Below are 144,179 nucleotides of genomic sequence, written 5' to 3' on the forward strand. Positions count from 1 at the left end.
AGGAGAAATGTTTTTCTTGGCAGAGTGTTAGCTTAATATCCATTGGATCTGAGAATAAACCTTACTTAGGTTTATAATATTTCTCTTGTTGATAGTGTGGGGTTTAAGGCCTGATGCTCACAACAGCAAACATTTATTTGGCCCTTCTTAAGAATCATTAGGTTTACTTTGAAGTATTTTCAAAAGATATTTAAACGGTAAAGACCTCATAATTCTTCGTTATCTAAATTTTTGTTTTTATCTTCTTAGTGAACTATATTATTTACATTGGCAATGTCTAGTACTGCATTTCTTTTTGCTCAATTAATGAAAAGATTACCAAATTCTAGCAATTGACCATATCTCTCCAAACACACCACTTTGGTAGAAACCCTGTGCGATTATTCTTGATGCATAGTTATTCATAGTAAATTATTAATAAGATATTAATCTGTAACAACTTACAATATGTTATTCTATATCTTGTACTGAGTCTATAAAGGGTACTTTTAGGCCTTTTCTTAACAAGATAGACTTTTTAAAAATTGTTTTAACAGACTTAACGAAAATAATGTGTTGTTATATTAAGAAAATAAAATAAAACAGAAGTTCATAAAATAGAAAAGTCCAGAGTCTTTCACCCAGGCCATAGCAGTGACAATTTTTTGACTTTGTATAATAAAAAAATAAATAATGAAAAATTATTTTCAGATGATAGTCACTATTTTTAAGTTAATATAAAGATAGTAAAGCTTTTAAGTTCTAATATGAGAGTTTTCAAATTTATTGCTTCTCAGTGCAATAGGGATTGAGAACATGTTTTCTTTGTTATGGGGAAGAGAATGAGATGCTGGTATATTTCTCCAGAGGGGAAAGTGATGTAGAATGTCCACTTCATTTCCCATCTTACTTCCCTTCCTTCATTTCTCAGTTATTGCCATTTATTAAAACCAGATGGAAGCAAAGTGATTTAAACATGGGATAATTCAATTTTATGCTATGTTATGTTATGAGAAATGCAGATGTCCCAGCTTCAGGATATTTGTGACAATGTTGTTTTTTTAGGTGCAGGCCATTCACATGCTGAAATGATCTGTCTTGCTAAAGCCATGTGTTCTGGACTAATGACTCTCAAAAACACTCATGGACTTTAGGTGGAGATGTAAGTTTGTGACTTACAAGAGAAAGTGAAAATTTCTGGGATTTCTAAAGGGGAAGGTTGTTTAAGTAACGGTTATCTGAATGGCAGGCCTATCAGGAACTAAGCTGTTTGTAGAAGACTTCCCAGAAACACTGTAAGAGTGAGAAAACTGCTTAAATGAACCCTTAGAAGTAAATATTATAATATTTATTTGTAAAAAGTATTATAATAAATTTATTTATAAATAAATATTAATTTTGTTATAATATTTATTTATAAATAAATAAACTGCTTAGGTAAACCCTTAAATTAGTTCCCCCCATTCCACCCCATGTTGTTTTTAGAAAAATCAGCAAGCAGAATATAATTGGCTTCTTGAATGCAGTGCAATGGAATTTAGAGAAGGGAGAGGCTAATCTCTCATAGTCTCTCTACCTGGAGGCATTTGACGTTTGACACAATGACCAACTTTTGAGTTGTTGACTTAGGTGGTGGTGGAAGGCGTAAAAGAGCATCCCGTGAAGAGGCAATCATGTTCAACTGTCACTTATTTTTCAAACGGCGTGAGACCCTGTTTCTGTATCTTTCCAGAGCTTCAGACTCACATGGCCATTTTCCATTAGGTATGTCACAAGGAACTTGTATTTATTTGTTGTGACACTTTGGAACAGATAGTTATTCAAGGAAATTTATCACAGAGATCAGGGCTCTCTAACCTGAAAGGGGAAGGAATGTAACCTGAAAGAGGAGGTCATGGGCATCAATGTTTGGTTGGTAGTCTGAGACTCTCTGCCTTGTCTCTGCTTCTTCTTTCAGTTTGTAGATTGTACCTTCTTTGCTCTCCTGTGAATGTGACTACCAGTTTATGGCTTCGCCATTGCTCATAAGTGTATATATATTATAGGTCCAGCTACATGAAGAGACTGAGTTAGTTCTATTGGTCTTTAATCTTCCAACAAAGGGTCACAGAGTCAAAATAATTTATACCATCATCACAACCACTGAACTACGGCATTGAACAAAATAATTAGTGAAAAAATATGCAGACAGTAGGACAAAGGAGACAGAGGCGAGGCCAGTGACAAAGGAGAGGTTGGAGGAAACTGCATTTTGTCTAAAAGATCAGCATGTACTTTGGCAGTGATTTCATTCTTGCCCAATGAACATGGACGAGGAACCTGGAAATGTTGCTTCAATCACATGGTGGGTTCTAGGAAGATCAACCCTCAAGGAGCAGGACTGACCTGCCTGGAACCAACACACACCCTGGAGGCAGGGTTGGCAAAGGCAGGATAGGGTTCTGTTTCTGAAGGCTCTGAATTCTGGATCATTTTCTGAGCTGCACATGGAAAGGAGTAATGCAGACCAGTAGGCATCAGAGAGATTGCATAAAATAAAAACTTTGCTCTAGGAACGTTTACTGGGGTCCAAGGATGGAGAACAACTGCTAATAAAAGTGAACTAAGTAACATTTTTACTTATTTATTTATTTATTTATTTTTTTGAGACGGAGTTTCGCTCTTGTTACCCAGGCTGGAGTGCAATGGCGCGATCTTGACTCACTGCAACCTCCGCCTCCTGGGTTCAGGCAATTCTCCTGCCTCAGCCTCCCGAGTAGCTGGGATTACAGGCACGCGCCACCATGCCCAGCTAATTTTTTTGTATTTTTAGTAGAGACAAGGTTTCACCACGTTGACCAGGATGGTCTCGATCTGTTGACCTCGTGATCCACCCGCCTCGGCCTCCCAAAGTGCTGGGATTACAGGCTTGAGCCACCGCGCCCGGCCCATTTTTTTTTGAGACGGAGTTTCGCGCTTGTTACCCAGGCTGGAGTGCAATGGCGCGATCTTTGCTCATTGCAACCTCTGCCTCCTGGGTTCAGGCAATTCTCCTGCCTCAGCTTCCCAAGTAGCCGGGACCACAGGCATGCGCCACCATGCCCAGCCAACCTTCTGCATATTTTTTAGTAGAGACGTGGTTTCACCGTGTTGACCAGGATGGTCTCGATCTCCTGACCTCGTGATCAACCCGCCTCGGCCTCCCAAAGTGCTGGGATCACAGGGTTGAGGCCCGGCCCATTTTTAAGAACAGATGTGCCCCAGAGCTCCAGACATAACTCAGCCTGCAAGCTCATAAAAAGAGAGTCTGGGATCTGGGAACTGGGGTGAGGGTGGATGAGGAGCATCCTCTGAGTAGGTAGTAAAGGTTTCTGACTTTATGAGAGTATCATAAGTGAGCTGAGAAAAATGTGTGAGATCTGTATATTTATATAATATATGCATTTCAGTCAAAGCCAGGATATGGAGAATCTGTGAAAATTACTTCCTCAGTCAATTAACATGCAATGTGGCAAGAATATTAACTACAACGTGAATCTAATTTCTTGCTGATTTGCATATAACCGGGAGACAGTTTCTTCTACATAAATACAGTAGTACAACCAGAAAACAGATAATCAGCAGTAAACTGTGGAGAGAAAAGCCTTATTTTAAATGCAAATACCTGTTTATATTTTTCTTAAGAAAATAAAAGTGCAACCAAAGTCATGTGTTTTGAATAATTTCCCATGTTCCTTCCCTATCTCCACCTATAGTTTGGTTTCTGTTTCATTTCAGAAGGAGATGCTATTAAGCGTCTGGTAGAAAAGTCTGCTTGCATTTCCTATCTATTGAAGAGACTGTTCCCTCGGTTGTTTTGTTTCTGGCCTCCATACTGGCTGTTAACACAACACCACAATGCCTCCTTCCCTCTAAAACTTGAAGGCTCCCAGTTGGATCCCGTAACCTCCAGTAAGCCTTCTTCAAGTTTTCTAATACCCGGAGGTAGACTATTGTCTTCCTGAATGCTTTTTGCCGTTATAATCATCACTGCATACTTTAGTGTTAATGTTAATTTTTATTTAGGTGTATTAGGTAAGCTGTTCTTTCTCTTCAGGAAGGCTATTAGACTCCAAATCCTGTGCTCTTCTATGCTGAGCTTGATCATCTTTTGGAGAATATTGTCTTTTCTCTTGTCTCAGAAAAATGTGACATCTCTCCTTGGACCTTGCTTTGCTTTTCAAGAACCCAGTTCCCTATCCTCAGGTCCCTTCCTGAATAGCCTCATGGGTCCTCATGTTGCATTTCTTTTCTTTTCTGTTTTTTGTTGTTGTTGAGATAGAGTCTCGCTATGTTGCCCAGGCTGGAGTGCAGTGGCATGATCTTGGCCCATGTAACCTCTGCATCCCAGATTCAAGCAATTTTTAGTAGAGATGGGGTTTCACCGTGTTAGCTAAGATGGTCTTGATCTCCTGACCTCATGATCCACCTGCCCTAGCCTCCCAAAGTGCTGGAATCACAGGTGTGAGCCACCATGCCTGGCCCTCACATTGCATTTCTAATGCCAGCCTTATGGAATCCTGCCCAAGATTTCCATTATATTTCTCAACTGCCTGCCCCTTCGACTCTCTCTCCCAGTCACTCCACCTGCTTGGATGCACAGCATTTTATTTATTTATTTTATTATTTTTACTTCTTCTACTTTTATTTTACATTCAAGAGTACATGTGCAGGTTTATTGCCTGATTATATTGCTTGATAATGAGGTTTAGGGTGCAGATGATCCCATCATCCAGGTACTGAGCTTAGTACCCATTAGTTTTTCATATCTTGTCTCTCTTCCTCCTTCCCTCCCTCCCTCCTGTAGTTGTCTCCAGTTTCTATTGTTGCCATCTTTCTGTCCATGAATGCCCAATGTTTAGCTCCTACTTATAAGTGAGAAGAACATGCAGGCTTTGGTTTTCTGTTCCTGCATTAGTTCACTTAGGATAATTGCCTCCAGCTGCAACCATGTTGCTGCAAAGGAATTTTTTTTTTTTTTTTGTGGCTGGATAGTATTCCATGGTGTATATGTACATTTTCGTTATCCAATCTACCATTGATGGACACCTAGGTTGCTTCCATATCTTTGCTATTGTGAATAGTGCACAGCCTTTTAGCGTTCACACTAGATTATTCTCACAGCCAAGTTTTCTAGACCTCTGGTCTTCCCTGATCTAGCACTTCCTGCCACCTATATTTCATCTTTTAATGATTGTTTAATATCCTGCCCTATATTGTAGGTATTTGAGTCTATGCCTCATTTCTGCTGCAATATTCAATCTAACATTTATGGCCACTATGTAAGAAAAACACTTTCGTCCTAATTTTCTAAGTGATGAAACAGAAGCTTTAATAAAGAGTGGTGTATCCAAAGCCAACCCATAAGTGGTAAGGGAATAATTCAAATCTAGGTCTTCTTTCCCTTCTATTACAGAAAATGAGAACATATCTCACCACCAAAGTAATGCAATTGGAATGCAGAAAATCCTTGTAATTGATGAATACTTAAGAGTTGCTTTGACAACGTTTCAGCTTTTTAAAGTAATGTTATTAAGATGAAAATATAATTCTAGTTACCATTTTGATACTTCCAGGAAATTAATTTCAAAGTGGATAAACTGAACATACTGAAATAGGAAACTCAGTTCTTATTATTTATATTTTTTATTTTGTCTATTTGAAGAGACGTAAACTACCTGTATTTTCAATTTTTCCCTGGGAGAATACTAATTAAAGACAGTATTGTGGAAAAAGGGCTCTATGACATATAGAACCCACATTTTGGGGGGCTATTCAAAGCTAATTTTCTCTCTCTTTCTTTCTTGCCTGCTTCCTTCCTTCCCTCCCTCCCTCCCTCCCTTCTTTCCTTCCTTCCCTCCTTCCTTCATCTCTGTTTCTTTTCTTTTCTTTCTTTTAGATGGAGTTTCGCTCTTGTTGCCCAAGCTTGAGTACAACGGCACAATCTTGGCTCACTGCAATCTCTGCCTCCCAGGTTCAAGCAATTCTCCTGCTTCAGCCTCCCGAGTAGCTGGGATTACAGGCATGTGCCACCACGCTCAGCTAATTTTTTTGTAGTTTTGGTAGAGAAGGGGTTTCTTCCATGTTGGTCAGGCTGGTCTTGAGCTCCAGACCTCAGGTGATCCGCCTGCCTTGGCCTCCCAAAGTGCTAGGATTAAAGGCATGAGCCACTGCACCTAGCCTAGAGCTAATTTTCTAAGGAATTATTATCTTCTACTGAAAGTTCAAACGTACCTCCTCATTGTTATTTTTCATGCAGTTGTAACCTAAATGTACAAACCTAAGTTCCCTGTCATCTGCAGTTATCATGATAATCAATGTGAACTTAAATGAGAGCATATATAAATACTATATGTAAATAAAAGGTTATTCAAATATTGTATGTTGGTCTCTCCATAGCATTACTGTGGCTTTACATGTGTTTAGAAAATTTGTTACAGTTGTTAAATCTGTGATCAATATATCTGTGGGCAAAACACACAAATGCAAACTTATATTACAAGGTAATAAAAGAGGCATGCTAAATTTGGGTTTCTCAGGGGAGAATTTACAGATTTGATAAGGTATATAGAAGATTATCATAAAATATGAATGGAAAATGATTATAATAAAACAACCCACACATTATTTATATTTAAGTGTATAGCTAGTACTAAAACAAATATAAACATAAGAAGATATTGAATGTTTACAATCTCTTTTAGCTCTGAAAATGTTATTAATAAGCCAGGCATGGTGTCGCATGTCTGTAGTCCGAGCTACTCAGGAGACTGAGGTGGGAGGATCACTTTTGCCTAGGAGTTCGAGGCTGCAGTGAGCTATAATCACACTACTGTGCTCCAGCCTGGGTGCCAGAGTGAGACCCTGTCTCATAAAGTAAAAAATTCTTAACAGTAATGAATATTTGACACCAAGCTTTGTATAAAGAAGATGGAGAAGGAATAGCCAGAGAGAGGGATAGAGCAAAAGCCAAAGGAGTGAGTCTGTGTAGAGCCAAGAAAAAAAGTATTTTAGGAGAAAAAGACTTTGAAACAGAATGTTTTTGTAAAGGAAAGAACGAGTTATTTACCAAGGAGGCTAGGAGGTGATGCAGATCAGGAAAATTCTGTTTACCTTTTGATGGAAAAAACTGAACATGTGTAAAAGTCAATGGTAAGAATCCATTCAATGGAGGTGGCGAGGCGGGGATTGAGGACTAAAGAGAGAAAAGATATAATCTATTGTTCCTGAGATTCCTGAGAAGGTGGATGGGGATAGCATTCAAAGCATAATGGAGGGATTGGCTTTATACCATCCTGAAGTCAATTTTGTCACTGTCACAGGAAGGAAGAATGAGGCTAGTTGTGGAGATATTTGTATATGAGTAATGTAATGTATTGTTATGGAATTGGTAAAAATGTTACTGAAATATGACAGACCACAGAATCTAAATTTGATAAGGAGAGATGTGAAGGGAGTTAAAAAATTAAAAGGGCTGATAGATTGGAATAAAGTAGAAAGGTCAATGAAGTTGTGGATGGCTCAAATGGCCATCTCAAGCAAACTGGAAGAGAGGTTATAGCCAGAGAGTGGGGTGCTTAAACCAGTGCCTTTGGGACAGGAACTGTTCCAGATGATGACAAGGTTTAAGGTGTAACACAGGAAATATGAGGTAATGTGAGGCTTTGGAGAAAGTTATTGTAAACAAGGTGGTTAAGAAACTGAGAAGCTGAGTTGTTAGATTGACCATGTGGTTGTCGTGGTTCCCCAAAGAGATGACAATGGCTTGGAGAGAAAAAGTGGCGAAGTCCGATGGATGGAAGGGGGTGGATGAAAGATTTGAAGCCAAGAGGGACAGGCAGCAGGAGAAAGCTGTAGGTTCAAATGCCACAACCCCAATAGAACAGGGTATTTTACTAGAAAGAAGGACAGAGGCAGAGAAGGAAGACAGCAACTTCACTTCCTTACTCTGATGTCCTTGGGTATGAAAGAATAAGTAGTAATTACTACACAAGTTTACATAGAAATTTCTATCTTCAGGGGAAAGCAGGTATGGTAAGGAGTTTGGGGAAACACTTGAGCAGATTGTAGACAATTTGTTGACCTGGAATCAGTAATTCTAGAGGGCACAGCAGGAAAGTTTGGGGGAGGGAAGCTCTGGGGAAGAACATACAGATATTATGCACTGAGGGTATGTTGGAACAGTTGCTTCTCAAATTACAATCTGTATCCAAATGTGCCTGTTAAAACACAGACTGTTATTCAGTAAGTCTGGGCTGAGGACTGAGGTCCTGCATTTCTAACAAGCTCCTAGGTAATGCCAGGGCTGTTGGTCCCAGGCCACAACTTGCTCAAGGGATTAGAGGACACAATTGTTTTATTTGATGGAGGGGAATGGAAATATACTTTTTGTGTTGACTGATGAAAGTTAGTATAATATTAATTAATGTTTATCTAACTTACTATATGCCAGAGGCTTTTTAATGTACACTATATATATTAACTCATAATCCTTTGAGGTAGGTACTGTTATTAGTGAAACTGATACACTTGCTTAAGGATACCCAGATAGTACAGGCAGAGTCAGGCTTTCAACCTAGGCAACAGTGACCCAAGCTGACATGCTTTGCAATTCATGAAAGGCATAGAAGTTTAATTTCAAGAGTCTAAATGAGGAGAGCAAGCACTGGGTCTGTTAGCCAAAGATCTAATCTCTTCTGGTAGGTACCTGAGAAATTTTGAGTGTATGCGTATAGTATTTCATTGTCATAAAAATCCTATATGGGGTATAATCCCTTTGATGGACATTAGCAATAATTTTTTTCCCACTTTTCCATTAACTTCCATTTCCATAGATATGTGAATATGGTTCTGAATTTAAATGATTAGCCATAAATATTTATATACTAGCTAAATGAAGGCATTTGTTCATTGGTTTTCCACAGAATAGGCTTGTGTTTGGAAGTACGATGGTGGTAAAACACCTCAGTTCTCTTACACTCCACTGTGTTCCAGTTGGATAAACAATGACCCTTATCCATCATTTGGTTATCCCTAGCACCAGTTGGTGGGCGTATCCTTCTGTACTTATAAAATCTTTCATAATCTTCTTGAAGAGCTTGGGGACACTCAGAAGGGCTCTAGAAACTAAAATAGTATTAATAACAGCTGGAATATACTATCTCCATCCACATCTAGTTGGCAAGCTAATCACATTCTTTTGGCAAACTGATTACATTCTTTCCAGTTTAGCTTTCACTAGATTTTTTCCTAAGGGAATCTACAAAGAGAGTATGGAGTAGAAACAGGCTTTATCTTTCATGAAGAACAACTCTATTATTTTCTTCTTTTCAAGACATTCATTCATTTACAAAGGTGAACTTGCCTAAGGCAGGGGATTCAAGTGAGGATTGAAACTCAGTACAGTGAAACAGACCATCCCTTAAGTCATACAATATTTAGGTAGAAATTTTTTTATTGTTGGTCTTATACCTAAAGGTAAAGGACTTGGAGGGGTTTCAAAGCCTTATATTTTATTATTAAATAATCTGGTTTCAGATTTCTGCCTGAAAATGTATAGATTAAAAAGATAGTTGTCCAAGAATTGTTAAAAAACAAAGCTATTGGTATCAGTATAAAGTTTTAGATCAGTCACATTAGTAAAATCAAATTCTGTAAAGAGTAAGTGAAGTGCAAGATGAAGATTAGGTAGAAAATTCTTTGGAAAGTGCCCTTGCCCTGAGTCTGGTCACTTTCTGCCTGGAGTAGAATGTCAAACACCTCGTTGTCTGCTTGAATGGAAATGCTTAATGCAATAAAAGAGTTTTAAGGGATATGAAATATTGTATATCCATTTAGTCAGCAGTGTTTTGATGTGAAGAGTGTGCAATTGTGTTAATATCAAAACTCAAACTAATTTTTTGTTTATTTAAAAGATAGCTTGATGACTTCTGTCTTCTCTGGGCACCATTATCTTTTGCTTGGAAAAATCTAACAGCCTCTTAACTCAGTTTTTAAAGTTCTGTGTGATTTTGGTCTTGTAGTCATATTGTGATTTTGATCAAAATCAGCATATGAGTTTGGTCATATAACATGACTTTATTTCAAAAAGTGCACATTTGGCTAGAAGAATTGATCCTTCTAGAAATAATTACTATGAAAAAGCATGATTTTGAATATATTGGACCTTCAAATTGAAATGTCTTGTCAATCCATAATATCTGTGATATTAATCACAAATAAAATAATCAATAATTGTTGTGGTCAACTAACCAGCTAGAGTCTGCATCTTATCATTTCATGGGTTAAACTACAAATACTGTCTCAATATCTGGGATGCAGACCATGCTTTAAGCTATTGCCCTAAAGTATATGGCCCAATTTGGTAGATCACCTTTAATTTGTAGAGCTTTTGTTTTTTTTAAAAACCGAAGACATTCTTTGCTTATCTTAATTTACCTGACATTCACTAAGGAATAAAGCTGATAACACATATGATTTCATAGAAAAGTAATATGGGGGCTGGGTGTGGCAGTTCATGCCTGTAATCCCAGCACTTTGGGAGGTTGAGGTGAGTGGATTACAAGATCATGAGTCTGAGACCAGCCTGGCCAATATGGTGAAACACCGTCTCTACTAAAAATACAAACATTTTCTGGGTGTGGTGGCATGCGCCTGTAATCCCAGCTACTCAGGAGGCTGAGGCTGGAGAATTGCTTGAACCCAGGAGGTGGAGGTTGTGCCGAGATCAAGTCACTGCACTTGAGCCTGGGCGACAGAGTGAGGCTCCATCTCAAATAATAATAATAATAATAATAATAATAATAATAATAAATAGTAATATGGACTGAATATCCAGTCATAGAGAAGCACCACAGAAATTATATGGATATAATGCATCCATATAAAACTCTTAAAAGTTTTTTTTTTCCTCACTCCTCTTAAATGTAAGTTAAATCAGTAGGCTCATATGTCCACATCTTGGTTAAAATTCTTTGTTAAAGTTGCAGCCAGTCATAGGTGACTGCAATACCTCAATTCTTATTTCAGAGTTCCTGAAAGATTGTTCCCTACAAGAAAAAATCTGCTGACAGACTATAAGCACAAAAGGACAGTCTTTAGAACTTACACATAGTTAAAATAAATGAAAGACAGAAAGAAAAAAATAAATGCAGCTAAAATATTTATCTAATTGTTCAGTCATGCATATTAAATGGATTCTTGATCAACTCTCTTAAGTATTCTCTGAAACTTCATGCTTCAGTCAAAAAGAATACGTAATTCCTTGCTTCTTGCAAAGGTAAAATTATTATTGGAAACTTTCCTGAAGAGTTTTTTTTTTTTTTTGAGAACTGTTCACATTTCTTTCCTTTTGCATTTGTTTAAGGTAGGAACGGGTGGATGAGGAGAAATAGAGATCAAGGTTGGATGAGTCGCAGCTTAACCTTGTTATATATATATAAGGCAGAGGAGTTGAGTCTCCACTGCACTTCCTGCTATCAATGACCTGGAGGCATTTCTCTGTCTAGTCATCATCCCATAACAGCTCCTTTCTTGCCAGGTCATTAAGATTCCCTGAAAGTCTCTGTGACAAGCTTTGCCTCTCAGGAACTCAAGATTAATTCTTTAGGGAGAGTTTGGGAATTCCTTGTTATCAAATTGATCTGTGAGAATTTTTCTTACTGCTATCAGGAGTGCAGGGTTGCTGTAGAGTGAGTCAAGCTGACAAACATATGCATGGATACACATCTTCAACTCATCCTCTCTAGCCTTTCTCTTTCCCTTCTAGCTTATTTACCTACATGGTTAATTATCTCTCTAGAAGGTTAGTTTCTATTAAGAAAAATACAGTTCATTTCAATATTAGACAAGGGCTAGTGCTGTGGTTTGGAGTAATATATCAATTTGATTTGGATAAAGTTGGTGTTACCCTAAGGTGGTTTTTCTATTAGACCTCTAGAAATCTTCTTAATTGACTAGCATTATCTTTAAATTTTTTCCATACCTCACCTTGATTACTGGAGATAACCTTGAATGGGTAAATGTGATCTTACACAAAGCCACTTCACCTTCCTGAGCTTGGCTACTCTATCTGTATGATAAAAAACTTGGATTAGATGATGGTTAAGGTGATTCCAGCTGCCTGGGCTTCATACTATAAGATGTGCTGTAAACCCCATACTCACATTCATTATGGGATTTTTCAACATGACAACATATAGGCTGGTCTTGCATTTCAGCCCATGTATCAGCCACAGTATGCTAAAATAAATAAGTGTGACCTCTGAGATATATTTGTTGGTAAAGATCAGATAGTTTACTAACTGTGCCTCAGAATTCTCTAACTTCTACTTAACATTGATGTTTATGATGAAAGACAGAGAGAAGGATGGATACAAAGAGGATGATTCTTACAAGTTCTGTGACACTGTTAGGTTAAAATTGTAATTATTTTTGTGATAATCATCATTACACATTAAGTGCCTATTTGCTTATGGCATTGTCCTAGGTAAAACATATTGGTAGGGAGAGGCCAGGATCTAGATGACTTAGTTCAGATCTTGATGACTTCTATGCTAAACTGTAAGAAGGTTTGGTTCAGTGAAGGGAGTAGGGAGCATACCACATCAATCAAAATGCAAAAGGTGTTGGCCTTACACTAAAATTAACTCCAGATGGATTAAAGATTTAAACATAAGACCTAGCAACATAAACACCCTAGAAGAAAACCTAGTCAGTACCATTCAGGACATAGGCATAGGCAAGGACTTCATGACTAAAACACCAAAAGCAATGGCAACAAAAGCCAAAATAGTCAAATGGGATCTAATTAAACTTAAGAGCTTCTGCACAGCAAAAGAAACAATAATTAGAGTGAACCAGCAACCAACAGAATGGGAAAAAATTTTTGCAATCTACTCATCTGACAAAGGGCTAATATCCAGAATCTGCAAAGAACTAAAGCATATTTATAAGACAAAAACAAACAAACCCATTCAAAAGTGGGTGAAGGATATGAACAGACACTTTTCCAAAGAAGACATTTATGAGATGAAAAAAAGCTCATCATCACTGGTCATTAGAGAAATGCAAATCAAAACCACATTGAGACACCATCTCATGCCAGTTAGAATCATTAAAAAATCACTGATCATTAAAAAATCTGGAGACCACAGATGCTGGAGAGGATGTGGAGAAATAGGAACACTTTTACACTATTGTAGGAGTGTAAATTAGTTCAACCATTGTGGAAGACAGTGTGACAATTCCTTAAGGATCTAGAAATAGAAATTCAATTTGACCTAGCAATTCCATTACTGGGTATATATCCAAAGCATTATAATTCATTCTATTATAAAGACACATGCACATGTATGTTCATTTTGGCACTGTTTGCAATAGCAAAGACCTGGAACCAACCCAAATGCCCATCAATGATAGACTGGACAAAGAAAATATGGCACATATACACCATGGAATACTATGCAACCATAAAAAAGGATGAAGGGACATGGATGAATCTGGAAACCATCATTCTCAGCAAACTGACATAAGAACAGAAAACCAAACACCACATGTTCTCATTCATAGGCAGGTGTTGAACAATGAGAACACATGGGCACAGGGTGGGGAATATCACACACTGGGGTCTATTGAGGGGTAGGGGGCTAGGGGAGGGACAATAGCAGTGCAGGAAGGTTGGGGAGGAAAAACACTGGGAGAAATGCCTGATGTAGGTAACGGGCAGATGGAGACCTCAAACCACCATGGCATGTGTGTACATATGCAACAGTCCTGCAAGATCTACACATGTACCCCGGAACTTAAAAGTACAATATAAAAAAAGGTGGTGGAATTGGTCTAAGAAGAAAGAAGATTTAAAAAAGAATGGAACCAAAAGAGTATAGACTTACTCTGTGCATTGTGAAAAAAATACATGTTGAAAATGATATAGGAAATAGCACTTATTTATGAATAGCAATTACAGGCTGTCTCAGGTAATCATTATTAGTTTGGGACTGCTTCCACCAATGAGTCAAGAGGAAATATTAAAATAGAAGGCAATATTCCAATAGCATTTCCAGATCCTTTATCTTCTATTAAATAAATTGGAGGAAGCTAATGGGGCCCACTAGCCCTGTGAGAAGGGTGCAGATATCCTACACTAATAACAATGGACATCAACCTAGTGTGGGAAAGGCGGAGGGGAAATCAGTCACTTTTTGGAGATGAATTAACTCCTTTAGGCTTTAGGTACCATTCAGTACATACATTTCAAGCTAATTAGTACCTTTGGGTCTAAGTCTTAATGAAGGCCAAAAGGGGAATGGTTTGTTCTCCAGACATCAAGAACACAAGGCCCATTATTATTGTTTATAATAAAGTACTGTACTTACCAGCACCTTTCATACTAGCTCAAAGGGTTTTTTCTCCCCTTTCCAAACATTCCCTCTAACCCTAGCATTATCACTAGGATTAAGTGGCAAAAACATGACATCATTATCTCCATTTCTGAGAGAAAAGGACTAATCCAGGGAGGTAGCAATTTTCTCAGGTCATGGTGAAACAGAAAGGGAAAAGGGACAAGAAATCAGGACTCTTGGCTTTCCTTCTTAGGCTAAAAATATCTTAGCTGATGAAAGGATGACAGGAATTGACTGCAAAAATCAGCAATGCTTTTGCATCTCCCTTTCACTCCCTTCTTACCCCCTGGACTTTTATTTGATGGAAGAGCCATGGGGAGTTTCACCTTTCCCTAAGATGATTGAAGGTGTCACAGGTCCACTGGGTATTAACATTATTCTTTTTTAAAGTGTTGTAAATTCACCCTCCTATAACACTTTAAAACATTAAAAAATAATCTGACAATACATTCTGGAAGCAAATCCACTTGAGAAAGAGAGCCTTAACAGGGAATCTGTTCTCTAAGTATTGAATAAGACAAAGATCCGTTTCAGCAATGGGATATCATGGAGATCATTAGAACAAGAGAACACTCAAGAACCTGGATGCACATTGAGTAGGCAAGTGACCTCTAACCCATGTCATTTTGTGCCTTATTCTCTCTATAGATCTTTGGGTTTTCCTCTCCAGTTTTCAAACAAAGACTTCATTCCTTCAATAATAGGATTTGTCTGAGAGCTGATCTGTAGTTTAAAAATAGAAGACTATAACTTCCATGACAAATTGTTCACTAACGGACCCCCAGGGAAGGTGGGGTTCACTGAAACAATTTTAGGTTTCCTATACTTACAAAGACATTTGCAATTTCAGGGACTAGGAGCTGATTCATCATAGCTGGGGTAGTTAGGTATGATTGAAGAACCACTCTTTGGACAGAAATAAATCTATTCCTCTTTTTGTTTTTTCTGTGTATGTTACTACTACTGAGTAATATTGAGTCTTTGTTTAAATATATGATGTATCAATATAGATTAAGAACATAGGCTCTGAAGATCTTAAAATCTGTGTAACCTTAGACATTTAACCTCACTAAGTCTCAGTTTTCTCTTTTGTGAAGTGGGGTAATAATCGTACCACATAGCAGTAAGTAACAGAATGCATTGAAAGTGCTTCACACAGTGCCTGACCCATAGTAAGAGGTCAATGAATATTGGATATTATCATTAACCCCTTGTACACCCAACTTATAAGGGACATAATTAAGATTTAAAGGCATGTTGAATGGTGCTTGAAAGGAGCCACACATTTCAATGTTTCACCCAATTCCTTTGCCAACTTTGAAGGAAGAAGGTTTCCAGCAGATCCATAAAATCCTTCTTTCTCTGGTTTATCTCCAGGGATTTTAAAGTCTACAGTTTTCTGCTCAGATGTTTCTTCTTCTCAAAAAGGATTTAATCATATCTTGGACAGTTATTTGGCCCACTGTAGTCTCAAGTCCTCGAGTTACCCCATATAATCAGAGAATAATTTCAATGTGTTAATGATTTCTTTTGGAAATAAGTCACGGAACTTTGCCTATTCCACTGCAGTAATTCTATACTTTGCCTCAATATTAGAATCATCTAAAGATGATTCTCAAAAATTCTGATGCCCAGGCTGCACTTCAAACAATGCAACAAAATTTCTGGAGGTTGGACTAGGCTTCACTCTTAAAGCTTCCTGGGTGTTTCTGTATGTGGCAAAGGTTGAAACCCACTCTGGTGTTAGCCCTACACTTTAGCAAGCATCAGAAGAATGAGAAGTCTGGTGATTCCAGGAAGTCACTCTCAGAAATTCCATATACAGTAGGTCTATGTTAAGTTTTAGAGTTTTACATTATTATTGCTATACTTTAAGTTCTAGGGTACATGTGCAGAGTGTGCAGGTTTGTTACATAGATATACACATGCCATGGTGATTTGCTGCATCCATCACCCCGTCATCTACATTAGGTATTTTTAATAAGCACATTCTCAATCCCCACACCCACCCCACCCTGTGAATCTGGCTGAGTGGTCTTAGGACCATCCATTGGGAAACATTAGTGTCCACTAGCAATCTTCTTAGTCATCCCATTTTTTAAAATTTATAAGGTTCTAAACCAGAGTAAAAGCCTCACCCACAATGTATATTGCTCAGTCTTTTCCAGGTACCCATATAAGGAACTTCAGTTGGTTTCAGATGTGTGGTCAATTTTAAATTAGTATCTCACAGTTTTGGGGCTGGCTTCTTGTGAACCACTGTGAAGCTACCTTAATTCACCAGACAAGAGGCAAGAAGCTGCTGCTTGACTTCTGGAGAGGCACCTGGGACTGAGGCTGCTTGCAAAGCTGGATTTACCCCAGGGTTCAACCCATTCTTTGACTAATTGTATTAAACTTAAAAAAATTAAACTTTCATTGCAGCACTGTTTACAATAGCAAAGACCTGGAATCAACCCAAATGCCCATTGATAATAGACTGGATTGGAAAAATGTGGCACATATACACCATGGAATATTATGAAGCAATCAGAAATGATGAGTTCGTGTCGTTTGTAGGGACATGGATGAATCTGGAGAACATCATCCTCAGCAAACTGACACAAGAACAGAAAATGAAACACCGCATATTCTCACTCATAGGTGGGTGATGAAAAATGAGAACACATGGACACAGAAAGGGGAGTACTAAACACTGGGGTCTATTGGGGGTAAAAGGGGAGGGCCAGTGGGAGGGGGAGGTGGGGAGGGATAGCCTGGGGAGAAATGCCAAATGTGGGTGAAGGGGAGAAGAAAAGCAAAGCACACTGCCATGTGTGTACCTACGCAACTGTCTTGCATGCTCTGCTCATGTACCCCAAAACCTATAATCCAATAAAAAAAATAAATAAAAAATAAATAAAAAGAACAATAAAAAAAAAATTAAACTTTAAAAATAATCTTTCACCACAATTATCTTTTAGTTTTCAACCATTCATTGACATTTCTATAACTTTACCGTGATTTCATTAAATGAAAGCCTTTCTGACTGGATCTCATGTGATGCTGTTACATTTTATGTTAGATTTCCTGTTTGCTTTGTAATAAAATACAACTAAAATGTACACGTTTGATTTTTCTCAAGTCCCCTTTCAGCCTCTTGGGCTTGACATTTCTGGGAGATGCTCCACGCCTTTCCCTCTTGTGAAATCTGAGCCGTAAGCACACTCCATGTTTAACCCCTGCTGCCAGACTCCAGTATAAAATTCTTCTTGGGAAAGGCCAATGGGGTATGACTTTTAAAAATCTTCCTTTCATTAAGTTTCAAACCAAATATACTAAAACGTTTTGAAAATTGAAAAAAAGCACCCCAAACCTCCCCCCCTCCAAATTTGTAGAACCTTTAGAATTTTAGGGAAAAATGATTATGATATTCACTAAACAGCAACAAATATACAATGGTGCATGTCAGCTTTCTATGGAGTTAGGGTATTCACTCACGTGGCAACGTGGTGATATTATGAGCCCTTTGGATACAATCAACCTTATAATTTATGGCCTGTGGGACTAAGATTTTGTAATCTGAAAATGGTAAGGCAAATTTGAGAATAGCCATTCCAGCCCTTTATCCTTGACTCTGAGAATAGCTTACCTCTGGTTTCTTACACAGCTGCTCTCATCTCTACTGTTCACAGTATGAGTGCTGTGCCAGTACTCTCAAGTGCCTAGGGCAGAGGTGCCCTAGAAACCAGCCTCAAGCCCCAGAGGTAATATGTAATTCTGGAATAAAAATATTCCTGGTGACCTATGGGCCCAGGACCAAGTGAAATGTGCTCCACTGAATTAAGATGGGGCTTAGTAGGCCGGGTGTGGTGGCTCACACCTATAATCCCAGCACTTTGGGAGGCTGAGGCGGGTGGATCACGACGTCAAGAGATCAAGACCATCCTGGTCAACACAGTGAAACCCCGTCTCTGCTAAAAATACAAAAATTAGCTGGGCATGGTGGTGCGCGCCTGTAGTCCCAGCTACTTGGGAGGCTGAGGCAGGAGAATTGCTTGAACCCAGGAGGCAGAGGTTGCGGTGAGCCGAGATCGTGCCATTGCACTCCAGTCTGGGTAACAACAGCGAAACTCCGTCTCAAAAAAAAAAAAAAAAAAGGATTGGGCTTAGTCACTAAAAGGAAAACTCAACTTTGCCCCACATATATTGCATTACTAAATAGCTGTTCAGTGTGAGGACTTAGCTGGAGGGACACTTATGCATCCATTTGTTCAAAATCAGCATTTGTAATTTTCAATATGAAGTTGGGCTATGAAATGTAATTATCTTTCCTATGCATCCATTCATTCAACAAACATTTAACATCACTTATGCAATGCTAAGTTCCATTTGGGCATTAGGATACAGCAGTGAACAAAAATACCTATCCTCATGGACATTCCATTCTAGTGAAAAGGTATGACAATATGCAAAATAAAAACTAAAAAGTGAATTATATACTATATAAGTGCCATACAGAAAAATAAAACAGTCAAAAAGAAGATGATAGAGGAGAGAATGCTGTTGCAATTTCAAAAATAGAAATGAAGAAGCCCTAACTGAGAAAATGACAATTGAGTTAAGGTCCCAAGAGAGGAGAGAGAGTTATGTGGGTATTTGGAAAGAGCAGTCCATGTAGAGGGAAGACTATGTGCAAAGGTCCTGAGGCAGGAGAGTGCCAAGCCAGTCAGAAGCAAGGGGCCTGAAGCTTTAGGGCTGGGTGAAATCTACCACTGGTTGGGGTTGACCAAGTGGACTTAACCACTAAATTGAAATGCTTACTCACTAGGCTTATAAATAGAGAACCCTACTAACCTCATCTCCCTCTGCTCCTGCTTCCCTCCTCTTTCTCTCTCTTTCCAAGATTTATTCATGGTGCCATCTTCTCTTTAAAGTTTTCCTTTTCTTTCCATCGAGGAGACTAGAGAGATTCCAAATTACATGGTTATGTCCTCCAAGGAAACATTCCAGAAGGTGACCTTATAACCTTATATGAAGAGACTTCTAGCCACACAAGTACCACATAGGAAAGATAGTTATGATTTGTAGCCAACTTCATATTGAAAATTACAAATGCTGATTTTCTAAAGAAAACTGGTCTGAATATTCTGGCCTGGTGAGAAAAGGGATTAAGCTGGTTTGGACACCTCTAGGAGGTGTGGGAAGCAAAACACGGGCCTTGGCATCAAACAGGAGTTTAGATTTCAGTGATGAAATTTTCTGAACGTGTTTTCATCACTACATGTTTTCAGAGGGTTAAATATGTTCAAATATCTTATTCATAACTGGTGGTCAACACATCGTAAGCTTACCTTTTTTACATGTTTGGTTATAAACAGTAAAAGGAGTCCAGGGAAGGCAGAAAAGAGAAGAGAATGGAGCAAAGGGATTTCTTTCAGGAAAACAAAGAAGAGTATATTTGTAGAAGGAAGGCAAGAAGCCGGTGGAGATTTAAAGGTGAAAGGCCATGCCCTTTCACTTTCATACATCCCTGCAGGGAAGGCTGCAGATAGGACCCTGTTGTCATCACATCCTCATAAAGCAGGCTCTGTGCCTCCCAGCTTGTGAGATGGTCATGAATAGACTTCGGCTGGAGGGACAGGGGCCACAGAGAAACTGGTGGCCCGTATTTATAAATAATTATCTTCTGGGTGAGGACCCAGTTGCTGATAACAACCATGGGGTTAACTGATGTGATTTATGGCCTGTAAACGTGACCTGTCATGAAAAATAATTAGTCTACGTCAACTTTGGTGAAGAGGATACTATCAGGCTCCTTTGAACTTTGATGACTGTGGAAAGATGTCCCCAAATCTCTTAAACACATTTATAATGCCTGACACATAGGAGATGTTCAATTGATGGCTCTTGGCCGTTATGATAATTTTGGTAACATAAGTAGTATTGATTTTTATTTTAAATCTGGTAGAATATTAATTAATTTAAGAATCAAGTATTACCACATGAAGGTAAAATTATCACAGTTGGCAATAGCAAAATGGAAAACAATAATTCATTTCAGTAGTTATAGATTAAGGAGAAAAGAACTTGGACGACATCAAACACACTGACAAAGTTTTGTGTGGACGAAAGAATGACATTAGCCTCAAAAGCAACTGGAGACTTCCTTTGATTCTAGTTTCTCAAAATAAAATGTAACTTTTTAACTTATCTTCTGGTGTTTTGCCCCTCCCAACCTACACTGTTTAAAACTGTAATTTAGCATTTTCTATGTGAAATAAAAAGCAGCTGACTTTCATAATAGATGAAATGATTGCATAATTACATACACATGGAAATGGAAATAGAATCCAGAACAAGAAATACAGCTATTGTACTTGAGAACTGTGCATCCCTTAAAAGCCAGCCACAAGGTGCTGACCTCCCCATCTTTGGTTGAGGACAACATGGTACTTACAGGGAATAATAAATAAATAAAGGAAGTCTGGGAAAATCATTCATACTTTTCTTTCTGTACTCTCAAATTCACGTACTGAGTACAAAATCCTGTTGTGTAATTTTATTGCTTCTTACTATGAGCTACATGCTTTGATATATTTCCCACATCGAACATATACAACCCCAGGTGAAAAGTATTATTTATCCCCATTTACAGATTAGAATATATATATATATTCTAATTCGTATTCTTATAGCACCATGCATAGCACCAGATATAGGATTTGAATCTCTGTCCATGTGACTAAACATAGATGTTCCCACTTTGCCATTTTGTTGGCATGCCTGAGATGTGTTTTCTTCTCTTCCTACTTGGTTTTTACCCACCATCTTTTCCTTCCCACTAATATGCTTTACCTTCCATTTTACCGTAGCCTACTTTTGCCATCTACTGCCTCTGTACCTCCTCTATAAAGATGTCTAGAGGACAGAACAGTTGTTGACAAAAGACACTGTTGTGTGGAAAATTCTCTAGGTTAGTAGAAAGTGTGGTCCTTGGGCCAGCAGTGTGAGCATCATCTGGGAACTTGTTAGATAATCCTTCAAATTTAGGAACTAAACTTGACAATGAAAGTTGTTTATGAATATTAATGGCTAACTAGTTTGGTTCCATGGAAAGCACCGAGGAGGTCATATAAAATGAAAATCAGAAATTTTAAGAAATTGCATGAGACCGTAGCACTTTTCTATTTATTCCCATAAATATTTATATTTCATATTAATGAATTTGATCTGCTTCGATGTTTTTTAGTAGCTTATTTTAAAGGAGACGTGTTTTTCATCTGTGATTCCCTGTAACTACTGTAGGATGCTCATCACAACTTAGAACTCCTTTCTGAGCACATTGTCATGATGAAAACCTGCAGAGAGATTTACTAGTGTACAATATGAATCTTCATGCTAATGGGGAAAAAAGTATTTTCTAGCCTGGAGTGAATATCTTTGGAAGTGTTTTCATAGCTGTCCTCTGCAAATAAGCTTAGGGTGGGCCTGTTACTGTCTAATCCTGCAAAAAAGGAGGGCTGTTAACAGCGGCCACTTCCTGACATGTACAGGGGACAGAAGGCTGTGGACAGTCCCATGTCCCATCATGGCCTTGAAAGATGATGTTAAACTGAGAAGTAATTTTAGCTGCCTGACTGCGTCTCATTTGTGCATGGTTAAAGGGCAAATTTCATACCATTAGGACCTGGAATTCATTGCAAATACCCCTCGTTTTGTCTCAACTCATGCAGACACTATAGAAACATACTGCAGGAAAGCAAATTTCTTTTTGTTTTAAAGTTATTTAAGACAGCTTAAAATTTGCAGCTTGGAAAAACTTGAAAGTTTGTATTCTCTTTTAAGAGAACATGAACTTCTGGCTTTTCTTTCTGGAAGAAATAAAAGATGGAAAAACCTGATTTCAGTCTTTGCCATAGGTTTAATTACTTTGGAGCCTTCTGCACTCTTGGCCTGTTTGGTAATCCACATTTGAGTCAACTGAAGAGTAGGTAAGTACACTAGCAGTTTCAAATGAGTTCGAAGAACAGAATTGCGAAGTATTTGTTCTATATAGATCTTTATTTAAGCTGTGTGAAACCTTGATGTGTGTAGCATTATCATTATGTAAAATAACAGATGCAATGTAAAATGGCTTTTTAAAAATTATACTTTAAGTTCTGGGGCACATGTGCAGAATGTGCAAGTTTGTTAGATAGGTGTATATATACCATGATGGTTTACTGCACCCATCAACCCATCATCCACATTAGGTATTTTTCCTAATGCTATCCCTACCCCCCATAGGCCCTGGAATGTGATGTTCCTCTCCCTGTGTCCATGTGTTCTCATTGTTCAGTTACCACTTATGCGTGAGAACATGTGGTGTTTGGTTTTCTGTTCCTGTGTTAGTATGCTGAGAATAATGGTTTCCAGCTTCATTCATGCCCCTGCAAAGGACATGAACTCATCCCTTTTTATGGCTGTATAGTATTCCATGGTGTATATGTGCCATATTTTCCTTATCCAGTTTATCATTGATGGGCATTTGGATTGGTTCCAAGTCTGCAATAAACATACATGTGCATGTGTCTTCCTAGTAGAATGATGTATAATCCTTTAGGTATATATCCAATCATGGGAGTGCTGGGTCAGATGGCATTTCTGGTTCTAGATCCTTGAGGAATCACCACACTGTCTTCCACAATGGTTGAACTAATTTACACTCCCACCAACTGTGTAGAAGTCTTCCAATTTCTCCACATCCTCTCCAGCATCTGTTGTTTCCTGACTTTTTAATGATCACCATTCAAACTGGTGTGAGATGGTATCTCAATGTGGTTTTGATTTGCATTTCTCTAATGACCAGTGATGATGAGCTTTTTTTCATATGTTTGTTGGCTGCATAAATGCCTTCTTTTGAGAAGTGTCTGTTCATATCCTTTGCCCACTTTTTGATGGGGTTTTTGTCTTTTTCTTACAAACTTAAGTTCTTTGTAGATTCTGGATATTAGCCCTTTGTGAGATGGAAAGATTGCAAAATTTTTTTCCCATTCTATAGGTTGCTTGTTCACTCTGATGGTAGTTTCCTTTGCTGTGCAGAAGCTCTTTAGTTTAATTAGATCCCTTTTGTCTATTTTGGCTTTTGCTGCCATTGCTTGGTGTTTTGTTTTTGAAAACTAAATCTAATTCTCTGTGGATATTCTACAAACATTCTGGGTGGATTATCAAACATGATGGTGAACTGTTCTATGCTCTGGAAGAATACTGTTCTTTTATGTCTTTCTGTGTGTTTTTCTTGTCTACTCTACCAAAGTCTAATCACAGCAATAAAGCAGTGTGTATGTATGGTAGATCAATTATCTTACTAACTGGTATACTAAACCGGGTTTGATGGCTCACACCTATAATCCCAACACTTTGGGAGATCAAGGCAGGCAGATCACATGAGGCCAAAAGTTTGAGACCAGTCTGCGAACCCTGTCCCTATTAAAGATACAAAAATTAGCTGGGCGTGGTGGTATGCACCTGTAATTCCATCTACTTGAGAGGCTGAGGCTTGAGAATTGCTTGAACTGGGGTTGCAGAGGTTGAAAGTGAGCTGAGATGGTGACACTGCACTGCAGCCTGGGTGATAGAGCAAGAGTCTGTCTCAAAAAAAAAAAAAACAAAAAACAAAAAACAAAGGGCACACCAAATGCATACTTAAAGCAATTTATTCCAAATAAGAAAAATACTATTTACAGGGCTGGATTTGAGCTTCCTTGGATGAAAAAAGGTCTATCTAGCAATTTAAAAACAACCCAGTAAGTGAGAATACAAAACCTTACACTGGTAAATCAATGAATGAATTAGGGTCAACTGGCAAATATTTTAAAAAGTACATAGATTTTTCCGCAGCTAAAAATCCTTCTACTGGTAATGTGTGTTTGCAAATCAGGTTTTCTGCTTTAGGTTAGTTGCCCCTTCCTTTTTGACTTTGTGGTCCTCAGAGATCTAAGCTTTCCAGTTGATTTGTCCTAAAACTCTCTTCAATAGTTTTCTCTTTAGAGTATGTAACAAATATTAACCAACTATGAATAAAGAGCCAAGACATTGAAAATAGAAAAAAAAAAAGAAAAAAAAAGATCCAAGACATTGTTCTGGATTAGTATTTATATGTGCGGCAAGAGAAATTAAAGAAAGCATCCATAAATATCCACATAAAATGGAAATGAGTTAAATCCAGGCCATTACTAGATTTTCTTTTTGGTGTGCACATTGAATTACATTTTATAATGGCTTATGCAACATTAGATAATCAGAATGCCCACACATTCACACTAGGGGCTCTCAGAGGAGCCTAAAGGAAAGTTCCACCTCAGACATCCAAAAGTGAAGCCTCTAGTCAATGATCTTCATTTGTAATCAGGGAGTTTCCAGTAATCTCCTAGTGTCTTATTAAATGTGAATAGACAATCATGAGCCACTGTCCACAGAATGCAATATTCCCTCCCAGAAACAGCAAGCAAAAAATAAACAAATGAAATAAACCCAGAAGAAACACAGATAATTCAGAAAAAAAGAAGAAAACATTACAAATTCAGGGATGAACAGGGATCATTGTGGTCATAAAACAATAAAAAGATGCTATGCTATGAAAAGTAGAAATTAGAAAAAGAGAAGGTTTGCAAGTTTGATATATGATTGCTGAAAGAGAGAATTGAGTAAGTGGTTGGAGAACAGTCAGTAAGACCTCCTGGGCCGGGAGCAGTGGCTCACGCCTGTAATCCCAGCACTTTGGGAGGCTAAGGCAGGCGAATCACAAGTTCAGGAGATGAAGACCATCCTGGCCAACATGGTGAAACCCCGTCTCTACTAAAAATACAAAAATTAGCTGGGCATGGTGGCACATGCCTGTAATCCCAGCTACTCAGGAGGCTGAGGCAGGAGAGTTGCTTGAACCCAGGAGGTGGTTGCAGTGAGCCAGGATTGTGCCACTGCACTCCAGCCTGACGCCCGGTGATAGAGCGAGACTCTATCTCAAAAAAAAAAACAGAAAAAAACAATAAGACCTTCTGAGAGTGAAACACAAAGGGAGATTGGTTATAGTAGGAAAATACGAAAGACTAGAGTTTCTCCCTGATGCCTCAAATATGAATTAAAAGAGTTCCATAAGTAAGGAACAGATAAAACAATAGGAGAAAAATAACCACAAAGTAACAAAAGAATATTTCCTAAACAGATGGAAATGGACCCCGGTGACTGCCCAGTAACATAATTAAAAAGGACCCACCCAAAAGCACTTAATTATAGACCAGGATACACAGGAAGATGCTAAATATTTCTGGGGAGAAAAAATAAAATTGAATCACCAATAAAGGTTTAAGCCTCAGAATAGCATTCTCTTTATAGCTTCATACTAGAAGAAATGAAGTATTTCACAATTTTGAGTGAAAATGATTTCCTAATTACAATGTCACATCTAGTCATATTATCAGTAAAAATTTAGGCAACGTGAAGACATTTGCACACATGTGAGGATTCAGGCACTCATGTATTATTTGAGAGCCTCTTCTGAATGTGCTTCATAACAGCCATGAAATAAATCAAGATGAAACATCATTTCCAAGAAACAGTGATTCTGACTCAGAAGAATAACGCTTGGGATGACCCCTCTACAGCAGGCATTAGTTCAGATTGGATCAGCAGGATTAGGAACTTCAGGAAAGAGATGGTCTGGAAATAAAGGGACTTGTCAGAATGTATGATGTATCAGGTGAGAACAACTCAATGGTAGACTAGGATGGAGAACTTGAAAATAAAGATATGATTTTTGAACTTACAAAGATCAAGAAATAAGGCAACTTAAATTCAGGAAAAGAGCTACAAGAAGTATAAGAAAAAAATGTAGTTCTTTTATAAAATACTTCGGTATTACTTGGTTCTGTAGCGAATGATACTTATTTACATGGGAAAATTTGCAAATTAGTATTAATTTAACAAAAAATAGTGATGTAATGATATTAGTAGGATGGAAATGAGAGATCAGTGGTGTAAGAGCACTTGGTTTTATTCTATGATAATAGCAAGTCAATATTAATGCCTGAAACTGATTATTTGAGAGCTAGTCATATAATTAGTTCTATAGAAAAAAAGGAGATAACTTCTAGAAAAAATAGCTAAAGCAGTTAACAGTGACGGATGGTAGGGAGTGAAATTGAGAGTTGGGTGGGTCAGGATCTGCTATTTTTCATTATAAGAGCAACCCTATATATTGGTCTGTCTGTGACAGTTCTGGTTTATGTGCCATATCTCATACCTTGTTTGCTCTAATATTTATGCCAGAGTGTCCCAGTTTGTATAATAAATCATACTGTCACCTTAATTATAAACATTTTGGTTCAACTTGATTTTTTAAAAAGATATACGTATTTCTTTGTTATAAATTAAAATATAAAGGTTAAAAATTTAAAAAGGCATAATGGCTTGTGATTTCTTTGCTTGGAGAGATTAATAAACACTGAGAAGCATGCCTGATGTTGCTTGGAAAGGTCTGGAAGAGGGATGGCCAATGCTGGCCTGGGATTTCCATTGCCTTCTTTGTCCTAATGTGAGAGTTACACAAATATATCATAAAAAAAACCTTCTCGGCCTGGAGCGGTGGCTCACGCCTGTAATCCCAGGACTTTGGGAGGCTGAGGTGGGCAGATTACGAGGTCAAGAGATTGAGACCATTCTGGCCAACATGGTGAAACCCCGTCTCTACTAAAAACACAAAAGTTTCCCGGGCGTGGTGGCACATACCCTGTGGTCCCAGCTACTCGGGAGGCTGAGGCGGAAGAATCGCTTGAACCCAGGAGGTGGAGGTTGCAGTGAGCCGAGATTGGGCCACTGCACACCAGCCTGGAGACAGAGCAAGACTCCGTCTCAAAAACAAACAAACAAACAAACAAACAGACAAAATTTCTCATCAAATGACCGACAGGAACAGACCCCTGGGTCAAATGAGCACTATATCAGGAAGGCAGGCAACAGTTGGAAAACATGCAGAATTAGGAACGCTGGGAATATCAGAATAAATCCTGGTACAGAAAAATGACTGCTATATTGACAGTAGAAAAACCTTATTTATGCGTGATTTGAACTTTGTTTGGAGTTAATAGGCAGAAACCTAAATCATTTTAACTTGGAGTATAACATGGCACATGCTGAGATGACCAGAAGGAGTAGTGTAAGAAGGAAACTAGTGCTCTCTTCTTCTCCATGCACAGGTCCTTGAGTACTATAGTTAGCATGTTTATCATTAGGAATGCCTGTATCCCAAATCAACCTGCAAAGCTAATTTTCCCTGGGGTGGGCAAGTTAGGGTAGAGTGGAGGAAGTGGTGATGAGTGGGGATGTTCTGGTAGTTCAGCCTAACCTTTGCTTGAAATCAGCAATGGATATCATGGCAGCCTCAAATTCTGTAGGATATTTCTTTATAAAGCTGGATTGGACTAAGTCAACCAGACACTATTTTCTTCTGCTTTGGAAATGATAATATACTTTAGATGTACTTGCACTTATTCAATTTGTAATTAAGATCCCTTTTTTTTCTTAATAATCAAATGCTTAAAGAAAGAGAAAGACCTAAAGCCATCTAGCCCCAATCTCTAATAAGAAAGCAAACATTTTTGGAATGTGTGAACACTGGACTGAAATATCATAACACTTATGGGAAAAAATAAAGAAAATTTGGAAAATTTATCCAAGCTTTTCCTTTTATATGCTAAAATTTATGAACTTACATACACGAAACTTCTCTATTGATTTATTGTTTATTATGTGTTAGGTGTTTAAATATATTTGCCACATGAACCACACAGAAGAATCCTATGAAATAAGCATCATTATACATAGTTTCAGTTGAGAAAATGTCTTGGGTTATATATTTTGCATCAGAGAGCATCACACATGGGATTTGAACATGTGTCTATGTGATTGAGAAGCTAGTGTTCTTCCCACTTCATCACTTTGGTGGGGCATGCCTGAGATGTTTACTCTTTCTTCCTATTTGGTCTCTCCCTACCATGTATTCTTTCTCATTGATGTCCTCTGCCTTCCATTTGACTCCAGTCTACATATGGCATCTCCTGCTCCAGCATCTCTTTTATAAAGATTTCTAGAAATCAGCAATTTTTCAGAAAAACAAAATGAAACAAAACAAAACAAAACAAAAAAACAACAACAAAAAAACTCTGTCATGTAGAAAGTAGAGTGTGGTGGTAGAACAAGCTGCCTTGCCATCACCTGAGAACTTGGTAGAAATGGAAATGCCTAAGCCTTACACAAGATCTACTAAATCAGAAATGCTGTGGGTGGGGCCCAGGTGCAACCTATATTTTAACAAGCCCTCAAGTTAATTCTGAAACAGGCTAATATTTGAGAACCACTGCTCTAGGGCAATGCCATTCCATGAGTGGTCCAAGGACCAGCATCATCAGCATTATGTGAGATGTCTGTAGAAACGCAGTTTCCTCACTCTCACCCCAGATCTACTGTATTAGAATTTGTGGCAGGGTATTAAGAATCCAGGGTCCATGATTCTGTGTTTTATTAAGCCTTCCAGGTGATTCTTATGCAGGCTAACATTTTCAGGGCACAGCTGCAGGAATTATCTTTCCCTCTTTATTACAAGAGGAGCATTCAGAGTTGAAACTCCTTCATCTACTTTCCTCTCACAGGAGACTCTTATTCACTCCAGGAGTAGTGCCTAATTCACATAGTACCTAGTTACACCAAAGAACTGTATTATGAGCAATAGTTTTGTAATTCATCTAAGAGGCTAAACTAATCATAGAAAGGTGTTTCTGGTTTACCAACGTGAGACTTGATTTTTTGGTATTCTTTTTCTTTCCTTACGTTGCCTGCCTCTGGAAGCTCTTCCGATCTTCCCTTCATATCCTGTCCTTCATCCAGGTGTATGCACTCAAAGCATGCTGGGCAATAAGTGATTAAAGCCCTTTCACTAGTAGTAAAAGGGCTTCTTTCGTGTCTGCTTCTCTCATACGCTATAAATTTCGTGCTTTTGTTTACTTTAAGAGAGTAAATATTCCCCAGATTTCCTAGAATCGTTAGAGCTAAAAGGAAACTTGAAGGTTGTCCATGTCCTGACCCTTCTGATGCAAGGTATGCTGAGTTTTCACGGATAGGAACTGTCTGAAGGTGAGAAGCCATGTTTAGATGGGCTCAGCACTCGCACTCGTAAGGCTGACCCTGGCTGCAATGGTCTTGAATTCTATCTGGTTCAAAATGTAGGTCATAACCTTGCAGAGTGATTTGACACCCTAGCCTCCTGAGACCTATGCGAAGGAGCTGCATTAGAAGGTAAGTGGTCCGCGTTCCAGCATGGGCCACATCTGAACCAGTTATGCATGGAAAGGCATGGGGATGAGGCGTCTGCTTTATTTACTTTTCCTGTTTGCTGTGGGTAGTGAGTTTTTATGGAGCTGGAAGAGCCTTATAAAACCTCTATACTGAATTTTCCCCCTTGAGGAAATTGAGATCTACGTAGTTTTTTTTCCATTAACATATAAATTTTTTCATTAACATTTAAATTACTCCGTTTAGATTCTGAACTCCTTGAGGGAAGGAATGATACTTTCATTTTATGATTTGTGAAGACCAGGAAAGTGCTTGATATACAGTAGGTATACCATAAATATTTGAGTGAACAATTTACCTAAGCCTGACAATGATTAAGCCTGAATGATAACAAAGGTTTTCTAGCTTTCTGTGCAGTGGCTTTCTACTTGAAGCATATAGGACTATAGATACTAAAATTGTACAAAATTGATGTAATTCATGCTGCTGTTTACTCATAATTAATGCTAATGTTTGTATAGAGAAGGCTCTTCTGACCTTGGTCCAGACTGATCATCAAGGTAATGGCAGGTTAAGGAAGATCGAAGGCTTTCGCAGCATGGATGGCAAAGATTTTCTCTCTCCAACTCTCCCCTATCTCAAAAGCACAAGCAAACTTACATTGACAGTGGTTCCCAAACATTTCCAGTTAATATACCACTGAATAGAAATAAAGCCGTTTAAAACCACACTGCTTTTTTGAGTGGACAGGTATTTTTGTTTAAACAGTACATTTGTTTTTAACAATGGAAGTCTAATTCTTGTATAGGAACTATATATTATGTGAGAGGACTGATCTATGCAAAGAATGGGCTGTATCAAGATATTGCATGTGACAACTCATCTTTTGGATTCACGTGTATCTAGAATTTTTGTGTGCTTGTACTGAGCTGCTGCAGCCACTGACCTCACAAGGGAAGAATATGACAGTGTCTTGCCTTATGACTGTACTGTGTACCTTTTATCTTTTAACCTGTGCTGAATGTGAGACCCTGCATGGCCCACTAAGTAGCCACGCATGTGCAACCCAGGGATTCAAGGAAATCAATGTCAGTGGGCAAAAACTGTGATAATGAGTGATGGGTAATTTGTTCTTTCTCACCTTGGATGGATTGTTCTGAGATAGTTTATACAGCCACTTAGAAGATGGTTACAGAGCTAGAATGATCCAAGGGGCTGTATAACTGACTTGCATTTTATTTCCCTCCTTCTTTGACTTGTTTCCCCTTTCCCGCACTCCTGTCTCCCTTGGCTTGTACACCTTAACAAAGTCGCACATAAGCCTTTGCCCGAGATTCTGCTTAGAGGGAAACTCAGACTAAGGCAGAAAGCAATTAATAAAATGATAGGTCAGAGCTTATAATTATTTTTCCAATTTTATTTTAAATGTTATTTTGTAATTTATCAAATTTTACCATGATTGAGAAAAGTAAGATAAAGATATACAAAGTTATGAGTTGGCTTTAATTTAGCTGGTATTATTCTTTTGAAATGGAATAATTGTCACAAGTTTTTATTCTGTACTTAGTATTGGCCCAACAATTGTTTTCCTCCAATGATTGTATTTCCTTCTTAAGTATAGTGTTTAGCATTTTGAGTTTGAGTGTCTGGCAGGGAGCAGGTAGGTGTTGAGGCTTTCACAAACGATTTTGTGGGGAGAGAGTGCTAATAGTTTTCTATATGAATTGCACTGTTCAGTGAATAATCACTGTCTGACTCTGCATCTGTGATCACCTTTGTTTTTAAAAAAGCCACCTTTCTCTTTAAGCACGTCCATGTCAGTCTCCCTGTCTTTACTCTGGGATGCTTATATCAGCATTGAAAGAAGACCAGAGATAATCTTTATGCTATGAGTAACCTCTGTGGAAGCCATATATTGTCACCTGGAACACGAGTGTATGCTTGACTTGGTTTCTTTTGTGGTTACTAAGGTTCTTTATGAATTTGCTTGTTTGCTTTTTTTCTCTTTGCTCAGTAACTAATATCAGTGTGAACCTCTGTCTGCTGACAAACTTTTCTGTGGGCAGCTAGAACTAAGATTTCATATAGTACAACTGCCACTACTGTGATATTTGAGAAGAATAAGGTATCAGGAGGTAGTATGAATATGCTTTATATTATCTCCTCTTTACAAAATTAATAAATACTCATTATGCAAAATGAGAAAAATCCAAAAAATAGAAGGAAATATCAGCCATAGTTCTATTATCCAGAAAAGAATCACTCTCAGCATGTGGTCGTATTTTGTTTGAATCACTTTGCTGAGCAAAATAATGATAATAATAATTATTATCATTATTTTGTATTTTTAGTAGAGATGGGGTTTCGCCATGTTGGCCAGGCTGATCTCAAACTCCTGACCTCAAGTGATTCACCTACCTTGGCCTGCCAATGTGTTGGGATTACAGGCATGAGCCACCACGACCAGCCCAAGTTTCTATATAACTATTAGCACACAAAATAAAATCTATTCATGTTTTTCGAGAACATATTTTCTGATTTGAAAACAAATACAGCAAATTTGGAAAATAAGACATTAATAAAAAAGGAAAAGTTACTGTGACCCATATCGCTTGAAATAATCACTATCAACATGTAATTTATCTCTTTTTAATGTTCTGTATGCAAGCAAAACATCCCCTCAAAAATAAGCATTTCTTTTTTTTTAAGGCAAAGAGTTTTTATTAGTTTTCTTTTTACTTTTTTTTTAAAATATACTTTCAGTTCTGGGATGCATGTACAGAACGTGCAGGTTTGTTACATAGTTATATACGTGCCAAGGTGGTTTGCTGCACCCATCAACTGGTCATCTACTAGGAATTTCTTAATGCTATCCCTCCCCTAGTCCCCCACCTACTGAGAGGCCCTGGTGTGGGTTGTTCCCCTCTCTGTATCCATGTGTTCTCATTGTTCAAATCCCACTTATTAGTGAAAATGTGGTGTTTGGTTTTCAGTTCCTGTGTCAGTTTGCTGAGAATAATGGTTTCCAGCTTCATCCATGTCCCTGCAAAGGACATGAACTCATCCTTTTTAATGGTTGCATAGTATTTTATGGTGTATATATGCCACATTTTCTTTATCCAGTCTATCATTGATGGGCATTTGGGTTGATTTCAAGTCTTTGCTATTGTGAACAGTGCTGCAATAAACATATGTGTGCATGTGTCTTCATAGTAGAATGATATATAATCCTGTTGGTATATACCCAGTAATAGGATTGCTCGGTCAAATGGAATTTCTATTTCTAGGTCCTTGAGGAATCACCACACTGTCTTCCACAATGGTTGAACTAATTTATACTCCCACCAACAGCGTAAAAATGTTCCTATTTTCCCACATCCTCTCCAGCATCTGTTGTTTCCTGACCTTTTAATGATCGCTATTCTAACTGGCATGAGTTGCTATCTCATTGTGGTTTTGATTTACATTTCTCTAATGACCAGTGATGAGCTTTTCTCATGTTTGTTGCCTGCATAAATGTCTTCATTTGAGAAGTCTCTTCATATCCTTTGCCCATTTTTGATGAGGTTGTTTTTTTCTTGTAAATTTGTTTAAGTTCTTTGTAAATTCTGGATATTAGCCCTTTGTCAGAAAGATTGCAAAATTTTTCTCTCATTCTGTAGGTTGCCTGTTTAGTCTGATGATAGTTTCTTTTGCTGTGCAAAAGCTCTTTAGTTTAATTAGATCCCATTTGTCAATTTTTGCTTTTGTTGCCATTGCTTTTGGTGTTTTAGTTGTGAAGTCTCCTCCCATGCCTATGTCCTGAATGGTATTGCCTAGGTTATCTTCTAGGGTTTCTATGGTTTCAGCTCTTATGTTTAAGTCTTTAATCCATTTTGAGGTAATTTTTGTATAAGGTGTAAGGAAGGGGTCCAGTTTAAGTTTTCTGCATATGGCTAGCCAGTTTTCTTACCACCATTTATTTTTTTATTATTTTTTTTGAGACGGAGTTTTGCTCTGGTTACCTAGGCTGGAGTGCAATGGTGCGATCTCAGCTCACCGCAACCTCCGCCTCCTGGGTTCAGGCAATTCTGCCTCAGCCTCCTGAGTAGCTGGTATAACAGGCATGCGCCACCATGCCCAGCTAATTTTTTGTATTTTTAGTAGAGACGGGGTTTCACCATGTTGACCAGGTTGGTCTCGATCTCTTGACCTCGTGATCCACCCGCCTCAGCCTCCCAAAGTGCTGGGATTACCACCATTTATTAAATAGAGAATCTTTTTCCCATTACTTGCTTTTGTCAGGTTTGTCAAAGATTAGATGGTTGTAGATGTGTGGTGTTATTTCTGAGGCCTCTGTTCTGTTCCATTTGTGTATATATCTGTTTTGGTACCAGTACCATGCTGTTTTGGTTATGATAGCTAGCCTTTAATATAGTTTGAAGTCAGGTACCATGATGCCTCCAGCTTTGTTCTTTTTGCTTAGGATTGTCATGGCTATAGAGGTTCCTTTTTGGTTCCATATAAAATTTAAAATAGTTTTTCCCCATTCTGTGAAGAAAGTCAATGGTAGCTTGATGGGGACAGCACTGAATCTTTAAATTACTTAGGGCAGTGTGGACATTATCACAATATTGATTCTTCCTAACCATGAGCATGGAATGTTTTTCCATTTGTTTGCGTCCTTTCTTATTTCCTTGAGCAGTGGTTTGTAGTTATCCTTGAAGAGGTCCTTCACATCCCTTGTAAGTTGTATTCCTAGGCATTTTATTCTCTTTGTGGCAATTGTGAATGGGAGTTCACTCATTATTTGCTCTCTGTTTACCTATTATTGGTATATAGGAATGCTTGTGATTTTTGCATATTGATTTTGAGTTCTGAGACTTTGCTAAAGTTTCATATCAGATTATAGAGATTTTGGGCTGAGATGATGGGGTTTTCTAAATATACAATCATGTCATCAGAAAAGAGAGACAATTTGACTTTCTCTCTTCCTATTTGAATACCCTTTATATCTTTCTCTTTCCTGATTGCCCTGGCCAGAACTTCTAATACTATGTTTAATAGGAGTGGTGAGAGAGGGCATATTTGTCTTGTGCTGGTTTTCAAAGGGAACGCTTCCAGCTTTTGCCCATTCAGTATGATATTGGCTGTGGTTCTCTCATAAATAGCTCTTATTATTTTGAGATACGTCCTATCAATACCTAGTTTATTGAGTTTTTAGCATGAAGGGGTATTTAATTTTATCAAAGGCCTTTTCTACATCTATTGAGATAATCGTATGATTTTTGTCATTGGTTCTCATTATGTGATGGATTACATTTATTGATTTGCATATGTTGAACCAGAGTTGCATTCCAGGGAGGAAGCCAACTTAATCATGGTGGATAATCTTTTTGATGTGTTGCTGGATTTGGTTTGCCTGTATTTTATTCAAGATTTTTACATCAATGGTCATCATCAATATTGGCCTGAAGTTTTCTTTTTTAGTTGAGTCTCTGCCAGGTTTTGGTATCAGATTGATGCTGGCCTCATAAAACGAGTTCGGAGGATTCCCTCTTTTTCTATTTGGAATAGTTTCAGAAGGATGGTACCAGCTCCTCTTTGTACCTCTGGTAGAATGTGGCTGTGAATCTGTCTAGTCCTGGGCTTTTTTTGGTTGGTAGGCTATTAATTACTGCCTCAACTTCAGAACTTGTTATTGGTCTATTAAGGGATTTGACTTCTTCCTGGTTTAGACTTGGGAGGGTGTATATGTTCAGGAATTTATCTATTTCTTTTAGATTTTCTAGTTTATTTGTGTAGAAGTGTTTATAGCATTATCTGATGGTAGTTTGTATTTTTGTAGGATCAGTGGTGATATCCCCTTTACCATTTTTTATTGTGTCTATTTTATTCTTCTCTTTTCTTATTCATTAGTTGGCTACTGGTCTTTCTATTTCATTATGTTTCAAAAAACCAGCTCCTGGATTCATTGATTTTTTTTTGAAGGATTTTTCGTGTCTCTATCTCCTTCAGCTCTGCTCTGATCTTATTTATTTTTTGTCTTCTGCTAGCTTTTGAATTTGTTTACTGTTGCTTCTCTAGTTATTTTAATTGTAATGTTAAGGCGTCCATTTTAGATATTTCCCACTTTCTCCTGTGGGCATTTAGTGTTATAAATTTCCCTCTAAACATTGCTTTAGCTGTGTCCCAGAGATTCTGATATGTTGCATCTTTGTTCTCATTGGTTTCAACCAACTTATTTATTTCTGCCTTAATTTTGTTATTTACCTGGTAGTCATTCAGGAGTAGGTTGTTCAGTTTCCATGTAGTTGTACAGTTCTGAGTGAGTTTCTTAATCCTGAGTTCTAATTTTATTGCACTGTGGTCTGAAAGACTGTTTGTTATGATTTCTATTCTTTTGCATTTGCTGAGGAGAGTTTTACTTCCAATTATGTGGCCAATTTTAGAATAAGTGGGATGTGGTGCTGATAAGAATGTATATTGTGTGGATTTTGGGTGGAGAGTTCTGTAGATATCTGTTAGGTCCACTTGGTCCAGATCTGCATTCATGTCCTTAATATCATTGCTAATTTTCTGTCTTATTGATCTAATATTGACAATGAGGTATTAAAGTCTCCCACGATTATTGTCTGGGAGTCTAAGTCTCTTTGTAAGTCTCTAAGAACTTGCTTTATGAATCTAGGTGCTCCTGTATTGGGTGCATATATATTTAGGATAGTTAGCTTTTCTTGTTGCATTGATCCTTTGCCATTATGTAATGCATTTCTTTGTGTTTTTTTAAACTTTGTTGGTTTAAAGTCATTTATCAGAGACTAGGTTTACAACCCCTGCTATTTTGGGAGAGTTCCATTTGCTTGGTAAACCTTCCTCTATCTCTTTATTTTGAGCCTATGTGTGTCTTTGCATGTGAGATGGGTCTTCTAAATACAGCACAACTATGGCTCTTGACTCTATCCAGTTTGCCAATCTGTATCTTTTAATTGGGGCATTAAGGTCCTTTACATTTAAGGTTAATATAGTTATGTGTGAATTTGATCCTGTCATTACGATACTAGCTGGTTATTTTGTCTGTTAGTTGAGGCAGTTTTTTCATAGTGTCAATGGTCTTTACAATTTGATATGTTTTTGCAGTAGGTGGTGCCAGTTTTTCCTTTCCATATTTAGTGCTTCCATCAGGAGCTTTTGTAAGGCAGAACTGGTCATGACAAAATCTCTCAGCATTGGCTTGTCCATAAGGATTTTATCTATCCTTTGCTTATGAAGCTTAGTTTGGCTGGATATAAAATTCTGGGTTGAAAATTCTTTTTTAAAACAATGTTGAATATTGGCCCCCACTCTCTTCTGTCTTATAAGATTTCTGCAGAAAGATCCACTGTGAGTCTGATGGGCTTCCCTTTGTGGGTAACCCAACCTTTCTTTCTGGCTGCCCTTAACATTTTTTTCTTCATTTTAACCTTGGTGAATTTGGCAATTGTGTGTCTTGGGGTTGCTCTTCTTGAGGAGTATCTTTGTGGTATTCTCTGTAGTTCCTGAATTTGATGTTGGCCTGTTTTGCTAGATTGGGGAAGTTCTCCTGGATAATATCCTGAAGAGTGGTTTTCAACTTGGTTTTATTCTCCCTGTCACTTTCAGGTACACTGATCAAATGTAGATTTGGTCTTTTCACGTAATCTCATGTTTCTTGGAGGCTTTGTTTGTTCTTTTTTATTTTTCTCTAATCTTGTCTTCATGCTTTATTTCATTAAGTTAATCTTCAATCTCTGATATTCTTTCTTCAGTTTGATCAATTCAGCTTTTGATACTTGTGTATGCTTCACGAAGTTCTCGTGCTGTGTTTTTCAGGTCCATTGGGTCATTTATGTCCTTCTCTAACCTGGTTATTCTAGTCAGCAATTCCTGTAACCTTTTTTCAAGGTTCTTAGCTTTCTTGCATTGAGTTAGAACATGCCCTTTTAGCTCAAAGGAGTTTGTTATTACCCACCTTTTGAAGCCTACTTCTGTCAATTTGACAAACTTATTCTCCATACAGTTTTGTTCCATTGCTGGCAAGGAGTTGTGATCCTTTGGAGGAGGAGAGGCATTCTGGTTTTTGGAATTTTCAGCCTTTTTGTACTTTTTTTTCTCATCTTGGTGGATTTATCTACCTTTGGTCTTTGATGTTGGTGATCTTCCAGTGGGGTTTTTGTGTGGATGTCCTTTTTGTTGATGTTGTTGCTATTCCTTTCTGTTTATTAGTTTTCCTTCTAACAGGCCCTTCTGCTGCAGGTTTGCTAGAGTTTGCTGGAGGTTAATTCCAGACACTTTTTGCCTGGGTATCACCAGCAGAGGCTGTAGAACAGCAAAGATTGCTGCCTGTTCCTTCTTCTGGAGGATTTGTCCCAGAGGGGTACCCGACAGATGCCAGCTGGAGTTCTCCTGAATGGGGTGTCAGTTGACCCCTGCTGGGAGGTGTCTCCCACTCAGGAGGCACTGGGGTCAGGAACCCACTTGGGGAGGCAGCCTGTTCCTTAGCAGAGCTTGAGCTCTGTTCTTTGAGATCTGCTGCTCTCTTCAGAGCCAGAAAGTGGGAACATTTAAGTCTGCTGAAGCTGCACCCATAGCTGCCTTTCTCCCCTGGTGCTCTGTCTTAGGGAGATGGGAGTTTTATCTATAAGCCTCTGACTGGGACTGCTGCCTTTGTTTCAGAGATGCCCTGCCTGGAGAGGAGGAATCTTGAGAGGCAGTCTGTCTACAGTGGCTTTGCTGTGCTGTGGTGGGCTCTGCCCAGTTTGAACTTCCTGGCAGCTTTGTTTACACTGTCAGGGGACAACCACCTACTCAAGCCTCAGTAATGGTGGATGCCCCTCCCCTCACCGAGTTTTAGGGTCCCAGGACAATGTCAGACTGCTGTGCTGGCTGTGAGAATGCCAAGCCAGTGGATCTTAGCTTGCTGGGCTCTGTGGGGTGAGATTACTAAGCCAGACCACTTGGCTCCCTGGCTTCAGCTCCCTTTCTAGGGGAGTGAATGGTTCCATCTTGCTGGCATTCCAGGTGCCACTGGGGTATGAAAAAAAACCACAAAAACTCCTGCAGCTAGCTCAGTGTCTGCTCAAACGGCTGACCAGTTTTGTGCTTGAAACCCAGGACCCTGGTGGCGTAGGTACCCAAGGGAATCTCCTGGTCTGCGGGTTGTGAAGACCATGGGAAAAGTGTAGTATCTGGGCTGGAGAAGCATGTGCTGCATGCTTTTCCTAACCATGCACCATTTCTCACAGCACAGTGTCTCACAGCTTCCTTTGGCTAAGCCTGATCCCTTGCGCTGCCCGGGTGAGGTGACACCCCACCCTGCTTCAGCTTGCTGTCCATGCCCTTCAGCTTGCACCCACTCTCTAACCAGTCCATTGAGATGAGCCAGGTACCTCAGTTGGAAATGCATAAACCACTCGCCTTTTGCATTGACCTCTCTGGGAGCTGCAGACTGGAGCTGTTTCTATTCAGCCATCTTGGCAGCCACCTCCCCAAAATAAGCATTTCTTAAAAGTTCTAGCAGTACTCTGGAAAGAAATAAAGAGTTTATAAGATAACTTCTGTCAATCTGAATTATCTAAACATTGATAAAATAAACTTAATTTACATTTACTTTTCATAAATATCAAGTTGTAAAGGCAAGTTATAATCAAACTACTATTTGAAACAATTATATCTCATAACTCCTGAATATTGGCCAAAGCAAATAAAAGATCAGACAGAATGTCTGGCAATTTCCAGAAAGAGAATACATTATTTTAAGTTCCTCAAATGAAACTTGAGTTACTATTGGACTCCAGATGATTTAAAGTCTGAATTACTAATAAAGTAGTCAAGCTTGTTGATATTGAAGAACTAGAAATAGAAACACTACTACACTACAGGACAAATAGACAGACTTACTGACAGATACACAAACACATATACATTCCTGTACAGACTGAAGACACAACTAGTTTAAAGTGAATGAAAAATCTGTTAAACTAGCAGGTCTTATGTACACTTGAATGTGTACTTTGGTTTTAAGTAAGCCATTCTAATTTTCTTGTGGTTGTTGATTCCTTAAAAGGTAATATATTTGACTTTTTAGTAGTATGCAGACTTTTGCTTATCTTGCATTTCCTGGCAGGGTTCCAGGCTAGGGTAATACTTTTCATTAATTTGGCAATCCTAAATCTTTAGTTATCATATGGTTCCTTTAGGCATTTGTAATCACATTTTCCACTGGAAGGGAGTCTAATATTACAACATTGCATCTTTGTTAAGATCTTCTAGTTAACATGATTGTGAGCTGCAGGGGTAGAAATATTAGTTAAGTGTTCAGTAAGAGTGTTATTGCAGGCTTTACATTTGATTATAAAGACATACAAAGATATAGTTTCTTAAATTAAATTTTTAACATTTTGAGATAATTGTAGATTCACATAGAATTATAGAATTACTATGGAGAGATTCATTTACCTAATACACTTTACCTAGTTTTCCCCAGTGGTAACATCTTACAATAGATCTTACAATACGTCTTACAAGTGTATTAAAAACACTTATACTGACATTTATATAATGCACCAATTTTATTCAGATTTCCTCAGTTTTACTTGGATGCATTTGTGTGTATTTTATCACAATATAATACATACACTATACAGTATGTAGTGTATATAGTGATGTTTTATCACATGTGGGTTTACCTATTTGCTACTACCAACACATTAAAGATGCGGAATGGTTAGGTCACCACAGGGATCCCTCATATTGCTGCATGCTTTTTCTAACCATGCCCACCTCCCTTCTACCTGCACTCTCATCCCTAACCCCTTGCAACCATGTCTGTTCTCTATTTCTAAAATTTTGTCATTTCAAGCATGTTATGAGAATGGAATCATACAGCTTGCAACTCTTTGGAATTCACTTTTTTTTTAACTTCAAGTTTCCTTGAGATTCATCCAAATTGTGTGCTTCAATAGCTTGCTTTTTTTGTATTGTATGTATTGTATTGTATGTAATATTCAATGTTATGAATGTACTACTGTTTGTTTTACCATTCATTTATTGAAAGCCATCTGTTCTTTTTTCCCCCAGTTTTTCACTTTTTGAATATAACTGCTAAGAATATTAGTGTATAGGTTTTGGTGTGAGCATGCAGTTTCATTTTTTTTGGGATAAATGCTCAATAGTACAATTGCTTGGTCATATGGTAATTGCATGTTTAATTTTATTATTAAATTTGAAGTGAGTTTCTTGTAAATACCATGTAGATGGTGTGTGTGTGTGTGTGTGTGTGTGTGTGTGTGTGTATGTATTTAATATACTTTGCTAATTTCTGCCTTTGAAAATGGTGTAATTAGACTATTTCCATTTAAGGTAATTATTGACAAGTTAGATTTAAGTCTGTAATTTAATTATTTGTTTTCTGTTGGTTTTTCTTTTCTATTTTCTTGCTTTCCTGTGAGTTGCTTAACATTTTTTTGTTTCTGTCTTGAGTCATTTATGTTGTTCTTGAGTGTCTCTCTTTTAGTAGTCTTCTTTGTGGTTTCATATTTTAATTGTAATGTGACTTATGTAATCATTATTATCAACATTTAGTATTTTATGTGACTTATGTGATCACTAGTATAAACATTTTCCACTTTGTGTGAAGCATGGAAACTTTATTAACTTTTAGATCCATTTATACCTTCCCATTTTTTTACCTTCTATTTGAGATGGAGTTTTGCTCTGTCAACCAGGCTGGAGTGCAGTGTCTGATCTTAACTCACTGCAACCTCCATCTCCCAGATTCAAGTGATTCTCCTGTCTCAGCCTCCCGAGTAGCTGGGACTGCAGGTGCATGCCACCACTTCTGGCCAGTTTTTGTTTTTTTTAGTAGAGATGGGGTTTTACCATTTTGGCCAGATTGGTCTTGAACTCCTGACCTCAACTGCTCCTCCTACCTCGGCCTCCCAAAGTGCTGGGATTATAGGCTTGAGCTGCCGTGCCTGGCCTTACCTTCCCAACTTATAAAGATTATTGTTTTACATATCACATGGTGTAGATAAAATTCTTTGATACTACTCTAAAAGGTGGAGCGTAATTCCCATCCTATTCTATTTGGCTGTACTTAGTGCCAAATAGAATAAAGTGGGAGTGATGATATGCAACTTCAGAGACTAGGCTTACAGGACACCACTCTTTCTCTCTTGGAATTCATACTCTAGAAGAAACCGGCTGTCATTTTGTGAGCAGCCATATGGAGATGCCCATGTGGTGAGAAACAGACTTCCTACAAAGAGTCGTAAGTGTAAGCCATCCTGGAAGTGAATCCTCCAGCCTCAGTCCAACTTTTTTTTTTTTTTTGAGATGGAGTCTTATTCTTTTCGCTCAGGCTGGAGTGCAGTGCCTCCTGGATTCAAGTGATCCTCCTGCCTTAGCCTCCCAAGTAGCGGGGATTACAGGTACCCACCACCATGCCTGGCTAATTTTTGTATTTTCAGTAGAGACAGGGCTTTGCCATGTTGGTGAGGTTTGTCTCGAACTCCTGACCTCAGGTGATCCGCTCATCTTGGCCTCCCAAAATGCTCTTCCAATAGAGGAAGAGCTGCCAACAAAGAGATGGAGAACGGTTCCACAGCAAACATTCAGTTTGCTTAACAGTTGCTTAACAGTTATTCTTTAAAGAAACAGTTTTCAAACTTGATATAGCTTTGACTGACATCTTGACTGGAACCTTATGAGACAACCTGAGACGTAAAAACCCTGATAAACTGCTCTTGGATTTCTCACCCCAGAAACTACATAATATGTGTTTGTTGTCTTAAGCCGCTGTATTTCATTGTATTTGTTATGCAACAATATATAACTAATAAAATATCAACTATGTAGGAAGGTACGTGAAATATACTAGAAAATCAGGAGAATATTTTTAACTTTATTGAAAAAATCCTACAGACTACTTTTGCTTTTACAATTACAACAGCGCTTTGGACATAAAACAATTAATATCAGGCCAAGAGATAGAGGATGAATTGCCTAACCGGGGACGGATGTTCTTGTTTTTTCTAACTGGAGTAGAGAATAATCTAGGGCATGGGTTCTTCTATTTCTCCATCTTTGCCTCCCACACATTCCTTTGCCTCTTCCCCCCCGCCCCCCGCTGAGGCTGTTGGTTGTGTGATACCTTTTGTGAGGTTTGTTTCCAATGACAGACCTTGATCACATATAGAAGCATTCCCAAAACTATTTACCATGAAAAGCAAAAACAAAAAACAAACAAAAAAAACCTTAGCCAATGCTCAGCATTCGTAATGATTTAATGTTAGAATTTCAGATCAGCTGGCATATTTTTCAGTATATTATTTGCTCCAATTCATTTATACAAAATAAAGGAGAGATTCTGATTCATAATGTAAACCTAAACCAGAATTAATCACTCATTGTCAACTATTTGGTTTCCACACTCAACTACCCTATCCTTATTTTGTAATTATCTTTAATAACTATTTTCTGATTTTAGTCTTCAAATCTTATATCACATGTTTATGTACAGCTAAACACTAGAGTGCTAGAACAATTACTGGGTGGTTTGGACTATTTTATAAAGGTGCTTGTTGGAAAAGTATGACAATCTAGTGGGAATTGGGAGATGGGGCATTTGTATTGAGGTTCTACATTAGAAAAGTAATAAGAGATTACAGGGGTGGTGGTGGTGGCCTAGGTTCTCCTCCCTCCCAGCCGCTTATTGCCACTGCCACTGAAAGCAGTGTTTTGCTGTGGAAAGGTTCTCCATCTCTTTATTGGCAGCTCTTTCTCTATCAGCTGCTTAACAGTTATTCTTTAAAGCAACAGTTCTCAAACTTTAATACATCAGAATCATTTGGAACTATGGTTAAGGCAGATTTCTGAACCCACCCCTAGAGTTATTGATCTAGTAGGTCTATGGTGAAACCTGAGCATTTGCGCTGCCAAGTTCCTAGGTCATGCTGATGCGGCTGTTCTCTGGAGAGCACCAAGAACTGCGGCCCTGAAGTTGAGATCCTGAGGATATGGTGAGGCCAGGATCCAAGACAGCAATAGATATCTCAAAGTGCTTTGCATGAGGCAGTAGCAGGAATGTATTTCTGCTCTTGAGAAACAGGAAATGAAGAGAGAGAAGGAAGAGAAGTGGAGTGAGCAAGATGGCCTGAGGCTGAGGGGTCAGATAAACAACAAGGCAATTAATGAAATGCACCTGGGAGAGAGATCCCTGCAAATCTTTAAAGAATCCCTCCTCCATATCTGGACAAATCTTAAAATACACCAGATTTACTCATTTCCTTGTAAAGTGTGTGTGTGTGTGTGTGTGTGTGTGAGAGAGAGAGAGAGATAGAGAGAGAGAGAGAGACAGAGAGACAGAGACAGACAGAGACAGAATGTGCACGTGCCTGTGTGAGGAAATTAAGACAGATGCTGAGTTTGCTACGGGGTGATGTGACTCAGAGCAGAGGCAGCTCCTGTGAGATGTGGAGATGGTCAGCAGACTGAAGAAGCAGTAGGCTATAGCCAGAGGTGATCTGTAACCTATCAGTCCCTACACCTCGTCCTTCAGTGGAATTTATAGTTATCTTGGAGAAGGATTTGGGCCTGCACAGGACATGAAAATGGAGGCTTGAATCAATCACACCTTGTACTCTGGGGGCCAGAGGGGTCTCAGCTAACATTTGGGTTACTTTTCCTTATGGTTCTCATCTACTTTGTGTTTATTCTTAAGTCTTTACATCTGGTAAGCAGATGGCAACACACTTCTTCAAATCACAACCCTGAGAGGCTCCTGTCTTCTCCTCCTGAATTATTTGGGTACTATGTAACAGTTCCTTGCCACAGGTAATATTTATTCTGACTCCCAGGTGAAGCTTGGATATTCTTAAGACCCTGGGAAGGTGGGGTGGGTACCCCAACTCCCCTGTATTTGAGAGAGACCAGGAGGACAGCACCTTGACACTTCTGTGCTGACTGGGGAATGAGGGATGTCATGGGGACCCATGAGCATCAGGCCTGCAAAGTCCTGTCACCATCTCTGTTGCAAATTCATCTTGTTATCCTCGTTCTCCATGGAAGTTAGTGAGCCTGTGAGGGGAGGGAAGGAAGAAATGCCTACCTTGGGATTTAAGGCCAATGAGCCTGTCTCCTGTCCCCTCTCCCTCTGTTGCCCCTGTGGTCTCCATGCTGATGCATTGCTCTATGAGTTTATTTGTCATTTCCAGCCTTGACTGGTTCAGAATGTTTTTAAGCCTCAGAACAAAAAACAACTAGTTAAAGGATTTCATTTAAAGCTAATGATATACTTCAATATGTTGCTAATTAGAGACATAGAACTTGTTTCTTTCTTTTTTGGAGATGGAGTCTTGCTCTGTTGCCCAGGCTGGAGCGCAGTGACGTGATCTCGGCTCACTGCAGTCTCTGCCTCCCAGGTTCAAATGATTCTCCTGCCTCAGCCTCCCGAGTAGCTGGGACTACAGGCATGCACCACCACGCCCAGCTAAAGTTTTGTATTTTAGTAGAGATGAGGTTTCACCATGTCTAGGCTAGGATGGTCTCGATCTTCTGACCTTGTTATCCGACCGCCTCAGCCTCCCAAAGTGCTGGGATTACAGGCATGAGCTGCTGTGCCCAGTTGCTTATTGTTTCTTAACATCTTGTTCACCAAGAGGACATTAACTTATGAAAAGTTGGAGAGATTAAGCATGGAAACCTTTGATGGCAGCGATGGTGATAGTGGTGGTGAATCAGACCAATCTTGCCTTCAGGAATCCTACATAGAGTCCGATAGAGACCAGCTCATAGAGACTAGTTGAACTACTGATGGAGTTTCATAAACTGAGTTCCTGCTCAAGGTAAAAAGTCTTTCCCAAGCACTGAAAATTTATGTCAGAAATGGAGCCTTGGCAAATTCGAGAAAATGGAGAGTGCCTTACAAGAGCTGCTGGAGCAAAGCATTCTTTTTCCTGCTCCTGGCAGGAATGAATTTCAGCATTTCTTTTTTTTCCCTACCCTGCTGATTTTCATATGGCTTCTCTTTACTCTCTCTGAGACTACCTTTTCAGCATGGTTATGCCTGTTCTCTACCCACAAAAGAGCAGACATGTGAGCACTGGGTTCCACAGTTACTGTCAGTGCTGGGCATCATACCAACACCAACAGGATCCCCATCTGGGTTCTTCCCAGAGGGTATGTAGTATTGATTCAACAGACAATAAACAATAGAGAACAAGGATAATGGCCATTGGAGTTGCAAAAGAAGTGCCTGTTTTCATTATTTATGCTTTCTGGCACTCCCTTATAGCTCCTTTATTAAGACATTGGTAGACTGAAACAAAGGATTCTTGGAAGAAATAATTATTTAAAAAATGATGAAAAGCATTTCTACTAATTCTGTAAACTTGCTAAAATAATAAATTATTGGAAGAATATTGGTAGCTTACAGGATTGGTGGAAGAACCAAACCACTGAGACTGGGGAAGGGCAGAACATAGAGGCCTTGTCTTTATTCAGGATTTCGAATTCCTAGACGAAAGAATTTGATTAGACCAGACAGAATGTGTTGTGTCTGCTTTGGTTCTAACCATCCATATTGTCAAGAGATCGGACAGGGAGCATAGCTGCTGTGATTTGGAGAATCCTGGTGAGTGGGGAGCCTCTTGCAATGTGTATGTGCTGTATTGGTCAATTATAATTTTAATCAAGTTAGAGGCTATTCAGTGGAATGTGCCTAAACTTATTTTATTGCCATGCATTATCTTGCTTGAAATATGAATAGTCTGTTACTAAAGTAGGGAAAAAAAAAAACCAAAAAACAAAGCATCCTCTAGGCAAGAATGGTAGTTCTTAAACTGTGGTTTCCAGACCTTCAGCATGGACATGATCAAGAACTTGTTGGAAATGCAAATTATTTTTCCCACTCCAAATCTAGTGAATTCCTGGTGGGCACAAAAAGAATGCTTGAACAAATACTTTAGGTGATTCTGATACATGCAAAAAATTTGATATGTATGAATTACCTGGGGATATAGTTACAATACATATTCATATTTAGCAGGCCTGGGGTCAGGCTGATACTCTACATTTCTAACAAACTTCCAGGTTATCTTATTGCTGCGAATGCAGGGACAGACATGAGAAGCAAAAATAGAAATATTGAAGGAGAAAACTTATATCACTATTTCAAACTGTTGAAATTCTGTAGAGAAAGAGCAATGAAAACCATAAAACCCTATATAAATAAATTATTATTGTTGCTGTTGGATGATACTAGTTTTCATAAATCTTCCGAACATTGTGTATTTTGGAGGTAGAGGGGACTCTTATCATCAACTTGCAGGTCTGAAGACAGGATTGGTTATAAAGTTTATGTAGCAAGTCACCTTTAAGTCAAGTATATGATTTTTGCCCCATGTGTCTTAATCTCAACATATAATAGCATGTAGCAAGAGTGGTATTTATATCTCCAGCTATCCTTGGTCTTGTACATGATAGAAATAACATGTTCCACATTATTTAAAAATTATAACTCAAAGCTTAAGGCTAATGAAGTTGCCAAGCTATGACCTAAAAGAAGGGGAGAGCCTGGCCAGAGGGCTCAAGTTACTGATTACAACTTGTTGGGTCTTTCCTGGCCCAGATTGATCCTATCTAGTGTTTTTAGTCTCTGGCTATCTGGTGAATAATCATGAAAGCTTTTGAGCATCTGGTTCAATTTCCGGCAATTTGCTATTAGTGACACTAAAATCTGATTGCAGTGGTTTGGCACTGACTTAATGGGAGTGGGGAAAGATTATCTAGCTGGGTTTATGAACCTTGCTAGCTAGGGGTCTCTTAGATTATGTTTGCCAATATTTTCATGTCAGTTTCATTGCTATCATTATTAGATGACTGTGCTTCTTTGAGTTTTTGCTTTTTAAGATTATAGATGTTTTCATTTCACCTAATGAATTAAAAAAACATTTAAGAGGACCTCCTCCAAACCAAAATCTCTTAATAGATAAGGTTAACATTAATGTATATAAAAAAAATCTCTCCTTATAACTAAAATTAAAACAAGAACAAAGACTTGCTGGCAAAGTAATTTCTATTGTATTCCTTAAAGAGGTCAAATAAGCCTGAGAATAAACACAAACCAGGAAACATTATTTAGTCTTTCAAAAATTCTCATAAAGCTTAGTAAGAAAGAGAATTAAATTATTAGTAGTTGAGCAGTTCTCCCTTTCTATACAGTCCTTGTCTGCAATCATGAAATGAAGAGCAGGGCTATATAGGCATTTTTCTGGAGAAAGAAACACTGATATTGTGACATCCAAGGATTTATTTCTGATAGGTGTCCAAGTTAACATTTTTATAAATAGTCTGAATGGATAATTTTACATAGTTAAATGGCAGATAATGACTAGGATAATAAGATGAGAGAAACTAACAGCTGTTTCAAACTTGAGCTTAAGGTATAATTGCATCTTGGTTGAGTTCCTAATATCAGTGTCTGATCTCTCAGCTTGCAGGTTGGAAGCCTTGATTGCCTTTTAATTAAGAGAAAATTTCCAGGAAAATGGCTTTCTTAACTTGAGAAAGGCTAAGGATAAGAGAATGAGTATACTTAATTTTTTTTATTGAGGTATATTTGACACAAAGATTTAAGGCATTCAATTTGATAATTGAGCATACAATACATTGTAAAATAATTAGCACAAACTAGTTAACATGGCAATCACTTTAGTTAGTTACCACTGAAAAGCGTGTGTGTGTGTGTGTGTGTGTGTGTGTGTGTGTGTGTGTGTGACAAAAATACTTAACATCCCCCCCTTGGAAAATTTCAAATATACAATAAACTATTGTTAATTATACTCATATTGTTGCACATTTTATCTCCAGAACATATTCTTCCAGCATAAATGAAACTTTGTACCCCTTAACCAACATCTCCCCTTTTTTTTCCTTTCCGTCACCCCTGGCAAACACTATTCTACTCTCTGTTTCTATGACTTCAACTCTTTTAGATACCCTCTTTTTAAGGCTAAATAGTATTTTGTTGTGTGTGGTATGTTTGTGTGTGTGGGTGTATAGCCCCTACATTTTCCTTTATCCAGTCATTATTTTCATATTTTGACTGTAGTAAATAATGCTAAAATTAACATGGGATGCAGGTTATATCTTGGAGAGCCATATTTCATTTACTTTGGATGTATACATAATAGATTACTGGATCTTTTTAGTTTTTGAGGAAACTCCTACTGTTTTCCATAATGGTTGTACCAATTTACATTCCCAGCAACATTATATAGGAGTTTCCTTTTTTCCACGTCTGTTCCAACACTTGCTATTTCTGATCTTTCTGATAATAGCCATTCTAACAGATGTGAAGTGATGACTCATTATAGTTTTGATTTGAATTTCCTTGATGATTAGTGACGTTGAGCACCTTTTCATAAACTTGTTTGCCATTTGTATGTTTTCTTTTGAGAAATGTCTACTTAGATCCTTTGCTCATTTTTGAAACAGGATTGCCACAGGATGTTTTTCATTACTGAGTTGTGTGAGTTTCTTATATATATTGGACATTAACCCCTTATCCTTTTAGCAGTTTTACAGTTTCAAGTCTTACATTCAAGTCTTCAATCCATTTTGAGTTGATTTTTGTATAGGTGTGAGATAAGGGTCTAATTTCATCCTCCTGTATGTGAATATCTAGTTTTCCCAGCATCAGTTATTGAGGGGACTGTCCTTTCCACAGTTTGTGTTTATAGCACTCTTGTCAAAGATCAGTTGATTGTAGATGTGAGGACTTATTTCTGGGCTTTCTGCTCTGTTCCATTGGTCTATATGTCTGTTTTTATGCAGGTACTATACTGTAGCTTTGTAAAATAATTTGAAATTAGGAAGTGTGATGCCTCCAGGTTTGTTCCTCTTACTCAAGATTGCTTTGTCTATTGGGGGTATTTTGTGGTTACATATGAATTTTAGAATTTTTTTTCTATTTTTATAAAGAATCCCATTAGGACTTTGATAAAGATTACAGTACTGTGAATTGCTTTGAGTAGGATGAACATTTAAAGACATTAATTACTCCAGTCCATGAACACAAGATGTTTTCCCATCTATCTGTGTCTTTCTTACTTTCATAAATGTTTTATAGTTTTTAGTGAACATAACTTTGACCTCTTTGTTAAGTTTATTGCTAAGTGTTTTATACTTTTGGCTGCTATTGTTAATGGATTATTTTCTTAATTTTCTTTTCAGATAGTTCATTGTTGCAAACAAAAATGCAATTGATGTTTTTATGTTGATATTTTACCTTGCAATTTCACTGAACTCATTTATAGTTCTAATAGTTATATTTTTTGCTCTTTTTGAGCCTTTAAGATTTCCCATGTGTATAAATATGTCATTTGCAAAGAGACAGTTTTACTTCTTTTCCAATTTGGATACCTTTTTATTTCTTTTTCTTGCCTTATTGCCATGGATAAGATTTTCAATACTATGTTGTAAAGAAGTGGCAAGAGTGGGTATCCTTCGCTTGTACCAGATCTTAGAAGGAAAACTCCTTCCATTGATTATATTTACTTTGGGCTTTTCTTATACGGCCCTTATTGTGTTTAGATAAGATTCATCTGTACTATTGTGTTCAGAGTTTAAAGAATGAATGGATGATGAACTTTGTCAAATGGGTTTTTTTTCTTTTATTGAGATGATCATATATATTTTTTTCTCTCATTTCCTTTTGAGAAATCCTTGGCTTGTACCAGATCTTAGAGGGAAAGCTTTTAGTTTCCCTCCATTGATTATAATATTTACTTTGGGCTTTTCCTATATGGCCTTTATTGTGTTTAGATAAGATTCATCTGTAGCTATTTTGTTGAGAGTTTTAAGAATGAATGGATGATGAACTTTGTCCAATGGATGTTTTTTTCTTCTATTGAGATGATCATGTGTTTTTTTTTTCTCATTTTCTTAATATGTTGTTTCATGTTGATTCGTTTGCATATATCGAACCATTCTGGTATCCCTTTGTTAAATCCTACTTGGTCATGGTGTAGGATTCTTTCAATGTGTTGTTACATTTGGTTTGCTAGAAAAATTGGCCTGCAGTTTTGTTTAGTTTTGTTTTATTCTTGTAGTGTCTTTTCTTGGTTTTGGTATCTGGGTGAAGCGGACCTTATTAAATGAATTTGGAAGAGTTTACTTTTTTCTATCTTTTTGGAAATTTAACAAGTATTGGTATTAATTCTTCTCAAATGTTTGACAGAATTGACATATGAAGCCATCAGATCTTAGGCTTTGTTGGAAGGTTTTTGATTACTGAGTCAATCTCCTAATTTATTATTTAGGCTTTCTATTCAGGTTTGATAGCTTGTGTCATTCTGGGAATTTATTCTTCTAGATTACCCAGTTTGTTGGCATCGGATTGTTCCTAATACTCCCTTATAATCTTTTTTTATTTTTGAGGCATCCATTGTATCTTCTCTTATTTCTGATTTAATTTACTGTATGTTTTCTTTTTCTTATTTTAGCTAAGGATTTGTAAATTTTAGTTGTCTTGTCATAAAAAAAACTTGTAGTTTTTTTATTATATTATATTTTGTTCTGTATTTGATTTATTTTTTCTCCGATCTTCATTATATCCTTCTTTCTGCTAACTTTAGACTTGTTTTTTTTTCTTTTTCTAGTTCCTTGTTGTATAAAATTAGATGTTTATTAGAGATCTTTCTTCTTTATTAATGTAGGCATTTATTGCTATAAACTTCTCTCTTACTAGTGCTTTTACTACATCCCATAGGTTTTGGTATGTTGTGTTTTCATTTGTCTCAAGACACTTTTTAATATCCCTTTTGAGTTTTGTTTTGGCCCAATGGTTGTTTAAGGTTGTGTTGTTTAGTTTTCACATGTTTGTAAATTTTCCTGATTTCTTGGTGCTATTGATATCTAGTTTCATTCCATTGTGGTTGAAAAAGATACTTGAAATCATTTAGATTTTCTTAAATTTATTATGAATTGTTTTTTCCATGTAACATGTGATCTATGCTGGAAAATGTTTCATGTGTACTGTTGATGGTTAATACTGTCAACTTGATTGGATCGAAGGATACAAAGTACTGATCCTGGGCATGTTTGTGAGGGTGTTGTCAAAGGAGATTACTATTTGAGTCAGTGGGCTGGGAAAGGCAGATCCACCCCTAATCTGGGTAGGCATGATCGAATCAGCTGCCATCGCAGCTGGAATATAAAAGCAGGCAGAAAAATGTAAAAGGAGAGGCTGGCCTAACCTCCCAGTTTATGTCTTTCTCCCGTGCTGGATGCTTCCTGCCGTCAAACATGAGAGTCCAAGTTCTTCAATTTTGGAACTAGGACTAGCTTTCCTTGCTCCTCAGCCTGCAGGTAGCCTATTGTGGGAACTTGTGATCATGTGAATTAGTACTTAATAAACTCCCATATATACATATTCCATTAGTTCTGTCCCTCTAGAGGATGATGACTAATACATTTACTTAAGAAAACTATAAATATAATTTTTTTCAGCTAGTGAGTGATAAATTTTCTAATTGTCAGTTGTATCCATTTGGTTGATAGTGTTGTTCAAGTCAGCTATTTCTTTGTTGATTAAAGTCTCCTACTATTACTATACTGCTATCGAATTCTACCTTCATATTTGTTAATATTTGCTTTATATATTTAGTTCAATATTGATTTTGTATATATTTATAATGATTATAACTTTCTGATGAATTGACTTTTTTATCATTATATAATGTCACTCTTTATCTCTAGAGACTGTTTTAGACTTAGTCAATTTGGTCCGATATAATCACCTCTGCTTTCTTTTGGTTACCATTTGCAAGAAATATGTTTTTCTATCCCTTACTTTTAGCCTATGTGTGGCATTAATGCTGAAATGAATGTCTTGTAGACAGCATATTGATGCATCTTGAGTTTTTAAAATCTACTTAGCACCTCTATGCCTTTTGATTGGTAAGTTTAATCCATTTACATTTAAGGTAATTATTGATAAGAGTTATTGACATTTTGTCAATTATTTTCTGTTTGTTATGCAATTGTTTTGTCTCTCTCTCTTTCTATTGCTGCCTTTCTGTAGTGATTATATTTGATTTATTTCTCTTTCTCATTTGTGTTTCTGCTGTCCTCATTTGTTACTTAATGATTTTTTTGCAGTAATTTGTGTTGTTTTCTTTTTATCTTTTGGTATATGTATTATGGATATTTTTGTTTGTTTTGCTTGAGGCTTGTGTAATGTATCTTGCAGTTATAACCTTCTATTATAAATTGATAATAACTGAAATTCAATTGCACATAGAAACTCTAAACTTTTACTCCTCCTTTACACACATTTTACAGTCTTGTAGTTAGTTTTCTTCTTTTTCTATTATGTGTTATTAATAAATTTTATTTATTAATATTAGGTACATAAAAATAATTTAGGCACCTCCTTTATAGTATTAAATTAATGATTAATGTTGATATGTCTATGCTTTTATATGCTTTCACATTTTCACTTAAATTTGAACATTTTGTTCAAATGCTCCCTTAAGCATTTCTTGTCTGCTGATGACAAATTTACTCAATTTCTATTTGCCTGAAAAAAACATTTTCTCTCTTTTATATTTATGGGATAATTTTTCTGGATATAATATTCCTGGTTGGCAGGGTTTTTTTTCTTTCTTTCTTTCTTTTAGTACTTTGAATATGTCATCCACCCTCTCCTGGCCTGCAAGATTTCTGATGAGAAATACTGATAGCCATATGAAGATTCTCTTGTATATGAGAAATTGCTTTTGTTCTTGCTGTTTTCAAAATTCTCTTTACCTGACTTTTGACAATTTGATTATAAAATGTCTTAGTATAGACTTTGGGGTTATCATGTTTGAGGATCTTTGAGCTTCATAAATCAGGGTGTCCATTTTCCTCCCAAGATTTGGAAAGTTTTCAGCCATTATTTCTTTAAATAAACATTCTGTTCTTTCTGTAGTTTTTCTTTTTTGCAATCCCATAATGCATATAATGGTTTACTTGATGACATTCCATAAATCTTGTATGCTTTCGTACTCTTTTTCATTTTTTTCTTTTTATTCTGTGGCAGGATAATTTCAAATGGCCTCTGAAACCATAGATTTATCTGCTTGATTGAATCTACTATTGAAGTTCTTTATTGCATATTTTATGTCATCCATTATACACTTTAGCTCCAGAATTTGTATTTGGTTCATTTTCAATATTTATATCTCTTTGTTAAACTTCTTATTTCATTCATATATTGTTTTCCTGAGATTGATGAGCTATTTGTCTTCTGTTTTAGCTTGCTGACCATTTTTTTGGTCAGGCAATTTGCATATCTCCACTTAGTGAAATCAGTTACTGGAAAATTATTGTGTTGTGTCACTTTTTGAAAATATTTTTGTTTGTTTCTTATGACCTTGCATTGATGTCTCTACTTTTGAGGGTGCAGTCACCTCTTCCAGACTTTATATAGACTGGGAAAAGGCCTTCACCTATGTGTGGGTGTGAAGGCACTGGCTAGGTGGATTGTGGTGGTTCTGGTTCTGCAGGGGAGAATGCAGTAGTGTTTCTGGTCTTGGAGAAGGCACAGTAGTGAAGTCTCCATGGAATTTCTTCAGCTGAGGTTAGTGTTAGCAAAGACTGCAGGAGTCCTCTGTAGCTAAGGCTGCAAGTGTCTACAGTGGCAATGGGCTATTGGTAGTGAAGTCTATTGATATCCACCTAGTCTCTCTTATTCTTTCAGGGGGTAGTCATGGCTAAAGAGATTACTCTTGGCACTTGGTCTAGCACATGTGACCACATGCACTGGTGGCAGCATCTGGTTTATGTTTGGGGCATAGATACATTTAACATAGTGGTAGGGGTGGTATCCAAGGTATAAGAACACACCAAGTATTCATGAGAGCATACTAAATGGGGTCTGGGGCTTGGAAATGTATGAGTATGGCATTTGGGACAGAAGTAGAAATGTACTTGCTACAGTGGTGGCACCAGTGTGCATGGTGCAGGTGATCTGAGTGGCCCTGGATCTGAAGTCTAGGACATGTGTGCAGTGTGGGAAGGTATAGCAACTCTGAGGAGAAGGGGGTTGAGTGGGGCACAGCAGTGGTGGCTCTAGCCCTCAGGATGAGCCTTAGGAGTGGGATTTGGCTTCATATGGGGTGGGGAGCAGCAACAGCAGCTTTGGCAGGGGAGGAGGTGCATCAGTGCTCCTTCTCTGGTGGGGATACAACAATAGCTTCTTTTGTAGTGGGGATGCAATGGTGGCTCCTTTTGAAATGGGGGGCTGTGATGGCACTTCCAGTGGGGGAGATGCTACAGCTGCTCCTTGGTGGGGGAAGTGCAGTAACATGGATTCTGTCAAACTGGGTCTTGTGTTGATGAAGGGTGTGAGGGACCTTGGTGGTGAAAGATGCAGGGTGTCAATAGTGACAATGAGGGCTGTTGTGGTCTTACTGCTCTTCTTTCCCACAATGTATGGTAGGGGGTGAGGCCAAGGGGATCCCTCTTGACATCAAGCCATGCCTGACAGAGGGATAAAGTAACACAGGCATACCGCTTATTATGCTTTTTCATGTAGCCACTTTCAGTCTCTTTGAACCACAGGATTCCTGCAGCTTCTTTATCATATTCCAGAGTTCTCCCACAGCTATTCTTTCCGGCCTGTAGTTTTTATTAATTGTTTTTACTGGGGGAGGACAAACATCAGGGCTTCCTAATTGGTCATCCCACTCATATAACTCCAGTGGGAGAAATCAGGTATGGTTCTTATAAAGACTTTTTTTTCCTGATTATAAAATCTATAGATGTTTATTATAGGAAACCTAGAACATATAAAAATGCTCAAATTAAAAAACAAATTTTTTCATTCCAATCTCACCGTTGTTAACATTTTCATGTTCTTTGAGTGTTACTATCCGTAAATGCAGTAAAATTTTAATAATCTTGCATTAATACCTTTATATATTTAAGTGTATTTTCTGGTTCAATACATATGCTAAAATTATTTAGTAGGTATTTTATACTTACTCTCTGTAAAGATATAAGAGCTTGGATTCCCATCAAGTTAGATATCAGGGTGCCATTTTTCCACATTTTTATCATCACAATATATCATTGACTAAAATAATTGGCAGCATTTGTAGGAGAAAAATGATATTCTGTTATAATTGGTATTTATATGACCTCTTTTGAGGGTGAATGAATACAATGACATTTGTATTCACTGAACTATATCTTTTTATGCTTGAATCTTAGTGAATAATGCAGAACCTGGCATTAGTAGCTATATTACCTCATTTTGCTTTTTTTTATATGTTACAATTCTAAGAATGAGATTATTTATCTGGTTGGAAAGTTTTATTAATTTACTAAGGATAGCAAATTATCTCGTGGATAGGACTCAACATAGTTGTGTGTGAGGTGCAAGCAGAGGCTGGGAAAGCTGAGGAGGGGTGAAAACTTAAGCTAATACTTAAAAAGGAAAGTTCATCTGGGCTAAAGGGAAGTTGAAATAATAAGGGAAAATGTTTCACAATGAGGGGAGACCAAGTGCAAGATTCTAAAGGTAGTAGAATGCAGTGTCTAGATACAGTACATGGTTTCATGCACGTGAAGGATCGAGAGTATTTAAGCTGTGCAGGGAAACACTAATCAGATCATAATGGATTTATTTTTCTGAAGAGTTTGAACTTTATCTAGAGGATAATTTGATAATATATATTAAAATCTTCAAACTGTGTATTGCCTCAAATTACACAATGAAAAATGTATATAAAGAAGTAGAGATGTAACAAAAATAGTCTTTATATCATTCATTATAACAGTAAAAGCTGGACACAGCTTAAATATCCAATTATAAAAAAATCAATAAAATAAATTATGCTCATTCTATGAAATTATACTTGTTAGGAAAAGCACACTTTGGAGGAATCTTATTAGACAATATTTTTTTCATATAATCTTAAGGGAACATATTATATGTAAAATATGGTCCCAGATTTTAAAAAATAAATGATTTGAAAGTGCTGATCATTTAGTGTCATTTCTGAAATGTACAAAGAAAATATACCTTCTTCATTTTCTATTGCTACTTTCATATTGTTCTTGAGCCCCTTTATCTAGCAGATGTTCAATGTGTGGGTGTACATGTATCTTACTTAAACTGGCCAATTAAATACAATTTATTCTCTTCTAGTTAAAAAGAGGCTCCTTTGTTTTTAAACAGTCTTATTTGGACAAATCTTCAACCTTTTCACAGTTCTCGTTCAGCCCTTTTTGCTCCCCCATTTGACTTCCAGGTATAATGGAGCAGGTAAGACTTCCGGCTGGCTATGGAGGGAAGCTTTAGGTATGTTTGCCAGTGTCCCTTGGTGGTTCTCTGAGTAAGTTACTTTCAACCTGTTGTTGATAGATATTATTCCACTTGTCTTTGACATTGCCTCTTTCTCATCATTACTGAGGTGCTTGTTCCTACCTGGTCTTTGGGCCTGTGATGCCATCTGCTACTTGTGAACTCCATTCTTGCTTCTGCCTTAATATCCTGACCCTCAGAGGCATCTATATCCTGTTTCCATGCCTCTTGTTTTGGCATCAGCCTTTCCCCTTGGATGGGAATATTTTAAAAACCTGAATTTCCTTTATACCACATACAACCTGGGAGGTATATTTGATACACTTTTCTCTGATTCCGTTGCACTGCTGTTGTTGTATCATCTTGAATGTGGTTTCAGGTTAAACGCAAGGCTTCGGAGGGAATTTGCAGCCTCCACCAGACAACACCGGGATGAGTGGAACACTAGCTTGGATGCTCTATTATCCTTTGATATTAATGTGAATGTCTCTGCAGTGCATTTCCCACATCCCTTGAAAGTCTGGAATTTAATCTGCTCACTGTATCCCTTTCATAAATTCCTCTTTCTTTCTTCCAGAAGTGGAAGTATTTTTCTTTCATTTTCTTTTCCATTCTGGCTGGGAATATTTCTATATTATGTTATTTTTCAGGACGTTTTGATGGGAAACATGCAGGGAATCCTGATTTATTAAAAATCTCTTTTAACAATTTCCTTTATAGCAGTTATCATGTGTCAGATACTATTTAAACACTTCACAAATACTAAATCATTTGGTTTCCCCAAAATTCATATACTGAAATCCTAACCCTCAATGTGATAATATTAGTAGATATTGGGGCCTTTGGGACGTAATTAGGTTATGAGGGTGGAGACATCATGAATGGGATTTGTATTCTTATAAGAAGACACACAAAAGCTTGCTATCTGTCTCGTCTCTCCATCATATAAAAAGACATAATGAGAAGACAGCTGTCTATAAATCAGGAAGTGCGCCTTTCCCAGACACTAGGTTGGCTGGCATGCAGATCTTGGACTTCTTAGCCTTCAGAGCTGTGATAAATAAATGTTTACTGTTTAAGCCACCAGTCTATGATAATTCGTTATAGCAGCCAAATGAAAAACACATCCCCATGGTTGAAACTGCAAAAAGGAAAGTTGAGATCCAGAGAATCCAGAAAGTTCTAATAAATATTAACCCCAAAAGAAAGGGACTGCGCACAGGAGTAGAAACTCTGTCAGACAAAAAGCCCAACTAGGAGAGGGCTTTTTAAGCCCCTGTGCATGTATGAGTGCAGGGAGACTTTGAGAAGCTTGAAAATGCTATAAATTCGAGCCCTATAGGGTACCTGATCACCAATCTTTATGCTATAAATTTGAGCCCTGTGAATTCTTTTAACTAATCAGCTGAAGTTTTCTTTTAAGATGAAGCCTCATATTGAGGAATAACTTCAGGAAGTAAAATCCACATTGACAGCAGGACAGAGCCACTAAGGGGGAAAAAATTTCAGATATGAAGATGAGAAGAGAAAAGAAAGCAGATTTTGGAAATTATTGTCTCCATATTTAAAATTATTCAGTTGTTGGTATAGAACTATGAGCCCTATAATCATGAAACTAAGAAATATCTTCTGGTTTATCCTGCTCACCTACAGAACAGGCTCCTCTTAGAAGCACAGAAAAATGTGTTGTGTTTGCACATGAATGACATTAAAAGATTGTGATTAAGTTCTGTACAAAGTTATTATAAGGAAAAAATTGAGTAAAGCAACATCTCCAAGTATATTGAAGCTAAAAACTGTAACCATAATATTTAAAATAAATTTTTAGTAGGTTAGGATATCAGCAAGATGGCAGAATACGATTTTAAACACTCATCCCCCTGCAGAAACATCAGTCTGAACAACTATCCATGTACAAAAATATCTTCACAAGAGCTAAGGAAAACAGTTGAGAGATTACAGTACCTGGATGTAGCACAGAAATAAGAAAAGATACACTGAAGAGGGTAGGAAGGACAGTTTTTCATTTCTTATGTCACCCTGCCCCCAACCCCATGTGATGTGGTGGTGGGGTGACAGGGGAGGGTAGGTGGTGGAGGACAGAGGAGACACCCTTCACTTGCTGGAAGGAGAGGAAAGAGAGCACCAGATCTTAGATCCAAACATCAGGCACACCCAAATGCATTTCAGCACTGGGAAGGCTCCCTTTTCTCCAGACCACTAGGATGGTACCCATAGACTGTGCATTTAGGTTTGCCCCAGCACCAAGCCTGATCTTGCAGCCCCAGTGTCCAGGCCTGTCAGGTACATTCAGTCTTCTGGTCTGCTCTACCACCAGGCAGCCCTACACAGTAGCCCCAGTCTCTAGACTCACCGTAGCACTGGGCCAGCCCCAGTAGCTGCAGGCTTTGAATGCCATGCCAGCAACCAGAGACAAGGGTTCAGAGTCATCCTGCAGACTCAGTCTCCAAGCCAGGCCCAGTGGCCATAGGCTTCAGGCTTGCCTAAGTCACCAGGCTGGTCCTGCAGCCCTAGCCATCAGACCAGCACCTATGGACCCAGCTTTCAGGCCAGCCTCTGTAGATATAGGTTCTAGGCTCACCCAGTGCCAGGCCAATCTCTGTGGCCCCAGGCTATAAGTTTCCCCAGGTTCCAACCTAGCCTAGAGTCAGACTTCTGGCCTGCCCCAGCCTCAGACTTCAGTCCTGCACCAGAACTAGGTTGGCATACCTGGCCTCAGGTGACAGGCTGGCACTTACAGACACAGGCTTTAGGTCTGCCTAGTGCCAGGCCAGTCCCTGCAGTGCACCCCCCACCCTATTGACCAAATGTTCCAGCAGACTAAGGGTCCAGGCTGATCCTAATAAACCCCAGTGCTGGGCAGCCTCTATGGACTCAAGCTCCAGGACTTCCCGTACAGATCCATGTTCCAGGCCTCTAAAGCCCCAGGACTCAGGAGTTGATAATTATAACCTTCAGGCCAGCACCAACAAACCTAGCCTTGAGACTAGCCCTCATGGACCCAAGCTCCAGGCTGACTAGGACCTCCTAGGACCCAAAATTCTAGCCTCCATGGCCTATGGTACCAGGTCAGTACACAATCCTAGGCTTTAGACCAGCCCCATGCATACCCAGATTTTATACCTGCCCCAGCACCAAGCTGGCCCTAGGATCTAAGGAGTCCTAGTGGCCTCAGGCTTCAGTGGACCCCAGGTTCAGCCTGCTTCAGGAGTCCCAAGGTCTAGGCCCACTTCAGTAGACTTAATGCCAGGCTGGCCTCTGTGGTTCCAGGACCATGCCTGAAGATTCTGTCTCCAGGCCAGCCCCATAGACCCAGGACCTGGGCCTATCTCCATGGACTCAGGCTCCAGGTTAACCCCAGTGGACCTAGGCAGCAGGCCTGTCCCAAGATCTGATCAGCTTCTGTGGTCTCAAACTTAAAATTCACTCCAGTGCCAGGTCAGCAATGCGAATCAAGGCTTCAAGTCAGCAACCACATATATACATTCCAGGCCCACTGTTGCAGAACCAGGGTACAGACACATACCTCTTCCCACCCCACCACAAACCTAAACAACAGGTCTACCTCAGTGAATGGAGGCTCCATACCCAGCTCTGTGGACCCAGGTACAAACATACTGCATATATAATGAATTATGGAGTTTACAATTATGATAAATGAAAAGAAAAATGCCTTAGAGAATGTCACTAGCCGACCTGATCAAGCAGAAGAAAGAACTTAGAGACAGGTTATTTGAAAATATAGGACCAGAAGAAGAAAAAACAAAAGGAATAAATGAAGCTAATGAGACATATGGGACAGCATCTAAAACACAAATATTCAGATTATAGGAGTTCAAGAAAAAGAGACATTGGGTAAGAAAACTTAAATAATAGCAGAAATTTCTTCAAATCTGGGAAAATATATTAATATCCAGGCACAGGAAGGTCAAAGTTCTCCAATGAGATACAACGCTACCAAGGCTACACCAAGAAAAGTTATGATTAAACTGTCAAAAATAAAAGATAAGGAGGTCATTCTTAAAGCAGTAAGAGGGGGGAAAAAGCATATCTCTTATTACGGAGTTTGAATAAGACTAGCAGCAGGAACCTTACAGACCAGATGAGAGTGGGATGACGTATTCAAAACACTGAAGGAAAAAAAGTCAAAACAAACCTGCTAACCAAGAATAATTTGCCCAGCAAAACTGTTCCTCAGATATAATTTACCCAGCAAAGCTGTTTTTCAGATATGAAAAAAAGACAGGATTTCTCAGACAAACAAAAGCAAAGAGATCATTACTACCAGACCTGTCTTACAAGAAATGCTAGAGATAATTCTTCAAGCAGAATGAAAAATATATTGTCAAATTCAGAATACTCTAATACTGTAATGGTAGTGTGTAAATGACATATTTTTAGTACAAAAGTTAAAAGACAAAATTATTTTAAAATAACAGCTACAATAACTATTAAGTGATACACAGTATCAAAAGATGTAAGTTGTGTCATCAAACACATAAAATTGGTGGAGAGATTGAGGAAGAAATGTTGAGGAGTTTTAAGTGATCAGTTAAATTGTTATCTTTAATGAGCTATTATAACCGTAAGATATTTTGTATTGGTCTTGTAAACATAAGACAAAATTGTATGTAAAAATAAAACAATAACCTACAGTAGATACACACAAAAAATATATGGTAAGAATTTGAAGCTAGAATTTGAACTACAGAAAAATCACCAAATCACAAAGGAAGACATCAAGAAAGGAAGAAAGGAACAAAGGATCTACAAAACAACTGAAAAACAATTAACAAAATGATGCTAAGTCTTTGTCTGTCAATAATTATGTTGAAAGTAAATGGATTAAATTCTCCAACCACAAGATATAGAGTGGCTGAATGAATTTTTAAAAATCCCAACTATATGCTGTTTATAACAAACTCACTTTACCTTTGAAGACACACATAGCACAAAAGTGAAGATATAAAAAAAGATATTCCAGACAAATGGAAACAAAAAGAGAGCAAAGTTAGCTATATTTATATCAGATAAAAATAAATGTTAATAAAAAAATTATAAAAATAGACAAAGAAGATCACTGTAGAATAATAAAAGGGTCAATTCATCAATTGGATATAACAACTGTAAATATATATGCACCCAATATCCAAGCTCCTTAATTGTATGAAGCAAATATTTATAGATCTGGAGGGTGAGATCTACTGTAATACAATAGTAATAAGAAATTTTAGTATCCCACCTTCAGCAATGGACAAGTCATCTAGACAGAAAATCAACAGGGAGACATTGGACTTGAACTGTACTTTAGACCAAATGGCCCTAACAGGCATATGCAGAACATTGCGACTAACAGCAGCAGAATACACATTTTTCTCAAGCCACATGGAGGATTCTTCAGGATGTATTGTATATTGAACCACAAAACAAGTCTTAATCAATTTAAAAAGACTGAAATTATTTCAACTATCTTTTCCAACTGCAATGGTATAACACTCTCAGCAGAAACCTTACAGACCAGATGAGAGTCTGGTATGATATATTCAGAACACTGAAGGAAATGAATAGAATGAATTTTGGAGCATTCCATTATTTATGAATTCCATTACAAATAATAGAAATTAAACAACATACTCCTGAACACCCAAATGGATCAAAAAATAAATTATAAGGGAAATTAGAAAATATCTTCACTCAAATAAAAACAGATACACAACATACCCAAATGTATAGGATGCTGCAAAAGTGGTTGTAAGAGGGAAGTTTATAGCAACAAACATCTGCATCAAAAAAGAAGAAATATCTCAAATGCAATCTATTATTTCATTGTAAGGAACTAGAAAACGAAGAATAAATTAAGCCTAAGGTTAGCAGAAGAAAGAAAATAAGATCAGAGAAGAAATAAAGGAAACACAGGATAGAAAAAAAATAGAAAAGATCAATAAAGTGAAGAGTTGGTGTTTTTGAAAAGATAAACAAATTCAAAAAATCTGTAGCTAGACTAAGTATGAAAGAGAGAACTTATATATAAAAAATAAAAAATGGAAGATGAAGCATTACAGCTGATTCCACAGAAATACAGGTAACTCTAAAAGATCTTAAGAGTGCCTGTAAACCCCTTTAAAAGCCTTATCTCTTTAGCCAGAAGACCAGGAAAAGGGCAACCCAGCAAGACAAAATGTTTTTAGACATTAATTTGTTGACTCCAGTTAAACTGGGTGACAGGTACACCAAAATCTCAGAAATTACCACTAAATAATTTATTTATACAACCAAAAACTTCCTGTTCGCTAAAAAATTTTAAAAACCTCTTGTCAAAGAAATGTTCAGTATCTGATGACTTTATTTCTGAATTCTACCACATATTTAAGCAAGAAGTAACACTGATCCTTTTCAAACTCTTCCCAAAAATTGAAGTGAAGGGAATACCTACAAACTCATTTTACAAGGGCAGCATTACCCAGCCAGACAAGGACACCTAAAGAAAAGAGAACTGTAGACCAATATTCCTGATACACATACATCCAAAAGCTTTAAAACAAATACTAGCAAACTGAATTTAATAAAACATTAACAGGATCATTCACCATGATCACGTGGGATTTATTGCTGGGATGCAAGGATGGTTCAACATATGCAAATCAATAAACTTGACACATCACATTCACAGAATGAAGGGCAGAACCCATATAATCATCTCAATGGATACATAAAAAACATTTGACAGAATTCAATATTCTTCTATGATAAACACACTGAACAAACTAGTTATAGTGGGAATATACCTCAACACAAAAAGGCCATATATGACAAGCCTACAGCTGACATCATATTTCATGGTGAAAAGTTGGAAATTTTTTCTTTAAAAGATCAGGAATAAGACCAATAAGGCTACTCTCACCTTCTATTCAACATAGTCCTAGAAGTGCTAGCCAGAGCAATTAGGCATGAAATACAAGAAAAGAAAGGCATCCAAATTGAGAAGGAAGAGGTGAAATTTTCCCTGTTTACAGATGACATAATTTTACAGAAAGTCCCAAAGACTTCACTAAAACACTGTTAGAACTAATAACAAAATTCAATAAAGTTACAGGGTAAAGAACCAATGTACAAAAATCAGTAGGGTTTCTATATACTAATAACAGATCATACAATTAAAAATATCCCATTTTCAATAGCTACTACACAAAAAGTAAAATACTTAAGAATAAATGTAACCAAGATAAAAAAAACCTATACTCTATACAAGTATAAAACATTGATAAGAGAAACAGAAGAATACATAAAGAAGTGGAAAGATATCCCTTTTTAGAAGATTGAGGAATTAATATTGTTAAAATTTCTATACCCCCAAAATTGATCTACAGATTTAATTCAAATCTTCATCAAAATTTCAATGACATCTTTTACAGAAATGGAAAAATAATTCTAAAATTCATATGGAATTAAAAGACTCCAAATAGCCTAATCAATTTTGAACAAAAAGAATAAAGCTGGAAGCATCAGACTACCTAACCTCATAATAGAATGCAAAGTTATAGTAATCAAAACAGTATGGTACTTATATAAAAACAGACACATGGACCAATGGAAACAAATAGTCTGGCAACAAACTCATACACTTATTATAGTCAATTGAGACAGTCTCTTGAATAAATAATGTTGGGACAAATAAATATCTACATGCAGAAGCATGAAATTAGACTTCTATCTAACACTATAAACAAACACCAACTCAAAGTGGATTAGAGGCTTAATTTTAAAACCTGAAACTGTAAAATGACAAGAAAAAATGGGGAAAATTTTATAAAATGGTCCAGGCAATAATTTTTTGGATATAAACCCAAAAGCATGCAACAAAGGCAGTAATAGACAAATGGGATTACATTACATTAAAAGCTTTTGCACTGTCAAGGAAACCAACAACAGAATGAAGAGACAATATAAGAAATGGGTTAAAATATTTTCAAATCATGGATCTTAAAAGGGGCCAATATTCAAATATATATATATATATATATATATATATATATATATATATATATATATAAAACTCAATAGTAAGAAAACAACCTCATTAAAAATGGGAAAAGGACCTAAGTAGACATTTCTACTCAACAGATACATGGAAAAGTGTTCAACCTCATGAATTATCAGAGAAATGCAAGTTAAAACCACAATGAGATGTTACCTTTTACGTGTTGGAATGGTTGTAGTAAGAAGGTGAAAGATTAACAGGTGTTGAAGAGGCCGTGGAGAAAAGGGAACTGTAGCACACTGTTACTGGAAATGTAAGTTGGTATAGCCAGACTGGAAAAAGAGTATGCAAGTTCCTAAAAAAAAATTTAAAATAGATCTACCATATGATCCAGCAATCCCACTACTGGGTATACATCCAAAGGAAATAAAATCAGTATGTTAGTACTCTTATGTTTATTGTAGCATTATTCACAGCAGCCATGACATAGAATCAACCATGACGTAAGTGTTCATCAGTGAATAAATGGGTAAGGAAAATGTGCTGTATAGATACAGCGGAATACTATTCTGTCATAAAAAGAAAATTTTGTTATCTGCAAAAAAGTGGATGAACCTGGAGAACATTATGTTGAGTGAAATAATCAAGGTGCAGAAAGATAAATACTACATGATTTTACTTATATGTTGAATCTTAAAAAGTTGAACTCATAGAAGCAGTGAGTAGAATATTGGTTACCAGGAGCTGCAGGTTGGGGGAATGATTGGGGAGACATTGGTCATAGGATAAATATATTCAGTTGGCTGCAATAAATACAAGAGAGCTATTATATAACATGTTGACCATAGTTAGTAATAATGTACTGTATTCTTCAAAGTCACTGAGAGTAGATATTGTGTTCTCACTACAAAAAGTGTAAACTGGTAATGCATTTGTTCATTAGCTTAAATTAGCCATTCCACAATGTATGTATATTTCAAAACATCATTTGTACATGACAAATATATACAATTTTATGTGTCAGTTAAAATAAATATATTTAAAATAAATATAAGGAGTTTTCACTTCTGGATGTACCTTTCCTATTCTTCCAGCTAAGCACTAACTAACTAAAAATCCTGGACCTTATATATAAAATAAACAATAGAAGCCATTGAAAAAGAAGGTGGCAGGCTGGCTAAGGACCTTAGTGTGTGAGGAGTAATGTGACTGTTTGCTTGGCTTTTTATTTTTGTCTCATATATATCAGACTTGGATTTGAAAAATCAGAAGCCCCAAAATGCCAATGAGTGCAGACAAACAAAAACAATGAAAACCCCTTTAAAAGCCTTATTTCTTTAGCCAGAAGACCAGGAAAAGGGCAACCCAGCAAGACAAAATGTTTTTAGACATTAATTTGTTTACTCCAGTTAAACATAAACAGTTGACCTACTTTCAGTCATATGATCAAAGGCTGAGTGGATAGCTAGACTTTCATCATTGCAAGACTATGAGAAAGCACCCATCAACCCCTCTAGGGTGCTGTCAGAAAAGGCCAAGTAAGAGTTTAATTCTCCCACTCCTGTAATAAGGCCCTGTGGTGTCAGAGAAGACCACTGCTACTAAGCAGTAATGAGGATTATCCTCAGGTGTCAACTGAGGATGACTGGGTACCTAAGAGACTTCTATCTTCACTTGGAAAAAATAAAGCAGCACCCGTTTTTCTTCCCCTTCCTGAGCAGTTTTATAGAAAGCCAGTTAAAAACCAAAGGTTTAATAATAAAGAGTTTCATAACATAATAGGAAAATCCTTGTGTTTTTAGTTCAAAGTCGTTCATCGTCCTAAGGACAATAGATTTCTCAAACTGAATAAAATAGTCAATCAGTAGATGCCAACACTGAGATGATAAAGATGAAAGAAATATCTGACAAAGATCCTAAAGCAGCTGTGATAAAAATATAAGTAACTACAAACATATTTGAGCCAAATGAAAAAAAATTTTTTAATCCTAGCAAGAAAATAGTCTTAACAAATAAGTATAAGATATAAAAGGGAATCCAAGGAAATTTCAAAATGAAAAATACAACAAACGAAAGTGAAAAATATAGTTGATGAGTTCAACAGCAGAATGAATGAGATAGAGGAAATAATCAGTGAACGATAAGAAAATAGAAATTACCCAATCTGAAAAACATAAAGAAAGCAGACTTTTATAAAGAAACAGAACATTAAGGACCTGTATGACCACAAGAAAAGAATTAACAACTGTGGTACAGAGTACTGGAAGAAAAGGAGGAAAAAGATGGGGCTGAAGTACCAAAGGAATAATGACTGAAAATGTCCCAAATTTGGTAAAAGACAAATCTACAAATTTAGGAAGCTGAATGAATCCTGAAAGGGATAAATCCAAACAAATCCACACCAAGGTACATTATAATTAAACCTTTATAAACTAAAAAGGAAAACTCTTTAGAGCACCAGAGAATAGTTTTACTTTACCTATAGGTGAAAAACAATTCAAATAATACTTGACTTCTTGTCAGGAACTATGGAGCCCAGAATGAAGTAGCTTTTTTTTTTTCAGACAGAGTTTCACTCTTGTTACCCAGGTTGGAGTGCAATGGCACGATCTTGGCTCACTGCAACCTCTGCCTCCTGGGTTCAGGCAATTCTCCTGCCTTAGCCTCCTGAGTAGCTGGGATTACAGGCATGCACCAACTTTCCCAGCTAATTTTTTGTATTTTTAGTAGAGATGGGGTTTCACCATGTTGACCAGGATGGTCTCGATCTCTTGACCTTGTGATCCACCCGCCTCGGCCTCCCAAAGTGCTGGAATTACAGGTGTGAGCGACTGCGCCTGGCAGATTAGCATATTTTCTAGGGTAGAAATGAAAGAACTGCCAGCCCAGAATCCTATACTCTGCACAAATATCTTTCAGGAATGAAAAATAAATTAATACATTCTCAGATGGAGAGGGAGATTTGTCACTAGTGGATGTATTTTAAAATAACTAAAGTTCTGAACATAAACAGAACCAAAAACAAAAACCACATGATTATCTCAATTGACACAGAGAAAGCCTTTGACAAAATTCAACAACCCTTTATGCTAAAAACCCTCAATGAACTCAGTATTGATGGAATGTATCACAAAATAATAAAAGCTATTTATGACAAACCAACAGCCAATATCATACTGAATGGGCAAAAACTGGAAGCATTCCCTTTGAAATCTGGCACTAGACAAGGATGCCCTCTCTCACCACTCCTATTCAATATAATACTGGAAGTTCTAGCCAGAGCAATCAGGCAAGAAAAAGAAATAAAGGGTATTCAAATAGGAAAGGTGGAAGCCAAATTGTCTCTATCTGCAGACGGCATGATAGTATATCTAGAAGACCCCATCATCTCAGGCCAAAAACTCCTGAAAGTGATAAGCAACTTCAGCAAAGTCTCAGGATATAAAATCAATGTGCAAAAATCACAAGCATTCCTATACACCAATAATAGGCTGAAAGAGAGCCAAATCAAGAATGTACTGCCATTCACAATTCTACAAAGAGAATAAAATACCTAGGAATACAACTAACAAGGAATGTAAAGGACCTCTTCAAGGAAAACTACAAACCACTGCTCAACGAAATAAGAGAGGACACAAACAGATGGAGAAACATTCCATGTTCATGGTTAGGAAGAATCAATATCATGAAAATGGCCATACTGCCCAAAGTAATTTACAGACTCAACGCTATCCCCATCAGGCTACCAATGACCTTCTTCACAGAACTGGAAAAAACTACCTTAAACTTCATATGGAACCAAAAGAGAGCCCGCATAGCCAAGTCAATTCTAAGCAAAAAGAACACAGTGGGAGGCATCACACTACCAGACTTCAAACTATACTACAAGGCTACAGTAATCAAAACAGCATGGTATTGGTATCAAAACAGAGATATGGACCCATGGGACGGAACAGAGGCCTTGGAGGCAACACAACATATCTACAACCATACAATCTTTGATAAACCTGACAAAAACAAGCAATGGGGAAAGGACTCCCTGTTTAATAAATGGTGTTGGGAAAACCCGCTAGCCATGTGCAGAAAGCAGAAACTGGACCCATTCCTGACACCTTACACTAAAATTAACTCCAGATGAATTAAAGACTTAAACATAAGACCTGGCACCATAAAAACCCTAGAAGAAAATCTAGGCAAAACAATTCAGGACATAGGAGTAGGCAAGGACATCATGACCAAAACACCAAAAGGATTGGCAACAAAAGCCAAAATAGACAAATGGGACCTAATCAAACTCCATAGCTTCTTCATGGCAAAAGAAACAGTCATTAGAATGAATCGGCAACCAACAAAATGGGAAAAATTTTTTGTAGTTTACCCATCTGACAAAGGGCTGATATCCAGAATTTACAGAGAACTAAAACAGATTTACAAGAAAAAAATGAGCCCATTCAAAAATGGGCAAAGGATATGAACAGACCCTTTACAAAAGAAGACATATATGAGGCCAAAAAACATGAATAAATGCTCATCATCACTGGTCATTAGAGAAATGCAAATCAAAACTACATTGAGATACCATCTCATGCCAGTTAGAATGGTGATCATTAAAAATCTGGAGACAACAGATGCTGGAGAGGATGTGGAGAAATAGGAACACTTTTACACTGTTGGTGGGAGTGTAAATTAGTTCAACCATTGTGAAAGACAGTGTGGTTCTTCCTCAAGGACCTAGAAATAGAAATTCCATTTGACCCAGCAATCCCATTACTGGGTATATCCAAAGGACTATAAATCATTCTACTATAAGGACACATGCACACGAATGTTCATTGCAGCACTGTTTACAATAGCAAAGACCTGGAACCAACCCAAATGCCCATCAATGATAGACTGGACTGGGAAAATGGGGCACATATATACCATGGAATATTATGCAGCAATAAAAAATGATGAGTTCATGTTCTTTGTAGGGACATGGATGAATCTGGAGAACATCATTCTCAGCAAACTGACACAAGAACAGAAAATGAAATGCCACATGTTCTCACTCATATGCGGATGATGAACAATGAGAATACATGGACACAGGAAGGGGAGCACTACACACTGGGGTCTATTGGGGGGACTAGGGGAGGGACAGCAGGGGGGAGCTGGAGTGGGGTAGCATGTGGAGAAATGCCAGATGTGGGTGAAGGGGAGGAAGGCAGCAAATCACACTGCCACTTGTGTACCTATGCAACTATCTTGCATGTTCTGCACATGTGCCCCAAAACCTAAAATGCAATAAAAAAATATAAAAATAAATTAAACAAATAGTGTTCTCTAAATAGAAATTATATGATAAAAGAAGAAAAGTTGAAACATTAGGAAAGAAAAACAATAAGCAAAAAAACGGGCCAATACAATAGGCTTTCTTTGTCCTCTTGAATTTTCTAAATTATGTACGCAGTTGAAACAAAAATTATAACATTGATGTGGCTCTAAATGTACATGGAGAAATTACTTAAGGTAATTATATTATAACTAGAGGGGCATAAACAAAGCTAAGTTATGTATATTTTGGCCAAACTGGTAAGATGATGCCACCAATAGTGAGTAGAGTATGATTCTTCCTATCTACGTGTGTATCTGTCTGTATGTATGTCTTTCATCTATCTATCTCTATTTAAAATGTAATATCTAGAGCAACAACTAAAAAAGCTATCAAAAACAGTATAGGTAAATCAAAATAGATTCTAAGAAAGTGTTTAGCCTTCAGGAAGGCAGAATAAAGAAAACAAAGAGAAAGAAAAAAAAGAGAATAAACAGCAAATAAAATATAAAATGGCAGATTTAGGCCCTAATAATAATTACATTAAATATAAATGATCTAAATATATCTATTAAAAGACAGAGATTAACAGATTGGATTAAAAACACAACTTCACTATATTCTGTTCATAAGAAATTCACTTCAGTTATAAGCACATAGGCAGGTTGAAAGTAAAAAGATGAAGAAAGTGCATTATGCAAACATTAATCAAAAGAAAGCACAAGTGGCCATATGAATATCAGGTAAAACTGATTTTAGAACAAAAAAGACTACTAGAGAGAGAAAGAGAAATTTTTTAAATCATTTCTTAATGATAAAATATTAATCTATCAAGACAACGTAGAAATCCTAAATGCATATGCAACTGAACAATGAGCTTTGAAATATGTAAAACAACGACTGATAAAACTAAAAGGAGAAATAGACAAATTCCCTCTTAACAACTGATAGAAAAGATAGACAAAATTATTAATAATATAGACAAACTCATCAACCAACAAGATATAATTGTTATTAATAGAACACTCCACTCAACCCCAGAAGAATGCACTTTCTGGACGATAAAACAAACCTCAGTGAATGTGAATGTATTGAAGTCGTATGGAGAGCATTCTCCAATCACAATGAAATCAAACTAGAAGTCAATAACAGAAAGATTAACAAGAAACTCACCAAACTCCTGTAAATTCAACAGCACACATCTCATTTATCCATGAATAAAGTCTCAAGGCAAATAAAAATGTTTAACAGAATAAAAATTAAAATAAAACCTATCAAAAATAATGAGAAAGAGCCAAAAATAGAGCTGGGAAAGAAATATGTAGCACTAAATACATATGTAAGAAAAGGAAACACAAGTAAGAAAAGAGAACACATCTCATATTAATAATCTAATCTCTCATATCAGTAACTTGCAAAGAATTGTTGCAGTATAAAATCAAATAAGGAGAGGGAAGGAAAAACCAAAGATAAAGCAGAAATAGAAATTGAAAAAAGAAAACTGTAGTGAAGAGCCAAATTTTTGCAAAGATCAATTAAATTAAAAAACTTATAGCAATATTTCCAAAGAAGGAATGTAACAGGGGCTATCAATACAGACCCTATAGGTATTAAAAGTATAATAAGTAAACATCACAACTAAGTCCACACCCATCCATTTGATAACTTAGATAAAATGATTTAATTCTTTGAATAATATAAACTGCCACAGATCATCTAATGTGAATTCAATAATTTAGATAGACTTTATTAAGACAATTGAATGTATAATTCAAAATCTCCCCAAATGTTTAAGGAAAAATTAACATCAACTATACACAACTACTTTTAAAAAACAGAAGAAAAATGAATATTTTCCTATTTGCTTAATGAAGTTACTATTATCTTGATACCAAAACAATGATAGTTTAGAAAAAGAGAAAGAAAAAATATTAATAGATTAATATTCCTTTTAGTTATGGACACAATAATTTTTTACAAAGCATTAGAAAATAGATTTAAACAATTTAAAAATATTATATACCCAGAGAGGGATCCAAGATGGCCAATTAGGAGCATCTCAGGATTGCAGCTCCCAGTGAAAGTTCAGAGGATGAGTAGATGCCACATTTCCAGATGGATTTTTATTGCCCACAGACCAGGAGATTCCCAGGTGGAGGAGCCCCACAGGTCACTGATGCAGCTGTTTTGGCCAGCACGGCTATTTTCACCAGCATGACTGTTTTGCTGGTGCCCCAGCGTGGCAGTTCTCTATACAAAATTCACAGGTCTGGGTGCCATTTTAGCTGGCGATTGGAGCTCCTGGGAGACAGAGTCACCCATTCATCTGATTAAAAAGGGGACTGAAACAGTGAGCCAGGCCAAGAGATTCCCAGGCAAAAAAGCACCACGAATCTTAGTGCAGCTGTTTCAGCTGGCGCAGTGGGTTGCCGCATGGGAAGTCACACAGATCCTGGCGCCTTTTCTACAGGTGACTGGAACACTTGGGAGAGAGTTGACGGTTCAACTAAAAAAAAAAAAAAAAAAAAGGGCTCTGAGGCAGGGAGCCAGGTGATCAGGCTCGGCTGGTACCATCCCAACAACAACAAAAAAAACAGCAATCAGAAATGCTTTGGATTGAAAGTTTCACAGCAAACACAGCAGAACATGGGACAGTCCAGTTCTGTGGGGAAGGGGCGTCCACTATTACCAAGGCAGTTCACCACTACAGAGGTAGTTTGCCATTGCTTAGGCAGCCTGTGATTACAGAGAGAGTCCACCATTACAGAAGTGGGCCACCATTGCCGAGGCAATTCTAACTACACCCGTATAAACAGGACTGCAGGAAAGTTCACATGGCAGCTGGGTGGAGCCCACAGAAGCTCAGCAAAGCCTCTGCAGGCAGACAGTGACTAGGCAGCCTCCTCACTGGGCAGGGTAGCCCTGAGAAAAGCGAGCAGCACAATAGAAACTCATAAATAAAGCCCTAACTCCCTGGGACAGAGTGCCTGGGGAAAAAAAGGGGGGGATTTATGAGTTCTGCTGCAGCATACTTAAACATACCTGCCTAGCAGCTCTGAATGAACAACGGAGCTCACAGCTCAGGACTTCAGCTTCTATAAGGACAGACTGTCTCCTCAGCAGCTCCCTGACCCCTGTATATCCAAAGAGTCACCTCATAAAGGAGAGCTCACACTGACATCTGGTAGGTACCCTTCTGGCACAAAGATAGCAGCAGAAGAAACTGGCAGCAATCCTTACTGTTCTACAGCTGCTGCAGGTGATCCCTGGGCAAGCAGGGCCTGTAGTGGACCTCAGCAGTCCTACAGCCAAGGGTCCAGACTGTTAGAAGGAAAACTAAGAAACAGAAATAACTTCATCATCAAATTGGATGTCCACTCAGAGACCCAATCTGAAAGTCAACAACTACGAAGATGACAGGTGGATAAATGCACAAAGATGGGAAGAAACTAGTGCAGAAGTGATGAAAACACCTGAAACCAAACACCTCTCCTGCTACAAGGGATCACAACTCCTCACCAGCAAGGGAACAAGGCTGGATGGAGAACGAGTGTGATGAATTGATAGAATCAGGCTTCAGAAGGTGGGTAATTAGAAACTTCTGTGAGCTAAAAGAACATGTTCTAACCCAATGCAAAGAAACTAACAACCTTGAAAAAAGGTTTGATGAAATGCTATTGAGAATAGACTACTTAGAGAGGAATATAAGTGAATTGATGGAGCTAAAAAACACAACACGAGAACTTCGTGAAGCATACACAAGTTTCAACAGCTGAATTGACCAAGCAGAAGAAAGGATATCAGAGGTCGAAGATCAACTCAATGAAATAAAATGAGGAGGCAAGATTAGAGAAAAAAGGGTAAAAATGAATGAACGAAGTCTCCAAGAAATATGGGACTATGTAAAAAGACCTTATCTACGTTTGATAGCTGTACCTGAATGTGACAGAGAGAATGAATCCAAGCTGGAAAATACTCTTCAGGATATTATCCAGGAAAATTCCCCCAACCTAGCAAGGCAGGCCAATATTCAAGTCCAGGAAATACAGAGAACACCACAAAGATATTTCTCAAGAAGAGCAACCCCAAGGCACATAATCGTCAGGTTCAACAGGGTTGAAATGAAGGAGAAAATGCTAAGGGCAGCCAGAGAGAAAGATCAGGTTACCCACAAAGGGAAGCCCGTCAAACTCACAGCAGATCTCTTGGGAGAAACCCTACAAGCCAGAAGAGATGGGGCCAATATTCAACATCCTTAAAGAAAAGAACTTTCAACCCAGAATTTCATATCCAGCCAAACTAAGCTTCATAAGTGAAGGAAAAATAAAATCCTTTGTGAACAAGCAAGTACTCAGAGATTTTATCACCACCAGGCCTGCTTTACGAGAGCTCTTGAAAGAGGCTCTAAACATAGAAAGGAATATCCAGTACCAGCCACTCCAAAAACATACCAAATGGTAAAGAGCATTGACACAATGAAGAAACTGCATCAACTAACAGGCAAAACAGCCAGCTAGCATCAAAATGGCAGGATCAAATTCACACATAACAATATTAACCCTAAATGTAAATGGGCTAAATGCCTTAATTAAAAGACATAGACTAGCAAATTGGATAAAAAGGCAAAACCCATCAGTGTGCTGTATCCAGGAAACCCATCTCACATGCAAGGATACATAAAGGCTCAAAATAAAGGAATCGAGGAAGATTTACCAAGCAAATGGAGAGCAAAAAGAAGCAGGAGTTGCAATTCTCATCTCTGATAAAATAGACTTGAAAGCAACAAAGATCAAAAGAGACAAAGCAGGACATTACATAATGGTAAAAGGATCAATGCAACAAAAGAGCTATGATTCTAAATATATGCACACCAAATACAAGTGCACCCAGATACATAAGGCAAGTTCCTAATGACTTACAAGGAGACTCAGACTCCCACACAATAATAGGGGGAGACTTTCACAACCCATTGTCAATATTACACAGATCAACCACACAGACAGAAAATTAACAAGGTTATCCAGGACTTGAACTCAGACATGGACCAAGCAAAGCTAATAGACACTGACAGAACTCTTCACCCCAAATCCACAGAATATACATTCTTCTCAGCACCACATCACACCTACTCTAAAATTGACCACATAGTAGGAAGTAAATCACTCCTCAGCAAATGCAAAAGAATGGAAATCATAACAAGCAGTCTCTCAGACCACAGTACAATCACGTTAGAACTCAGAATTGAGAAACTAACTCAGAACTGCACAGCTTCATGGAAACTGAACAACTGGCTCTTGAATGTTGACTGGATAAATAATACAATGAAGGCAGAAATAAACATGTTCTTTGAAACCAACGAGAACGAAGACACAACATACCAGAATCTCTGGGACACATGTAAAGCAGTGTCTAGAGGAAAATATATAGCAATAAATGCCCACATGAGAAGAAAGGAGAGATCTAAAATCGACACTGTGTCATCAAAATTGAAAGAGCTAGAGGAGCAAGATAAAAAAAAACTCAAAACCTAGCAGAAGACAAGAAATAACTAAGAGCAGTACTGAAGGAGATAGAGACACAAAAAAACCTTCAAAAAATCAATAAAACCAGGAGCTGGCTTTTCAAAAAGATCAACAAAATAGACAGATCACTAGCCAGATTAATAAAAAAGAAAAGAGAGAATAATCAAATATATGCAAATAAAAAACAATAAAGGGGATATCACCACAGATTCCACAGAAATGCAAACCATCAGAGATTATTACAAACAACTCTGCACATAAACTAGTAAACCTGGAAGAAATGGATAAATTCCTGGACACTTGCATCCTTCCAAGCCTAAACCAGGAAGAAGTTGAAACCTTGAATAGACCAACAACAAGGTCTGAAGTTTAGGCAGCAATTAAGAGCCTACCACCAAAAAAAGCCCAAGTCCAGATGGGTTCACAGCCGAATTCTACCAGACATACAAAGAGGAGCTGGTACCATTACTTCTAAAATACTCCAAACATTTCAAGAAGAGGGAATCCTTCCCAAATCATTTTATGAGACCAACATCATCCTGATACCAAAACCCAGCAGAGACTCAGCAAGAAAAGAAAACTTCAGGCCAATATCCATATCGAACATAGATGCAAAAATTTTCATTAAATATTGGCAAACTGATTGCAATAGCACATCAAAAAGCATATCCACCATGAACAAGTAGGCTTCATCCTAGGGATGCAAGGCTGGTTCAACATATGCAAGTCTATAAACATAATTCACAACATAAACAGAATGAAAGACAAAAACCACATGATTATCTCAATTGATGCAGAGAAGGCCTTTGACAAAATTCAACAGCCCTTTATGCTAAAAACCCTCAATAAACTAGGTATTGACTGAATGTATCTCAAAATAATAAAAGCTATTTATGACAAACCAACAGCCAATATCATACTGAATTGGCAAAAACTGGAAGCATTCCATTTGAAATCTGGCACTAGATGAGGATGCCCTCTCTCACCACTCCTATTCAGTATAATACTGGAAGTTCTAGCCAGAGCAATTAGGCAAGAAAAAGAAATAAAGGGTATTCAAATAGGAAAGGAGGAAGCCAAATTGTCTCTATTTGCAGATGACATGCTTGTATATCTAGAAGACCCCATCATCTCAGTGCAAAATCTCCTGAAAGTGATAAGCAACTTCAGCAAAGTCTCAGGATACAAAACCAATGTGCAAAAATCACAAGCATTCCTATACACCAATAACAGACATAAAGAGAACCAAATGAAGAACAAACTGCCATTCACATTTGCAGCAAAGAGAATAAAATACCTAGGAATACAACTAACAAGGAACATAAAGGACCTCTTCAAGGAGAACTACAAACCACTGCTCAACAAAATAAAAGAGGACACAAACAGATGGAGAAACATTCCACATTCATGATTAGGAAAAATCAATATTATGAAAATGGTCATACTGCCCAACGTAATTTACAGACTCAACGATATCCCCATCAAGCTACCAATGACCTTCTTCACAGAAGTAGAAAAAAGCACCTTAAACTTCATATAGAACCAAAAGAGAGCCTGCATAGCCAAGTCAATTCTAAGCAAAAAGAATAAAGTGGGAGGCATCACATTACCGGATTTCAAACTATACTACAAGGCTACAGTAATCAAAACAGCATGGTACTGGTATCAATACAGAGATATAGACCCATGGAACAGAACAGAGGCCTCAGATGCAACACCATGCATCTGCAACCATCTGATCTTTGATAAACCTGACAAAAACAAGCAATGGGGAAAGGATTCCCTGTTTAATAAATGGTGTTGGGAAAACTGGCTAGCCATGTGCAGAAAGCAGAAACTGGACCCCTTCCTGACATTTTACACTAAAATTAACTCCAGATGGATTAAACACTTAAACACAAGACCTAACACCATAAAAACCCTAGAAGAAAATCTGGGCAAAACAATTCAGGACATAGGAGTAGGCAAGGACTTCATGACCAAAACACCAAAAGCATTGGCAACAAAAGCCATAAAGACAAATGGGACCTAATCGAACTCCACAGCTTCTGCACAGAAAAGAAACAGTCATTAGAGTGAATCGGCAACCAACAGAATGGGAAAAAATTTTGCAGTCTGCCCATCTGACAAAGGGCTGATATCCAGAATCTACAAAGAACTAAAACAGATTTACAAGAAAAAAACAGGCCCATTGAAAAGTGGGCAAAGGATGTGAACAGACACTTTACAAAAGAAGACATACATGAGGCCAACAAACCTATGAAAAAATGCTCATCATCACTGGTCATTAGAGAGATGCAAATCAAAACTACATTGAGATACCATCTCACACCAGTTAGAATGGCGATCATTAAAAAATCTGGAGAAAACAGATGTTGGAGAGGATGTGGAGAAATAGGAACACTTTTACACTGCTGGTGTAAATTAGTTCAACCATTGTGAAAGACAGTGTGGTGATTCCTCAAGGACCTAGAAATAGAAATTCCATTTGACCCAGCAATCCCATTACTGGGTATATATCCAAAGGATTATAAATTGTTCTACTATAAGGACAGATGTACACGCATGTTCATTGCAGCACAGTTTACAATAGCAAAGACTTGGAACCAACCCAAAGGTCCATCGATGATAGACTGGACCGGGAAAATGTGGCACATATACACCATGGAATATCATGCAGCCATCAAAAACTGTGAGTTTGTGTCCTTTGTAGGGATATGGATGAACCTGGAAACCATCATTCTCAGCAAACTGACACAAGAACAATGAAACACCACATGTTCTCACTCATAGGTGGGTGTTGAACAATGAGAACACATGGACACAGGGAGTGGAGCATCACACACTGGTGTCTGTTGGGGGGTAATAGGGGAGGGACAGTGGGGGGTGGGGTTTGGGGAGAGATAGCATGGGGAGAAATGCCAGATATAGGTGATGAGGAGGAAGGCAGCAAATCATACTGCCTTGTGTGTACCTATGCAACAATCTTGCATGTTCTTCACATTTACCCCAAAACCTAAAATGCAATAAAAAAATAAGAAATTGAAATTTACCCCCAACACAAAAATAATAATTAAATTTTTGATTGATAGGTTGATTCCAGAGGCTTTTCTGTCTATGTAAATGAGAGATATTATTGAAATTATTGAACATCTCCAAAATAAAGCACTGGAGAAATATTGATCAAGTTGAGTTTCCAGCTCTCATTTTTGTAAACTTAGTACAGATCATGTCATGATATTAGTATTGTCAGTAAATGGTCTTTTTATTCAATAAACACTCGTAGATCACATCCTGAGTTACATTCTCTGGAGGATAATAAAATGGTCCCTGATTCCATGATTTTTAAAATTGAGAAATAATCCACATATCATAATCACTCTTTTAAATTGTATAATTTAGTGGTTTTTAGTATGCTCACAAAGTTGTACAACCATCAATATTCCAAAACATTTAATTACCGCTGAAAGAAAGCTCTGTAGCTATGAATAGTGACTTCCCACTTCTTCGTTCTATTTCTATGGATTTGACTATTCTGGACATTTCAGACAAATAAAAATATGTGTCCTTTTGAATCTGATGTTCTTCACTTAACATCATGTTTTTAAGGTTCATCTGTGTTATAGCATGAATCAGAACTTCATTATTTATGGCAAAATAATATTCCTTCATATGAACTGATAAACTAGGACTTAAGTCTTCTATTTTGCTATTTGTTTTCTACATGTTTATGCCTTTTTTGTTCCTCTATTTCTCTATTACTGCCTTTTTTTTCTAAAATATTTTCTAGGTGCAATTTAAATTCCCTTGTCATTTATTTTACTGTTTTCTTTGGTTGTTAGTTTCTTAGTTATTGCCTAGTGTTATAATTAACATCTTATAGCAATCTAGTTTGGATTAATACCAACTTAATTACAATAGTACGTAACAATTTTGCTCTTATATGGCTTTAATTTTTCTCCTTGTGCTGTTATTTTCACATAAATATATTTTTATACAGTGTGTGCTCCTCATACAGATTTATTGCTTCATAAATTTTTTTTAATTTTTAAAAATGTAATTTTCTTTTAAGTTAGATAGAATTTATATGGTAAATACATATATTGATTTATGTAACAAGCTTTACTAGTGCCCTTTATTTCTTTGTTAGATTTGAGTTGCTCCCTAGTAGTCTTTCATTTCAGTCTGAAGGACTCCAGTATTTCTATAGGACAGGCTTCTAAATGATAGATGTTCTTAGTTTGTGTTTATCTGGGGATATTTTAATCTCTCCTCCTTATGCTTTGAAGGACAGATTTGCTGGATATAGAATTTTTGATGACAATATTTTTTCAGCACTTTAGACATATCATTCTTTCTGGCTTCCTTGGTTTGTGATGAGAAATTGGCTGTTAATCTTATTTAGGATCACTTGTATGTAATGAGTCACTTGGCTGTTGCTGTTTTCAAGGTTCTTTCTTTATCTTTGTCTTTCAACAATTTGATTATAATGTGTCTGGATGTGGGTCTCTTTGAATTTATGCTACTTGGATTTCATTAAACTTTATGGATATGTAGATTATTTTTAAAATCAAATTTGAACATTAGCCTTATTTTTTAAATAATATTTTTGCATCTTTTGCTTTCTCCCCTTCTTCCTGTATTCCCATTGCACTGAGGTTGGTGGTACACTTTATCTGGGAAAATTAACATTTCACCAGATAAACACAAACTAGGAGTCTGTTTATTTTTCCTTTTTTTCCCCTCCTTTCTTTTATTCATATTGAATAATCTCCATTGATATACCTTCAGGTTTGTTGATTCTTTCACCCCCGTGGTCACACTGGCTGCTGAGCTATGCTAGTCGATGTTTCATTTCAGCTGTTACATTCTCAACTCCAGAATTTCTGTGTATAAAGTAATTTTTATCTCTTTACTGATATTTTACATTTGATGAGCTATCATTATTCAGGCACTGTTTCCTTTAGTTCTTTGAAAACACTTAACATAGATTATTTCCAGTCTTTTGTCTAATAAGTCCAATGTTTGATTTTCCTCAGAGACATTTCTATTGATTGCTTTCTTTCCTGTGCGTGGAGCATACTTTCTTTTTTTCCTGTCTAGTATTTTATTTTGAAAACTGCATATTTAAAATAATACAGTGTGGCAAATCTGAAAATCAGACTCCCCCCTCCCCTAGGTTGTTGTTACTTAGTGTTTTTTACTGAAAGAATTCTACAAAATGTGTATTCTTTATTATATGTGGCCATTGAAGTCTCTGCTTGATTAGCTTTTTAGCTTAGTGGTCTGTTAAAGGATTGGATAGATATTTTCTTAAACACTTGAAATCAATGTTTTCCTATCTTGGTGGAGGGCCTGGTGTATATGTTGGGGCATGCCTTCAACACTCACTCAGCAAGGCCTTCTTACTTGTGCAGAGCCTCAAAGTCAGCCCATGGTGGCAGCTCAGGGCTTTCTCACATCTGTTGTGACTATGTGCACAGGCATGAGCATGTGCACAACTCTGTGCATCATGTTACCATCTGGATTCCAAGAAATATGTTGGAGCTTTTCAATACCTTTGTGGGTATCTAATTCCCCAGGCTTTCCTTTTAAGCATTTTGGTTAGCCTGTTGTTTGCCCCAGTGATCATCCACTGCCTCATACAGCCAGAAAGTTATTTAACTGCCTCTAATTGTTTTTGGAAAATGCTTCTGGGGAAACTGGATGAGCTCTGGGCCAAGTCAAAGACAGCTGTGGGTATGGGGTCTTCCAGGGACCATAAGACAGGCAAAATAACGACAACGCTTTGAAAATGAGCCTTTAAAGAAGCTTCAACTTAATTTTTCCCTCTCTGGCAGCTGTCAGCCTACCGGTTTTCACTGTAATTGTAGGCTGTTGGTTTTCAAAGCTACTTCAGAGCCCTAGAGGAGAGGATTGGACAGGACAAGTTAAAATGCTACAAAGCTTGCTCTTTACTGAGATTCAAACTTTTTCTTCTCTTATTTTTTTCCAAATAAATGCCCCCCAGGTTTCTGCAAAACTTTGGCTAATTTCTATAGTTCCGAGCAAGCTAAGTCTGATCATTTTTGCCAGTTTTCTCATTGCTTTTATGGAAGAGAGAATTTTTAAAGTCCTAATTCTGCCATTTTTTTTGATATCATCTCTCCAAGATTTTATCATGTAGTTTATATAACAAGCTTCAATAGATACTCATTTGAAAATATATTTATATATTATAGTCTCTAAGATTAGTTTTTCTCCACCACAGCCAATCCTTTAAGTTAAATAGTGAGAGAAATTTAGTTTCTAGGAAGTGTGTGTTCTGGCTATAATGATTAATAATAGGCAAAAGACTACAGAAAACAAACTGAACATTTTTATTTAATTTTCAAAAATAAAGTTAACCAATGTCTGTACTATTTTATAAAGTTCTGGTTTCTATCTGTTAAGAAATCATAATGGCCATAGAGAATATGCATGTGAAATAATATTAGGGTTTTCTAGTTTTAAAAGATAAAAACTCAAGAAAATTTGTCTGTGATTAATGAATTTATGGATGTTGTTTTTCAAGGGCTAATAGAGGCTAAAACATGAATAGATATATGTCTTAGTTTGTTTGAGCTGCTATAACAGAACATCTGAGACTGGGTAATTTATAATGAACAGAAATTTATTGTCTCATTGTTCTGAAGACTGAGAGATCCAATATCTAGGTGCTGGCATCTGGGAAGGACTTTCTTGCTGCATCATAACATGGTGGAAGGCATCACATGGTGAGAGAGACCAAGTGAGAGAAAGCAAGAGTGGGCAAAACCTTTTCTGCAATAACAAACGCACTTCTGCAATAATGGCAGTAGTCAATTCATGAGAGCTCTGCCTCTAAGAGATCCCACCTCCCAATACTATCACGATGACAGTTAAATTTCAACATGAGTTTTGGTGGCAACAAATATTTAAACCATAGCAATATATTTAATTATCATATCAAAAATATGCTTTTTGCTCTCATTCCTTTGATAAATTACACAGGGCAATAGAAATGAATTAAAATTTTAAAAATCCTTCTTACTTAAATGTAAAATATTGTAAATTTAGGGTTAGCAGAATTTGACTCTTGCCCCTAATGTTGCAACAGATTTAGAGATTATATTTTGATATCTTGTTCCATTCACAGGAACCATGATATGACTAAGAGTAGGATGAAGTACTTATTTAAAAACATTTTCTGCCATTAGCAAGATAAGGTTTGATTAAAAATCTAGACTAAAGTATTTTATTGCTAATTGAAAGGAGATATCAAATCCCAGGCCGGATACTTCAGCAATGTTCATAAAATCCCTGCCAAGATTTGGCTTCTCCCATGAATCATGGGAAACTATGATATGTTAAGTCTGATCTTAGAAGATTTATATTGATCTAAGTGATTGAAAATAAACTTTGTTTTTTAAATTTAATTTTTGCTGGTTGAATTCCTGTGTTTCCTATTATTATATGTATGTATGTATACATTTTGAGAGGAAAAAAGTGGAGAAAATCTTAAGTATTATTTTTAATCCAACATAATCAGAATGAATTTTCAATTTCAGTTCCAAAATTAATTAATGTCAGCATAAAGGACAAAAATATACATTCACTTAGCGAAATTATATTGCACTCAGGTTGTATGTGATTAAAAGTATCTGTTAATTTTGTGTAAAACAGAGTACACTGTACGTGTTGCCACATGTGCCTATGTGGTTGGGGTAGGGCACTCCTCCAGATAAGAAATATTGGTAGCCTATGTGAGGCTGGTGGCAGTGAGGGCAAACAGAAGTAGATGGATGGGAGATGTTTAGGAAGGCAAAAAAACCAACGTTTGTAACTTCCTTTTCCCTACTTACTATATAATTCACTTTACCCAGATTGTAAGATTTTATGACATTAAATATTCTATTACTTTCCAATAAAATGAACTATCTTCCATGTCATTCTTTCTCAGAAAATACTCTGTGCTCTCTACCCACATATTTGAAAAATATTTCTAAAGTGTCTTAGGAGAAAAGCCTTAATATGAAGCCCTTCATACTAAAACTAACAGAATCATTTTCACTTGGCCTAAATTGAATTAGTTGGCAACTTTTAAATATAGGGAGTTTCTTCACATAAACATACAGATCTTAAAGATTTCCTTGAAAATGTGGGTGATCCGGCCACATGGGCTCTCTTGGCATGAAGCCACTAGTTGGAGCAGAGTAGCTGCTCAGAGACCATGTGCTCTCCAGACTCTGACAGTTCTCATTCATTCACAGGAGCTTCCTGCTCCTCCTGGAGCCATTTCAGTTTGCAACTTCTGCTGCAAGGTTAAAAACAAAAAATCCTCAGTTTAATTATAGGTGGTTTTGAGAATACTTCTTTCCAGTTTTGGTCAAGAGTGATCAGAGCTTTATATAGCCAATGTTTTCTCTGTGAAGATAGGGAAGCTATAAAACATTAAGTTGACATCTCTGGGCCTCTTGAAGCTAAGATGCCCACATATGTGACCCAGGAGAAGAAGAAGTGAAAGAAAGAAGAAAGATAAGCGATAATAAAAGAACATTTGGAAGGATTTGGAGGCATGGAGAATTCAGAATTGACCTTGAGTGTTTGCAGAGAGCATCTTTTAAGAAAATATTAGTTAGAGATTAGGAGAGGAGGAGGCTTGGCAGAAGTTGTTAATTAGAAATTTTGGGTCCATAAAAAAGATAGACTAATAGAGAAGAATTCTTGTAACTGGGAGAATGTTTCTTGGTTGGAAATTTTTGTAACTAGAGATAAAGCAATTTTTCCTTTATCTGAGGATAGATTTGGGACTCAGCAAGAAAGAAAGTAAGCAGGAAACAAACAATCGGTGTTTCTTAGAGAGAGAAGACTGCCTGTTTCTTTTTCCTTTCTTCTTTTTTCCTTCTTTTCTTCCTGTCTTCCTTCTATCCCTCCCTGCCCTTCCTTCCCTTCTTTCTTCCTTTTTGCTTCCTTTCTCCCTTTCTTTCTGTTTCCCTCCCTTTCTCCTTGTAACCCTCTGTCTTTTTCTCAGCTTAAGTTTGTTTGTTTGTTTGTTTGTTTGTTTATTTATTTATTTATTTATTTATTTATTTATTTTGAGTCAGAGTCTGACTCTGTCGCCCAGGCTGGAGTGCAGTGGCACAATCTTGGCTCCCTGTAACCTCTACTTCCTAGGTTCAAGCGATTCTCCTGCCTCAGCCTCCTGAGTAGCTGGGACTACAGGCACTCGCCACCTTCCCTGTCTAATTTTTGTATTTTTAGGAGAGACGAGGTTTCACCGTGTTTGCCAGGCTGTTCTCAAACTCCTGACCTCAGGTGATCTGCCCATCTTGGGCTCCCAAAGTGCTGAGATTATAGGCATGAGCCACCATGCCCAGCCTTTCAGTTTATAAAGCACATGCCGTCCTCCTGGTGTACTTGTACATGACTGTCTGTAAAATGAGGCAATAAGTGTTTACTACTACACTAGAGGTTCAAAGTGCAATAGGAGAGGGCCTATGTTTAACAGGGGAGAGGTAATATGATGTAAAAAACAAAGGGTTTTGGAGCCAGGCTTATCTGGATAACATTAGATTTTACAACTTCCTAGCTATATAGCTTTGAATGAATTATCTCAAAATCCTGCTTTCCTTGAGCACCTACTATATACTAGGTACATGTCATATATTATTTTAGTTAATCTTCACAAGAGCCCTGTTAGGCAGGAAACATTGTCCTCTTTTTCCTGATGAAGACATGAAACCAGAAGTTCTGTGCCATTTTCAGAGTCACACAGCTGTTTCAACATAGGTTTTATTGTTATTTAGGCATGATAAAACAGCAGATCAGGAAGTGACTGCTATTGACAAGATAGTTTGCTATACTCATGGATTCTAAGAGAAGTAGCATGCTACACCATTGTGTGGGGCAGGGGGCACATGGGGAAGCCCCATGTCCAATTAGGAGGCAGAGGGAGGAAAGAAACTATGAGCAAGGGCTTGTATTGTAGTTTCCATGGGAAGGAAGAGGTGGAAAGGAAGGCAGAGTAAACAGGCTTAGGATGGGCTGGTTTGAATGATTTCCATGGGCTGTGGGGTACAGGGACTGTCCCTAGTTGCCTGGTACCTGGCCCTGGAGTGATTAGGGCAGGTGGAGTATGAGAGCCCAATCGAGGCGATGGTTGGGTATATGGGCTCCAGATTGGTTGGTTTGTATTTGACAAGTAAGCTCCCACATTAACCATTTCTGAATAGCCAGCTCTGGAAGGGATAGTCTGTCCAGGATCAGTGGGGCCCTACATGTCAAAGCATCAGAATACAGAAAACAAAATCATGATTAATACAACAGGTTTGAAGTAGTGAGGGAACTTGGACTGGATCCTGATTTCTTGTCTCAAGCCCAACTCCTTAATATTCTATGATGGATGTATGAAGGGGCCTAGGTGAAGGGATTTGAGGAAATGACCAGAGGACTGAGAATTGAAAATTCCTTAATCAACTGTATAATTTAGTTGAGCTGATATGCTATTTGAGATCAAGACTCTGCTTCCTTGTAATTCCTTGCACAGTGACCTTTCATTACCCTTAAGGGTTGTAGTTCTTCCTGTCAGAATGACAAAGCCTATGAAGTGCTTTAGTGAGATTAGTAGAGAAGATAGCAGAGATTCACACAAGGAAGAATGTGCTGGCCATTTTGACCTGGCTTTGTGGAGACAATTCTTTCTTTTCTCTTAGAAGGAATTTCCAGAATTACTAGTACAGGAAAGGCTCATGCTTTGAGGACTTCTTTGGACCCATTCTATCAGAGTTCTTGAAGTGAAGGGAAGTTTCTTGCCCTCATTGTTTCCTCTTAAGACCTCAGGCCTAACCAGGATCACCTCAGTTGGAAAGGGAAGATGAGCAAAGGAGGAGTGAAGCTGGCGCCATGTTGAGGGTGCTCTGCAACAGCCGGGTGATTCCGTTAGGCCCCACCCCCTTTTCTTCATCATGGCACCTGTGAAGTCCAGGCTCCTTGACCAGATGTTGGAGGCTAAGCAAGAGGCAAGGATTAAAGAGTGGGACCCCACTTAGAACAGTACCCTTAAGACAACTGCTAGTGGTTTTCTGAATTAGGGAATTATCACCCCAGGGTTACTTTGTAGAGAAAAGTAATTGAAGGAAAATCTGTTTTTCATTTATTCAGCAAATTAATTGCCTCTTTACACATGTAGTTCAATTGTTTACTAATATATAACATTCCCGAAATTTCACAAGCTATCTTTAAATAGTACCCTTTATTTTCAGGCATAGTTGAAGAGGTGAGTTAAAATCAATTTTGCTTATGAAACTAGATTCCATATCATTTATTTATTGCAATTCAATGACTTGACATGTTTGAGGAAAACAGAAGCCACTTGGTTTCTTTCACTAGAAAATTTGGAATCTTTAGAATGAAATTCAGGAAAATGGATACATTTTATTTCAATATTGTAAAAGGTAGCTTTAAGAATGAAAATATGAGGGTCCTTCGAAATGAATCCTGCTAGGAAAATGGAGGATGATTGAGTACAAATATTGTAGTCAATACAATAAACTCTTAAGATGGAATGATGTTCTCAGGGCAGGAGAAACATTATTCAAATATAATGGAGCCAATAATGTCACTCCTTTATTGGTTCTATTTCTTGGCCAATAAAGGTGTGACCATGGTATGAATTACAGTTTATTCTTTGAGGTTTAAATATCTAATTTCAAACAAGAGTCACTACTATTTAGAACAAACTCTTTTGCTATGATCGCTCTCAGACTTTAATCAAAGATGAGTTGGGAGGAGATTTACTTTTGTGAAATATTCCGATACAGAAATAACTTTACAAGTGGCTCAACAAGCATCCTGTCTTACAACTTATTTTCTGAGTAATAGGATTTCTGACTAAAAAAACAAAATTTCAATGCTGAACTAAAGAATTACTGTTCTCTATAAAAATAGATTTGAATGATAGTTCTCTAGAAGAAAACACTGGGAGTATAGCTGAGTTTCGAGTTGGGAAACCTGTTAGAAAATAACCCTCTTTGGAAAGACTGCAATTAAGAGCCAATTTTATGGCTTCACATATTTGCTTAATTTTAAGGCCAACTTGAATCTCTTGTGAGATTTGTGCCTGGGGTTGAGTTTTGCTAACAGTTTCCTCACATGTATGATTCTGTTGGCAGTTTAGCTTTTACAGGACATGGATGGATTTCCATCTAAAGAGGGACATTAGCTTTGAGTTAGGATCAAGCAGACCAAGAGGAGTGAGGGGAAAAAAGATTGAGACAGACAGATGCTAGTGCAAAGGGGTTCTGGTTTTTCATTTCATTCCCTCAATCCCAGGATGAGGCTATTCTATTGTTTTCCATTTTAGACTGCAGTGGTCTTTATAAATTTAATACATATGTAGTAATTCTCCGTAGTCTCTCAAAAATATCAAGCTAAAAGATTTTAATCAACCTTCACAAGTTTTAGAAAAGTTCTTGTGTAGGTTTCATAATATGTGGGTTGGTAAACAGGGCATCTCTATTTGGAGCATTTTTGTTGATGGCCAGGGACCCCAAACAAATCTGAGTGTTTTGTTTCATAATTTGAATGCCTTTGATTCAGTAAGGACAATTTGTATATGTGCGCAGGATAAGAAAATCATGTACATAAACCCCCTCAAAGGTATTTGATCTTCAGAGGTACTGAAGAGCCCTTATTCACTACAGTTATAAACTTGTGATTCATCCCTTTAGCTTTGTAATTTAGGGAATGGCTCTGACATGTTACCTGGGGGCAACACTGACCACTTAGATAGTGGGAGTGATCATGTACATTTTGCACATTTTGAGGTTGATGCTAAACCTTCTGGGGAGACTGAGTGGGTTACAACAGTCACCACACTCCCTCAGTAGTCATGCCTCAGCTCTACCTAACATCTTCCAGAGAGGCACTGGAACAAGAATGTAACTTTGGGGATATTTCAGATTAGGAAACTCACCTATGGAAAACTTGCCTATTCTTCCTGGCTTGGCAAAGTTGGGAAGTAGCACTGATGTAACCTAGCTTATCTGCCCTTCCTTTCTTTTTATTGAATTCTCCTTTGTTATTCTGTCCATATTCCCTGTTCTATGAAATAAAACCCTGACGTCTTGGTCCCCACTAATTCTTTGATGCTTTTTGACATACAGAAGGTTTGCTGTGAGGAACATTATTGTCTAATATCCCCCTCACTCATAAGCCTGTTCTTCTTTCCCTTTAAATCTTACCTTCTCTAGGTTGGTTAAATTCACTCTACGTATATGATGCAATAAACGCAGATTTTGTTAATGCCTTTACTTGGTTAGATCTGTGAAGTCATTCAGAATAGTGCAAATAATAGGATTTTAAAATTCATAGGCCAGAGATGAAATAATCCAAAGTGCGTTTCCTTGTACTTCAAATAGAAATAAGTGAATGTGTGTGGCCAGTGATGCTTTTCAAAAGCTTTATGCAATGCAGTCATTTGAAGTGAGTATTGTTCTCACTATAAATATACACACTCTCTCTGAGTGTATGAGAAGACATACATAATTTCTAAACAGATAGGATGCTGTTTCAGCTTTTATTATCCCTTTCTCCATAGCTAACCGATTGTTTTAAAACAAAGAGAAGATTAGCAGGACTATTTTTAAAGACATTTTCACAAACAGTGCTCTTGGGAGTGTAAATTACAACAAAATTTTGGCTGAAAATTCAGCAATGTATTTTAAAAGACTTAAAAGGCTCATACTCTTTGAACTCAATAATTTTACTGTTTTAAATTTACTCTAAAGAGAAAAAATCACAAACATGAAGAAAGAATTATATTCCAAGAATTTTTATTGCAGAGGTAATAATAGTGAAAAATAAGATTCCTTCTATGTGTCCAACAATTAAGATTGATTAAATGAATTATTGCCTATACATATAATCAAATACATATATGCTTTTAAAGTTATTTTATACATAAAAAGCAAAGAGAAATAACTGACTCTTAGTAATGGTTATTTCTTTGTAGCATGAGGGAAAATTTTATTTTCATTTTTTAATTTGTTTTATAACATTCTTCCTCATATTACTTTTTAAAATGAGAAAATAGCATTAAAAAAACAAAGAGAGCTCTTTCTTCTGATTATTCTTAACCAGAATAATCAACTATATTATTAACTTGAATATTTTTCAGGAATTGTGTTTGTGATTATGTAAGAATTTTATTATTTTCTTTGTTTATTCTTAGCTTCTGTTGATTTAACTATTTATTAGTCCTGTGCTTCAAAGTGAATAAACAGGCAGACTAGGAAGTAGACTGACTCACAGGACTTTATTATGGACTGGATTTGAATATAACTTTTATTAATAAGAGTTGTGGGAAAGTCTTTTTGTTCAATAAAATAATTTTTTAAAAACAAACTTGTTTTCACAGAGTCTACTGAAGTGCTGAGATTACATGAGAATCAGTAGCAAATCTTCAGAGTGACTTCCTATTCTTTGTCTCTTCTAAAAAAGAATTCAAGAGCAGGATCTGTACGGGCATAAAATCAACATGGCTTCCTTCAGGGTAAGTGTAGCTACCTGAGGGTTTCTTCCCTAGGAGATTGCAGGGCTACTGCCTTGTTGACTTGACACAGAGGACTCAGATTCTTGTTTTTTTTTCTCCTTAGTTTTCTTTTCCTCTATTCTAGTCTCTCTTAAAGTTGATCAGCCATGTAGTTGATATGCTCGAGTATTTAACACACTTCAAGTATCGCACACTCAACAAGAAATTACTTTAAAAACACCTGTTCCATATAACAATAGTAATGGAGGCCAAAATTAAAGTCATATTTTTTGTGAAAAGAATCATGCTGCTTGTGCATGTATATTCTCTTTGTAGGTACTTTGTGTTTTTATCATATTAATGTAGTCAACAGCATGGGCCTTTTCAGTTTTGTTGTTGGCTCAGAACAATAGCAAATGTAGTGCAAGGGATGACACAGGGGCACCAGCATCCCAGTCTTGGCTTTTATCTTTTTAAATGTCTGATGGTTAAAAAGTTTTCTTTTTATGACCTTTGTGAGAGCTGAAATGAGTTGATTTGTATCTAGTTCATTAGCCTGGGTTGTTCTTAGTTGCTGTGGTGAAGCCCAACATTAATTTTGTTCAACTTAGGGAGTTTGAAGGTAGTCTTGCAATTGCTGTCTCCTTCTTTGCCACTCTGTTCAGTCATGACTGCGCCCAGGCTATGCTGAATAAATAAACTTCTTGGTGCTTTGTTGGAAAATGAAATAATTCTAGGAAAGACACTCTGGTCCATCCAGCAATATCTGTCAAGTATTCTGTCTTAAAAATTAATTGGCCACTACATCAGATCCATAGTGAGACACAGTTCATACTATCAGGAAAGGCAATGAGTAACTACGTTGTTGTAATACGTTTTAGAAAGCACTTAGATTGCTTAATATTGGGTACTCTATGTTGAGATAATTTGCAAGAGACCTATAAAATGTAAGAACTTATACCCACTGAGTAATTTCAGTGTTTTATTTTCTTTTTTCCTATTATAAAAGTAAATAATGCTCATTGTAGAAAATTTGGAAAATCCATACATATTTTTAAAAAAATTAGAATTCCATTTTATTCCCAAACAAAAGGTAAATATTGTCAGTATTCTGTTGTATTTTTTTCTAGTCCTTTTTCTTCTGCATATTTATATATCTAGCATTGTTGAGCTCCTTAAATGTTTTTTTTTCACAAACGTTATATCATGATTATTTCTTTTAGCATTAAAACTTTCTCAGCTAAATATTTAGAATTTATAATATTTAATCAAAAAAATCTCAAAGCCCCCCTATTTTTGGACATTTAGATTGTTTGCAGTTGTTAATTATTATAAATAATGATGTATTGAACATCTTGTGCATACATTTTTGCCCCTATACAACTAATTCTTTAGGACAGAATCTTAGAAGTAGAATTTGTAAGTAAAACAGTGTGTACTCTCAGGTATTACTAAAATTGTATTTCTAGTAAGTCAGATTTATTTCTGAGAAATGATAAGGCTGGGAAATAATAAAGTGGGAAGACTGAAGAGCCTTCTAACGTAGTAATTTAAACTCTCTTCTGATCTCCCGATTAGCCATAATGGTTCAGACTCTTGATAATGCCACTTCAACTCTTTGTGCCTAAATTTCTAATTTTGTGGAGTAAATAATGCTACTCTTTTTCTTGTTGCCTTTTTAGAAAATTTTAAAGTAGAGTGATTAATGAGAGTTTTTAAAGTACTTTAAATTTAATTTTAAAAGTGCTGTGGAAGAATAAGTAATGCCAATCGGTTGTTTACTTTGTGTTAGTGAACCAAAATCAGATGTTTGGACCTCCAGTGGTTAGAGGCCTTGCTGGGAATGCAGGAGACAATGAGACTGGCCAAAGCAGCATTTACTGTTCAGTATAATTTCAAAGATATGCCAAGAGAAAGAAAGCTCAGCCAAGAATTTATGACTCGGTCAGAGGCAAAGTTGAGAGCTATCACCTGCTTCAAGGAGGACAGCTTTGGATGAGTTCATATATATGCATGGCACACTGCTGCAGTCTAACTTTATGACTTTTAATGACTCCGACCACCTAATCACTTGTGAAAGGATGTGCTCGAGTTTGCCTTCACTCAGCTTGACAAGGTGATGGGAGGCATATATCTTCCTTACATGAAAACACTTGTCAGTTGCATCATATTTGGTAAGACAAGCACCAATGTCACCTTGGGGGGAAAGAAAAGTAACTCAGCTGACATCCAATGCATATGAGTTTCCAATATGCTGCAACATAGCCTAATTTCAAGTGAAATATGCAAATATACCCTATTTTGTCTGTAGTTTTTATTTTCCTGATGCTTTCTCTAAGTGCCATCTTCTGCTGATGGAAACATTGTGTAACTTCTTCTGAGCTGATGCATATTTAAATATGCAAGGCGAAAAATTCTCAGCCTTTGAGTAGAAGAAGCAACATGGCAAACCAAATGCAAATCTCTCAGTCACCTGTTCTTGTTTTGTTTGTTTTTATTTTATTTTTGGACTTGGGCTGCACTTATATAACCAGTTCACTTTAGTTCAAATTGCTGACTTTTAGACATTTTGTGGGTAGTAGGTCAGTGGAATGCAGTCAAGCTTATTAGGGTTTGCAACTAAGCTATGTGGGTGATAGAGGAAAGCAGAGGGATGACTGTATATGCTCTAGTAATGAGTGACTGGTAAAGGAGTTAGATCACAGATTAATGTCTCTTTCTTTCCTTTCACTAAACTTTTAAGAAGAATGTTAAGGCAAATATGTTTTGTAATCCCCATGGTGGGTTTGTATATTTATTTTGTTTTGATATCTAAATGATTTATACATTGGGGCCATGTACTTGAAGAATTTTAGGTGTAATTGCATCTCAGAGACAAGTATTGTGGATCAGGTGAATGTGCTGAATTAGGCCAGTGGGATAGATGGTTTTCAGAGTGGTAGAGTCCTGTTTCCCAGGGAAAGGAAAAGGTAAGTTGAACATGGGGTGCCGTTGAAAAGGCTTCAGTGCTAGCCTTGCACAAGAATAGAAGAAAGCTGTGGAGGTATTTTAGTGAGACTGTATTGCCAATTGCTAAAACGGTTACAGAGTGTTCCATGGATAACAAAGAACTTTGCTCACCATCAAACTTTCCCTAATAGAATGAATGTATTTGTTAAATAAGGAGATAGGTGTCCCTCTTTGTGTACTTCAGAGGACACAATCAGCCAGTGTTTAATTTGAGTCTCCTAGGTTGTTGTAAATATGTTCAGTCCAACTCCCTATACTATGCATTTCTGTTTGTTTTGAATATATATACACATATGTATGTATGTGCATTTATTACAGCTGGCATTCTCTTACAACAAGCCAGTTAGCTGTTGCAAATTACAATGGTCAAAGGTTTTATTTTATTTCATATATATATAGCCTTCTATTGCTGCCAGCCACATACATTCATCACTTCTGAGTGGCTAGGATGGACCTTTCTCCCACTGAATTGTGTAGTAGAATTCTGCCTATTCTGGAAGCAAAGATTGCTGAGCATTTGCTCATATGTATAGAGCAAACAAAGGTTTTGTTTTCAATTTGATATAACTTTATTTCCATTTTATTGTTTCATATCATGAAGAAATGAGTCCTGCTGATGTACTGAGCCAACGTGTTTCCTCATCCAAGAAACAAGAGCCCCATTGTCTGAATCTGATTCTTCATCTGCTAAGTCTAGTCATTGCTAATCAAAACAGTTGATGCTTACTCCATGTAGTTTTTAGAATGTCAAGGAATAAAGATACAGTGGCCTGTAATTGTCCCCAGTAGGAGACTAAGATAAACATGTAGATAGTGATATGATATAGTTCCATTTACAGTGCTACACATTAAAAAAATTTCTCTTATATTCAGAAACAAAACAAAAGCAAAAAATCCCTACCATCTGGAATTGCATGGCCCAGTGTGAAAACACTGTCCTAGAAAATAGTAAGTAAAAAATATGTGTTTGAATTTTTCTTAATTCAACAAGGGGCAAAATGATGTCCAGTGTATATCCATAATTTAAAAAAACATGAATCAGAAAATGTAAGAGAAATCTGTGTGGTTTGCTATGTTAATGAAAAGCTTGGGGCTGGTAGGCTGTACTGAAAATTTTCATTCTAAGTTTCAAGACTTTTTTTCTTTCCAAAACTCAACATTCATGACTATGTGATGTTGTTATTATTACTATTTCTTTTTTAAAACTTGGTGAAAGTTGTATTCCAATGATCATGCACTTATGGTTTGATTTTTTTTAAATTGGAAGTTATTTGAGAATAAAATAAGGATCACTATTAATCTGAAATGAAATACATGTTGGGAAACAAACTTTTGCTCATCTGCAATTGTCTCGTGTAAGATAGGTAGGAGCAATGATCCACTTTAGAGTTTATTGTTGTGTAGCCCCTTCCACGTGTGGTCCATCGGTTACATATTTCCTGCTAGTGCTATTGTTCAGTGGCGGAGGAAGGAAACAAAGGAAACGCACTGAGTTGTCACGTGACTATTTGAGGGTAGTCGTGAGCAACATTTTCTTCTTGTATGAAACAATAACATTTAAATTTTGTGGTTATGTATTATGAGTGTCTGACAGCAGAAACCACTGTGATTGGCAGGCAGTAGATTAAATTTATGGGTTTTAGGCTTTTTTTTTTTTCTTAATAAGGATACCTTGAGAAAGTCCAAGGGAAATGAAAGTCAGTTTTGTCATCTCACACAGATTTCAAAGGCAGGGGGCTACACCAGGGTTTGAAAGGTCTATATTACACTGCTGCTGTCTAGCCATACTTGACAATGAGACATACTGTATTTGCTCACAGTGCTGGAGTTTATCATGCAAGAAGAGTAATTATATTTGAATTGTGTCAGCCAGCCACCCTAAAATGAAGGAACGTCAACGAATGTTGCTCCGAGGAGAAGGAGATGATTAGTTATAATTATACTCAGTGTCCAAGAAAAATGCTTCCTTCCCTCATTCTGTTGCAAAAGGGAGAGGAAAAAAAAAAACCAACAAAAAATTTTCAGTATTTTTGAGAACTTTTAAGTGGTCATTTGTTGTAGAAATTTCAGATAAACTGTCTGGCATGACCATTTAACTCTCTGGGGACTTGCTTGGTCTGTGCACGATTTTATAGTCATAAAAATAGATAACATATAATGCATCTTTAGATTTTTCTTGTTCACCATTTGTGATGACCTCCTAATGGGAGAGTTAAACAGCAGGAAGCAAATTTCTTAATTCCTCTAACTATGGTTTCATCTACATATGCCAAAGTTTAAAATATGGCTTTACAGCCACTCATGAATATAGGATTTGATTTATAATTTTTATCAAGCAATTTGTTTGGGATGATGAGATGTATACCATGGACGGTTGCTACTTTCATTTCCTAAAAATGCACATTTTGCTGTTTATGTATCTTTGGGACTTTTAAGTTGGTGCATATTGTTGTAGATTGTTTCTTATCATGCAGCTTCCATGACTAGCTTAGAGTGAGAGTTTTGGGTGCATTAATTTGTTGGTCAACTTTTATAGTAGTTGATTTATATCATGTTTTATATATAACTTTTTGGGTAAAATTCTTCGCTCAGCAGCCTTTTGTGATGTTGAGATGATCGTATGGTTGATGGACTAGGGTTATCCCTCAAATAAGTTATTATTGTTCCTAGTTATGAAAATTAGCCTTAGTTATAATTATTGACATTTATATGGCTTCAATAATTTACCAACACAATTTCATGCAATTAATGTTATAAGTAATGGTAAGATGAGTGAAAACAATGGATTTTAAAAGGGGTAATGTTGATATATTTGCTGGAAAAATTTGATACTTGCAATTTTTGCATATTATTTATTCAACTTTCTTAGCAATGAAGATACAACCAATACGTTTTAAATATTGCTTCTGTTATCTAAGTAATATATTATCAGTTTTATAACTGTAATTATATAATCAATATGTACCAATTTTCATTGGAAATTGAAATAATAGTGAAGTATTTTCAAAGAAACTACAAGAAAAGTCATTGAGATTGTCTCATTTTCATTTTAACATGTTGTTGAATAACTATATGGATCACTCAGAAGTGTCTTGACTTATCTTTAACAAGATAGTTTACCTTTCATAGAATTCTGCAAATTTATTAGATGATGTGCAGTGTAACTATGCTCCATATAAAGTGAATTGGGAACATGACATAGTCTTCATTCAGAGCATACCCCATTGTTCCACCTGAAACAGCCAGGTAATTGAAATAGAATTTCTCATTTATTCACACACACACACACACACACACACATCACACAAATATATGTATATTTTAATCTCTGTGCATGTATATACACACACACATACACACACACATGCACACACGTTTCCTTTTCCTTTCAGCTGCTTATTCCATGCACACATGTAGCAAAGTGATGACATTGCTGCCTGATGAAGTTGCGTCTTTCGGATGGTGCTGAGCATCTTAGTGACAGCCCTGATTTTGTAAGTTACATACAAATGTGCCATGTTAACATGGTTGCTGCAGTGGACTGTTCAGCTGGTCTTCCCTTGGTTTGGCTTTCTCTATGTGTTTAAACATTATCAGACCCATAAATCAGTTTTAGAAATGGAAAGTTTCTGCGTAAATTTTAAAGATTTCTAAATTCTACTTAACTGTGGTTAAAATTATGGTTTAGGGATGTCACCAATCTATTTTTTTTTTTTTTTGCTATGCTTTTAAAAATATTTTCTTTCTATTCTGATGAATTTTATCTTTAGATATGGCTGCATATTGGTTGTTCCTAATGTCAATAACTATAGCTACAAATTCCTTATGTGTTTCTTTGTTTTGGTCAAATATACAGAGTTGAGTCAACTGTGGTCCTTGTTCATGGCCCTCTATGTCATAGATTGGCTTGGTACAAGGCTCTCTTCTGTTTCTTCTAATTTCCCACTTGGTCCCTAAGTTCCTCTCTCATTGTCTTGCCCCATAGACTTCTGCTGTAACATACTTAATGTGTATTCTTACAGTACTTCTCATAGATGTAATTTGTAAAATTACATATGTATATAATAATTTATGCAGTTGACTCTTGAACAACATGGGTTTGAACTGCACGGGTCCACTTATCTATGGATTTTTTCAAGAAATGTTACACCAAGTGTGCTTTTCTCTCCTGCCTCCCCTTCCACCTCCTCCACCTCTTCTGCCTCTGTCACCCCTGAGAAAGCAAGAACCACCTTTCTTCTTCCTCCTTCTTCTCAGCCTACTCAGTGTGAAGATGATAAAGATAAAGACCTTTATCATGATCTACTTCCACTTAAAAATAGTAAATATGTCTTATCTTTGTTATAATTTTCTTAATAACATTTTCTTTTCTCTAGCTTTCCTTATTTTAAAAATACAGTATATAATACAGATAACAAATAAAATATGTGTTATTCAACTGTTCATGTTATCAGTAAGGCCTCTGGTCAACAGTAGGCTATTAGTAGTTCCATTTGGGGGAGTCAAAAGTCATAACGTGATTTTTCACTGTGTGGAGGGGGTGGTGCTCATAATCTCGTGTTATTCAAGAGTCAATCGTACATGTAGATTAAAATTTATATCTATAGAGTTGGCCCTCTGTATCTGTGGTTTCAGCATCTGTGGTTGCTTGAATCTGAGGATGTGAAACCCACAGATACGCAGGGCCAACTGCAGTATACCATTTTATAGAATGGACTTAAGTATATGCCAGAAATCCTGAAACCGATCTCCTGCAAATATGAAGAGCTGACTGTATACGTACAGAGACTTAAAGTCAAGTATGGTAGCCCCTGCTTATCCTAGGGAGGTAATAGTTTTTGACAACCCCCAGTAGATGCCTGAAACTGTATGTAATAGTGAACTGTATACATACTATATTTGTTCATATAGATATATACATGTACTAAAGTTTAATTTACAAATTAGGCACATTAAGAGATTAAAAATAGCTAATAGAGTATTAAAATAACTAAATAACATACTTATAACTGTTAAGCCAGCGCCACTGCTCTTGTGCTTTGGGGCCATTATTAAGTAAAAAACAGGTTACTTGAACACAAGTACTGTGATACCATGACAATGGCTCTGATAACAAGGACAGCTACCAAGAGACTCACAGGCAGGGAGTGTCTACAGTGTGGACACGCTAGACAAAGGAGGATTCATGTCCTGCAAGGACTAGAATAGGACAGGGTGAGATTTCACCTACTAAACAAGAGTGGACAAAGTAAAACTTAGGAATTGTTCATGTCTGGAATTTCCCATTTAATGTTTTTGGACTGAAGAAACTGAAACTGTGGATAAGAGAGGGACTACTGTATAACCCTGGAACAATATAGTATTGTTTAAAAATTTATATAAATGATCCTGTGCTATAAATATTATTTTGTTTCTTTTAAAATATTAAGTATTAGGTTTATGAGCTATTTCTATACATGTATTGCTAAATGTAGATCTGCTCATGAGTTCTGACTGACTTTGTACTTGTTTTGTGCACCTGTGGTATTATACCATTCCTTAGGAGTGGATATTCTGTTTTGTCTTTTTTTTGCAACCATAGAGAATGCTTCTATAAGCATTCCTGTACAGTAGGATCTGTGGATCTGTGAGACTAAATATTCAGAAGATTCCTGGGTTATGGGGCATGTGTTATTTTCCTTTTAATAAAGCCTTTTCCATCTAACTTTTGACTGATGAATAAACACATACTGATTTACATTTTGGGATGACCCAGAACCTTGTTCCTTGTTTGGGGCTCAAAATTATGTTAATAGATGTCTTGGAAAGAAAAAATGGTCCTTTTGTCCCCCTTTACATAATCTAATTAGGTGGCAGTATAAATATATTTTACTTTTTAAAACCCAGGAATAAAATTGAGGAGGCTTTATATTAAACTGCATAAAATATTTATCCTAGTATTGTCATCAGTAGGTCTGTTTTACAAGGAGAACATCTGTTTTCTGAGGATTTTACATTTACTTAGATGGCTAAGAAAATAACTTCAGTGATATGATTGACCATTTGAATTTTTTTTTTTTTACTTTATTACCCACTATGGACAAAAGAGTGTCCAGAGAGAACAAGTGTGCCTTGTGTGTGTGTGTGTGTGAACATCTGCCTGAGCTCTTCATTTTCTGGTTTTCTTGTTCTTACCAGAATGTCTTCCATATTCTTTTTGTCTCCATATTCAATAAGCAATTCGAAACAAGTGCTCCAGAAAGTAAATTAAAATGATGTTTGGTGAATAATATTATTTGCCAAATGCTTTTGTCAGGCCCCATTGCCTGAAGAGTTCCCATTTCAGTGAGTCCGGACTGTGTTGAATCTTTTGTGTACTGGAAACATAAACCTCCTTGTAACCCAGGTGGAGGGTCCGTGTATGTGGGACAAGTACTTATCAGACAGCTAAACTGAGAATCTCTGATTGGTTTCTTATGGGGAATCATATAAATTTCTGAAGTTACTTTAAGTGCTATTTTATTTCATATATATTATTTTCCTGTCTTTCCTGGTATATCTGCAATCAAAATATCAGGAAGAACTATAATAAAAATAATTGTAAAGGAAAATGTGTCGTTTAGCTTGGTCATGAGAAACTGTTATATGGCTAGTTAGGTAAAATCTTAATGACCTGTTCTTAATTTAGGAGATTTGGTTATAATTCCAAACAACATTTTTTGTTTTTTCTATATAATAGAAAAAAAAAGTTAGCTTTCAGGCATTCTGCTTTACCATAGCTGTATTGATAGCCCTCTGCCCTAACTTTATTGAATAGAAACAGTGATTTCTCTTTCTATTTCCATTATAAATTATCTTTAGTGTATTTTTAAAAATTAGCTGACAGTAACACGGATTTGTATACCAATTATTGAACCCCCACCTTTTTTTTTTTTTTACAAAACTAAATATTTTATCAGAGTTCACAGAAATAACAAAACCAAATTCTTTAACTTTCAGTGTGTGCCTTCTTTTTAACAATCCCTAACACTCCATTTGGAATTGAAGAGCACTTTCTGGCTTGCGTTGGGCTGGGCATGGTTATTAATTCGTTAGGGGGTGGTAGATGCACTTTTAGGCTCTTCTGCCTTTCCCTGGTCCTGAGAATCATGGAGAGAGAGGAGGGGTGGTGGGGGAAAGAGTGAAGGGGAGAGGGAGACAGGGAGACAAAGCCTGAGAGGGAGACGATGACATTAGAGGTGACATCTAGCTATCATGAGCCTCCTAAGACTGAGGGGAAGAATAATGAAGGGTTTCCCTGCCTTCTACAGCCCGAGGACAACCCTATGGCCACAGCACCCTTTCTAATCCCATTTTCTGTGTGCTGCATGTCATAATCTGTAAGGCACTGGTTCCAAGGAAAAACTTTGAATCCAAACAGTGACTGGGTCTTGTATTTATTTGCACTTTAAAACTACAGTGTGCAGGAAAACTTAGTCTTAAAAAAATAAAAAAGAGGGACAGCAGCAACACAGCACCATAAGTTTGTTGACATTGAAAGGGAGTCACTGGGCCCAGAGAGCCTTAAATTTTAGTTCTCTGATTTACAGTGGCATTTTACCAATTAGAGAAACGTGTGTGGTCTCTTTAAACAACTTTTCATAAAAATCTTCCTCCTTTGGAATATCTTTGTTTCATGCAGTGTCGGTCCCGGTCCCTGTGAAAGCAGTTGTCTTAGAGTCTGACTGACTCTAGGTCCCCCAGTGTCTGCAGGACCTTGGAAGGCTATAGTAAAGTGACTCTCAGTGGGAATGGGGCCAGACACTTTTCCTAGAGGCAGGGACCTGGGAGGCAGTGTGTGAAAAACAGCAGAGTTATATTCTGCATGTTATTTTGTATGTGAAGATAAAAGGTAAAAATCAGTATGAAGAATCTGTATACGGAGCCCCTTGCCATAGTCCCTTACCAGCCTTCCTCAACCAGCCTGGTGAGTAGAAGTCATTGGATTAAATTATTTTATCATTTTGCAAGGAGGGAGTTAGTTGATGGTTTAAAAGTGTGGTCAATCTGTGTGTGTATCCTGAAGGTATGAATAGTATTTGTAAACTTCCCGGGAGTTAGAAGCCAAGAAGGTCAGATATGAACTAGGGTGACAAGATGATTCATGACTGCACTACTAAGAAGGGAGGAGCAAATCAGGCAGACTGGAAACCAGGTAGATTTCCGGGAAAAGCACTGGTGTCTGTCTGCCTGCCTGTTAAAGAGAGTTCCAGGTAGACCTTAAAGAAACTGTTGGAAAGAGTGAAATCTCTCCATTTTACAAATACCGATTAATCATTATAGCTGTAATTATCTCACTGATATAGAAAAATGGTGATTATAGTTGAAAAAACTTATTACTTAGATCTTTAGTCAGTAGAATTCTATGGACAAAATGTTCACTATCTTACTCCTTTTTCATAGTTTGGCCATTAGAGACATATTAAGAATTTATAACAATAGTTTATTATGAAATTCTATTTATTTTTTGCAAATATGAAAAAAACCCTTGTTTTGAACTAGTTTACATAACTAGAAATAGATTGTGACAAAGTATTACTCAATAACATGAACTACTTTTTAATAAAGAAGTTTAATGTAAACAATATAAAAAACTGCGTAAGAAGATGCTTTGAAGTGAACATTTAATCAGCTTTTAACATTCTTCTTATCCCATCAACCTTCTTTAATTTGCTTGTGCATAAGTTGATGGTATCGAATTTCTTTGTTTGTTCACTTTCTAGGCCTACAAATTTACTTCTTGTAATTATGCAACAATTCCAAAAGAAAATATTTGGTTCTCTTTTGGTTTAATAAAATTTATTGGCTGAAGATTAGAGAGGTGGTTTAAAAATTCACAAATGCACACTGAACATTTTTTAGTCATTATGCCTCTCAGAGCAGTAATAGGAGTCTTCCACTTAAAAAAAATGGAATAATAATATGGAAGAAAAGAATCTGCTGATCCAACCAGTGAGCATCTAATACTTTGGGCAACAAGGCTGTTTGGCTTTTATCTGAATAAAAGCCAAAAAATACACATAGAATTTTATATGTGTATTTTCTGATTCCTGAAATTATTAGAACTGGCTGTCAACTTGGAGGGAGTATGATGAGCCATCCTTACAAAACATTTTTAAATCAGCATTTTTTTCACTTAAGATTATAATTAGACATTCATATCTAATAGAATTTGCTAGTTCCCATTAGAATATACTGATTTTTACCCTTTTCTATCTTGGTAGTTATTTATAAAGAAAACAAAAGCATTACAGAAAGACCATTTCAGGTCATTTGTCATTGTGTGTGTTTAATGGAATTTTGGCTCATTTAATACATTCTTATTTTGGGAGAATTAATGGATACCCCAGTGGATAAAAACACAGAATTATTTGTGCTTTACTAAGCTAATTTCTTATTTTTAAAATGATAATATTCTAATAAGGTCTCAAGTCACTTCATTGCAGAATAATATGAATACAGTAATAGGCATAATTTTATAATTTCTGGTACATTATGGATACAGAATTTTGTTGCATTTCAATGTCATCACTAGCTGTATAATGTTGGACAATTCACTAAATATCGTCAGACTTCAGATTCCTTATCTAAAATGAAGACGGGAAGAGGGAATTCCAAGATTTTTTTCTAATTCTAAAATTTTATGATATAGAAAGAATGTGCATGAACTTAGTTGAATGTCTATTTAGAAAACCAGAATTACTTTGATAGGGTAATAAAATTAAATTGAACATTAATTTTCTTTTCAGACATTCAGAAATGCTGTTGAGAAGAAAGTTGAGATATCTTCTCATTGACTCTGACCATTTCATGTAGTCTGAGTTACCTGACCTGATACTTGCCTATGTGTAAGAAGAGATACTGCATAGTAGCTTGCAGTAACTTAGAAAATAACATCACAATTTTATTAGTTAGCAATCTAGTGGTTGCAAAGTGCGTAAACTCTGGCTCAGACGACCTTATGTAAAATATGGGGAAATTATTAGAATATTGATTGCCATCCAAATATAGATGTAGCTTCAGGTATAGCCAGGTTTTGGGTTTCTAATGATGTCCAGAGGGCTTTGTTTCTCTCTCAGACCCATTTTCCTATTCGCTTAATTTTCAGGCAGGCCACTTCTCAATATGCTAGAAAAGGAATCCCCAAGGATATATCCTTCTAAATTCTGATCAAAGAAAGACTCTTTCTCTCATAGCTATTTTACATCAAATCTGACCAAATACCCTCATCTAATTGTCGTGGTCAAGGTGGGGATAGAATATTCTCTTTGGCCAATTGTGAGTCACACATGGTCACCGTGGCAGGCGATTCACCCTACCTGAACCATAGGGAATAGACTTTCCAAAAGAGAAAAGGATTTTACTATTGGAAGTGAGGTGGGCATGCTGAAAAGACACAATTAAATAGCAAAAATAATACAGGACCTCAGATTGAAGACTTTTTTTGCAGTTGAAAAATTTTAGCCAGAGACAATTTGTCAACACCTAGGGAAAATAAAAAAGCCACAACCTGCTATTGAAAGGCTTCAACTTTTTCTCTAGACCATTCAATCAGGCAAATGTCAAGGTCCTTCCAGAACTAATTTAAAATTGATCTGCCCAAGGATTCAGAAACTTTGCTTTATTCATACATTTATTTCATTCTTTTAATAATTTATAGTGGTGAAGCTCCAAGGTATTCAAGATAGGTACCTCAATTTTCTTGGTTGCTAACACTAATATGTTGTTGCTAGTATTTCTGCTCCACTCCTATATTATATAATAAATAATATAATTTGATATGATAGGAATGGTTTGGTTTAAACTGTACAGTCTTAAGTGATTTCTGCCTATTTTCCCCTGGGCAAGATAGTAGTCAAACAAAATTATTTCATTGCTAAACATTTATAAACTAATTATTAACTGTTTATATGTTCACATTCTAATCTAGTTGGAAGGAGGTGTGAAAAGAGTCTAGGAAAATGCTGGAAATCTTAAATACATTTTAACCTTGCTTTCTTTTTATTCTTGCCAATTTGACACTTGAAAAAGCAATAAAAAATGAGAGAACAGACTGAAAATGTGTAAGTTGGAGTTGGAAGTAGAAATAATCCTCACATAGTGAGTTAACCCTGGTGTACAGCAAATACCCAAAATTAACCCTGGTGTACAGCAAATACCAGGAATATATTCAGTCTATACTATATGTTTTGCATTTTCAAAACACCCTTTGTTGATTTTTTAAAATTAAATGAGGTAATAATTTTGTCCTGAATCTTTTTTGATATGAAAAAATGAAAGTAATAAGGGTTTTCCCCACAAAGACATTTTAAATCGTGGAATTTTAAATGATATCACTGTATATTTTTAGATTATAAAAGTTATTGAATTTAATGAATTGTGCAGAGCAAACACAAATTCAATGGAGTTTCAGTAGCTTTCTAGACAATGACATCACAAGTCAGGCTTCCACTAAGGCAAATTGAAGCCCAACAATCAATAGCGAGCTGTGGGCAATAGGTAGGAGCTGTAATTTGGAGTTTTAATTGCTACTTTGCTCTAGGTCATGCCTCACAGTTTCATTTAAATCTCTGGTGTAAAGAATCCCTTGTTCTCTTCTTGTTGCATTTGATCACCTAATGGAAAGAAGCCTGTGCTCCTCAGGGAAATAACTTTGGGCAGTGTGAATCAATCTCTCTCTCTTCCACACTCTTACTCTTACTGTCTCTCAGTTTCTCTTCTGTAAAATCTAATTTTAGTGTAAATATAGCAAATCAAATGCAAAAAAAGAGACCAGAATTCGTATCCATTTGTCTGTTCCTCATTTTTTCTTTTGATGAAAAGTTTTTAACCAGCAAGAAAAAAAGAGTTGACTTAATCAGAACAGTTTTAAATTTATGTATAGAAAAGAGAACGTCTAGTGGAAATGTAAGTCTGGAAAGCACCTGTGTATGTTTAGCCCCAACCTCTGCTATTGAGCAAAAGCTGTGATTTTGAGTAAGTCTTGGATTCTCCACTTGGTAGTTGACATTATTTTAGCCATAGTATTTTGATTATGTGGACTTCAGGTGGGTATGGATATAAGCCTAAATACAGTGGCATTCCAGCACAGAAGAGGACGCATGCATAAATAATGTGTCTAATGTTAGGCAGAATGTGATACATTGTTATAATAAAAATTGTTATGTTGACATGCTTTGGGAGTTCATAGTGATGAGAGATTATTTCTGTTGGAATGTAGGAAAGGGGATAGCTAAAGATTTAAAATGAAAAAATAAAGACATTCAAGAAACTGATGACCTTTGAGTGAAACTTTGATGGCTCACAAGGACTTAAATAATATAGTAAAATTCCAAAAGCTATTTAAGATTTCAGAGATGTTAGGATGTAAGAAAAAAAATCTATAATACAACCAATACAAATATAGTTAAATTAATTAAAATTATTTCCAAACATCTTCATAGCAGCTATATATGTTAATTATATAAAGCTGAGTAAAGCTATAACTTTGTGTGTTTATTTGTGTGGGTGGGTATGGGTTTTAGAAGCAAGTATGTTGGTCTGACCATCAGAGTTCATTTCAGTTTTTATATTGATGAGGAATTTTAACTTCTGCTTATTCCAATTTTTTTGCTGATTAACACTGCAGCCACCCTGGCCTCCTACAGTTTGAGGTGAAGCAAGCCAGTGTTAGGAAACTACATGCATCTTGGAAGGTGTAGACATGAGGATATATATTTTTTCTAATTTTACTTTAAGTTCTGGGATACATGTGCAGAATGTGCAGGTTTGTTACATAGGTATATATGTCCCATGGTGGTTTGCTGCACCTATCAACCCATCATCTAGGTTTTAAGCCCTACATGCATCAGGTATTGTCCTAATGCTCTCCCTCCCCTTACCTCCAACCCCCCAACAGGCCCTGGTACATGACATTCCCCTCCCTGTGTCCAGGAGCTCTCATTGATCATCTCCCACTTATGAGTGAGAACATGAGGTGTTTGGTTTTCTGTTCCTGTGTTAGTTTGCTGAGAATGATGGTTTCCAGCTTAAGCCATGTCCCTGAAAAGGACATGAACTCATTCTTTTTATGGCTACATAGTATTCCATGGTGTATATGTTCCATATTTTCTTCATCCACTCTATCATTAATGGGCATTTGGGTTGGTTTCAAGTCTTTGCTATTGTAAATAGTATTGCAATAGACATACATGTGCATATATCTTTATACTAGAATGATTTATAATCCTTTGGGCATATACCCAGTAATGGGATTGCTGGGTCAAATGGTGTTTCTGGGTCTAGATCCTTGAGGAATCACCACACTATCTTCCATAATGGTTGAACTAATTTACACTCCCACTAACAGTGTAAAAGCCTTCTTATTTTGACATGAGGATTTTGTTTTTTTATCAGCAATGTGAAAATGGAGACATGAGGATATTTGTAACCACATGGCATATAAGCCACTGATTTAGCTAAGCTGATCTTTGAGATACTATTATGTAAGTGATTTGATATTCAGATTGGGATCATATATCATAAATACCACAAACAACAGAAAATTCATCTCTCTCTATTTTGACCCCCAAGGAAAATCACATTGTGTCTTAATAAAATTTTCTGAGTCCTAAAAGGTTGGAGGTTGGTTTAAAAGTTATAAGCCACGGATTTTACAAAAATGTCTAATGAACTAAGCAAATGGATTAATCATTTTCTTAACTGGGGCAAATAAATAAATAAATAAATACATCATAGTCCTGGAATATATCAAGGGTAACTAATTTGCTGGCTGCTTTTTAAAGAACAAATAGATTCAAATTTGTAGTTAGGAAAAAATGGCATTGTTGATCTAATTAACGAGTTTAATTCATTATTTATACCATTAGAATTTCATTTGAGCAACGTGATAATGAGCAGGTAATGGCAACTCTGAAAAGGAATAATGAGTAAAAAGTTCACTAGATTATAGCCTGATAGCTTTGAGCTATGTTGGCATAGACAGCTGTAAGAGCTAAGTTCAGAGGGGCATAGGTTGGAGTCATGCCTGCACTCCCGACTGAATATATGGAGTTGGACAAGTTACTCTTTTGGATTCTCACTTTTCTCTCCTGCTGACTGGGGGAAATAATACCTATTGCTTGGGGTTGTTTAAGGTTAAATGAAACACTGCATGTAAAATGCCAGACATATAACCGACAATCTGTAATTTACAGGTTTTATTATTGCTGCTGTGTATTACTTTCCAAAGGAGTTTTGAGGCCACCTTGAATCACTAGAACATTTGTTAATACTAAACTAAAACAAGAAAAATTCAGGAAAATCAATGCTACCAAGAAGGCTACAAAATCTTATTTCTGGTGATGATGCAAACTGGAATCTCTCTTTTTGGAAATGATTTAGCAATTTTGTATCTATTGCAACATTGCTGCAGTGCAAGAAAGCTCTATTTTAGAGTGTCATAAGAGGACTAGGTGGTCAGAAAAGTGCTTTTGATGGTCCAGTGGGACAAACAGGGCCCACTGGAATTAGGAAATGTCTCTTTGGTAAACACTGGAAAAAATGAGAGAAAACAGAGAGGAGAGAGAGAGAGAGAGAGAGAGAGAGAGAGAGAGAGAGAGAGAGAGGGAGAGAGAGAGAGAGAGAGAGAGAGAAACTGCAACCTTCGTGGGATTAAAACCTTTCCTCTTACTCTGAGCCTGTGTTGATAGCATGACCTAACTATGTGCAGAATGTGGCAGCCAAAGCAGATGGTGGTGAAGGTAGTTGGGCTGTTGGCAGCTGGAAACTGGGAGCCACTAATTCGGTGGTAAAGATTTTTCAACCTGAATCTTGGTTCAGTGTTCAGCATGCCACGGGGGAAGGAATGAAAACACACCCTGATGAAAACCCATCCAGACTCAGCACATCTGAGAAGTTCCACGTTGAGGCAAAGACCAGTAGACAGCACTGACCTCAAAGAGTCACATAAGCAGGTGTGACTAGGTTTCCTCAGTGTCCAGCATGCCACGGGGGAAGGAATGAAAACACAACCTGATGAAAACCTATCCAGAGTCAGCACATCTGAGAAGTTCCACCTTGAGGCAAGGACCAGCAGACAGCACTGACCTCAAGGAGTCACATAAGCAGGTGTGACTAGGTTTCCTAGGCTATGCCCTCCTGAATTTTCCAGGCCTGGGCAGCTCCCACACACCTGCATGGGCAGTATACCATCTAGCCTTTCTGTTACTTACACTTCTTATCAACACTTTTTGGTGTGAGAGTTTGTCCTTCATTGTAAACATACTTGTGAGACCTAAAAGATTGGAGTTAAAAAAGTTGGAGTTTGGTTTAAAATGGTAAGTTATGGATTTTACAAATGAACTAAGCAAATGGTTTAATCATTCCTTAACAAAAAGAAATAAATAAATAACACATCATAATCCTGGGGTAGTATCAAGGGTAACAAATTTGCTGGCTGCTTTTGAAAGAAAAAGTAAGTTTTTAATTTGTAGTTAGGAAAAATAATCGTGAAGTTAAGTTTAATGAACTAAAAAATTGAAAATACCTAGGACAAGGTGTTTACCATCTACCCACATTACATGAAACTATCTGGGAGAATACAGAGAAACGTATGGGGATCAGGGTACCAGAGTAACTGATCTAGAAGATGTCCACACATTTTTCTTGCAGTAGTCCTGGATCACACTACTCAATCTGGAAAGGATCCAGAAATACATAAAGAAGTTAAGGTAAACATTTTGTTTAAGGTAAACAATTTGTTTAAAGATTTGCTTCACAAATAATAAATAGAATACTTAAATGTTTAATTAAATTAATAGAATATTATGCTTCTAATACAACTTATAAATGTGAAAAATAACAGTCTTACTTAATGTTATGTAGGAAAAAGAGGGTACCATATTTGATGTATATGATAATCACAATATGAAAAACATAAAGCAATGTTTATTGAAAGAGAATATACAAAAACAAAGGGAATACACAAAAATGGGATAATGCTTACATTAGGTGAAATGCACATGGGATATTTTTATGTTAATTTTAAAATAAAACAAGAACTTATTTATGTAAAGCTTTTTGTTTTAAGAGAAACTCTTTATTATGTGTGCATCTTTTGAGACCTGGAAAGGCAAAAAGAAGAAATTGGTATTTTATTGTGAACATGATAAACTCTTTAGATAAAGTTCTCAAGGATGGAATTTATTTGAAAGTGAAGTGTAACTAAACAGAAAACTAAATATAGTCCTATAACTTTAAAATTAAGAGCAGAGCTTTTAAAAATGAACTTTAAGATATATGAAAGTTAACCACCTTACAATCACACCAACTAGAAGCACTTATTTGTGTCACAGTATAAATAGGAATTACACACATTGGAGATGCAAAATATGCCTTATCTAATATTTCTTTGGGAATTTTTCATCTCTGCCCCCTTCTGTGTTTCTGGGAATATAAAGACTATTTGGAGATTGTTACTGTATTGATCTTCCCCTCCTTACTTATTAAAACAGAAAATGATAGAAAAAGGTGTCAAAAGATCATGTTTCTTTGGGAATATCTACCAGCTCTTAAGGGAAGTATATTTTCTAAGTCAAAAGGTCACAAGTATTCAAACAGAGAGAAAATCTGAAGGGTGATACCTGTGGTCATGTAAGGGAGCATTTTATCCTTTGAACTAGATTATTTTTGTTCTCACTTTTCCCATAGAATATTATGAAAAGTCCTTCTTCTCTGTTTGAACTACTTTTTCTTTGATGTCTTTGATAGTTTTCCCAAACAACTAAGAGAACAGTTCTTTTTCTTTTCATGAAAAAACTAAGGACTCTTTCCCCTAATCCAGTGAAAAGTTCAAGAAGCCTAAATAATTAGACACCAGACCTGAATTAGCCTTGCCAAGATCATAAAAACGTTGTACTTTTTTCTAGTTCTTCTTTGTTTATATTGCCCTATTTCCTAACAGACTATAACCTCTGGTATGACTCATAAGGTAATTAATGTTGGAAATTTTCTTTATTTGGACTTGATGATTTTAGACCAGGAGACCCTTGAAATGCATTTAAAAATTAGAATATTGGATTCATTCCTTTTAAAAAATTGACATTTGACTATATCCACTGTATTGAGAATATTTCTTAGTTTTTCCATTCCTATCTCCTGACTTAATGGGGAAGTACATTCATAAATATTTAGAGACAGATGCATTATATGCACACAAACTTTTAAAAATGTTAACCTATAAATAAATGTATTCAAACTTGTAAAAGCATGCTGCATACTTCATGGAATACTATGTAAAGCCTATTTTCAATAATTCAAATACTTCAAGGCAGCCATCTAACAAAACTCAGGTCAAAACTTTTTATTTGAAAACAGAAAATATGTTGGTGTATTTCAATGTGATTTCCTCCATGAAATTGAACAGTGTCCAAAACCAAATCATACAATCGGTCTTATGAAATAATGTAATATGCCCTTTTCTACTTTTTAGTATCAATATTTATTTTCTTTATTGGAATCTGTTTTAAAGGTGATTGATTGGATTATGTTTACTGCTAGCTAAAACTTACATTTTCTCTATTAGTAGAGAACCAATAGAAAGAGGCAGTGTCAATGCTAATGTGAGCTGAGTCAGTATTAGTTTATTGATCAGTTAGAGTAGATTTATGTATATAATTTTTAAAAACTACTTATACAAGCTAAACTAGTAGGAAAATATGAATAGAATTTATTTCAATGGAAGAAAACTACCACACCTATCTTTGAACTATTCCTCGGATTGCCTTCAAAGCATGTGAAGTTTGGTTGAAAGAAAGAAAAAAACAATTGGTTGACTCTGAATTGAAACTTAAATAGGGTTGAGGAAATGAAATAGTTGCTCCTGAGGACAGAGTTTCAGTGGACTGACTACTGTCCTAAATTCTGCAGTAAATACAGACTACATAGTCATAGATTTAAGGGTGTTTGTTTCATTGGATGAAAAAGATCAGGGCCCTCTTTCCAAACTCTTCTGCATTTAAAATCTTCTTCTGGTTTGATCCCATTCTGAAGTAAGGAGGTCTTTAGTTTGTGTTTAGGAAAGAACCCATTAATCCAAAATAGTTTATCATATTTGCAGTGTGTAAAAATTTATTTGACACTAAGCAAGTTTAATTTCTAAGGTCTCTGGCTTACAGCAGACTCTTCATGCAGGATACAATTTAACATAGCACCACCTAGGAGATTATGATACCTCTTTGTGCACAAATTATGAAATTCGTAAATAATAGAAACTGAAGTTGTCTAAACTTATCTTCTTGAAATCGAGGATGAATTGAAAGTCCCCACCCTTCCCCCCACCCCTACACCACTCACGCTATTGCTCTCTATGGACTTTTTAGACCTACAGTGTCATTCTTAATTTGAAAGTTCAGGTCAATTTATCCAAATGTATCAAGAACTTATTTCCTCTGTGCTGTATGTGCTAGGTACTCTGCTGGGTACTCCTGGTGGTTTGCAAGTCATAGGTAGGAATCTTTGGCAAAGACTCAAGAGCCCACAGCAACCTTCCGAATTTGATTGAAATTATTTTATGTTAAATTTTTGCAGACTGGCAAATTTTTATTAAGGTGGTTTCTCTTGTGTAATTTTGTTTTCTCATAGTTAAAATATCATATGATCTTATTATTTCAGAACATCGTGCCTTCACTTATGAGCTGGTTTCCTTATGCACATAAAATATTCTTTTCTCTTATTGGTACAAGATGTTTCAGCCTTAAGAATGTCGTGATTTGCATTTCTAGTTGCCATAATTGGGTTGTTTTTCATTATTACAATGGATTCCAAGGAAAATCCACATACCGAGTGAGCCAAAGGCAAAACTGGGGTACTTAAGTTTTTTAAAACCGAAGGCTCTCATCTCCTAGTTCTTGGTTGCTTGTTTGCTGAATGTAGTAACTGAGTTGTAGGTCCCGACCCATGTTGCCACAAGGCTAGATTTTAGGCTTCAACATTCTACAAAGTGCATCATACATGGTTAATTAGACTTACCTTGTCACTGATACATACAAACCTCTGAGAAGAAATGTATTCAATGCATAATTAGTACCTAATACATGTTTCCTATTATTACTGAACCCCCTTCACTTTGTGATTGATTATGGCCCTGTATGCATGTTTCTTATCATAGAATATAGGTACCCTCAAATATGTGGTTTTGTTCACTGATGGATCCTTGGAGAGTGCCTAGCAGCATAGGTGCTCTGTAATTTTTTTAAATGAATGAGTAATAGATTGGTTTCAGTCAGGCTGCCAGGCTTCCATCTCAGCCTTTGACTTCAACTTGACCCCAGTAGGTTTGCAGATAATGATGAGTAATCAGATATACTCCAGACGAATGCTACTAACACTCTTCTTTGTTATTAGGAGCTGTGATGGCAAAAGAGGCTCACTTATTTGAAAGCCATGGTTGAGGGAACTCCTGGACTTGTGTGCAGAGAGAACATAAAAGCTCTACACCTGATAGGAATTTTAATGAAGTCTTCCATTTTGGTTTCTATTGGTTACATTTTATTAAAGCTCTTTTCTTCTGGGAACTTTACATTATAGATATTGTCTTGGAGGGGAAATTATAAACAAAGAGATATAATATATATATATCCCTTTGGGATATATATAAAATTATTTACAAAGGAATTACAAACAAAAGTATATATAATTATAAACAAAGGGACATATATCTCTTTGTTTGCTATATAATTATAACAAAGAGATATATTATATCCTTTCATTTATAATTGAACTTAAATATATATTTAATTCATAATTAATAATTGATATATTTATTAAGTTCAAAAAATGAACTTAAATATATATATTTATTTTAATCCTACCTGGGATTAAAATGATATATTTTTAAAATGAACTTAAACACATATATTTAATATCTATTAAACACATATATATTGAATATATATAAGTACATATTAAATAAATAAGTATATATTAAATAAATATATATGAACTTAAATTTATCATTTTAATACCAGTTAGTTAAAACTTAGAGATAACCACAAAATATTAAAGGATTTAATACATCTGAAGTATGTTCCAAAGTAAAGCTGGGAGCAATTATCTTCTAATTGTGGCAAATGAAGAAAAATTAAGTCATTTCAGGACAGATTTGTTTTGTAGTTTAAGGTGAAAACACTTTTCTGGCTCATAGATCATATGATTTCTTGCAGCCCTTCAGGAATTGACTTGTTGAATGTTGAGAGGATAACACAGCTAATTTGGCTTGCCCCATAAAAATAGAAATCTCCTGTTTTCTTTGTGATGCTTCTCAGCAGAACTTGTTTCAGTTAGATGATTTTTAAAATTCTAGTTGTCTCAAAGGTTTCCAAATTTTAGTCACTCTTGAGATTTATATTGCTTCTGAAGTCTAAGGATTTTTGGATTTGTTTAGTGTTGAAAATAAATTCTGAATTAATTTCACAACTTCTTGTAATCCCCTATGATTTTTTTCTACTGTTACACATTTACCAATTACTGTCCCTGCTTTTAAGTAAAGTTTTCATTTATGACTCAATGGGCCAGCATTATTACAATTATATTGTGTTTTGTACATTTCCTTCATTCCCCACTTCTTAACTAGTTTTTATTTGTGTTAATGACTAACTTTATTTTATTATTATTATTTTTTAGAGATGGGGTTTCACTGTGTCACTGAGGCTGGAGTGCAGTGGCGCTATCATAGTTCACTGCACCCTTTAACTCTTGGGCTAAAGTGATCTTGTCACCTCAGTCTCCTGAGAAACTGGGACTACAGGTACATGCCATAAGACCTGACTATTTTTTCTTTATTGTACTTTAAGTTCTGGGGTACATGTGCAAATCTTGCAGGAGTGTTGCATAGGTACACACATGCCATGGTGGTTTCCTGTCTCCATCCCCCTTCACCTACATCAGGCATTTCTCCCAGTGTTATCCCTGACCCTGTTGTCCATCCTCTAGCTCCCCACACCCCAACAGACCCTCCCTGTGTCCATGTGTTCTCATTGTTCAACACCCCACCTGTGAGTGAGAACATGTGGTGTTTGGTTTTCTGTTCTTGTGTCAGTTTGCTGAGAATGATGGTTTTCAGATTCATCCGTGTCCCTACAAAGGACCTGAACTCATTGTTTTTTTTTTTTATGGCTGCATAGTATTCCATGGCATATATGTGCCACATTTTCTTTGTCCTGTCTATCATTGATGGGCATTTGGGTTGGTTCCAGGTCTTTGCTATTGTAAACAGTGCTGCAGTGAACATTCATGTGCATGTGTCTTTATAATAGAATGATTTATAATCCTTTGGATATATACCCAGTAATGGGATTGCTGGGTCAAATGGAATTTCTATTTCTATATCCTTGAGGAATTGCCATACTGTCTTCCACAATGGTTGAACTAATTTACACTCCCACCAACAGCGTAAAACTGTTCCTATTTCTCCACATACCCTCCAGCATCTGTTGTCTCCAGATTTTTTAAAGATCGCCATTCTAACTGACGTGAGATGGTATCTCAATGTGGTTTTGATTTGCATTTCTCTAATGACCAGTAATGATGAGCATTTTTTCATATGTTTGTTGGCCTCATAAATGTCTTCTTTTGAAGTGTTTGTTCATATTCTTCACCCACTTTTGAATGGGTTTGTTTGCTTTTTTCTTGTAAATCTCCTTTAATTCTTTGTAGATTCTGGATATTAGCCCTTTGTCAGATGGGTAGATGGCAAACATTTTTTTCCCATTCTGTTGATGGCTGGATCACTCTAATGATTATTTCTTTTGATATACAGAAACTCTTAAGTGTAATTAGATCCCATTTTCTATTTTGGCTTTTGTTACCATTGCTTTTGGTGTTTTAGTCATGAAGTCCTTCCTTGTGCCTATGTCCTGAATGGTATTGCCTAGGTTTTCTTCTAGGGTCTTTATGGTGTTAGTTTTTATGTTTAAGTCTTTAATCCGTCTGGAGTTAATTTTAGTGTGAGGTGTAAGAAAGGAGTTCAGTTTCTGCTTTTTGCACATGGGTAGCCAGTTTTCCCAACACCATTTATTAAACAGGGAATCCTTTCCCCATTGCTTTTTTTTTTTCAGGTATGTCAAAGATCAGATGGTTGTAGATGTGTGGTGTTGCTTCTGAGGCCTTTGTTCTGTTCTACTGTTCTACATCTCTGTTGTGGTACCAGTACCATGCTGTTTTGATTACTGTAGCCTTGTAGTATAGTTAGGTAGCATGATGCCTCCAGCTTTGTTCTTTTTCCTTAGGATTGTCTTGGCTATGTGGTCTCTCTTTTGGTTCCATATGAGGTTTAAAGTGTTTTTTTTCCAGTTCTGTGAAGAAGGTCAATGGTAGCTTGATGGAGATAGCATTGAATCTATACATTACTTTGGGCAATATGGCCATTTTCACAATATCGATTCTTCCTAACCATGAGCATGGAATGTTTTTCCATCTGTTTGTTTCCTCTCTTATTTCCTTGAGCCGTGGTTTGTAGTTCTCCTTGAAGAGGTTTTTTGCATCCTTTGTTCGTTGTATTTCTAGGTATTTTATTCTCTTTTTAGCAATTGCGAATGGGAGTTTGCTCATGGTTTGACTCTCTGCTTGTCTGTTATTGGTGTATAGGAATGCTTGTGTTATCTGCACATTGATTTTGTATCCTGAGACTTTGCTGAAGTTGCTTATCATCTTAAGGAGATTTGGGTTGAGACGATGGGGTCTTCTAAATATACAATTATGCCATCTGCAAATAGAGACAATTTGACTTCCTGTTTTCCTAACTGAATACTTTTTATTTCTTTTTCTTGCCTGATTGCTGTGGCTAGAACGTCTAATACCATATTGAATGGGAGTGATGAAAGAGAGCATCCTTGACTAGTGCCAGTTTTCAAGGGTAATGCTTCCAGTTTTTGCCCCTTCAGTATGATATTGACTATGGGTTTTTCATAAATAGCTTTTATTATTTTGAGATATGTTCCATCAATACCTAGTTTATTGAGGGTTTTAAGCATACAGGGCTGTTGAATTTTGTTGAAGGCCTTCTCTCTATTGAGATAATCATGTGGTTTTTGTCTTTGGTTCTGTTTTTGCGATGGATTAGGTTTATAGATTTGCATATGTTGAATGAGCCTTGTATCCCCAGGATGAAGCCTACTTTATCGTGATGGATAAGGTTTTTGATGTGCTGTTGCATTCAGTTTGACAGTATTTTATTGGAGATTTTTGCATCAATGTTTATCATGGATATTGGCCTGAAATTTTCTTTTTTGGTTGTGTCTCTGCCAGGTTTTGGTATCAAGATGATGTTTGTCTCATAAAATGAGTTAGAGAGGATTCCCTCTTTTTGTATTATTTGGAATCGTTTCAGAAGGAATGGTTCCAGCTCCTCTTTTTATGACTGGCCCTGGACTTTTTTTGGTTGGTAGGCTATTAATTGCTGCCTCAACTTCAGCCCTTGTTATTGGTTTATTCAGGGTTTCAACTTCTTCCTGGTTTAGTCTTGGGAGGATGCAAGTGTCCAGGAATTTGTCCATTTCTTCCAGATTTGCTGGTATATGTGCATAGAGTTGTTGTAGTAATCTCTGAGGGTAGTTTGTATTTCTGTGGAATTAGTGGTGATAGCCCCTTTATGGTTTTTAATTGCATCTATTTGATTCTTCTCTCTTTTCTTTTTTTTTTAGTCTGGCTAGCAGTCTGTCTATTTTTCTGATCTTTTCAAAAAACCAGCTTCTGTATTTATTGATTTATTTAAGGGTGTTTTGCATCTCTATCTCCTTTAGTTCTGCTCTGACAGTTATTTTTTGTCTTCTGCTAGCTTTTGAGTTTATTTGATCTTGCTCCTCTAGCTCTCACAATTTTGATGATAGGTTGTCAATTTTAGATCTTTCCTCACTTCTCATGTGGGAATTTGTTGCTATAAATTTCCCTCTAGATGCTGCTTTAAATGTGTCCCAGAGATTCTGGTATGCTGTGTCTTCATTCTCATTGGTTTCAAAGAACATCTTTATTTCTGCCTTCATTTTATTGTTTATCCAGTCAACATTCAGGAGCAAGTTGTTCAGGTTTCATGTAGTTGTGCCGTCTTAATCCCGAGTTCTAATTTGATTGCCCTGTGGTCTGAGAGATTGTTATGATTTCCATTTTTTGCATTTGATGAGGAGTGATTTACTTTTAATTATGTGGTCAATTTTAGAGTAAGTGTGATATGGTGCTGAGAAGAATGTATATTCTGTCGATTTGGGGTGGAGAGTTCTGTAGATGTCTATTAGGTCCTCTTGGTCCAGGTCTGCATTCAATTCCTGGATATTCTTGTTGATTTTCTGTCTCACTGATTTGGCTAATATTGACAGTGAAATGTTAAAGTCTCTCATTATTATTTTGTGGGAGTCTAAGTCTCTTTGTAGGTCCTTAAGAACTTGCTTTATGTATCTGGGTGCTCCTGTATTGAGTGCATATATTTAGCATAGTTAGCTCTTCTTGTTGCATTGATCCTTTTACCATTATGTAATGCACTTCTTTGTCTCTTTTGATTTATGTTGGTTTGAAGTCGATTTTATCAGAGACTAGGATTACAACCCCCCCCCCTTTTTTTCTCTCCATTTGCTTGGTAAATCTTCTTTCATCCCTTTATTTTGAGCCTATGTGTGTCTTTGCATGTGAGATGGGTCTCCTGAATACAGCACACCAATGGGTCTTGGATTTTTATCAAGTTTACCAGTCTGTGTCTTTTGATGGGGGCATTTAGGCCATTTACATTTAAGATTAATATTGTTATGTGTGAATTTGATCCTGCCATTTTGTTACAGGCTGGTTGTTTTACCCATTAGTTAATGCAGCTTCTTCATTGTTTCACTGGTCTTTATCATTTGGTATGTTTTTGCAGTGGCTGGTATTGGTTGTTCCTTTTCATATTTAGTGCTTCCTTCAGGAGCTCTTACAAGGCAGGTTTGGTGGTGACGAAAATCTCTCAGCATTTGTTTGTCCATAAAGGATTTTATTTCTCCTTCACTTATGAAGCTAAGTTTGGCTGGATATGAAATTCTGGATTGGAAGTTCTTTTCTTTAAGGATGTTGAATATTGGCCCCCACTCTCTTCGGGCTTGTAGGGTTTCTGCCAAGAGAATTGCTATGAGTCTGATGGGCTTCCCTTTGTGGGTGACCCAACCTTTCTCTTTGGCTGCCCTTAGCATTTTTTCCTTCGTTTCAACCCTGGTGAATATAATGATTTTGTGCCTTAGGATTGCTGTTCTTGAGGAGTATCTTTGTGGTGTTTTCTGTATTTCCTAGATTTGAATGTTGGCCTGCCTTACTAGGTTGGGGAAGTTCTCCTGCATAATATCCTGAAGAGTGTTTTCCAGCTTGGATTCATTCTCCCTGTCACATTCAGATACACCGATCAAGTGCTAGATTAGGTCTTTTCTCATAATCCCATATTTCTTGGAGGCTTTGTTCATTTCTTTTCACTCTTTTTTCTCTAATATTCCCTTCTTGTTTTATTTAATTGAGTTAATCTTCAATCTCTGATATCCTTTCTTCTGTTTAATTGATTCGGATATTGAAAATTGTGTATGCTTTGTGAAGTTTTTGTGCTGTGTTTTTCAGCTCCATCAAGTCATTTATGTTTTTCTCTAAGCTGCTTATTCTAGTTAGCATTTCATCTAACCTTTTCAAGGTTTTTAGTTTCTTTGCATTGGGTTAGAACATGTTCTTTTAGCTCAGAGAAGTTTGTTATTACCCACCTTCTGAAGCCTGCTTCTGTCAGTTCGTCAAATTCATTCTCCATCCTGTTTTGTTCCCTTGCTAGTGAGGAGTTGTGATCCCTTGGAGGAGAGATGTTCTGGTCTTTGATAATTTCATTCTTTCTATGCTGGTTTCTTCTGATCGTCATGGGTTGTCTACCTTTGATATTTGAAGTTGGTGATTTTGGCTGGGGTCTCTGAGTGGATGTCCTTTCTTTTTTTTGTTTTTTAGTTTTTCTTCTAACAGTCAGGTCCCTCTGCTGTAGGACTGCTGGAGGTCCACTCCAGATCTTGTGTGCTTGGGAATCACCCATGGGGGCTGCAGAGCAGTGAGGACTGCTGCCTGAACTTTCCTCTGGTAGCTTCGTTCCAGAAGGGTATCTGCCAGGTGTCAGCCAGAGCTCTCCTGTATGAGGCATTTTTTTTTGGTTATACAGGGGTCAGGGAGCTGCTTGAGGATGCAGTCTGTCCCTTGTCTGCTGGCAGAGGTGCTGCTGGTCTGCCTTGAACTCAGTGTGGGTACTATGTAGGCTTCCTCTGGCTTTTGTTTACACAGGTAAGATTAGACCCACTTTTGCAATGGTGTATGCCCTTCCCCGCTTGGAGCTCAATCATCCTGGATTAAGCTCAAACTGATGTGCTGGCCATGAAACTCTCAAGTGACTGGGCTTAGGTTTTCAGGTCTTTGTAGGGGTAGGACCTGTCTCCCTGCTTTCAGCTTGCCCTCTTTCTAGGGGGCAAGTAGATCTGTCCCACAGATGTTCTTGGTGCCAGTCAAAACTTCCACCAAGATATGTGTGGACAATTGTGGCACCGGGCCAGCTGGAGCTGTTGCTGAGGTTTGTGTTTGTAACTCATAGTGATTTTCAGCCTGGTGTTGTTCTTCTGGACTATGGGTTGCAAAGGCCATGGGAGAAGTGCAGTCAGTACCTGAATCGGAGTGCTGAGAGGGTAAAGTCCCTGATTCTCTGTCCAGTTGCACTTCCCAGGTGGGACAGCACTCGCCCTGCCTCAGTTTGCCCTCCTTGGGCTACATCCACTGTTTACAGCCCAATTGTCAACCCGGTACCTTGGTTGGAAATGCAGAGATCACTCGACTTCTGCATCTCTCTCACTGGGAACTGTGCTCCAGAGCTGTTTCTATTTGTCCATCTTGACTAATTTTTTTGAAAAAGATTTTTAAAGATGGGGTCTCACTATACTGCCCCGACTAGTCTAAAACTCCTGACCTGAGTGATCCTCTTTCCTCATCCTTCTAAGTAGTTGGAATTACAGGTATGAGCCATCATGCCTGGCTTCACTAACTTTGACCAAAGTCATTAGGATGGCTGGATTTGTCATTTTAATTTTTTTTTCTGAAAATTTAAATATTTTCATGTTCCTGTGATAGTGAAGTAAAATCTTACCTTATCTCTTGAGTAGCTTATGTTTAAACATGTTTGAAGGCATGATGCATTGGCCTTGCTGAGTTTGCCTAGAGTTAAATATTCTTTTATATTTTTATTATTCTATTAGTCCTAATTCATATTAATCTTTGTTTCCTTTGCTCCATTGTTCCTATTGACTTTTAGGAATGATCACATTGTATTATTTTGATCCATGTCTCACAAACAGAGATTATAAATATTTTGAATATATAGAATATTCCTTTTCAATTTATATATGTCATATGTGACTTATACTAGGTATTCAGTTATATTTTTATTGAAAAAAGAAAAACTGTGGCCAGGTAGTTACTTAAGTCATAGACTCTATGGAGAGGTATGGAAAAGAATAGCTATTGCAAATGAATATTACTACACTTTTAAATATAAGAAACAAACAAGTATAAAACTCATAGCTCTGGTGGATCCTTGAAAAACAGCTAATCTTGTGCTACTTTCAAGAAGGCCAAACTTAACACATTTGATTTGAAATCATCCTATTATTAACTCTCAGGTTCCATTTTATGGGATTATTTTACTGATGAGATTAATATAGACTGAAGTTATTATAGAATTATATTAAATATACTTTTTTTGTCTAGGTTCAAGACTAAACCACATTTTACTGAGTATTGTATCATAACTCACATATTAGCTAGTATTGCAGAGTTGTAGGTTACTTTTAAGAATAGAGAGATATGTTCTTTATTCTTCTTTGATAACTATTCTGATTGTTAAGAAGAAACATATTTTTAAAGGCTCACTGGAAAAGTGAGCCTTGGATGTAGGTACTTGCTTTCTCTGTGTAATGATGTAGGGTGCCTGAAAGACTTCTTAATTGTCTTTACAGTCACCTGTAGTCCTCTAGGGCTTAAAGAACTGAACAAGGGTTCAGATATTTATTAAAAATAAAGATAAGTTTGCAGTTTCCACTTTCACCTAAGATATAAAAAGCTAGGAAGAATGCCACTTCCACCCACCATAATAAGGAGAAAAACTCAGATAAACTCTAAAGTTGTAACTGTTCTTGAATCTATTAGAGATGAGGTCACAAAGTAACCTGAATTCCTAAGAGTGACAAGTCCATGGAATATGAACTATCTCAACTACTGGGGGAAGAAACAAGGGCCACACAAGCTGGTAAGAAGAAAACAGTAAAAATTTTAACCAATCGTTCAAGGCCAAGTGTGGACTAGCATGCCAATCTGAAATAAATGAGTTCTACTCTCTTAGTCTCTTTGTACTGCTATAACAAAATACTATAAATTAGGTCGCTTATAAATAGTAGAAATTTATTTCTCACTGTTCTGGAGCCTGGGAAGTCCAAGATCAAGGTACCAGTAGATCTGGTGCCTAAGAGCCTGTTCCTTATAGATGGCATCCTCTTACTGCATCTTCACATGGTGAAAAGGAATGAGCTCCCTTGGGTCACTTTCATGAAGACACTAATCCCGTTTCTGAGGACTCTGCCTCATGACCTAATCACCTTCCAAAGTCCCCACTTCCTAATACCATCATGTTGGGGGTTAGGACTGTAGCATATACGTTTTGAAGAGGGACACAAACATTCAGACTATAGCACACTCACTAGCAAGACCTTTTCTATTAGGCTTCACTGGGTGCTCCTGAGGGCAGGACAGGAGACTGCAGAGACCACCTGCACAGGCATGCAGGAGGAGACCTGTGGCTCCTAGGGAAAACCTCAAAGCCTCTCTCACCCCTTTTTGGGTCTCTTCTCTCCTTTGAACAAAACTACTAAGCCATTGAGGCAAGGGAGCAAACACTTATACTTATGGGGAACAAAGAATGATGTGGCAGGAAGAAGAATAAAAGAAAAAGTTTCTATGTTTGTGGAAGAACAGGAAAGTAGGCTGGATTCCATAGTGATACCCAGCACTGCTACCACTGAGAGAGAGCAGAAAATGCCTGCCCAGGACAAACCACAGATGCAAGTTCTTAGAGATCTACAAAGAGACAGAGACTACCACACAATAATAGTGGGAGACTTCAACACTTGACTGACAATATTAGACAGATCATTGAGGCAGAAAATTAACAAAGATATTCAGAACCTGAATTCAATACTGAAACAAACTGATCTAATAGACTTCTATAGAACTCTGTACCCAAAACAACAAAATATACATTCTTCTCATCTCCACTTAGCACATACTCTAAAGTTGATCACATAATTGAACATAAAGGAATTCTTCACAACTGCAAAAAACTGAAATTATACGAAACACACTCTTGGACCATAGTGCAATAAAAATAGAGTCAACACAATGAAAATTGCTCAAAACCATACAATTGCATGGAAATTAACTTGCTCCTGAATGACTTCTGGATAAATAATAAAATTAAGACAGAAATCCAAAAGTTTCTTAAAAATAATGAAAACAAAGATACAATGTACCAGAATCTCTGGGACACAGCTAAGGCAGTGGTAAGAGGGAAATTCATAGCACTAAATGCCTATATCAAAAAGTTAGGAAGATCCCAAATTAACAACCTAACATAAAGAGAAACAAGAACAAAACAAACCCAAAGCTAGCAGAAGATAAAGAAATAAGCACAATCAGATCTGAACTGAAGGAAATTGAGACACAAAAAAATTATTCAAAACACCAATGAATCCAGTAATTTTTTTTGAAAAAATTAATAGGCCACTAGCTAGAATAATAAAGAAGAAAAGAGAGAAGATTCAAACAAATGCATTTAGAAATGATGAAGGGAATGTTACCACTGGCCACATGGAAATAAAAACAAATATCAAAAACTACTATGAACACTTCTGTGGACACAAACTAGAAAACCTAGAAGAGATGGATAAATTCCTGGACACATACACACTCCTAAGACTGAACCAAGAAGAAATGATTTTCTGAATAGACCAATAATGAGCTCCAAAATTAAATCAGTGAAAAATAGCCTACCAACTAGTAAAAGCCGGGGACCTGATGGATTCATAGCAGAATTCTAAAAGATGTACAAAGAAAAGCTGGTATCATTTCTATAGAAACTATTCCAAAAAATTGTAAAGGAGGGACTCCTTCTCAACTCATTCTATGAGACCAGCATCATCTTAATAACAAACACTGGCAAAGCCACAAGAAAAAAAGAAAACTTTAGGTCATTATCCTTGATGAGCATCAATGGAAAAATTCTGAACAAAATACTGGCAAACTGAATTCAGCAACACATCAAAAAGAATGTGATGAAGCCATCACAATCAAGTAGGCATCATCCCGAGGACACAAAGTTGTTTCAACAAATGCAAATCAATAAAACTGATTCATCATATAAACATAACTAAAGACAAAATAGCATATGATTATCTCAAAAGACACAGAAAAGGCTTTTGATAAAATTCAGCATCCCTTTATGTAAAAAACTCTCAATAAACTAGGTATTGAAGGTGCATACCTCAAAATAATAAGAGCCATCTATGACAAACCCACAGCCAACATTATACTGAATGGGGAAAGGTGGAAGCATTCTCCATGAAAATCAGCACAAGACAAGGATGCCCTCTCTCATTGCTCCTATTCAGCATTGTATTGGAAGTAGTAGCCAGAGCAATTGGGCAACAGAAAGAAAGGGCATTCAACAGGAAGAGAGGAAGTCAGACTATCTCTGCAGATGACATGGTCCTATATCTAGAAAACCTCATAGCTTTGGCCCAGAAGCTTCTTCAGCTGATAAACATCTTCAGCAAAGTTTCACCATACAAGATCTAGCATTCCTATAAACCAACAGCCAAGCTGATAGCCAAATCAGAAAAGCAATCTCATTCACAATTGCCACAGAAAGAATAAGATACCTAGAAACAGCTAACCAGGGAGGTGAAAGTTCTCTACAATGAGAATTACAAACCATTACTCAAAGAAATCAGAGATGACAAGAACAAATGGAAAAACATTCCTGCTCATGGATAAAGGAACCAATATCATTAAAATGGCCATACTGCTCGAGGCAATTTGCACATTGAATGCTATTCCTATCAAACAACCAATGCCATTCTTCATAGAACTAGAAAAAACTATTTTAAAATGCATATGGAACCAAAAAAGAGTCCAAATAGTCAAAGCAATCCTAATCAAAAAGAACAAAGCTGGAAGCATTACATTACCTGACTTCAAAATATACTACAGGGCCATACTAACCAAAATAGCATGGTACTGGTACAAAAACAGACACATAGACCAATGGAATGAAAAAGAGAGCCCAGAAATAAGGCAGTACACCTACAGCCATCTAGTCTTCAACAAAGCTGACAAAAACAAGCAATGGGGAAAAGACTCCCTATTCAATAAATGATGCTAACTGGCTAACCATATGCAGAAAACTAAAGCTGGACCCCTTCCTTACACCATATACAAAAATCAACTCAAGATGGGTTAAAGACTTAAATGTAAAACCTTAAAATATAAAAACCTGGAAGACAACCTAGGCAATACCATCCTGGACATAGGAAGAACAAAGGTTTCATGACAAAGTCACCAAAAACAATCACAACAAAAGCAAAAATTGACAAGTGGGATCTAAACTAAACTAAAAAGCTTCTGCAGAGAAAACAGACAACCTACAGAATGGGTTGTCTATGAAAACTATGCAAACTATGATTCTGACAAACATCTTATATCTAGCATCTATAAGGAACTTAAACAACTTTCAAGCAATAAAGAAACAACCCATTCAAAAGTGGGGAAAGGACACAAACAGACAGTTTTCAAAGGAAGGCATACATGTGGCCAACAAGCATATGAAAAAAAGCTCAGTATCACTGATCATCAGAGAAAGGCAAATCAGAACCACCGTGAGATACCATCTTACATCTGCCAAAATAAGAAAATATAAACTATTAAAAATTAGAGGGGTACCTAATTGATGAATAAAATAAAAAATTATAGTATTAAGTTTTTATCTTTTTTAGTACTTTTACATCAATATTTAAAAATTTCTTCTTTAGAAACTAGAAAAAAAGAGCAAATTTAGGTCAAAGCATGCAGAATGAAGTTTTTATATGACAAAAAAGCAAAAGAAAGAACAGATGAGTAAGAGACAAATTGATAAATTGATCTAAAATTTGAAGATTTAATACCAATCAAAATTCTAGCTGAATTTTTTGCCGAGGGAGGCATGGTACTTGATAAGCTGACATTAAAATTTATATGGAAATGCAAAGGGCTGTGAATAGGCAGATACTCTTAAGGAAAAACAAAATGAGAATCCAATCTCTATTGGTCATCAAGTATAAAATCTGTATTAGTGGAGGCAACATGGAGTTGGTGCAAGAACTGTCAAATGGGCCAATGAAATAAAATTGAGAGCCTAAAATTCAACTCTTACATATATGAATCCTTGATTTATGACAAAGCTGGAACTGCATGATAATGGGAAAAGGGCAGATATAAAAGCTACTAGGAAAAGGTACATATCCACCTCCAAAAAGAATAAACTGGGCCCCTACTTCCTACTATATGTAACACTAATTTTAGACCTACATATTTGAGGGAAAACAACAAAAGTTTTAGAAGTTAGCATCTGAGATTTCTTTGTGATTTCTAGTTAAAGAAGCAGTACTGAAAAATACTTGAGTTCTGATAAGAAAGAGATTACTTTGGCCTAGGTAATAAGTTAGAGAGTTTTTTTAAATAGATGAAATTGAGTTGAGCCTCGAAGAATGAGTAGGATTTGAACAGGTAGAAATTGTAGGGAAGGATAATCTAAGCACAAACAAAATATAGATATTGGAAAACAATGATTACACTGGTTTGGCTGAAGCAGAAGATCTTCTGTGTTGAGAGAGCTGGTGTGGAAGATGGCCAAAGGTTAAGAGTTACTGGGTTTTGAATGCCAGATGAAGTTGGTATTTACCCCTGGGGCAAGGGCAATGAGGATATAACATGATGCAAGTAATAACATGGTGGCAGTGTCAAGTATGAATTGAGGTAAGGAAGTAAGAAGGATGCAATTGGTGTATCCAACCCTGAAATGGTAGATACAAGAGACTTCCCTCAAAAGGAGAAGATGAATGTTACCAATACTGTGAATAGATCACTGAATGTGGAGGTGAATGAGGTGAGTCAAAGATAACTAAGATTTTAACTCAGAGTAACTGGAGGTTTAGTGGGAGATGTTTAGTAGTGAGAGGAACATAAGGGAGAAGAAGTTGTGAAGAAAATAATAAATACACTTGGAGCATGCCACACTTAAAGAACGAGCAAGATAGTCCAGGTAGAAATGTTCAAATAACCATTGGAGATGGATATTTGGAGCTTAGGAGATTGATCAGAAGAGGAGATGTTTATGTAAATAAATGAATGTAGTGATGTTGAAAGCTGAATAGATGAAGTTTCAGGATAAGAGCTTAAAGAGAAGAGAAGCCTGGACTTTGAGCACTGGGGAACACCCACATTTAGGAAAAAAAGAGGCAGAAAAAGGAATCTGGGACAAGGTCATTAGAAACATGTGGAAAACCAGCAGAGACTGGCTCTCAGGATGAGATATTGTTAACAGTTTTGAGTTGTCGCAAATTGGTAAAGAATGAAGGCAAGGCAATTGCCTTTTGTGCTTGCGGTCAGAAGATAATGGATAACCTCAGGAACACAGTTACAGAGGAGTGAGAGAGGAGACCAAACCTTCAGGGACCAAGGAGAGTGTGTGGGAGTTCATTCCCAAACATTTTGAGAACAAGAAAAAAAGAATGAAATAGATTATAGACAGAGGAAACAAAATGTCATTATTAGGCAATTAGTTTAAATTTATCTTCAAAGATGGAAGGAGCCTTAGAAATTATTCAATTCAGAGACAATTATCTGACTGCCTGGAGACAAATGTGATCTTCAGGCTCCATTACACCAGCAGATGTTTTTTGCTTGGCCAATAGAGTGCTTAAAAAATTGAATTAGTTGTGAACATTTAGAAATGGGAAGATGTTACATAAAAATCAATTCCTAGCTTTTCTAGAAAAAACTGGAAATTTGGCATTTCTGGGCCCGTAATAGCCACATACCATTTAATTAGCTGGAGATGAATAGCATGTGATTCTTTGGAAGGGCATGCATTCTTCACTCAGCTGAAATCCTTATGCTGCTGGGTCTCCCTATTAGACTACCTGCTGGATCCCTGTAGGTATTTGAGTTACTAGTCCTTAATTAAGTCCAACTCTCTCATTCTGTAGAGTGGGAGACTGAAGTCCAAAATGAGGAGTGACTTGCTTCCAAAGTCACATATCTGGTCAGTGGAGGAATTCATTTCAGAGCCCAAAGCTCCTGATTCTTATTTCAGTAGTTCTTTTCCCCTATCAACTCACTAAGTGTTTCTCTACCTTGGTAGTCTCTTGAGGACTGGTCCATGGGATTCCACTTTCTTCCTGGATTATAGCATTGCCATATGGCACCTACATGATATGTTTGGCTCTGGCCCGACCAGGTTCTCAGTGCTTTCCATGTGGTCCAGATGGTGACCAAAGCTATTCCTTGGACAAGAAAGAAACTCTACTATATGGTCCCCAACTCCAAGCTCACTCATTTTAGAACTTGGCTTATAACCAAGCTCATAAATTCTCCATAAGGTTTCCTTTATGGAGATTTTTTAGACATAAGTGGAATATGTTGAACAATGACTATCATGCATTGCCTCCCAAAGTAGAAAATTAAATTCAGTTCACCGAAATTAGTACCAGATCACATTCTCCAAGTGCCTCCACCCAAGATCTATAATTGGTCTGTCAACTGAATTTGAATACCGTGTTTAGATTTATGTACTTTCTGTCTCAAGAAGAAAGAAAGTTGTTAGATAATGGTCTTTATTATTTTCCTTCTAGATATAACAATTCATTAATCTTTGAAAAGTATTTCTTTAAAATTTAGGAGAGGTGGTAACACTATTTAAAAAACCAAACAGCACTGTTAGCTGGAACGTAGTCTCTAACTCACTCACTCAAAAAGGATTTTCAGAAAGCCTGGGGTAACAGTTACGTTAATTCATAACTAATTCCCCAAACCCATCCTTTGTCCCTCCACCACTCAAAATGCATAGGCTTTGGCTGAAAGACAGAGGGCCTGAAGGATGTTTGAATATTGGACTTCAGGTAGACAATGCCATTCTGCTTAATGTTAAAGATAAAATAGCTCTGTGAAAATTCAGAAATACTAGTATTTCAATGAAGCATGACTCCTGAGATAATTTAGTGTTCCAAAATAGCCAAATCTTTCCTGAACTTATCTTTTTTAGGTAATGTCTTGCCAAACGCAGCCTATATTAGCCAAGACACACTATGGATATGACATCTTTCCAGTTTCTTCCTCTAGAGCTTCTGATGCAGTAGGCTATAATCTCGTCTCTTAAGTTATCATTGATAATAGTTTTACAACCTGTTTCTCACTGTGCAACTTAGATCACTGTATTTCCAGCCTGTGATATTAGCTTCTTTGCTGCCTGATGCTCTGCCACATCTTAAAACTTTCATGATACAGTATCCACTGCCAGTATTTGTCAGGCGGGGATAAGCTGTGGTGCAGTGATAAATAAGCTTGGGACTCTCAGGGGCTTAGTAGATTAAGATTTACTTCCCTGTCTGATGCAGTTGAAGTTGTTCGCCTTCATCTTGTGATGCTGCTATTTTCATTGCATAGTCTCCATTGTTGCCTTCATGGATGACCATGCATTGAATTTCATGAAAAAGGCATGAAAATGGTATATCACTTCCTTCTGCATATCACTGGCCAGAACTCAGGTACTTACAATTAACCACTGCAGAGAACATTGGGAGTTTATTTTTCCTTTTTTTCGGAGAAAAGGAAAATGAATATATACCCAGTAATGGGATTGCTGGGTCAAATGGAATTTCTATTTCTAATGCCTTGAGGAATCGCCACACCAAAAGACTATAAATCGTTCTACTATAAGGACACATGTACACGAATGTTCATTGCAGCACTGTTTACAATAGCAAAGACCTGGAATCAACCAAAATGCCCATTGATAATAGACTGGATTGGAAAAATGTGGCACATATACACCATGGAATATTATACAGCAATCAGAAATGATGAGTTTGTGTCGTTTGTAGGGACATGGATGAATCTGGAGAACGTCATCCTCAGCAAACTGACACAAGAACAGAAAATGAAACACCGCATATTCTCACTCATAGACGGGTGATGAAAAATGAGAACACATGGACACAGAAAGGGGAGTACTAAACACTGGGGTCTATTGGGGGGAAAAGGGGAGGGCCAGTGGGAGGGGGAAGTGGGGAGGGATAGCCTGGGGAGAAATGCCAAATGTGGGTGAAGGGGAGAAGGAAAGAAAAGCACACTGCCATGTGTGTTCCTACGCAACTGTCTTGCATGCTCTGCTCATGTACCCCAAAACCTAAAATCCAATAAAAAATTAAAAAAAAAAAAAAAAAAAGGAAAATGAAATTGGTAAATACCTACCCAATCTTGCTGCAATATGGATCTGAATATGTATCACTTTGACTGTAAATGGCACTTTTTTTTTTAACTAGTACCTGTGACAAGAGTATGACATAAACTTTGGAGCTCTAGAATTCAGCTCTGTGATTTGACCAAGCACATAAGATCACCAAAGGAAAAACTTGTGATTAAAGAGACCAGTCTCAAATATTATCTGTTTGTGTTAGGTACATTCCAAACAGGAAAATAAAAGCATTTAAGTGTACGTATACATTTCTTAGAAAATATGAATGTTTATTCCCGCAAGAAAGAATCAACATCTATGAATGTGTGTGGGTATGTCTACTAATTACTAACAAGTGATCATTTTTCTCTATTCGAAGGGTGATTCCAACCAGCAAACTAAACTACAAATCAAAAACAGTGTCATTTCAAAGTTATTGAAATAATTTTATAAAGTAACTCTAACCAGCTCTTTAAGAAGTAAATAATATGCTTAGTTGCCCCAATGTTTAAATATCAAATTTTTTAAAAATTCAATTTTGACTGTGTGGGGCCCTAATTTCTGAGCAAAGAAGAAAGAGATGATGATTTTTTTTCTATGAAGTTTATAAACTCAGCTTTTGGGACTTATATATTAAATATGTTAGTTCAAAGTTAAAATTTAAAAATGTATTTCATAAACATGGAAAGTCTAAAAATTTTGGTTTGGAGATTTCTTTATATGCAATGAAACAAAATATCTCCCGATACATTAAGTATGTATATGTACATGTGAATAGTATATTTAAAAAAGATAATATGTTTGTTTAGTGATGACCAAGTGTTTTCAAAATAATGCATATGGATCAAGAATGTTATATTTTTATCCAAGAAAAAATTCTGATTTTTGCCCTAGAGCAAAAACCAAAATTTTCTATGGCCATAATTTTTTATTTCTAATCTTTGTCTTTACTTTAAAAATCCTTTAATGTACCACTATCTGAACTGATAAAAAATTTATACTTATAAGGCATACTTATTATGCTCGAAGAAATCTCTTATAGTACAAATGTGCTGTTGCTTTTATAAATAGCCTATTTCAGAAAACTGACAAAATAAATCAATAGGCATTGTTACTCTTAAATTTTTTGATCATTTATTACATTAGATAAAAATATTGGTCAAAATATAGATCATTTCTATTTATATCAAGAAATATATAAATAATTAAATTTAATCGATTTCTCTAATAACCCAAGATTTTAATTTTATATAATATATTTAACTTGACCTTAATTGGGTTGCATTATTTTATATTTCTGCTTTGAGGGAAACAATAATTGTATTTATCTAAAGACCTTTCAGAGTTTGTCTCCAACACTAATTTTTTCTGAATTAGAAAGTAGGAATGTTAGTAAAATTCCCCACCAGTAGGTATGATTTTACAATATGCTTGGATAAGATTTAAGTTTATTTTTAAAATCGAAGTTACTAAAGCTTTAAATATCAATTTAAATAAGAATTTGGTATGACAATATATAATAGTATGTTAATGTTAATAGGAAAATATACATTATATAGGAAAGAAACTGGTAGGATAGAAAAAAGAAAAACATAAATTGAAAAACTTTCATATTGGGATAAAATTAGAAAAGTGAAGTTAGATATCTGAGAACTCATGTACCTTTGCACATAATTTTGTCTATTACCAAACTCACATGTAATTCAAGTGTGAAATAAACATTGTGAAAAAATAATATTGGAATGATTACAATCCCATTACTATAGAAGTAGGTTTACCTCAATTAACTGTACCCTAAGAAGAATCACCCCTGGAAATAGAATTCAGAATCTCCATTGATAAACTGAAATGTTAGCAATGGTGGTTATAGACTAATATGATCATTCTGTTCTTTGTTAGGGGACTAATATATAATCCTGGGGTGAAGAAGTGAATAAATTTGTTAATCCTATAAGTCAATTAAAAATTAATCAAATTGAAGTCCTATACAAGAGCTTTAGGAACCATCTTGCCCACTGACAATGACTTCATATGCTTTTTCCAAACTTGATTCCATTTTTCCAAACAACGTCATTAAAAACTAAATTCATTAACTACTTCAGAAAGTGTTTAAAACTTTAACATAGCTGATTTTCTCTGATACTTCAAATGCCTGACAAATCTGGCAAGCAACAACTTTCTGAGCATTTAGTCTGTTCTTGCAATTCTAATAAATCTTGTTCATAGTTTTTGGCTATTACTTAAGTTGTTTTTATATATGTGTGGGAACATGTTACATTGCTTTGTGTGTGCTTCAACTGTTAGGATGCATAATATGCCTGGAAAAGCACATTTATTACTATCCAGTAGTTGAATGATGCACCAAATAGGGAATGGAATCTGCTTAGATATCTATTTCTAATTGCAAATGTTCTACACAAAGTGAAGAATTTCTTGGAGTCACTCAAGAGCAAATAATGTGACTACATGATTAGATGGGTATATTCAAATGATGGCCTGCTAAAGTCAACTGCAATATTGTCTTATTATTAACCTAGAAATTTTATTATTACTGGGGATATTCGTGAAGTTTTATTAAAAAGAAAACTTGATAGTTGGCAGTGTGATTGCCTGGATCATGAACATGGGGGCTGTGTTGCAATATGATAATTATAGGATAGTGGTCAATAAATAAGATAAGAAAATATATTGTTTTGTAAAACCTTGTATGCTAGTATCACTATGCAGGTGGAGGAGTGCAGAATTCCATCAACTTCAATGAGACAGGATGGAGGTTAATTTTAATCTATAAGTGTGGGTGAAGAATCTTACAACTCTAAACAGCAAACAAAAAGTTGTAAATGTTACTCTAACTTTCTAAGACTTGGTTTCCTCTTTTGTAAAAACAGGGATAATAATAGGATGTCGTTCATAAGGGTGCTTGGAGGATAAAGTCACCTATATGCCGTGTTTAGTAGAGTACAGTAGCACATAGGCATTAAGCATCTCTCTGCTGATAGCAATGGTGGCTTTGATGGTAGCGTTGTTGTTAAGTAGCACATTGGGCAGGTCAAGCAGACACTTTTGTTTTTTTTGCTGCAGACAGACATGATAGGATGTGCTGACTTCTTTCTATTGCTTCCCTCAAAGGACTTGTCTACTTTGGCCTTCCTCCATCAGGCTATTAAGTCTCTAAATGTTTGCATTTTTCAGAACCTAAAACAAGCCAATATGTTTTAGTTTGGATTCCTTCCTCCTCCCTCTAACTGATCCTCCTCTCCTATATTTTCTGTCTTCAGTTCCTGCCCATTTTGGTGGCAATTCTGGTGAATGTCTTTTGGTTAAGGCTTTGTCTTCTGTTGGGTCTTTGGTGGAGAACATTAGGGATAAGAGGAGCTTTTCTTTTCTTTTTTTTATTTTATTTATTTTTAATTTTTTATTGCATTTTAGGTTTTGGGGTACATGTGTGGAACATGTAAGATAGTTGCATAGGTACACACATGGCAGTGTGTTTTACTGCCTTCCACCCCTTCACCCACATTTGGCACTTCTCTTCATGCTATCCCTCCCCAGCTCTTCCCCCCCGCTGTCCCTCCCCTATTGCCCACAATAGACCCCAATGTGTAGTACTTCCTTCCCTGTGTCCATGTGTTCTCATTGTTCATCACCTGCCTACGAGTGAGAATATGCAGTGTTTCATCTGTTCTTGTGTCAGTTTGCTGAGAATGATGTTCTCCAGATTCATCCATGTCCCTACAAAGGACACAAACTCATCATTTTTGATTGCTGCATAATATTTCATGGTGTATATTTGCCACATTTTCCCAGACCAGTCTATCATCGATGGGCATTTGGGTTGGTTCCAGGTCTTTGCTATTGTAAACAGTGCTGCAATGAACATTCGTGTGCATGTGTCCTTATAGGAGAACGATTTATAGTCCTTTGGATATATACCCAGTAATGCGATTGCTGGGTCAAATGGAATTTCTATTTCTAGGTCCTTGAGGACTTGCCACACTGTCTTACACAGTGGTTGAACTAATTTACACTCCCACCAGCAGTGTAAAAGTGTTCCTATTTCTCCACATCCTCCCCAGCATCTGTTGTCTCCAGATTTTTTAATGATCACCATTCTAACTGGAGTGAGATGGTATCTCAATGTGGTTTTGATTTGCATCTCTCTAATGACCAGTGATGATGAGCATTTTTCCATATGTTTGTTGGCCTCATGTATGTCTTCTTTTGTAAAGTGTCTGTTCATATCCTTTGCCCATTTTTGGATGGGCTTGTTTGTTTTTTTCTTGTAAATCTGTTTGAGTTCTTTGTAAATTCTGGATATCAGCCATTTGTCAGATGGGTAAACTGCAAAAATTTTTTCTCATTCTGTTGGTTGCCGATTCACTCTAATGACTGTTTCTTTTGCTGTGCAGAAGCTGTGGAGTTTGATTAGGTCCCATTTGTCTATTTTGGCTTTTGTTGCCAATGCTTTTGGTATTTTGTTCATGAAGTCCTTGCCTACTCCTATGTCCTGAATGGTTTTGCCTAGATTTTCTTCTAGGATTTTTATGGTGCCAGGTCTTACGTTTAAGTCTTTAATTCATCTGGAGTTAATTTTAGTGTAAGGTGTCAGGAAGGGGTCCAGTTTCTGCTTTCTGCACATGGCTAGCCAGTTTTCCCAACACCATTTATTAAACAGGGAATCCTTTCCCCATTGCTTGTTTTTGTCAGGTTTATCAAAGATTGTATGGTTGTAGATATGTTGTGTTGCCTCCGAGGCCTCTGTTCTGTTCCATTGGTCTATATCTCTGTTTTGGTACCAGTACCATGCTGTTTTGAATATCGTGAAAATGGCTATACTGCCCAAAGTAATTTACAGAATCAATGCTATCCCCATCAAGCTACCATTGACTCTCTTCACAGAACTGGAAAAAATCACCTTGAACTTCATATGGAACCAAAAGAGAGCCCGCATAGCCAAGTCAATCCTAAGAAAAAAGAACACAGTGGGAGGCATCACACTACTGGGCTTTTCTTATTCTAATTGATTAAGGAACCTAGAGTGACAACTAGGCAGCTCTAATGTCTTTCCTGTAGTTAGAAACTTTCTCTCTCTCATTGCGGACTTTTGCTTTTCAAATCCATGGCTTGATCATTCTCATTATAAACATGTATTTTTTTTGTTTCCTAACACCCTTCACTGATAAACATTTTATAGGTGTGAATTTGCTTAGAAGGAGATATCTTTAGCAATTCCTTTTGTACCTTCTCTGCTCTCTTTTCTTCTCCTACAGGGTCCACTTGCTACCCAGCTCTAGCTTGTAGTATTCACGTTGAAGGCTATGTGAATGGTGGCCCTGTAATCATGGAATTAAGTCATCTTGCTCCCAACCCAACCTTGTAGTTCTATTAAAGCAATACTCTACAGAATCATATAAAAGGTTAGTATCATAAGAAAATGAAAATGAATAAAAAATTCCTATCATAGATATATTAGAGAGATATTAACATAGAAGTATTAATATAATTTTGTGACGTGTATACAGATGGTTACTTTTTGCTTCTAAAATGACTACAAGTCCACTAGACCCCACTTTTCTCAGCAAGAAAATAAAATTGGAGTCTTTGGTGGTAGTAGTCACCTTGACTTCTGTTTGCCACTATATCCTTAGAGAGTGCCTCACAGACCACAGGTAATTTATTGAAAGCTTACCAGTATGGTTGAGGACCTCACTCAAAAACCTCTTCCCTACATGGTTCACCATGTCTGTAATCCTGTGGGTGATTGCATCACAGAGAATAACCATAATTATTAATCATTTTAAGAGCTACAAGTAGCAGCTTTGGACAAAGTTATTATTAAGATGGTTATTAAAATGGCTGATATGGTCTTCAGCTTCTATACTTGCTTTCTATCAGAAGCAGTTTCAGATGGTTAGCGTTATTTCCTTTCCAAACCATTTAGATATTTTTGTTTACAAACTTGCTAAGATGGTATGCAGCCTGTTCTGTCTGACTGAGGTCATAGTATATGAACTACTAGGGTAAGCATCTCAGAAAGTGGTTATATATGTATCCCAGCTTGCAAGTTCTTTGTGGAAATCATCCAATCTTGGGCTAATTCTTGCTGTCTCTACCATACTGTCATAGTCAACTACTTTTTACCTTTTTAAAAATGATTAGACTAAGAAAACTCAGAGAATATTTGCCCACTCAAAATACCTTCTGTTTTTCCCTGCATCACAGATGACAATGAAAAAAATGAAACAAAAAAAAAGAAAAGAATTGGAAGATTTAATACATTTCTTTTAAATGTTAGATTCACCCTGACTTCTTTCAGGTTGAGGGTAAATAAGTTTGTATCTGATTTGTGAATGCATAGTGTAGCTCAATTTTGTATTCTTAGGTTCTTGTATTGGTTGATACTTAAAACATGAATGCAACACTGAAGATTACTGGAGCACCTATCCTGTGGGTCCCTTTCTCTTTATGAGACTAAATAATATTGACTCATAATCCCCTATTTTATCATGTAAAGGCTCATGATACCACAGAGAACCTTAGAATCTTGCTTATGTTCCCAAGGAAACACTTGAACCATTAAGTGTCCACATTCATTAAGGGAGTGTTTCCCTGGAAGATGCTGTTCTGGGCTCTTGGGCATATGTAGATATTGATCCATGAAGCCCAGGCTGACAGCATATGACTTAAGGTGCCTGAAGCCCCCCCTTCCCCCTCATCACCCTCACTTTCCTCTCCTTCCCCAACTAGTAACTTCTAGACATACTCTGCCTTGTTTGATTACTGCTGGGTATAAATACACACTATCATTTTCTCTGAGAGCCATTACTTGGGAAGCACTGCTTTAAGTGTTAATATGATCATATCTAACTTTTTCTAGTCAGATAAATATGAAATCCTGTGGACTGTTGATATATCTCAAGTCTGAGACACCAGAACCAGCTGAGAGGATAATGACAAGTGTCCCAGCTATCTGTAAATTGACACAAATACTGTTCTACATTTTTAAAAATGTAAAAAGTAGTTGACTATGACAAGAATTAGCCCAAGATTGGATGATTTCTACAAAGAACTTGCAAGCTAGGATGCATATATAACCACTTTTTGAGATGCTTATTCTAGTACTTCAGATACTATGACCTCAGTCAGACAGAACAGGCTGCATACCATCTTCGCAAGTTTGTAAACAAAAATATCTAAATGGTTTGGAAAGGAATTCATTCATGCTCCACATGACTGGCACAGTGGAGCCCTGATTAAGGTGGCTGTGGAAATTGTAGAAACTCTTAGCAGTTCTCTCAATCAAACATTTCTGGGGGACTTCTTTTTTAACATTGAGATGGGGGGCAATGAAGGTTAAAGGTGTGTCGCTAGATGCAAGTAAATGACATCCACTATCTATCTACTACATTTTCTCTTAAAGGCAACATTCTTAAATGCAATTTTTTTTTCTCTCCCATACTCATGTTACCTTAAGTCAAGGCTTCATTGAATGCCACTATGTAATGATCCTCTTCTGAGTCACAAAAAGTACACTTAACATTTTCCCTAAAGACGTTCTATGATCACTTGTTCTCAGAGGGCCAGATTTAATCATTCACTTGGGTAATAAGAAGCCGTTAAGTCTGCCAGTGCTTCTTGTCTTCAGAAGTTGTAACTAAATATGCAGGTGTGGCTGAAGGGCTGTTTAGGACTGTATCCTGCACGCTCACGTCTGTTGGTTTTCATTTATAGTCTCATGTGAAGAGACCTGTAGAGGTGGCCCTTCCAGTTAAACAATTCAGCCCTCATTTCATGTGAATCCTAATTCAATAAGTAATTTGTCCCTTTGTTCATGGCTTATTGTTTGTCTTATAAAAAACTGTTGGTCAGGGTAGTTATGATTTTCTGGCACAATACATTAAGTGAAATTAGTAATTAGAAGGAAGCCAAGAAGTGAAGAAATTCAGAGGCATCCCACATTTGTACATTCTTACGTGATCGTGACCAGCAGCGAGTCAGGTATGTCTATAAACACTTTTAATAACATAAATCCTTGTGATTTTGTGCTCCGGAGAAATTGTTACATGCCTAAGAAACTGACATATATTTAGGATTCTGGGATATGGACCCATTGTAGTACCAACAAACTACAGACAAAACCAAGCCAGCCCATGCTCACAGATTGTTGCTATTACAGCCATATTTCTCAGGAAGACATCCTGCAAATATTGACTGTCTCAGAATCCTCGGTCACGTCAACCAAGAGGCGGGCTTACTGTGAGAAGATATTATAGATGTATCATCTGCTCTTTCTTATTTTTTAGGAATAATAGCCTACTGGGCTAAAGCATAACGTGGTTCACTCCTTTATAACGGTCTCTAATTAAATTGAGGAGGTTGATGTCCTTTCTTCAGAACGCACACATTTTACCATTAAACAAGCAATCTACTCTATTAAGGCTGGAAAGGATCAAGCAATGCATCAGGAACAATTGTCTAAGACAGTGTTCCCCACTAAGGATTATGAAATAGCACAGCCTGGCAATGTGCCTGCTGAGCCTCAACGTGGAGATACTGGCTTCTACAGAAATAGAAGTGCTTCTATTTCTAGCAACAGAAACTGTGTCTTTTAGCAAACAGAATTATGTGCTTATTTCCTGACAAGATAGCTACTTTTCATAGGAACTTAGTTTTTGGCCTTTGTTTCCTGTGTGTATATTTCTGATGTGGCATGCTTAGCCTGTCTGTTTAAATTAATCTGTGCTTAAAGGAATGCGATAGAGAATGTGAGACCATTTCTGGAATTCTTTGGAATGTTCTGGCTATTTGCAAGAACATTCCTGCCTTCAGCTTGATTGTTTTTGGCTGACAGGTGCTGACTTTCTTCTTAATTATCAGGGTAATAAAGAGATGTGCGGTTCTCATCTATCTTCAGTATTAGAAAAGCTTGGATATATTAGCTTTACTTAATAAAAAAATAACATTTGGCCAGCTTTATTTCATGCCATGTATGGCTGGTCTAATCCTCATGAAAAATTTTTGATATAACTACAAATATGATCATTTTACAGATGAAAAAACTGAGGCTCTGCAAAAATTACCAATTTGTTCCAGATGACACAGCAAAAATGTGTTGGAGGATTCAGTGTTCAGGCTTCTTTGATACTAAGGCTTGAGCCCACAATTTTCAAGCTGTATAAGTATTTGGTACATTAGAGGATGCAACATATAAGCCCATCATTTGTGAATTCTTCTGAGAAGCTAGATTCTTCCTTTTTGGGAGTGGCTTGTTTTTGTTTGTTTGTTCTTCGCATGCCAGCACAGCATATAGACTATGTTCTTTAGAATAATGCATTGTTTCATTTAATGTATCACTCATTTGTGTGAGGTACTTTCACATCCATGATCTAATTGGCACATCATAGCAGTGGATTTGATGCTCTACTCACATAAATTAACCTGTGATGTTCACCATGGGAATGCAGTCTCCCTCCCCTGCCAGGCATAATCCCTCTTATTTCTTTATGTCCAGTTTAGCTCTTACCTTTATTGTGATACATTTCCTAAATTCCTAAGGTAGAGTCAATTTCTCCCCTTCTGTGCTCTTAACTCCTTTAGAACAGTTATCAGGTTGCTGCCTGATTATTAACTTATATGTCTTCTTCCACTCATTGGGCTGTAATCTACTCAAGGTGGGGGTATTATCTATTTATCTTTACATCCTCTGCATGCTGCATGGTTGTAAGTATGCTCATATACAGGGAAGATGGCAGAAGTGAGAAAGGAATCCTGTTATTCACAAGAGTTTGATAATAACACCTCACTTCTATTATCCAGAAAAGCACTTGATTTAATAGCCTACATTTCTGTGATAGAAGAACTAGTGTATAATTAATAGGATGCAGATTTGGAAGGATCTGAAGCTTATACAATTTTGGAATACACTCCTTAAAAAATGTAATATTATGAATATAAAATTGTATAAAAGGTAAATATTTATTACACATAGGAAATCACAAGAAGTTGCGAACTAATAAAATCTGAGAAATGCCATATACACCTTAACTTCCAGAAAAATAACATATTTATTAATATACTGCCCTGAAAAATTCTATATTATCTTTTTACCTTACTTTTTGTCTATGTTCTTTTTTATCACCTCTGCATAAGACAACAATTTTGTAATATTTTCCATAAAGAGAATGCAAAAGGAAGTCAGTCTTTTCCCTAACATGTTGAGTTAAATGTATGTATTATTAATAACATAGAAAAGTTTGTTTCAGATTTATAGCTTGTTACTGGTAATGCCATACATTTTTAGGGTTGCTGTGAAATTTGGGAAGAATTCTGTCAAGTTTCTTTCACATATGAACCTCATAATTTAGAAGAATTTTCACAGACTTGCTGCACCTTCGTGTCATGATGCTACATAAGCTGCAGAGCAAGTGATTAAAATACATTCCCTTTATGATCCTTTAAAAATTATTGAACAAATTGATTAGTCTTGTCTGTCAGTAAGGAGGACTCCTCTTACCTCAAACTTTTCTCTAGGCTTCCTTGAAAATGTCAAATGTAGTCAAGAGGGCCAGAGAATGAGGAAGGTGATGTGGCCATTATATTTCATAACAGGGAGTTTTTTTGTGGATTTACAGGGCATTGTTGCCCACAAACTTTCACTAGGGCATTGGAGAGAGAGTCCACATTCCTAGGTGAGCAGGAGGAAGTAGTTGTTGAGAAAACAATTGAAGGCAGTGACTATAGACTATATATTTGAAACTTTTGTAAAGTAAGAAAAGGTAGTAAGAGAAAGAACAGTAGAATTAAGTAAAAAATTGTGAGGGGGGGATATTTGCATTTTTAAGAGAGAGGAGTTGAATGCAGATTCATAAATGTGTCTAACCCGCTCTATATTGGCTCTGATGCAACTTCCCAGGAAGGCATTTTTTGTGGGAGATTGTTAACCTGGCATCAATCACCAATGCATAGAAATGTTCCTTCTAATAACTCGTCATGCACTTGTCAATCATAAGTTTAGATAAACTGGCCGGGCTGGTGGCTTATGCCTGTAATTCCAGCACTTTGGGAGGTCGAGGTGGGTAGATCACTTGAGGCCAGGAGTTTGAAACCAGCCTGGCCTACATGGTGAAACCCTGTCTCTACTAAAAATACAAAAATTAGCTGGGCAGGGTGGCGCATGCCTGTAGTCCCAGCTATTTGGGAGGCTGAGGCAGGAGAATCACTTGAACCTGGGAGGAGGAGGTTGCAGTGAGCCAAGATGGTTCCACTGCACTCCAGCCTGGGTGACAGAGCAAGACTGTCTCAGAAAAAAAAAAGGTTTAGATAAGTCAGTGTTTTAGGTTATTTGACTTGTAATATCTTGCAGGTGAATATTAATGATATTTTCTATTAATGTATCACCTCGTTTGTATGAGATACTTTCATATGCATGATCTAATGAGAGCATCATAACTGTTAAATTATTATTATTATTATTATTATTTTTTTTTTTATTTTTTATTGGATTATAGGTTTTGGGGTACATGAGCAGAGCATGCAAGACAGTTGCGTAGGTACACACATGGCAGTGTGCTTTGCTTTTCTTCTCCCCTTCACCCACATTTGGCATTTCTCCCCAGGCTATCCCTCCCCACCTCCCCCTCCCACTGGCCCTCCCCTTTTCCCCCCAGTAGACCCCAGTGTTTCGTACTCCCCTTTCTGTGTCCATGTGTTCTCATTTTTCATCACCCGTCTATGAGTGAGAATATGCGGTGTTTCATTTTCTGTTCTTGTGTCAGTTTGCTGAGGATGACGTTCTCCAGATTCATCCATGTCCCTACAAACGACACGAACTCATCATTTCTGATTGCTGCATAATATTCCATGGTGTATATGTGCCACATTTTTCCAATCCAGTCTATTATCAATGGGCATTTGGGTTGATTCCAGGTCTTTGCTATTGTAAACAGTGCTGCAATGAACATTCGTGTACATGTGTCCTTATAGTAGAACGATTTATAGTCTTTTGGATATATACCCAGTAATGGGATTGCTGGGTCAAATGGAATTTCTATTTCTAAGGCCTTGAGGAATCGCCACACTGTCTTCCACAATGGTTGAACTAATTTACACTCCCACCAACAGTGTAAAAGTGTTCCTTTTTCTCCACATCCTCTCCAGCATCTTTTGTCTCCAGATTTTTTAATGATCGCCATTCTAACTGGCGTGAGATGGTATCTCAATGTGGTTTTGATTTGCATCTCTCTGATGACCAGTGACGATGAGCATTTTTTCATATGATTGTTGGCCTCATATATGTCTTCTTTCGTAAAGTATCTGTTCATATTTTTTGCCCACTTTTGAATGGGCTTGTTTGTTTTTTTCCTGTAAATCTGTTTGAGTTCTTTGTAAATTCTGGATATCAGCCCTTTGTCAGATGGGTAGACTGCGAAAATTTTTTCCCATTCTGTTGGTTGCCGATCCACTCTAGTGACTGTTTCTTTTGCTGTGCAGAAGCTGTGGAGTTTGATTAGGTCCCATTTGTCTATTTTGGCTTTTGTTGCCAATGCTTTTGGTGTTTTGTTCATGAAGTCCTTGCCTAGTCCTATGTCCTGGATAGTTTTGCCTAGATTTCCTTCTAGGGTTTTTATGGTGCCAGGTCTTATGTTTAAGTCTTTAATCCATCTGGAGTTAATTGTAGTGTAAGGTGTCAGGAAGGGGTCCAGTTTCTGCTTTCTGCACATGGCTAGCCAGTTTTCCCAACACCATTTGTTAAACATGGAATCCTTTCCCCATTGCTTGTTTTTGTCAGGTTTATCAAAGATTGTATAGTTGTATGTATGTTGTGTTGCCTCCGGTGCCTCTGTTTTGTTCCATTGGTCTATATCTCTGTTTTGGTACCAGTACCATGCTGTTTTGATTACTGTAGCCTTGTAGTATAGTTTGAAATCCGGTAGTGTGATGCCCCCCGCTGTGTTCTTTTTGCTTAGAATTGACTTGGCTATGCGGGCTCTCTTTTGGTTCCATATGAAGTTCATGGTGGTTTTTTCCAGTTCTGTGAAGAAAGTCAATGGTAGCTTGATGGGGATAGCGTTGATTCTGTAAATTACTTTGGGCAGTATAGCCATTTTCACGATATTAATTCTTCCTAACCATGAACATGGAATGTTTCTCCATCTGTTTGTGTCCTCTCTGATTTCGTTGAGCAGTGGTTTGTAGTTCTCCTTAAAGAGGTCCCTTACGTTCCTTGTGAGTTGTATTCCAAGGTATTTTATTCTTTTTGTAGCAATTGCGAATGGCAGTTCGCTCTTGATTTGGCTTTCTTTAAGTCTGTTTATTGGTGTAGACGAATGCTTGTGATTTTTGCACATTGATTTTATATCCTGAGACTTTGCTGCAGTTGTTTATCAGTTTCAGGAGTTTTTGGGCTGAGGCAATGGGGTCTTCTAGGTATACTATCATGTCGTCTGCAAATAGAGACAATTTGGCTTCCATCAACTGTTAAATTATTTATACATAAATAAGTGATGTCCAGTTTACAAGAAACAGGTGAGGCTTTAACATGCCTAGGGAAACATTAGAAATAATAGTTAACAATTCCAGGAACTGAAAGAAATGGCATAGGGAGTACCTTCCTCTTCATGACAATGTGGAGAGAAGGGACTGATGGGGATACTTACAGGGAATTTTAAAGTAGTTTTTTTCCTGTAGTTTGCAATGAATTTCCCCACCTTCCTCTGTGTCACCTACAAAATGTTTGGAAACACAAGATTCATTTTTCCAATGTTTTTATATCAAAGGATTCTTTAAGGGGGAATAATGAGCATGCTTTAGTGTTAATAAGTGAGTGCTTGAGCAGTATGTAAAACTGCAGACTGAAATTCAATGGAAACAAAATGGGTCAGGGAACTCAAAGATGTGTTGAGTTCTGCATCCAGGTGGGTGTGGGTCATAGGCTGGAATGGGAGGATCAGGACAAAACTGATACCTGGATTTTGCCTGTTTCTCCAAGGAGGAGTCTGAGGCTTCGAGAAATTATATGACTTACCTCAGGTGGTTTAGAGCTGATAATTGGAGGCGGACCAGAAATTTGAACCTTAGTCTTCAGGCCTTCAGTCCTATATTGTCTCTAACTGTGGCCTGAGAGACAGTGTACCAATGTG

At 36.9% G+C, this 144,179-nt stretch overlaps 1 long non-coding RNA gene across 1 annotated transcript; it reads left to right on the forward strand.

Annotated features, from left to right (window-relative positions):
• Window positions 1–21,852: 21,852 nt before the first annotated feature.
• Window positions 21,853–95,419, forward strand: LOC144581743 (uncharacterized). The gene is made up of 3 exons (XR_013532871.1): window positions 21,853–22,372; window positions 90,309–90,443; window positions 92,215–95,419. It is a non-coding gene; the product is annotated as an uncharacterized LOC144581743 (long non-coding RNA).
• The last annotated feature ends 48,760 nt before the right edge of the window (window positions 95,420–144,179 follow it).

Source organism: Callithrix jacchus, chromosome 3, assembly GCF_049354715.1.
Source record: "Callithrix jacchus isolate 240 chromosome 3, calJac240_pri, whole genome shotgun sequence".
NCBI classification, from domain to species: domain Eukaryota; kingdom Metazoa; phylum Chordata; class Mammalia; order Primates; family Cebidae; genus Callithrix; species Callithrix jacchus.